The sequence below is a fragment of the Leptodactylus fuscus genome, chromosome 10 (assembly GCF_031893055.1).
Source record: "Leptodactylus fuscus isolate aLepFus1 chromosome 10, aLepFus1.hap2, whole genome shotgun sequence".
In the NCBI taxonomy this organism is placed as follows: Eukaryota; Metazoa; Chordata; class Amphibia; order Anura; family Leptodactylidae; genus Leptodactylus; species Leptodactylus fuscus.
In genome coordinates this window covers 88,887,060-89,020,058 of record NC_134274.1, presented here as the reverse complement: position 1 = coordinate 89,020,058, position 132,999 = coordinate 88,887,060, and the positions used below count along the sequence as shown (strand labels likewise).

The window sequence follows — 132,999 nt, the reverse complement described above, 5'->3', positions numbered from 1 at the left end:
TTCCGCACCTAAATACCTGGTGAGTGCAGGGGGGTCCGCACCTAGACACCTGGTGAGTGCAGGGGGCTCCGCACCTAGACACCTGGTGAGTGCAGGGGGGTCCGCACCTAAATACCTGGTGAGTGCAGGGGGCTCCGCACCTAGACACCTGGTGAGTGCAGGGGGGTCCGCACCTAGACACCTGGTGAGTGCAGGGGGGTCCGCACCTAAATACCTGGTGAGTGCAGGGGGCTCCGCACCTAGACACCTGGTGAGTGCAGGGGGGTCCGCACCTAGACACCTGGTGAGTGCAGGGGGTCCGCACCTAAATACCTGGTGAGTGCAGGGGGCTCCGCACCTAGACACCTGGTGAGTGCAGGGGGGTCCGCACCTAGACACCTGGTGAGTGCAGGGGGGTCCGCACCTAAATACCTAGTGAGTGCAGGGGGCTCCGCACCTAGACACCTGGTGAGTGCAGGGGGGTCCGCACCTAGACACCTGGTGAGTGCAGGGGGGTCCGCACCTAAATACCTGGTGAGTGCAGGGGGGTCCGCACCTAGACACCTGGTGAGTGCAGGGGGGTCCGCACCTAAATACCTGGTGAGTGCAGGGGGCTCCGCACCTAGACACCTGGTGAGTGCAGGGGGTCCACACCTAAATACCTGGTGAGTGCAGGGGGTCCACACCTAGACACCTGGTGAGTGCAGGGAGGGGGTCCGCACCTAAATACCTGGTGAGTGCAGGGGGGTCCGCACCTAAATACCTGGTGAGTGCAGGGGAGTCCGCACCAAGACACCTGTGAGTGCAGGGGGCTCCGCACCTAGACACCTGGTGAGTGCAGGGGGGTCCGCACCTAAATACCTGGTGAGTGCAGGGGGGTCCGCACCTAAATACCTGGTGAGTGCAGGGGGGTCCGCACCTAAATACCTGGTGAGTGCAGGGGGGTCTGCACCTAATACCTGGTGAGTGCAGGGGGGTCCGCACCTAAATACCTGGTGAGTGCAGGGGGGTCCGCACCTAGACACCTGGTGAGTGCAGGGGGCTCCGCACCTAGACACCTGGTGAGTGCAAAGGGCTCCGCACCTAGACACCTGGTGAGTGCAGGGGGGTCCGCACCTAAATACCTGGTGAGTGCAGGGGGCTCCGCACCTAAATACCTGGTGAGTGCAGGGGGCTCCGCACCTAGACACCTGGTGAGTGCAGGGGGGTCCGCACCTAAATACCTGGTGAGTGCAGGGGGGTCCGCACCTAAATACCTGGTGAGTGCAGGGGGGTCCGCACCTAGACACCTGGTGAGTGCAGGGGGGTCCGCACCTAGACACCTGGTGAGTGCAGGGGGCTCCGCACCTAGACACCTGGTGAGTGCAGGGGGGTCCGCACCTAGACACCTGGTGAGTGCAGGGGGGTCCGCACCTAAATACCTGGTGAGTGCAGGGGGCTCCGCACCTAGACACCTGGTGAGTGCAGGGGGGTCCGCACCTAGACACCTGGTGAGTGCAGGGGGGTCCGCACCTAAATACCTGGTGAGTGCAGGGGGGTCCGCACCTAAATACCTGGTGAGTGCAGGGGGGTCCGCACCTAGACACCTGGTGAGTGCAGGGGGGTCCGCACCTAAATATCTGGTGAGTGCAGGGGGGTCCGCACCTAGACACCTGGTGAGTGCAGGGGGGTCCACACCTAGACACCTGGTGAGTGCAGGGGGGTCCGCACCTAAATACCTGGTGAGTGCAGGGGGCTCCGCACCTAAATACCTGGTGAGTGCAGGGGGGTCCGCACCTAAATACCTGGTGAGTGCAGGGGGCTCCGCACCTAAATACCTGGTGAGTGCAGGGGGGTCCGCACCTAGACACCTGGTGAGTGCAGGGGGGTCCGCACCTAGACACCTGGTGAGTGCAGGGGGGTCCACACCTAAATACCTGGTGAGTGCAGGGGGGTCCGCACCTAAATACCTGGTGAGTGCAGGGGGGTCCGCACCTAGACACCTGGTGAGTGCAGGGGGGTCCGCACCTAGACACCTGGTGAGTGCAGGGGGGTCCGCACCTAAATACCTGGTGAGTGCAGGGGGGTCCACACCTAAATACCTGGTGAGTGCAGGGGGGTCCGCACCTAAATACCTGGTGAGTGCAGGGGGCTCCGCACCTAAATACCTGGTGAGTGCAGGGGGGTCCGCACCTAGACACCTGGTGAGTGCAGGGGGGTCCACACCTAGACACCTGGTGAGTGCAGGGGGGTCCGCACCTAGACACCTGGTGAGTGCAGGGGGGTCCGCACCTAGACACCTGGTGAGTGCAGGGGGGTCCGCACCTAGACACCTGGTGAGTGCAGGGGGGTCCGCACCTAAATACCTGGTGAGTGCAGGGGGGTCCGCACCTAGACACCTGGTGAGTGCAGGGGGGTCCACACCTAGACACCTGGTGAGTGCAGGGGGGTCCGCACCTAGACACCTGGTGAGTGCAGGGGGGTCCGCACCTAAATACCTGGTGAGTGCAGGGGGCTCCGCACCTAAATACCTGGTGAGTGCAGGGGGGTCCGCACCTAAATACCTGGTGAGTGCAGGGGGGTCCGCACCTAAATACCTGGTGAGTGCAGGGGGCTCCGCACCTAAATACCTGGTGAGTGCAGGGGGGTCCGCACCTAGACACCTGGTGAGTGCAGGGGGGTCCGCACCTAGACACCTGGTGAGTGCAGGGGGGTCCGCACCTAGACACCTGGTGAGTGCAGGGGGGTCCGCACCTAGACACCTGGTGAGTGCAGGGGGGTCCGCACCTAGACACCTGGTGAGTGCAGGGGGGTCCGCACCTAAATACCTGGTGAGTGCAGGGGGGGTCCGCACCTAGACACCTGGTGAGTGCAGGGGGGTCCACACCTAGACACCTGGTGGGTGCAGGGGGGTCCGCACCTAGACACCTGGTGAGTGCAGGGGGGTCCACACCTAAATACCTGGTGAGTGCAGGGGGGTCCGCACCTAGACACCTGGTGAGTGCAGGGGGGTCCGCACCTAGACACCTGGTGAGTGCAGGGGGGTCCGCACCTAAATACCTGGTGAGTGCAGGGGGGTCCGCACCTAGACACCTGGTGAGTGCAGGGGGGTCCGCACCTAAATACCTGGTGAGTGCAGGGGGCTCCGCACCTAAATACCTGGTGAGTGCAGGGGGGTCCGCACCTAAATACCTGGTGAGTGCAGGGGGGTCCGCACCTAAATACCTGGTGAGTGCAGGGGGCTCCGCACCTAAATACCTGGTGAGTGCAGGGGGGTCCGCACCTAGACACCTGGTGAGTGCAGGGGGGTCCGCACCTAGACACCTGGTGAGTGCAGGGGGGTCCGCACCTAGACACCTGGTGAGTGCAGGGGGGTCCGCACCTAGACACCTGGTGAGTGCAGGGGGGTCCGCACCTAGACACCTGGTGAGTGCAGGGGGGTCCGCACCTAAATACCTGGTGAGTGCAGGGGGGTCCGCACCTAGACACCTGGTGAGTGCAGGGGGGTCCACACCTAGACACCTGGTGGGTGCAGGGGGGTCCGCACCTAGACACCTGGTGAGTGCAGGGGGGTCCACACCTAAATACCTGGTGAGTGCAGGGGGGTCCGCACCTAGACACCTGGTGAGTGCAGGGGGCTCCGCACCTAGACACCTGGTGAGTGCAGGGGGGTCCGCACCTAGACACCTGGTGAGTGCAGGGGGGTCCGCACCTAAATACCTGGTGAGTGCAGGGGGGTCCACACCTAGACACCTGGTGAGTGCAGGGGGGTCCGCACCTAGACAACTGGTGAGTGCAGGGGGGTCCGCACCTAAATACCTGGTGAGTGCAGGGGGGTCCACACCTAGACACCTGGTGAGTGCAGGGGGGTCCGCACCTAGACACCTGGTGAGTGCAGGGGGGTCCGCACCTAGACACCTGGTGAGTGCAGGGGGGTCCGCACCTAAATACCTGGTGAGTGCAGGGGGGTCCGCACCTAAATACCTGGTGAGTGCAGGGGGGTCCGCACCTAGACACCTGGTGAGTGCAGGGGGGTCCGCACCTAAATACCTGGTGAGTGCAGGGGGGTCCGCACCTAAATACCTGGTGAGTGCAGGGGGGTCCACACCTAAATACCTGGTGAGTGCAGGGGGGTCCACACCTAAATACCTGGTGAGTGCAGGGGGGTCCGCACCTAGACACCTGGTGAGTGCAGGGGGGTCCGCACCTAGACACCTGGTGAGTGCAGGGGGGTCCGCACCTAGACACCAGGTGAGTGCAGGGGGGTCCGCACCTAAATACCTGGTGAGTGCAGGGGGTCCGCACCTAGACACCTGGTGAGTGCAGGGGGGTCCGCACCTAGACACCTGGTGAGTGCAGGGGGGTCCGCACCTAGACACCTGGTGAGTGCAGGGGGGTCCGCACCTAAATACCTGGTGAGTGCAGGGGGGTCCGCACCTAGACACCTGGTGAGTGCAGGGGGGTCCGCACCTAGACACCTGGTGAGTGCAGGGGGGTCCGCACCTAGACACCTGGTGAGTGCAGGGGGGTCCGCACATAGACACCTGGTGAGTGCAGGGGGGTCCGCACCTAGACACCTGGTGAGTGCAGGGGGGTCCGCACCTAGACACCTGGTGAGTGCAGGGGGGTCCGCACCTAGACACCTGGTGAGTGCAGGGGGGTCCGCACCTAGACACCTGGTGAGTGCAGGGGGGTCCACACCTAAATACCTGGTGAGTGCAGGGGGGTCCACACCTAGACACCTGGTGAGTGCAGGGGGGTCCACACCTAGACACCTTGTGAGTGCAGGGGGGTCCGCACCTAGACACCTGGTGAGTGCAGGGGGGTCCACACCTAGACTCCTGGTGAGTGCAGGGGGGTCTGCACCTAAATACCTGGTGAGTGCAGGGGGGTCCGCACCTAAATACCTGGTGAGTGCAGGGGGTCCACACCTAGACACCTGGTGAGTGCAGGGGGGTCCGCACCTAAATACCTGGTGAGTGCAGGGGGGTCCGCACCTAGACACCTGGTGAGTGCAGGGGGTCCGCACCTAAATACCTGGTGAGTGCAGGGGGGTCCGCACCTAGACACCTGGTGAGTGCAGGGGGGTCCGCACCTAAACACCTGGCCAGTGCAGGGGGGTCCGCACCTAGACACCTGGTGAGTGCAGGGGGGTCCGCACCTAAATACCTGGTGAGTGCAGGGGGGTCCGCACCTAAATACCTGGTGAGTGCAGGGGGGTCCGCACCTAGACACCTGGTGAGTGCAGGGGGCTCCGCACCTAGACACCTGGTGAGTGCAGGGGGGTCCGCACCTAGACACCTGGTGAGTGCAGGGGGGTCCGCACCTAAATACCTGGTGAGTGCAGGGGGGTCCGCACCTAAATACCTGGTGAGTGCAGGGGGTCCACACCTAGACACCTGGTGAGTGCAGGGGGCTCCGCACCTAAATACCTGGTGAGTGCAGGGGGTCCACACCTAGACACCTGGTGAGTGCAGGGGGGTCCGCACCTAGACACCTGGTGAGTGCAGGGGGGTCCGCACCTAAATACCTGGTGAGTGCAGGGGGGTCCGCACCTAAATACCTGGTGAGTGCAGGGGGGTCCGCACCTAAATACCTGGTGAGTGCAGGGGGGTCTGCACCTAGACACCTGGTGAGTGCAGGGGGGTCCGCACCTAGACACCTGGTGAGTGCAGGGGGGTCCGCACCTAGACACCTGGTGAGTGCAGGGGGGTCCGCACCTAGACACCTGGTGAGTGCAGGGGGGTCCGCACCTAGACACCTGGTGAGTGCAGGGGGGTCCACACCTAGACACCTGGTGAGTGCAGGGGGGTCCGCACCTAAATACCTGGTGAGTGCAGGGGGGTCCACACCTAAATACCTGGTGAGTGCAGGGGGGTCCGCACCTAAATACCTGGTGAGTGCAGGGGGGTCCGCACCTAGACACCTGGTGAGTGCAGGGGGGTCCGCACCTAGACACCTGGTGAGTGCAGGGGGGTCCGCACCTAGACACCTGGTGAGTGAAGGGAGGGTCCGCACCTAGACACCTGGTGAGTGAAGGGGGGGCCGCACCTAGACACCTGGTGCGTGCAGGGGGGTCCACACCTAGACACCTGGTGAGTGCAGGGGGGTCTGCACCTAAATACCTGGTGAGTGCAGGGGGCTCCGCACCTAGACACCTGGTGAGTGCAGGGGGGTCCGCACCTAGACACCTGGTGAGTGCAGGGGGGTCCACACCTAGACACCTGGTGAGTGCAGGGGGGTCCGCACCTAGACACCTGGTGAGTGCAGGGGGGTCCGCACCTAGACACCTGGTGAGTGCAGGGGGGTCCGCACCTAGACACCTGGTGAGTGCAGGGGGGTCCGCACCTAGACACCTGGTGAGTGCAGGGGGGTCCACACCTAGACACCTGGTGAGTGCAGAGGAGGGGGGTCCGCACCTAAACCACTGGTGAGTGCAGGGGGGTCCACACCTAGACACCTGGTGAGTGCAGGGGGGTCCGCACCTAGACACCTGGTGAGTGCAGGGGGGTCCGCACCTAGACACCTGGTGAGTGCAGGGGGGTCCACACCTAGACACCTGGTGAGTGCAGAGGAGGGGGGTCCGCACCTAAACCACTGGTGAGTGCAGGGGGGTCCACACCTAGACACCTGGTGAGTGCAGGGGGGTCCGCACCTAGAACCCTGGTGAGTGCAGAGGAGGGGGGTCCGCACCTAGACACCTGGTGAGTGCAGGGGGCTCCGCATCTAAACCCCTTGTGAGTGCAGGGAGGGGGTCCGCACCTAGACCACTGGTGAGTGCAGGGGGTCCGCACCTAAATACCTGGTGAGTGCAGGGGAGGGGGGTCCGCACCTAGACACCTGGTGAGTGCAGAGGGGTCCGCACCTAGACACCTGGTGAGTGCAGGGAGGGGGTCCGCACCTAGACCACTGGTGAGTGCAGGGGGTCCGCACCTAGAACCCTGGTGAGTGCAGGGGGGTCCACACCTAAATACCTGGTGAGTGCAGGGGGGTCCGCACCTAGACACCTGGTGAGTGCAGGGGGCTCCGCACCTAGACACCTGGTGAGTGCAGGGAGGGGGTCCGCACCTAGACCACTGGTGAGTGCAGGGGGTCCGCACCTAGAACCCTGGTGAGTGCAGGGGGGTCCACACCTAGACACCTGGTGAGTGCAGGGGGTCCGCACCTAGAACCCTGGTGAGTGCAGGGGGGTCCACACCTAGACACCTGGTGAGTGCAGGGGGGTCCGCACCTAGACACCTGGTGAGTGCAGGGGGGTCCGCACCTAGACACCTGGTGAGTGCAGGGGGGTCCGCACCTAGACACCTGGTGAGTGCAGGGGGGTCCGCACCTAAATACCTGGTGAGTGCAGGGGGCTCCGCACCTAGACACCTGGTGAGTGCAGGGGGGTCCACACCTAGACACCTGGTGAGTGCAGGGGGGTCCGCACCTAAATACCTGGTGAGTGCAGGGGGCTCCGCACCTAGACACCTGGTGAGTGCAGGGGGTCCACACCTAAATACCTGGTGAGTGCAGGGGGTCCACACCTAGACACCTGTTGAGTGCAGGGAGGGGGTCCGCACCTAAATACCTGGTGAGTGCAGGGGGGTCCGCACCTAAATACCTGGTGAGTGCAGGGGAGTCCGCACCTAGACACCTGGTGAGTGCAGGGGGCTCCGCACCTAGACACCTGGTGAGTGCAGGGGGGTCCGCACCTAAATACCTGGTGAGTGCAGGGGGGTCCGCACCTAAATACCTGGTGAGTGCAGGGGGGTCCGCACCTAAATACCTGGTGAGTGCAGGGGGGTCTGCACCTAAATACCTGGTGAGTGCAGGGGGGTCCGCACCTAAATACCTGGTGAGTGCAGGGGGCTCCGCACCTAAATACCTGGTGAGTGCAGGGGGCTCCGCACCTAGACACCTGGTGAGTGCAGGGGGGTCCGCACCTAGACACCTGGTGAGTGCAGGGGGGTCCGCACCTAGACACCTGGTGAGTGCAGGGGGGTCCACACCTAGACACCTGGTGAGTGCAGGGGGTCCGCACCTAGACACCTGGTGAGTGCAGGGGGCTCCGCACCTAGACACCTGGTGAGTGCAGGGGGGTCCGCACCTAGACACCTGGTGAGTGCAGGGGGGTCCGCACCTAAATACCTGGTGAGTGCAGGGGGGTCCGCACCTAGACACCTGGTGAGTGCAGGGGGGCTCCGCACCTAGACACCTGGTGAGTGCAGGGGGGTCCGCACCTAGACACCTGGTGAGTGCAGGGGGGTCCGCACCTAAATACCTGGTGAGTGAAGGGGGGTCCGCACCTAAATACCTGGTGAGTGCAGGGGGGTCCGCACCTAGACACCTGGTGAGTGCAGGGGGGTCCGCACCTAAATATCTGGTGAGTGCAGGGGGGTCCGCACCTAGACACCTGGTGAGTGCAGGGGGGTCCACACCTAGACACCTGGTGAGTGCAGGGGGGTCCGCACCTAAATACCTGGTGAGTGCAGGGGGCTCCGCACCTAAATACCTGGTGAGTGCAGGGGGGTCCGCACCTAAATACCTGGTGAGTGCAGGGGGCTCCGCACCTAAATACCTGGTGAGTGCAGGGGGGTCCGCACCTAGACACCTGGTGAGTGCAGGGGGGTCCGCACCTAAATACCTGGTGAGTGCAGGGGGGTCCGCACCTAGACACCTGGTGAGTGCAGGGGGGTCCACACCTAAATACCTGGTGAGTGCAGGGGGGTCCGCACCTAGACACCTGGTGAGTGCAGGGGGGTCCGCACCTAGACACCTGGTGAGTGCAGGGGGGTCCGCACCTAAATACCTGGTGAGTGCAGGGGGGTCCACACCTAAATACCTGGTGAGTGCAGGGGGGTCCGCACCTAAATACCTGGTGAGTGCAGGGGGGTCCGCACCTAAATACCTGGTGAGTGCAGGGGGCTCCGCACCTAAATACCTGGTGAGTGCAGGGGGGTCCGCACCTAGACACCTGGTGAGTGCAGGGGGGTCCGCACCTAGACACCTGGTGAGTGCAGGGGGGTCCGCACCTAGACACCTGGTGAGTGCAGGGGGGTCCGCACCTAGACACCTGGTGAGTGCAGGGGGGTCCGCACCTAAATACCTGGTGAGTGCAGGGGGCTCCGCACCTAGACACCTGGTGAGTGCAGGGGGGTCCGCACCTAGACACCTGGTGAGTGCAGGGGGGTCCGCACCTAAATACCTGGTGAGTGCAGGGGGGTCCGCACCTAGACACCTGGTGAGTGCAGGGGGGTCCGCACCTAGACACCTGGTGAGTGCAGGGGGGTCCACACCTAGACTCCTGGTGAGTGCAGGGGGGTCCGCACCTAGACACCTGGTGAGTGCAGGGGGGTCCGCACCTAAATACCTGGTGAGTGCAGGGGGGTCCGCACCTAAATACCTGGTGAGTGCAGGGGGGTCCGCACCTAAATACCTGGTGAGTGCAGGGGGGTCCGCACCTAAATACCTGGTGAGTGCAGGGGGGTCCGCACCTAAATACCTGGTGAGTGCAGGGGGGTCCGCACCTAGACACCTGGTGAGTGCAGGGGGGTCCGCACCTAAATACCTGGTGAGTGCAGGGGGGTCCACACCTAGACACCTGGTGAGTGCAGGGGGGTCCGCACCTAGACACCTGGTGAGTGCAGAGGGGTCCGCACCTAGACACCTGGTGAGTGCAGGGAGGGGGTCCGCACCTAGACCACTGGTGAGTGCAGGGGGTCCGCACCTAGAACCCTGGTGAGTGCAGGGGGGTCCACACCTAAATACCTGGTGAGTGCAGGGGGGTCCGCACCTAGACACCTGGTGAGTGCAGGGGGCTCCGCACCTAGACACCTGGTGAGTGCAGGGAGGGGGTCCGCACCTAGACCACTGGTGAGTGCAGGGGGTCCGCACCTAGAACCCTGGTGAGTGCAGGGGGGTCCACACCTAGACACCTGGTGAGTGCAGGGGGGTCCACACCTAGAACCCTGGTGAGGTGAGTGCAGGGGGGTCCACACCTAGAACCCTGGTGAGTGCAGGGGGGTCCGCACCTAGACACCTGGTGAGTGCAGGGGGGTCCGCACCTAGACACCTGGTGAGTGCAGGGGGGTCCGCACCTAGACACCTGGTGAGTGCAGGGGGGTCCGCACCTAGACACCTGGTGAGTGCAGGGGGGTCCGCACCTAGACACCTGGTGAGTGCAGGGGGGTCCGCACCTAGACACCTGGTGAGTGCAGGGGGGTCCGCACCTAAATACCTGGTGAGTGCAGGGGGCTCCGCACCTAGACACCTGGTGAGTGCAGGGGGGTCCACACCTAGACACCTGGTGAGTGCAGGGGGGTCCGCACCTAAATACCTGGTGAGTGCAGGGGGCTCCGCACCTAGACACCTGGTGAGTGCAGGGGGTCCACACCTAAATACCTGGTGAGTGCAGGGGGTCCACACCTAGACACCTGGTGAGTGCAGGGAGGGGGTCCGCACCTAGACACCTGGTGAGTGCAGGGGGGTCCGCACCTAGACACCTGGTGAGTGCAGGGGGGTCCGCACCTAGACACCTGGTGAGTGCAGGGGAGTCCGCACCTAGACACCTGGTGAGTGCAGGGGGCTCCGCACCTAGACACCTGGTGAGTGCAGGGGGGTCCGCACCTAAATACCTGGTGAGTGCAGGGGGGTCCGCACCTAAATACCTGGTGAGTGCAGGGGGGTCTGCACCTAAATACCTGGTGAGTGCAGGGGGGTCCGCACCTAAATACCTGGTGAGTGCAGGGGGCTCCGCACCTAAATACCTGGTGAGTGCAGGGGGCTCCGCACCTAGACACCTGGTGAGTGCAGGGGGGTCCGCACCTAAATACCTGGTGAGTGCAGGGGGGTCCGCACCTAAATACCTGGTGAGTGCAGGGGGGTCCGCACCTAGACACCTGGTGAGTGCAGGGGGGTCCGCACCTAAATATCTGGTGAGTGCAGGGGGGTCCGCACCTAGACACCTGGTGAGTGCAGGGGGGTCCACACCTAGACACCTGGTGAGTGCAGGGGGGTCCGCACCTAAATACCTGGTGAGTGCAGGGGGCTCCGCACCTAAATACCTGGTGAGTGCAGGGGGGTCCGCACCTAAATACCTGGTGAGTGCAGGGGGCTCCGCACCTAAATACCTGGTGAGTGCAGGGGGGTCCGCACCTAGACACCTGGTGAGTGCAGGGGGGTCCGCACCTAGACACCTGGTGAGTGCAGGGGGGTCCACACCTAAATACCTGGTGAGTGCAGGGGGGTCCGCACCTAAATACCTGGTGAGTGCAGGGGGGTCCGCACCTAGACACCTGGTGAGTGCAGGGGGGTCCGCACCTAGACACCTGGTGAGTGCAGGGGGGTCCGCACCTAAATACCTGGTGAGTGCAGGGGGGTCCACACCTAAATACCTGGTGAGTGCAGGGGGGTCCGCACCTAAATACCTGGTGAGTGCAGGGGGCTCCGCACCTAAATACCTGGTGAGTGCAGGGGGGTCCGCACCTAGACACCTGGTGAGTGCAGGGGGGTCCGCACCTAGACACCTGGTGAGTGCAGGGGGGTCCGCACCTAGAAACCTGGTGAGTGCAGGGGGGTCCGCACCTAGACACCTGGTGAGTGCAGGGGGGTCCGCACCTAAATACCTGGTGAGTGCAGGGGGGTCCGCACCTAGACACCTGGTGAGTGCAGGGGGGTCCACACCTAGACACCTGGTGAGTGCAGGGGGGTCCGCACCTAGACACCTGGTGAGTGCAGGGGGGTCCACACCTAGACACCTGGTGAGTGCAGGGGGGTCCGCACCTAAATACCTGGTGAGTGCAGGGGGCTCCGCACCTAAATACCAGGTGAGTGCAGGGGGGTCCGCACCTAGACACCTGGTGAGTGCAGGGGGGTCCGCACCTAGACACCTGGTGAGTGCAGGGGGGTCCGCACCTAGACACCTGGTGAGTGCAGGGGGGTCCGCACCTAGACACCTGGTGAGTGCAGGGGGGTCCGCACCTAAATACCTGGTGAGTGCAGGGGGGTCCGCACCTAGACACCTGGTGAGTGCAGGGGGGTCCACACCTAGACACCTGGTGAGTGCAGGGGGGTCCGCACCTAGACACCTGGTGAGTGCAGGGGGGTCCGCACCTAAATACCTGGTGAGTGCAGGGGGCTCCGCACCTAAATACCTGGTGAGTGCAGGGGGGTCCGCACCTAAATACCTGGTGAGTGCAGGGGGGTCCGCACCTAGACACCTGGTGAGTGCAGGGGGGTCCGCACCTAGACTCCTGGTGAGTGCAGGGGGGTCCGCACCTAGACACCTGGTGAGTGCAGGGGGGTCCGCACCTAGACACCTGGTGAGTGCAGGGGGGTCCGCACCTAGACACCTGGTGAGTGCAGGGGGGTCCGCACCTAAATACCTGGTGAGTGCAGGGGGGTCCGCACCTAGACACCTGGTGAGTGCAGGGGGGTCCACACCTAAATACCTGGTGAGTGCAGGGGGGTCCGCACCTAGACACCTGGTGAGTGCAGGGGGCTCCGCACCTAGACACCTGGTGAGTGCAGGGGGGTCCGCACCTAGACACCTGGTGAGTGCAGGGGGGTCCGCACCTAAATACCTGGTGAGTGCAGGGGGGTCCGCACCTAAATACCTGGTGAGTGCAGGGGGGTCCGCACCTAAATACCTGGTGAGTGCAGGGGGGTCCGCACCTAAATACCTGGTGAGTGCAGGGGGGTCCGCACCTAAATACCTGGTGAGTGCAGGGGGGTCCGCACCTAAATACCTGGTGAGTGCAGGGGGGTCCGCACCTAGACACCTGGTGAGTGCAGGGGGGTCCGCACCTAAATACCTGGTGAGTGCAGGGGGGTCCACACCTAGACACCTGGTGAGTGCAGGGGGGTCCGCACCTAGACACCTGGTGAGTGCAGAGGGGTCCGCACCTAGACACCTGGTGAGTGCAGGGAGGGGGTCCGCACCTAGACCACTGGTGAGTGCAGGGGGGTCCGCACCTAAATACCTGGTGAGTGCAGGGGGGTCCACACCTAAATACCTGGTGAGTGCAGGGGGGTCCGCACCTAGACACCTGGTGAGTGCAGGGGGCTCCGCACCTAGACACCTGGTGAGTGCAGGGAGGGGGTCCGCACCTAGACCACTGGTGAGTGCAGGGGGTCCGCACCTAGAACCCTGGTGAGTGCAGGGGGTCCACACCTAGACACCTGGTGAGTGCAGGGGGGTCCGCACCTAGACACCTGGTGAGTGCAGGGGGGTCCGCACCTAAATACCTGGTGAGTGCAGGGGGGTCCGCACCTAGACACCTGGTGAGTGCAGGGGGGTCCGCACCTAGACACCTGGTGAGTGCAGGGGGGTCCGCACCTAGACACCTGGTGAGTGCAGGGGGGTCCGCACCTAGACACCTGGTGAGTGCAGGGGGGTCCGCACCTAAATACCTGGTGAGTGCAGGGGGGTCCGCACCTAGACACCTGGTGAGTGCAGGGGGGTCCACACCTAAATACCTGGTGAGTGCAGGGGGGTCCGCACCTAGACACCTGGTGAGTGCAGGGGGCTCCGCACCTAGACACCTGGTGAGTGCAGGGGGGTCCGCACCTAGACACCTGGTGAGTGCAGGGGGGTCCGCACCTAAATACCTGGTGAGTGCAGGGGGGTCCGCACCTAGACACCTGGTGAGTGCAGGGGGGTCCGCACCTAGACACCTGGTGAGTGCAGGGGGGTCCACACCTAGACTCCTGGTGAGTGCAGGGGGGTCCGCACCTAAATACCTGGTGAGTGCAGGGGGGTCCGCACCTAAATACCTGGTGAGTGCAGGGGGGTCCACACCTAGACTCCTGGTGAGTGCAGGGGGGTCCGCACCTAAATACCTGGTGAGTGCAGGGGGGTCCGCACCTAGACACCTGGTGAGTGCAGGGGGGTCCGCACCTAAATACCTGGTGAGTGCAGGGGGGTCCGCACCTAAATACCTGGTGAGTGCAGGGGGGTCCGCACCTAAATACCTGGTGAGTGCAGGGGGGTCCGCACCTAAATACCTGGTGAGTGCAGGGGGGTCCGCACCTAAATACCTGGTGAGTGCAGGGGGGTCCGCACCTAGACACCTGGTGAGTGCAGGGGGGTCCGCACCTAGACACCTGGTGAGTGCAGGGGGGTCCGCACCTAAATACCTGGTGAGTGCAGGGGGGTCCGCACCTAAATACCTGGTGAGTGCAGGGGGGTCCGCACCTAAATACCTGGTGAGTGCAGGGGGGTCCACACCTAGACACCTGGTGAGTGCAGGGGGGTCCGCACCTAGACACCTGGTGAGTGCAGAGGGGTCCGCACCTAGACACCTGGTGAGTGCAGGGAGGGGGTCCGCACCTAGACCACTGGTGAGTGCAGGGGGTCCGCACCTAGAACCCTGGTGAGTGCAGGGGGGTCCACACCTAAATACCTGGTGAGTGCAGGGGGGTCCGCACCTAGACACCTGGTGAGTGCAGGGGGCTCCGCACCTAGACACCTGGTGAGTGCAGGGAGGGGGTCCGCACCTAGACCACTGGTGAGTGCAGGGGGTCCGCACCTAGAACCCTGGTGAGTGCAGGGGGGTCCGCACCTAGACACCTGGTGAGTGCAGGGGGTCCGCACCTAGAACCCTGGTGAGTGCAGGGGGGTCCGCACCTAGACACCTGGTGAGTGCAGGGGGGTCCGCACCTAAATACCTGGTGAGTGCAGGGGGGTCCGCACCTAGACACCTGGTGAGTGCAGGGGGGTCCGCACCTAGACACCTGGTGAGTGCAGGGGGGTCCGCACCTAAATACCTGGTGAGTGCAGGGGGCTCCGCACCTAGACACCTGGTGAGTGCAGGGGGGTCCACACCTAGACACCTGGTGAGTGCAGGGGGGTCCGCACCTAAATACCTGGTGAGTGCAGGGGGCTCCGCATCTAGACACCTGGTGAGTGCAGGGGGTCCACACCTAAATACCTGGTGAGTGCAGGGGGTCCACACCTAGACACCTGGTGAGTGCAGGGAGGGGGTCCGCACCTAAATACCTGGTGAGTGCAGGGGGGTCCGCACCTAAATACCTGGTGAGTGCAGGGGAGTCCGCACCTAGACACCTGGTGAGTGCAGGGGGCTCCGCACCTAGACACCTGGTGAGTGCAGGGGGGTCCGCACCTAAATACCTGGTGAGTGCAGGGGGGTCCGCACCTAAATACCTGGTGAGTGCAGGGGGGTCCGCACCTAAATACCTGGTGAGTGCAGGGGGGTCTGCACCTAAATACCTGGTGAGTGCAGGGGGGTCCGCACCTAAATACCTGGTGAGTGCAGGGGGCTCCGCACCTAAATACCTGGTGAGTGCAGGGGGCTCCGCACCTAGACACCTGGTGAGTGCAGGGGGGTCCGCACCTAGACACCTGGTGAGTGCAGGGGGGTCCGCACCTAGACACCTGGTGAGTGCAGGGGGGTCCGCACCTAGACACCTGGTGAGTGCAGGGGGCTCCGCACCTAGACACCTGGTGAGTGCAGGGGGTCCGCACCTAGACACCTGGTGAGTGCAGGGGGGTCCGCACCTAAATACCTGGTGAGTGCAGGGGGGTCCGCACCTAAATACCTGGTGAGTGCAGGGGGGTCCGCACCTAGACACCTGTTGAGTGCAGGGGGGTCCGCACCTAAATATCTGGTGAGTGCAGGGGGGTCCGCACCTAGACACCTGGTGAGTGCAGGGGGGTCCGCACCTAAATACCTGGTGAGTGCAGGGGGCTCCGCACCTAAATACCTGGTGAGTGCAGGGGGGTCCGCACCTAGACACCTGGTGAGTGCAGGGGGGTCCGCACCTAAATACCTGGTGAGTGCAGGGGGCTCCGCACCTAAATACCTGGTGAGTGCAGGGGGGTCCGCACCTAAATACCTGGTGAGTGCAGGGGGCTCCGCACCTAAATACCTGGTGAGTGCAGGGGGGTCCGCACCTAGACACCTGGTGAGTGCAGGGGGGTCCGCACCTAGACACCTGGTGAGTGCAGGGGGGTCCACACCTAAATACCTGGTGAGTGCAGGGGGGTCCGCACCTAAATACCTGGTGAGTGCAGGGGGGTCCGCACCTAGACACCTGGTGAGTGCAGGGGGGTCCGCACCTAGACACCTGGTGAGTGCAGGGGGGTCCGCACCTAAATACCTGGTGAGTGCAGGGGGGTCCACACCTAAATACCTGGTGAGTGCAGGGGGGTCCGCACCTAAATACCTAGTGAGTGCAGGGGGCTCCGCACCTAAATACCTGGTGAGTGCAGGGGGGTCCGCACCTAGACACCTGGTGAGTGCAGGGGGGTCCGCACCTAGACACCTGGTGAGTGCAGGGGGGTCCGCACCTAGACACCTGGTGAGTGCAGGGGGGTCCGCACCTAGACACCTGGTGAGTGCAGGGGGGTCCGCACCTAAATACCTGGTGAGTGCAGGGGGGTCCGCACCTAGACACCTGGTGAGTGCAGGGGGGTCCACACCTAGACACCTGGTGAGTGCAGGGGGGTCCGCACCTAGACACCTGGTGAGTGCAGGGGGGTCCGCACCTAAATACCTGGTGAGTGCAGGGGCTCCGCACCTAAATACCTGGTGAGTGCAGGGGGGTCCGCACCTAAATACCTGGTGAGTGCAGGGGGGTCCGCACCTAAATACCTGGTGAGTGCAGGGGGCTCCGCACCTAAATACCTGGTGAGTGCAGGGGGGTCCGCACCTAGACACCTGGTGAGTGCAGGGGGGTCCGCACCTAGACACCTGGTGAGTGCAGGGGGGTCCGCACCTAGACACCTGGTGAGTGCAGGGGGGTCCGCACCTAGACACCTGGTGAGTGCAGGGGGGTCCGCACCTAAATACCTGGTGAGTGCAGGGGGGTCCGCACCTAGACACCTGGTGAGTGCAGGGGGGTCCACACCTAGACACCTGGTGGGTGCAGGGGGGTCCACACCTAAATACCTGGTGAGTGCAGGGGGGTCCGCACCTAGACACCTGGTGAGTGCAGGGGGCTCCGCACCTAGACACCTGGTGAGTGCAGGGGGGTCCGCACCTAGACACCTGGTGAGTGCAGGGGGGTCCGCACCTAAATACCTGGTGAGTGCAGGGGGGTCCGCACCTAGACACCTGGTGAGTGCAGGGGGGTCCGCACCTAGACACCTGGTGAGTGCAGGGGGGTCCACACCTAGACTCCTGGTGAGTGCAGGGGGGTCCGCACCTAGACACCTGGTGAGTGCAGGGGGGTCCGCACCTAAATACCTGGTGAGTGCAGGGGGGTCCGCACCTAAATACCTGGTGAGTGCAGGGGGGTCCGCACCTAAATACCTGGTGAGTGCAGGGGGGTCCGCACCTAAATACCTGGTGAGTGCAGGGGGGTCCGCACCTAGACACCTGGTGAGTGCAGGGGGGTCCGCACCTAAATACCTGGTGAGTGCAGGGGGGTCCACACCTAGACACCTGGTGAGTGCAGGGGGGTCCGCACCTAGACACCTGGTGAGTGCAGGGGGGTCCGCACCTAGACACCTGGTGAGTGCAGGGGGGTCCGCACCTAAATACCTGGTGAGTGCAGGGGGGTCCGCACCTAAATACCTGGTGAGTGCAGGGGGGTCCGCACCTAGACACCTGGTGAGTGCAGGGGGGTCCGCACCTAAATACCTGGTGAGTGCAGGGGGGTCCACACCTAAATACCTGGTGAGTGCAGGGGGGTCCGCACCTAGACACCTGGTGAGTGCAGGGGGGTCCGCACCTAGACACCTGGTGAGTGCAGGGGGGTCCGCACCTAGACACCTGGTGAGTGCAGGGGGGTCCGCACCTAGACACCTGGTGAGTGCAGGGGGGTCCGCACCTAAATACCTGGTGAGTGCAGGGGGTCCGCACCTAGACACCTGGTGAGTGCAGGGGGGTCCGCACCTAGACACCTGGTGAGTGCAGGGGGGTCCGCACCTAGACACCTTTTGAGTGCAGGGGGGTCCGCACCTAAATACCTGGTGAGTGCAGGGGGGTCCACACCTAAATACCTGGTGAGTGCAGGGGGGTCCGCACCTAGACACCTGGTGAGTGCAGGGGGGTCCGCACCTAAATACCTGGTGAGTGCAGGGGGGTCCGCACCTAGACACCTGGTGAGTGCAGGGGGGTCCGCACCTAGACACCTGGTGAGTGCAGGGGGGTCCGCACCTAGACACCTGGTGAGTGCAGGGGGGTCCGCACATAGACACCTGGTGAGTGCAGGGGGGTCCACACCTAGACACCTGGTGAGTGCAGGGGGGTCCGCACCTAGACACCTGGTGAGTGCAGGGGGGTCCGCACCTAGACACCTGGTGAGTGCAGGGGGGTCCGCACCTAGACACCTGGTGAGTGCAGGGGGGTCCACACCTAAATACCTGGTGAGTGCAGGGGGCTCCGCACCTAAATACCTGGTGAGTGCAGGGGGGTCCGCACCTAAATACCTGGTGAGTGCAGGGGGCTCCGCACCTAAATACCTGGTGAGTGCAGGGGGGTCCGCACCTAGACACCTGGTGAGTGCAGGGGGGTCCGCACCTAGACACCTGGTGAGTGCAGGGGGGTCCGCACCTAAATACCTGGTGAGTGCAGGGGGGTCCGCACCTAAATACCTGGTGAGTGCAGGGGGGTCCGCACCTAAATACCTGGTGAGTGCAGGGGGGTCCGCACCTAGACACCTGGTGAGTGCAGGGGGGTCCGCACCTAAATACCTGGTGAGTGCAGGGGGGTCCACACCTAAATACCTGGTGAGTGCAGGGGGGTCCGCACCTAGACACCTGGTGAGTGCAGGGGGGTCCGCACCTAGACACCTGGTGAGTGCAGGGGGGTCCGCACCTAGACACCTGGTGAGTGCAGGGGGGTCCGCACCTAGACACCTGGTGAGTGCAGGGGGGTCCGCACCTAAATACCTGGTGAGTGCAGGGGGTCCGCACCTAGACACCTGGTGAGTGCAGGGGGGTCCGCACCTAGACACCTGGTGAGTGCAGGGGGGTCCGCACCTAGACACCTGGTGAGTGCAGGGGGGTCCGCACCTAAATACCTGGTGAGTGCAGGGGGGTCCACACCTAAATACCTGGTGAGTGCAGGGGGGTCCGCACCTAGACACCTGGTGAGTGCAGGGGGGTCCGCACCTAGACACCTGGTGAGTGCAGGGGGGTCCGCACCTAAATACCTGGTGAGTGCAGGGGGGTCCGCACCTAGACACCTGGTGAGTGCAGGGGGGTCCGCACCTAGACACCTGGTGAGTGCAGGGGGGTCCGCACCTAGACACCTGGTGAGTGCAGGGGGGTCCGCACATAGACACCTGGTGAGTGCAGGGGGGTCCGCACCTAGACACCTGGTGAGTGCAGGGGGGTCCGCACCTAGACACCTGGTGAGTGCAGGGGGGTCCGCACCTAGACACCTGGTGAGTGCAGGGGGGTCCACACCTAAATACCTGGTGAGTGCAGGGGGCTCCGCACCTAAATACCTGGTGAGTGCAGGGGGGTCCGCACCTAAATACCTGGTGAGTGCAGGGGGCTCCGCACCTAAATACCTGGTGAGTGCAGGGGGGTCCACACCTAGACACCTGGTGAGTGCAGGGGGGTCCACACCTATACACCTGGTGAGTGCAGGGGGGTCCGCACCTAGACACCTGGTGAGTGCAGGGGGGTCCGCACCTAGACACCTGGTGAGTGCAGGGGGCTCCGCACCTAGACACCTGGTGAGTGCAGGGGGGTCCGCACCTAGACACCTGGTGAGTGCAGGGGGGTCCGCACCTAAATACCTGGTGAGTGCAGGGGGGTCCGCACCTAAATACCTGGTGAGTGCAGGGGGTCCACACCTAGACACCTGGTGAGTGCAGGGGGGTCCGCACCTAGACACCTGGTGAGTGCAGGGGGGTCCGCACCTAAATACCTGGTGAGTGCAGGGGGGTCCGCACCTAGACACCTGGTGAGTGCAGGGGGGTCCGCACCTAGACACCTGGTGAGTGCAGGGGGGTCCGCACCTAGACACCTGGTGAGTGCAGGGGGGTCCACACCTAGACACCTGGTGAGTGCAGGGGGGTCCGCACCTAAATACCTGGTGAGTGCAGGGGGGTCCACACCTAAATACCTGGTGAGTGCAGGGGGGTCCGCACCTAAATACCTGGTGAGTGCAGGGGGGTCCGCACCTAGACACCTGGTGAGTGCAGGGGGGTCCGCACCTAGACACCTGGTGAGTGCAGGGGGGTCCGCACCTAGACACCTGGTGAGTGCAGGGGGGTCCGCACCTAGACACCTGGTGAGTGCAGGGGGGCCGCACCTAGACACCTGGTGAGTGCAGGGGGGTCCGCACCTAAATACCTGGTGAGTGCAGGGGGCTCCGCACCTAGACACCTGGTGAGTGCAGGGGGGTCCGCACCTAGACACCTGGTGAGTGCAGGGGGGTCCACACCTAGACACCTGGTGAGTGCAGGGGGGTCCGCACCTAGACACCTGGTGAGTGCAGGGGGGTCCACACCTAGACACCTGGTGAGTGCAGGGGGGTCCGCACCTAGACACCTGGTGAGTGCAGGGGGGTCCGCACCTAGACACCTGGTGAGTGCAGGGGGGTCCACACCTAGACACCTGGTGAGTGCAGGGGGGTCCACACCTAGACACCTGGTGAGTGCAGAGGAGGGGGGTCCGCACCTAAACCACTGGTGAGTGCAGGGGGGTCCACACCTAGACACCTGGTGAGTGCAGGGGGGTCCGCACCTAGAACCCTGGTGAGTGCAGAGGAGGGGGGTCCGCACCTAGACACCTGGTGAGTGCAGGGGGCTCCGCACCTAAACCCCTTGTGAGTGCAGGGGGGTCCGCACCTAGACACCTGGTGAGTGCAGGGGGGTCCATACCTAGAACTGGGGGGTACATGTTGTGTGTATGTATATACAGTATATTTGGTGTGTATATATATACTGTACTATATGTTGCGTGTATGTATATACGGTACATGTTATGTGTATGTATATACGGTATAGGACTTGAGTACAAGATGTGCTTATTAATACCTTGCAGTGCGTCAAGGCTCAGACACCGGCACTTGATAAAGAAGACGGGAAATATCGCTGAAGTCAAACAGAAGAAGAATGGACAGGCCGTTTTTATTGACACCTTTTATTGACTGTGAGATAGGAAAGGATTACAACATGACGTTATATAGCGTGTACACACGTGTACCGGGATGTGTGTCATCGAGTACGATATAAACACAGACATGCTGACTCTAGAACTCTCCATATTAATACAGAGACTGCTCAGGGGGCTGCAATGGGGTCCCTGGAAGGGGGAGGGGGCATTGCGGACTGGACCCGAATATAACAGGGGGTAAGAAAATGAGCCCTAGTCCTGAAGCTGAGATGTGACACCCGGACCTCCTAGTGGGGCTGTCTAGTGGTGTCAGGCAGCTCCAGAAAGCTACCATATATTTATCATTGCTATGGGACCCTTCGTCCCCACCATAACTGATATATGGTCACTTTCCTTACGGACCAGTTTTGATTCCAGTATCGCCATGTTGGGCCTCACGATCTGTAACGGTGCAAGGTCCCGCTCTACATTGTCACCGCACGTAGGGGTACAGGAGATACAGATGGGCCCACGGCTCCTCCACCAGTGCTCCATATGATGGTTAGTCGGAGGTCCTCATACCAATTGTGTAGGAGTTTCTAATTGACACCTTCACAAAGGAGGACGAGACAAACCATTTTGGGACCCTTCCATGCATATCTGGCAGCACGATCCAGGGCAAGACCAATATTGACCAACATTGACCAATATTGATTTTCCTTCTGACCCCCTTTTCATGTAAGTCATATTCTGAGAAAGAATACTGGATAGGAACATGTTCTAGATAAGAAAGCCTTAAATGTCTGTTACTATAAGAAATCTTATATAAAAAGCACTAACATGACAATGCTAAGACCTAAGAAGACCAGTCATTGGACCCATCATTGGACCTGTCATTGGACCTGTCATTGGAGCAGTGATTGGACCAGTGATTGGACCTGTCATTGGACCAGTCATTGGACCAGTCATTGGAACAGTCATTGGATCAGTCATTGGACCAGTCATTGGACCAGTCATTGGACCAGTCATTGGAACAGTCATTGGATCAGTCATTGGACCAGTCATTGGAACAGTCATTGGACCCGTCATTGGACCTGTCATTGGACCTGTCATTGGACCTGTCATTGGACCAGTCATTGGACCCGTCATTGGACCTGTCATTGGACCTGTCATTGGACCTGTCATTGGAACAGTCATTGGAACAGTCGTTGGACCTGTCATTGGACCTATCATTGGACCAGTGACTGGACCTGTCATTGGACCCATCATTGGACCTGTCATTGGACCTATCATTGGACCAGTGACTGGACCAGACATTGGACCTGTCATTGGACCTGTCAGTGGAAAAGTCATTGGACCTGTCATTGGACCTGTCATTGGACCAGTCATTGGACCTGTCATTGGACCAGTCATTGAACCTGTCATTGGACCTGTCATTGGACCCGTCATTGGACCCGTCATTGGACCTGTCATTGGACCTGTCATTGGAACAGTCATTGGAACAGTCGTTGGACCTGTCATTGGACCAGTGACTGGACCAGTCATTGGACCTGTCATTGGATCTGTCAGTGGAAAAGTCATTGGACCTGTCATTGGACCTGTCATTGGACCAGTCATTGGACCTGTCATTGGACCAGTCATTGAACCTGTCATTGGACCTGTCATTGGACCCGTCATTGGACCCGTCATTGGACCTGTCATTGGACCTGTCATTGGACCTGTCATTGGAACAGTCATTGGAACAGTCATTGGACCCGTCATTGGACCTGTCATTGGACCCATCATTGGACCTGTCATTGGACCTATCATTGGACCAGTGACTGGACCAGTCATTGGACCTGTCATTGGACCTGTCAGTGGAAAAGTCATTGGACCTGTCATTGGACCTGTCATTGGACCAGTCATTGGACCTGTCATTGGACCAGTCATTGAACCTGTCATTGGACCTGTCATTGGACCCGTCATTGGACCCGTCATTGGACCTGTCATTGGACCTGTCATTGGACCAGTGACTGGACCTGTCATTGGACCTGTCATTGGACCTGTCATTGGACCTGTCATTGGACCAGTCATTGGACCTGTCATTGGACCAGTCATTGAACCTGTCATTGGAGTTCTCCATCAGCACCTGAAAAGATGATCTTCTATATTCCAAGCCTTGTAGATCCCACAACTCTATCTGGCCAACCTTCCTTACAGCTCTGCCCAAGAGTGTACATCATAGAAGTGATCATCATCATGAGGGATGGGTCCATGCCGTGATTGGTCCCATAACTTTTGCTACTGAGAGAAAAATTTCCTCTCGAGAGAAACTAGAAGGAAGGGACCTGGAAGGAAACAAACACCAGGACCTTCTGAACCATTGGCATTATAATGGGGGTCTATTTGACTCTTCTTCATGGGCACCCCCCACTATATAGACTAAACCATGCCATGGTGGAAAGATGACTTCTATGTCCAAAACTGAGGTACTGCCATGGGGTCTGACATGACCCCAACCTATGGAAATACTGATGTAAGGAATAGTTTTGGAACTTGTGTGCTTTCACCCGTGTGGGATCTCCAGGCTTATCCTCTGAGAGCTCCTGACGGAAATACCAATACGGAGAGAGAAAGATGAAGCTTAGTATAGCACAAATTTCTAAATATCAGAAAAAAATCGAACGTAAAATATTTACGTCACAGCATGGTATATATACTGTCTATATAAACCTCTAACGTTGAATAACCTCCACTGGACAAGATGGCATCCTTGGCCAACGTTGTTACACCAGAGAGAAGACATTTCGTAAAAATTGGAAGTATTGAGTGTTTTTGTGTAATGTGATTCCATAAACCGTCTCTAGACACTTTCAATGAACCTTCATGTCACCTTGTGTAACCACGTACATAAAGTTGGTGGGGTCATCTCTCTCATCATCTCCCTTTACAGTCACCTCCAAATTACAATTCCGAATGTCTTGCCAAAGATTTTTTTGGGAGGGCAAAGTCCAAGTATAACACAGTAACCCAATATGTCTCAGCTCTTGTACCCTGACCAAAGGCTTTTGGAGAGAGGGGGCCCAGTGCAGGTCTTGCCATGACAGAGGAACCATCATGGGCACCATAATTTCTGTGGGATCCTCTCTTTTCCTGACTCTCTGTTTCCATTGATCCATATTCCAAGAACCCTAAACAATGTAAGGCATTTCTATGGTATGTTTGTTCTCTGACTATGTTCTCTAGAAAATTTCAACTATGCACCAAGCAGTCTAATCTAATCTGCCGGGATGGAAGAACGCTCAGTCTGAACATTGTGTCCTTCACCTACGCCATGCATCATTTTGATCAGTTCCTCTTTCACCCAGTGATTCCTTCCAACATTTTGTACTTAGAACTTGCAGAAAACTGTCTCCATAACCCCAATAAAGATGGTGGAACAGATTGCCACCTCCCGAGACACCCAACTTTAAAGTGAGACTTTGACCAAATATTGGGAACCTGTTGGGCATATACTAATATAATACCACGTAACTATGGAATGTAAAGGCCTAAAATGGTGGAAGTATACATATGTACTCAAATACATGACACTCCTTGTTAGATTATGACACATGACTTGGCCTCAAACAGTTGTGAATTCCACAAACAATTTGTAACTGCAGCAATGGGAGTTATGAAGATTGTCAGCACATCTTATAAATTACCTTAACTGCCCAGCAGTGTGGCATGCTAACATCTATACACATTTATACAAAGAGATGGAAAGACCTTCACCTTTACCCTGCCAGCCCACCCAACACCAGTCTGTAGGCCAACACTAGACGAAGAACCTCTAGAGGAGCCAGCCATCATCTCAACCAGATGATCCATCATCTACCTCAACTCAATGAACCATCCATCATCTCAACCAGATGAGACATCATCTACCTCAACTCAATGAACCATCCATCATCTCAACCAGATGAGACATCATCTACCTCAACTCAATAAACCATCCATCATCTCAACCAGATGAGCCATCATCTACCTCAACTAGATGAACCATCCATCATCTCAACCAGATGAGCCATCATCTATCTCAACTAGATGAACCATCCATCATCTCAACCAGATGAGCCATCATCTACCTCAACTCAATGAACCATCCATCATCTCAACTAGATGAGCCATCATCTTCCTCAACTAAATGAACTATCCATCATCTCAACTAGATGATCCATCATTTACCTCAACTAGATGAACCATTGATCAACTCAACCAGATGAGTCACCATCTACAGCAACTAGATGAACTATGAATAAACTCAACTAGATGAGCCATCATCTTCCTCAATTCAATGAACCATCCATCATCTCAACTAGATGAGCCATCATCTTCCTCAACTCAATGAGCCATCCATCATCTCAACCAGATGAGCCATCATCTACCGCAACTAGATGAACAATCCATCATCTCAACTAGATGATCCATCATTTACCTCAACTCGATGAACCAACCATCATCTCAACCAGATGATCCATCATCTACCTCAACCAGATGAACCATGCATCATCTCAACTAGATGAGCCATCATCTACCTCAACTCAATGAACCATCCATCATCTCAACTAGATGAGCCATCATCTACCTCAACTCAATGAACCATCCATCATCTCAACTAGATGAGCCATCATCTTCCTCAACTAAATGAACTATCCATCATCTCAACTAGATGATCCATCATTTACCTCAACTAGATGAACCATTGATCAACTCAACCAGATGAGTCACCATCTACAGCAACTAGATGAACTATGAATAAACTCAACTAGATGAGCCATCATCTTCCTCAATTCAATGAACCATCCACCATATCAACCAGATGAGCCATCATCTACCTCAACTCAATGAACTATCCATCATCTCAACTAGATGAGCCATCATCTTCCTCAACTCAATGAGCCATCCATCATCTCAACCAGATGAGCCATCATCTACCGCAACTAGATGAACAATCCATCATCTCAACTAGATGATCCATCATTTACCTCAACTCGATGAACCAACCATCATCTCAACCAGATGATCCATCATCTACCTCAACCAGATGCACCATGCATCATCTCAACTAGATGAGCCATCATCTACCTCAACTCAATGAACCATCCATCATCTCAACCATATGAGCCTTCTATCATCTCAACTAGATGAGCCATCATTTATCTCAACTAGATGAACCATTGATCAACTCAACCAGATGAGTCACCATCTACCGCAACTAGATGAACTATGTATAAACTCAACTAGATGAGCCATCATCTACCTCAACTCAATGAGCCATCCACCATCTCAACCTTGGCCATGTCTGAGTCTTCTACACTAACCTTTTGCAAGCTCTGTCCTCCTATTTCTTCGTGGGAACTGCTTCTTTGTCCAGTAGGTGGTGGATGATCAATTGGACCAAGGGGACCTATGGAGATCAAGGATTGGGGTGGCACGCCTGACAGTACAAGCTGGTATCCAGTGCTATTCCTTTAATGGAACTTAGTACATGAAAGTAAAGCAGAAAATGGAAACCTGATCTGAATAGAGTTTACATGATAGGAGATTGTAGCGGAGATGACTGAGGTCAGGCCGTCACCTGAGCACAAATGGGGCACACTTTGCTGGCCAGCAACAAACCCCATCTGTCATTTCTAACATATAATAACAACAGACAGAATAAATAGTCCGAGTACATGAAACCCCTTGGCTGCCCGACTGACATCCGCACCGCGAAAGCGTTAGAAGCAGCTGCACGTCATGGGATTGGGGAAACGCTGGGTTTTGGTGGGGACCTCTCGGACCCTAGAAATCTGCCAGCTGGAAATAGAACAAATGCAATGCACTATATTGGGGAGAATAGGAAGGAGTATTGTGATGTGTCCGGTCATATCATACATGGGATTTCGGGATCTACCACCGGCCAGGAATGTTCTTGTACTGCGGTCGTGCAGCTGCTCTAACAAAGTGAAGTTCAGTCCAGCGTACTGAAGCCAATGGCATGGGCTCAATTCATAGGCTGCGGAGGAGGACGAGAAGGGGGCGGACCGGGGGGCAGTCGTGAAGGTGGAGGACCTGGTGGAGGCTGCCGCTGTGGTGGCTCGCTAGGAAGCTGCATCGGAGGTGGTGGAGGGCTTGGTGGGGCACTTCTGGCAGGGGGCTTATAGATGGCCTGGCTTCCATCAGCCTTAACTCTCGTGAAATTAATACAGCGCCCCTAGAAAAAGAAGAAGAGAGAGAAAGATAAATCTCAAGGTGACCAAAACCGTTGGGGCAGGGCAATGAGAAACCTCTCGAGATAGCAGAGATACCCGGGATGGGGGGAAATGGGTCCCCGAGGCACATTATGCAGATTGTACCCCCAACACCAAAAATTACATGACAGGCCCCAGGCCACACCCCACGACTTTGCAGACCCAAACATGAATACAGACCACTGGCCATAGACTTTGCACCATGTAAGGTCACGAGGCCTTCACATCTGTAGATGACTAGCTTAGACCTTCTTGTAGAGCTGCACTGCTGTAGGTGGCCTCGGTGACCCGTACTGGCCGGCGACTTGTTGTCACATGATCTCACCTTGTCCCCGGCCTGCGGCCTCATCAGTGACACTTGGTCGTATCCTCTCCTCAGCAGAGCCCAGATGGCATCGAGCTTACCCTGGAATAAGACATGAAGCGAGGAGTCAATTCACCGGCAAGATCGGAGACGAGACGGAGACCTGCTGGCGGCTACCACGTTCCTTACCTTGATCGGACTGTACCATTTCCTCTCCTGGGGGTTATTACGACGTGGGTTTTTCTTTGGTTTAGGCTCCCAGGGTTCGAATTCTTGCTCTGGAAGTTTTATGACGGCGTTCTTGGGTTTTTCTAGCTTTGCTCCTTCTTCGGTGGACCCTTTATCACCCCACCTTACCTATGATAACATGAAGGCCAAGACGTGTACACCAAACCTTGTATGATGAAGCTGGTAGCCTTAAAAAAAAAACCCTCCATTTTACCTCCATCCTCTTAATACCCCCGACTCCTCTTCCTCCGTAATAAGACGCATCCACCGTCGGCCACTTTTTCTTTGGCAAACCATCCTCGTCGTCAGATTCCTGAGTGAGCAAGAGTCGAAATGGAGGCTCAGTGTGCGTTTCTGGACATGGCGGAGTCCAATGAACGGGGTAAATCGGGAACCAATAAGCCCCTCGAGTCACAAAGATCTCTAGGCAGGAGGTGCACGATATACAGTTATCGATATGTATACCGAATTCAGAGGGAAACGATCCCCGGCTCGGTGCAAACAGGTGGAAAGTCGGAAACTGGCGCGTAATTCCAACCAATGTTTTTGGGATATGTTTGTACACCCCGTTATCACGCATTGGGTGGCCCATGAGCTGGAAGGTCCCAGGATGTTTGGTCGCTGCCGCGGGACTATTCCTGGGGCACCGATGAACCCAAGTAGGGGAAACCGAATCCCCAAGCAAGGCCGAGCCACGTAGTGAAGTACGAAGGATGTTGCGCCAGACGGTCTCGGTTTTAGTTACTACGCCCATATCGTCCATTCGTCACCCTGAGTTCTGCACGTGGGTCACAGCTCCCGCTTCTCTCAGGCTGGTGGCCCCCTTTATTCTTTTGGCTGGGGTCCTGCAGTTGGGAGTCTCTGATCAATGCCCCTTGTGTTCGGGACAGAAGAGGATTCATTGGGAAAGGCTCCGTGGATCACGTGACACATAAGAGCTGGCCAAAAATAAAACGCCACGTGGTGATAATAAAGAGGGAAACCATCCACTTAAAGGGGGTACCGGGCCTCTATGATTTATGGACCCCCGGGACCCCCACAGATCACTGGTCACTAGTCGAAGGGGCAACCTAAACTGTACTACAGGCGGGGGGTACGGTATGTGCGGCCCACCGCTTGGGTGCCCCAGTAATGTCCATGTAGTGAAAGGGAATTTCTTAGGATAGACATCCCCTATGATGAAGGCGCCATGTTGTCTCCTCTTGTCTCTGCTTTGGTTCTTCTGGGCAGCCACGTGGTTGGACTATAAAGAAGGGCCAACCACATGGGAGGAGCTGACTACAGGGCCAACCATGAGGCCTCCAGAGAAACCTGGGAGGAGCTGACAAGACAGGAGCGCGGTCAGGCGCAGCTAGAACATTCGTGGCAAACCTCATCCATTTCTCTCCATTGAGTTTAATCAGTGCCATGTAATCCCTCATTCTTCCTGCAGGGGCGCTGTAGCAATACTGAGCAGTTACACAGTCCGATCATAAGCAGAACATTGCAGACGCTGCTTGCCGTCCACATAAAAGACGAGAAGAACGATCTGCAGAGGGAAATATCACTGGAACAAGCGGCGCATTGTCTAGAGACATCTATAGGGATGAATGAAAGGAAGCCTGTGTATATATAGCCGCAGAGTCCAGCTGTATCCTGACAGTGTGTGTGGGGGGGGGGTATATAATGTATGGCGCTGTGAATGGCGATCTTGTTGGATGGACTCACCCGGCAGGTTACATAATGATTAACCTCTTACATTCCAGGACGGGCATCTCGTGTTTCCGAGGTTTTGGGGGAATGGTCAAGTGTGAAATTGTCTCAATGTCTTACTATGTGGCCTCCTGGGCCTGGACAATTTGGGTTACGTGACGGCGGCCATATTGGGGCGTGCTTAGGCACATGGGTTGCGGGAATGTAAGGATGACTACTCACCGGTGCTGGAGGAGGAGGCGGCGGCGGCTCCTTAATAACCTGATAAGAAAACCAGAGAGGGGAAAATTGGCATATTTGGGTATCATAAGCCACACCTCCAACCCCGCCCCCTGCGGCCAAAGTCATCACCAGCCACGTCTTCTTGTGTTGTGATACAGTATAACGCCTGTTCAGTGGCTCCAGCATGATATAATGCCCCCCATTGTAATCCCAACATTGTATAATGCCCCCTCATTATGGCCTCTGCTGTATAATGCCCCCTCATTGTGGCCTCTGCTGTATAATGTCCCCCTCATTGTGGCCTCTGCTGTATAATGTCCCCTCATTGTGGCCTCTGCTGTATAATGTCCCTCATTGTAGCCTCTGCTGTATAATGTCCCCTCATTGTGGCCTCTGCTGTATAATGCCCCCTCATTGTGGCCTCTGCTGTATAACGCCCCCTCATTGTGGCCTCTGCTGTATAATGCCCCCTCATTGTGGCCTCTGCTGTATAATGTCCCCCTCATTGTGACCTCTGCTGTATAATGTCCCCCTCATTGTGACCTCTGCTGTATAATGCCCCCTCATTATGGCCTCTGCTGTATAATGTCCCCTCATTGTGGCCTCTGCTGTATAATGCCCCCTCATTATGGCCTCTGCTGTATAATGTCCCCTCATTGTGGCCTCTGCTGTATAATGCCCCCTCATTGTGGCCTCTGCTGTATAATGCCCCCTCATTGTGGCCTCTGCTGTATAATGCCCCCTCATTGTGGCCTCTGCTGTATAATGCCCCCTCATTGTGGCCTCTGCTGTATAATGCCCCCTCATTGTGGCCTCTGCTGTATAATGTCTCCTCATTGTGGCTTCTGCTGTATAATGCCCCCTCATTGTGGCCTCTGCTGTATAATGCCCCCTCATTGTGGCCTCTGCTGTATAATGTCCCCTCATTGTGGCCTCTGCTGTATAATGTCCCCTCATTGTGGCCTCTGCTGTATAATGTCCCCCTCATTGTAACCTCTGCTGTATAATGCCCCCTCATTGTGGCCTCTGCTGTATAATGGCCCACTCATTGTGGCCTCTGCTGTATAATGCCCCCTCATTGTGGCCTCTGCTGTATAATGTCCCCTCATTGTGGCATCTGCTGTATAATGGCCCCTCATTGTGGCATCTGCTGTATAATGCCACCTCATTGTGGCCTCTGCTGTATAATGCCCCCTCATTGTGGCCTCTGCTGTATAATGCCCCCTCATTGTGGCCTCTACTGTAGAATGGCCCCCTCATTGTGGCCTCTGCTGTATAATGTCCCCTCATTGTGGCCTCTGCTGTATAATGCCCCCTCATTGTGACCTCTGCTGTATAATGCCCCCTCATTGTGACCTCTGCTGTATAATGGCCCCCTCATTGTGGCCTCTGCTGTATAATGCCCCCTCATTGTGGCCTCTGCTGTATAATGTCCCCTCATTGTGGCCTCTGCTGTATAATGCCCCCTCATTGTGGCCTCTGCTGTATAATGCCCCCTCATTGTGGCCTCTGCTGTATAATGTCCCCTCATTGTGGCCTCTGCTGTATAATGCCCCCTCATTGTGGCCTCTGCTGTATAATGCCCCCTCATTGCGGCCTCTGCTGTATAATGGCCCCCTCATTGTGGCCTCTGATGTATAATGCCCCCTCATTGTGACCTCTACTGTATAATGTCCCCTCATTGTGGCCTCTGCTGTATAACGCCCCCTCATTGTGGCCTCTGCTGTATAATGGCCCCCTCATTGTGGCCTCTGCTGTATAATGTCCCCTCATTGTGGCCTCTGCTGTATAATGTCCCCCTCATTGTGACCTCTGCTGTATAATGCCCCCTCATTGTGGCCTCTGCTGTATAATGCCCCCTCATTGTGGCCTCTGCTGTATAATGCCCCCTCATTGTGGCCTCTGCTGTATAATGCCCCCTCATTGTGGCCTCTGCTCTATAATGTCCCCTCATTGAGGCCTCTGCTGTATAATGTCCCCTCATTGTGGCCTCTGCTGTATAATGCCCCCTCATTGTGGCCTCTGCTGTATAATGCCCCCTCATTGTAGCCTCTGCTGTATAATGCCCCCTCATTGTGGCCTCTGCTGTATAATGCCCCCTCATTGTGGCCTCTGCTGTATAATGTCCCCCTCATTGTGACCTCTGCTGTATAATGCCCCCTCATTGTGGCCTCTGCTGTATAATGCCCCCTCATTGTGGCCTCTGCTGTATAATGTCCCCTCATTGTGGCCTCTGCTGTATAATGCCCCCTCATTGTGGCCTCTGCTGTATAATGTCCCCTCATTGTGGCCTCTGCTGTATAATGTCCCCCTCATTGTGACCTCTGCTGTATAATGCCCCCTCATTGTGGCCTCTGCTGTATAATGCCCCCTCATTGTGGCCTCTGCTGTATAATGCCCCCTCATGGTGGCCTCTGCTGTATAATGTCCCCCATTGTGGCCTCTGCTGTATAATGTCCCTCATTGTAGCCTCTGCTGTATAATGCCCCCTCATTGTGGCCTCTGCTGTATAATGTCCCCTCATTGTGGCCTCTGCTGTATAATGTCCCCTCATTGTGGCCTCTGCTGTATAATGCCCCCTCATTGTGGCCTCTGCTGTATAATGCCCCCTCATTGTGGCCTCTGCTGTATAATGTCCCCTCATTGTGGCCTCTGCTGTATAATGCCCCCCCATTGTGGCCTCTGCTGTATAATGTCCCCTCATTGTGGCCTCTGCTGTATAATGCCCCCTCATGGTGGCCTCTGCTGTATAATGTCCCCCTCATTGTGACCTCTGCTGTATAATGCCCCCTCATTGTGGCCTCTGCTGTATAATGCCCCCTCATTGTGGCCTCTGCTGTATAATGCCCCCTCATTGTGGCCTCTGCTGTATAATGCCCCCTCATTGTGGCCTCTGCTGTATAATGTCCCCTCATTGTGGCATCTGCTGTATAATGCCCCCTCATTGTGGCCTCTGCTGTATAATGCCCCCTCATTGTGGCCTCTGCTCTATAATGTCCCCTCATTGAGGCCTCTGCTGTATAATGTCCCCTCATTGTGGCCTCTGCTGTATAATGTCCCCTCATTGTGGCCTCTGCTGTATAATGCCCCCTCATTGTGGCCTCTGCTGTATAATGGCCCCTCATTGTGACCTCTGCTGTATAATGTTCCCCATTGTGGCCTCTGCTGTATAATGCCCCCTCATTGTGACCTCTGCTGTATAATGTCCCCCATTGTGGCCTCTGCTGTATAATGTCCCCTCATTGTGGCCTCTGCTGTATAATGTCCCCCATTGTGGCCTCTGCTGTATAATGTCCCTCATTGTAGCCTCTGCTGTATAATGCCCCCTCATTGTGGCCTCTGCTGTATAATGCCCCCTCATTGTGGCCTCTGCTGTATAATGTCCCCCTCATTGTGACCTCTGCTGTATAATGCCCCCTCATTGTGGCCTCTGCTGTATAATGCCCCCTCATTGTGGCCTCTGCTGTATAATGTCCCCTCATTGTGGCCTCTGCTGTATAATGCCCCCTCATTGTGGCCTCTGCTGTATAATGTCCCCTCATTGTGGCCTCTGCTGTATAATGCCCCCTCATTGTGGCCTCTGCTGTATAATGCCACGTCATTGTGGCCTCTGCTGTATAATGCCCCCTCATTGTAGCCTCTGCTGTATAATGCCCCCTCATTGTGGCCTCTGCTGTATAATGCCCCCTCATTGTGGCCTCTGCTGTATAATGTCCCCCTCATTGTGACCTCTGCTGTATAATGTCCCCCTCATTGTGACCTCTGCTGTATAATGCCCCCTCATTGTGGCCTCTGCTGTATAATGCCCCCTCATTGTGGCCTCTGCTGTATAATGTCCCCTCATTGTGGCCTCTGCTGTATAATGCCCCCTCATTGTGGCCTCTGCTGTATAATGTCCCCTCATTGTGGCCTCTGCTGTATAATGTCCCCCTCATTGTGACCTCTGCTGTATAATGCCCCCTCATTGTGGCCTCTGCTGTATAATGCCCCCTCATTGTGGCCTCTGCTGTATAATGCCCCCTCATGGTGGCCTCTGCTGTATAATGTCCCCCATTGTGGCCTCTGCTGTATAATGTCCCTCATTGTAGCCTCTGCTGTATAATGCCCCCTCATTGTGGCCTCTGCTGTATAATGTCCCCTCATTGTGGCCTCTGCTGTATAATGTCCCCTCATTGTGGCCTCTGCTGTATAATGCCCCCTCATTGTGGCCTCTGCTGTATAATGCCCCCTCATTGTGGCCTCTGCTGTATAATGTCCCCTCATTGTGGCCTCTGCTGTATAATGCCCCCTCATTGTGGCCTCTGCTGTATAATGTCCCCTCATTGTGGCCTCTGCTGTATAATGCCCCCTCATGGTGGCCTCTGCTGTATAATGTCCCCCTCATTGTGACCTCTGCTGTATAATGCCCCCTCATTGTGGCCTCTGCTGTATAATGCCCCCTCATTGTGGCCTCTGCTGTATAATGCCCCCTCATTGTGGCCTCTGCTGTATAATGCCCCCTCATTGTGGCCTCTGCTGTATAATGTCCCCTCATTGTGGCATCTGCTGTATAATGCCCCCTCATTGTGGCCTCTGCTGTATAATGCCCCCTCATTGTGGCCTCTGCTCTATAATGTCCCCTCATTGAGGCCTCTGCTGTATAATGTCCCCTCATTGTGGCCTCTGCTGTATAATGTCCCCTCATTGTGGCCTCTGCTGTATAATGCCCCCTCATTGTGGCCTCTGCTGTATAATGGCCCCTCATTGTGACCTCTGCTGTATAATGTTCCCCATTGTGGCCTCTGCTGTATAATGCCCCCTCATTGTGACCTCTGCTGTATAATGTCCCCCATTGTGGCCTCTGCTGTATAATGTCCCCTCATTGTGGCCTCTGCTGTATAATGTCCCCCATTGTGGCCTCTGCTGTATAATGTCCCTCATTGTAGCCTCTGCTGTATAATGCCCCCTCATTGTGGCCTCTGCTGTATAATGCCCCCTCATTGTGGCCTCTGCTGTATAATGTCCCCCTCATTGTGACCTCTGCTGTATAATGCCCCCTCATTGTGGCCTCTGCTGTATAATGCCCCCTCATTGTGGCCTCTGCTGTATAATGTCCCCTCATTGTGGCCTCTGCTGTATAATGCCCCCTCATTGTGGCCTCTGCTGTATAATGTCCCCTCATTGTGGCCTCTGCTGTATAATGCCCCCTCATTGTGGCCTCTGCTGTATAATGCCACCTCATTGTGGCCTCTGCTGTATAATGTCCCCCTCATTGTGACCTCTGCTGTATAATGCCCCCTCATTGTGGCCTCTGCTGTATAATGTCCCCTCATTGTGGCCTCTGCTGTATAATGCCCCCTCATTGTGGCCTCTGCTGTATAATGCCCCCTCATTGTGGCCTCTGCTGTATAATGTCCCCTCATTGTGGCCTCTGCTGTATAATGGCCCCCTCATTGTGGCCTCTGCTGTATAATGGCCCCCTCATTGTGGCCTCTGCTGTATAATGTCCCCCTCATTGTGGCCTCTGCTGTATAATGCCCCCTCATTGTGGCCTCTGCTGTATAATGCCCCCTCATTGTGGCCTCTGCTGTATAATGTCCCCTCATTGTGGCCTCTGCTGTATAATGCCCCCTCATTGTGGCCTCTGCTGTATAATGTCCCCCTCATTGTGGCCTCTGCTGTATAATGTCCCCCTCATTGTGGCCTCTGCTGTATAATGCCCCCTCATTGTGGCCTCTGCTGTATAATGCCCCCTCATTGTGGCCTCTGCTGTATAATGCCCCCTCATTGTGGCCTCTGCTGTATAATGTCCCCTCATTGTGGCCTCTGCTGTATAATGTCCCCCTCATTGTGACCTCTGCTGTATAATGCCCCCTCATTGTGGCCTCTGCTGTATAATGTCCCCTCATTGTGGCCTCTGCTGTATAATGCCCCCTCATGGTGGCCTCTGCTGTATAATGACCCCTCATTGTGGCCTCTGCTGTATAATGCTCCCTCTTTGTGGCCTCTGCTGTATAATGCCCCCTCATTGTGGCCTCTGCTGTATAATGCCCCCTCATTGTGGCTTCCATGTTATAATGTTTACCTCCATGGGACCCCACATTATAATGACCCCCTCCTTCGGTCCCCACACGATAATGTCCAACTCCTTGTGGGGAAATTTCCATTAATCTCTCAGTCCTGTTGTACATGAGGTTAACCCTTTGGTGTAGACACTGAGAGCCCTCCGGGGGTGCACTATGGGGGAGGGGTATGTCACTAATATTATACCCATAGAGCCACAATGCAATGACTGTACAGTGAAGTGTGAATACTCCTTTATACACAGCACATCCGTGGATCCAGGACTTACCACAGTGCAGCAAAGTGGCCAAAACCACCAGAGCAAAGCCAGGAAAAGCAGAAGGAAGAGAATGAGCAGCGCGATGAAGAGGATGATCCCGGTGCGCTGCGGAGAGACAGGACCATGTCATCACACAGGAACCCCGGCATAATAATACATATACATATATAGCTCTCATCCATAATACCTACAGTATACCGCCAGATACTATCCATATAATATGCAATATAATACTGTAATATAGCTCTCATCCATAATACCTACAGTATACCGCCAGATACTATCCATATAATATGCAATATAATACTGTAATATAGCTCTCATCCATAATACTGAGTATATAACCTACAGTATACCGCCAGATACTATCCATATAATATGCAGTATAATACTGTAATATAGCTCTCATCCATAATACTGAGTATATAACCTGCAGTGTACCGCCAGATACTATCCATATAATATGCAATATAATACTGTAATATAGCTCTCATCCATAATACTGAGTATATAACCTACAGTGTACCGCCAGATACTATCCATATAATATGCAGTATAATACTGTAATATAGCTCTCATCCATAATACTGAGTATATAACCTGCAGTGTACCGCCAGATACTATCCAAATAGTATGCAGTATAATACTGTAATATAGCTCTCATCCATAATACTGAGTATATAACCTGCAGTGTACCACCAGATACTATCCATATAATATGCAGTATAATACTGTAATATAGCTCTCATCCATAATACTGAGTATATAACCTGCAGTGTACCACCAGATACTATCCATATAATATGCAGTATAATACTGTAATATAGCTCTCATCCATAATACTGAGTATATAACCTGCAGTGTACCGCCAGATACTATCCAAATAGTATGCAGTATAATACTGTAATATAGCTCTCATCCATAATACTGAGTATATAACCTACAGTGTACCGCCAGATACTATCCAAATAATATGCAGTATAGCTGCTATAATACTGTAATATAGCTCTCATACATAATACTGAGTATATAACCTACAGTGTACCGCCAGATACTATCCAAATAATATGCAGTATAGCTGCTATAATACTGTAATATAGCTCTCATACATAATACTGAGTATATAACCTACAGTATACCGCCAGATACTATCCATATAATATGCAATATAATACTGTAATATAGCTCTCATACATAATACTGAGTATATAACCTACAGTATACCGCCAGATACTATCCATATAATATGCAATATAATACTGTAATATAGCTCTCATACATAATACTGAGTATATAACCTACAGTGTACCACCAGATACTATCCATATAATATGCAGTATAATACTGTAATATAGCTCTCATCCATAATACTGAGTATATAACCTACAGTGTACCACCAGATACTATCCATATAATATGCAGTATAATACTGTAATATAGCTCTCATCCATAATACTGAGTATATAACCTACAGTGTACCGCCAGATACTATCCAAATAATATGCAGTATAGCTGCTATAATACTGTAATATAGCTCTCATACATAATACTGAGTATATAACCTACAGTATACCGCCAGATACTATCCATATAATATGCAGTATAATACTGTAATATAGCTCTCATACATAATACTGAGTATATAACCTACAGTGTACCGCCAGATACTATCCATATAATATGCAATATAGCTGCTATATAATACTGTAATATAGCTCTTATATAATATTGCAATATAGCGTCTACATAATTCTGCAATTTAGCTCACATATAATACTGTAATATAACTGCCATATAATACTGCAATATAACCCACATATATTGCTGCAATATAGCTCATACGTAATGATGCAAAATACCTTCCACCTAATACTGCAATAATTGCCCCCATATAATACTTATATAATACTGAAAAATAACTCCTGTATAATACTGCAATATAGCTGTCATATAACACTGCATTAAAGCTCACTTATATTACTGCAATATAGCTGCAATATAATACTATAATATTGCTCTCACATAATGCCACAAAATAGTTCACATATAATACTACAATATAGCTGATATAATACTGCAATATAGCTGCCATATAATACTGCAAAATAACTCCCACATAATACTGTAAAATTAGCTAACATAAAATAGTGCAATATAGATCCCACATAATACTGCCATATAGCTGACAAATAATACTGTGATATAGCTCCACATAATACTTCAAAATAGCTGCTATATAATACTGTAATGTAGTTCCCATATAACACTGCAATATAGCTGCCATATAATACTTCAATACAGCTCCAAATAATACTGCAAAATAGCTGCCATATGGTACTGTAATATAACTCCCATATGATACTTCAATATAACTGCCATATAATACAGTATATTGCAATATAGTTCCCACGTAATACTGCACTATAGCACCATATAATACCGCAAAATAGCTGCAATCTGATACTGTAATATAACTCCCATATAATACTGCAACATAGCTGCCATATAATATACTGTAACATAGTTCCCACACAATACTGCAATGCAGCTCACCTATATTACTGCAATATAGCTGCTATATAATACTGTAATATATAATATTGCAATATAGCTCACATATAATACTGCAGTGTAGCTCCCACTTAATACTGCACTACATATGACATTCTAGCTGTCATATAATATTAAAATATAGCTCCCATATACAACTGCATATAGTACTCACACAATATTGCAATATAGCACTGACAAAATGCCACAGTATAGTACCCACATAATATTACAATATAGCTCCCACACAATGATGCAATATAGCACCCACATGATATAACCATATAGCACCCACATGATATAACCATATAGCACCCACATGATATAACCATATAGCACCCACATGATATCACCATATAGCACCCACATAATATCACCATATAGCTCCCACACAATGATGCAATATAGTACCCACATGATATCGCCATATAGCACCCACATGATACTGCCATATAGCACCCACATAATATTACAATATAGCTCCCACACAATGATGCAATATAGCACCCACATGATATCACCATATAGCACCCACATGATATCACCATATAGCACCCACATAATATCACCATATAGCACCCACATAATATCACCATATAGCACCCACACAATGATGCAATATAGTACCCACATGATATCGCCATATAGCACCCACATGATATCACCATATAGCACCCACATAATATCACCATATAGCACCCACATAATATCACCATATAGCACCCACACAATGATGCAATATAGTACCCACATGATATCACCATATAGCACCCACATGATATTGCCATATAGTACCCACATGATATCACCATATAGCACCCACATAATATCACCATATAGCTCCCACACAATGATGCAATATAGTACCCACATGATATCGCCATATAGCACCCACATGATACTGCCATATAGCACCCACATAATATTACAATATAGCTCCCACACAATGATGCAATATAGCACCCACATGATATCACCATATAGCACCCACATAATATCACCATATAGCACCCACATAATATCACCATATAGCACCCACATAATATCACCATATAGTACCCACACAATGATGCAATATAGTACCCACATGATATCACCATATAGCACCCACATGATATTGCCATATAGTACCCACATGATATTGCCATATAGCTCCCACATGATATCACCATATAGCACCCACATGATATCACCATATAGCACCCACATGATATCACCATATAGCACCCACATGATACCGCCATATAGCACCCACATGATATCACCATATAGCACCCACATGATATTGCCATATAGTACCCACATGATATTGCCATATAGCTCCCACATGATATCACCATATAGCACCCACATGATATTGCCATATAGCACCCACATGATATCGCCATATAGCTCCCACATGATATCACCATATAGTACCCACATGATATCATCATATAGCTCCCACATGATATCACCATATAGCACCCACATGATATTGCCATATAGCACCCACATGATATCGCCATATAGCTCCCACATGATATCACCATATAGTACCCACATGATACTGCCATATAGCTCCCACATGATATCGCCATATAGCACCCACATGATATCACCATATAGTACCCACATGATATCGCCATATAGTACCCACATGATATCACCATATAGCACCCACATGATATCACCATATAGCTCCCACATGATATCGCCATATAGCACCCACATGATATCACCATATAGTACCCACATGATATCACCATATAGTACCCACATGATATCGCCATATAGCACCCACATGATATCACCATATAGTACCCACATGATATCGCCATATAGTACCCACATGATATCGCCATATAGCACCCACATGATATCACCATATAGTACCCACATGATATCACCATATAGTACCCACATGATATCGCCATATAGTACCCACATGATATCGCCATATAGCTCCCAAATGATATCGCCATATAGCTCCCACATGATATCGCCATATAGCACCCACATGATATTACCATATAGCACCCACATGATATCGCCATATAGTACCCACATGATATCGCCATATAGCTCCCACATGATATCACCATATAGTACCCACATGATATCGCCATATAGTACCCACATGATATCACCATATAGCACCCACATGATATCACCATATAGTACCCACATGATATCGCCATATAGTACCCACATGATATCGCCATATAGTACCCACATGATATCGCCATATAGCTCCCAAATGATATCGCCATATAGCTCCCACATGATATCGCCATATAGCACCCACATGATACCGCCATATAGCTCCCACATGATATCACCATATAGTACCCACATGATATCACCATATAGCACCCACATGATACCGCCATATAGCTCCCACATGATATCACCATATAGCACCCACATGATATCACCATATAGCACCCACATGATATTACCATATAGCACCCACATGATATCGCCATATAGCACCCACATGATATCACCATATAGCACCCACATGATATCACCATATAGCACCCACATGATATCACCATATAGCACCCACATGATATCGCCATATAGTACCCACATGATATCACCATATAGTACCCACATGATATCGCCATATAGCACCCACATGATATTGCCATATAGTACCCACATGATATCACCATATAGCTCCCACATGATATCGCCATATAGCACCCACATGATATTGCCATATAGTACCCACATGATATCACCATATAGCTCCCACATGATATCACCATATAGCACCCACATGATATCGCCATATAGCTCCCACATGATATCGCCATATAGCACCCACATGATATCGCCATATAGCTCCCACATGATATCACCATATAGCTCCCACATGATATCACCATATAGTACCCACATGATATCACCATATAGTACCCACATGATATCACCATATAGTACCCACATGATATCACCATATAGCACCCACATGATATCGCCATATAGTACCCACATGATATCACCATATAGTACCCACATGATACCGCCATATAGCTCCCACATGATATCGCCATATAGCACCCACATGATATCACCATATAGCTCCCACATGATATCACCATATAGTACCCACATGATATCACCATATAGTACCCACATGATATCACCATATAGTACCCACATGATATCACCATATAGCACCCACATGATATCGCCATATAGTACCCACATGATATCACCATATAGTACCCACATGATACCGCCATATAGCTCCCACATGATATCGCCATATAGCACCCACATGATATCGCCATATAGCACCCACATGATATCACCATATAGTACCCACATGATATCACCATATAGCTCCCACATGATATCACCATATAGTACCCACATGATACCGCCATATAGCTCCCACATGATATCGCCATATAGCACCCACATGATATCACCATATAGCACCCACATGAAATCGCCATATAGCACCCACATGATATCGCCATATAGCTCCCACATGATATCACCATATAGCACCCACATGATATCACCATATAGTACCCACATGATATCACCATATAGTACCCACATGAAATCGCCATATAGCTCCCACATGATATCACCATATAGCTCCCACATGATATCACCATATAGTACCCACATGATATCACCATATAGTACCCACATGATACCGCCATATAGCACCCACATGATACCGCCATATAGCACCCACATGATACCGCCATATAGCTCCCACATGATATTGCCATATAGCACCCACATGATATTGCCATATAGTACCCACATGATATCGCCATATAGCTCCCACATGATATCGCCATATAGCTCCCACATGATATCACCATATAGCTCCCACATGATATCACCATATAGCTCCCACATGATATCGCCATATAGCTCCCACATGATATCGCCATATAGCACCCACATGATATTGCCATATAGCACCCACATGATATCACCATATAGCTCCCACATGATATCGCCATATAGTACCCACATGATATCACCATATAGCTCCCACATGATATCGCCATATAGCTCCCACATGATATCGCCATATAGCTCCCACATGATATCACCATATAGCTCCCACATGATATCACCATATAGCTCCCACATGATATCGCCATATAGCACCCACATGATATCACCATATAGCACCCACATGATATCACCATATAGCTCCCACATGATATCGCCATATAGCTCCCACATGATATCACCATATAGCTCCCACATGATATCACCATATAGCTCCCACATGATATCGCCATATAGCACCCACATGATATCACCATATAGCACCCACATGATACCGCCATATAGTACCCACATGATATCACCATATAGCACCCACATGATATCACCATATAGCACCCACATGATATCGCCATATAGCACCCACATGATATTGCCATATAGCACCCACATGATATCACCATATAGCACCCACATGATATCACCATATAGCACCCACATGATATCGCCATATAGCACCCACATGATACCGCCATATAGCACCCACATGATATCACCATATAGCACCCACATGATATCACCATATAGCACCCACATGATATCGCCATATAGCACCCACATGATATTGCCATATAGCACCCACATGATATCACCATATAGCACCCACATGATATTGCCATATAGCACCCACATGATATCACCATATAGCTCCCACATGATACTGCCATATAGTACCCACATGATATCGCCATATAGCACCCACATGATATCGCCATATAGCTCCCACATGATATCGCCATATAGCACCCACATGATATCACCATATAGCTCCCACATGATACCGCCATATAGTACCCACATGATATCACCATATAGTACCCACATGATATTGCCATATAGCACCCACATGATACCGCCATATAGCACCCACATGATATCGCCATATAGTACCCACATGATATCACCATATAGCACCCACATGATATCGCCATATAGTACCCACATGATACCGCCATATAGCACCCACATGATATCACCATATAGTACCCACATGATATTGCCATATAGTACCCACATGATATCGCCATATAGCTCCCACATGATATCACCATATAGTACCCACATGATATTACCATATAGTACCCACATGATATCGCCATATAGTACCCACATGATATCACCATATAGTACCCACATGATACTGCCATATAGCACCCACATGATACCGCCATATAGCACCCACATGATATCGCCATATAGTACCCACATGATATTGCCATATAGTACCCACATGATATCACCATATAGCTCCCACATGATATCACCATATAGCACCCACATGATATCGCCATATAGTACCCACATGATATCGCCATATAGTACCCACATGATATCACCATATAGTACCCACATGATACTGCCATATAGCACCCACATGATATCGCCATATAGCTCCCACATGATATCGCCATATAGCACCCACATGATATCGCCATATAGTACCCACATGATATCGCCATATAGCACCCACATGATATCGCCATATAGCACCCACATGATATCACCATATAGTACCCACATGATACCGCCATATAGCACCCACATGATATCGCCATATAGCACCCACATGATATCGCCATATAGCACCCACATGATATTGCCATATAGCACCCACATGATATTACCATATAGCACCCACATGATATCGCCATATAGCACCCACATGATATCACCATATAGCACCCACATGATATCGCCATATAGCACCCACATGATATCGCCATATAGCACCCACATGATATCACCATATAGTACCCACATGATATCGCCATATAGCTCCCACATGATATCGCCATATAGCACCCACATGATATCGCCATATAGCACCCACATGATATCACCATATAGTACCCACATGATATCGCCATATAGTACCCACATGATATCACCATATAGTACCCACATGATACCGCCATATAGCTCCCACATGATATCGCCATATAGCACCCACATGATATCGCCATATAGCACCCACATGATATCGCCATATAGCACCCACATGATATTACCATATAGCACCCACATGATATCGCCATATAGCACCCACATGATATCACCATATAGCACCCACATGATATCGCCATATAGCACCCACATGATATCGCCATATAGCACCCACATGATATCACCATATAGTACCCACATGATATCGCCATATAGCTCCCACATGATATCGCCATATAGCACCCACATGATATCGCCATATAGCACCCACATGATATCACCATATAGTACCCACATGATATCGCCATATAGTACCCACATGATATCACCATATAGTACCCACATGATATCACCATATAGCACCCACATGATATCGCCATATAGTACCCACATGATATCGCCATATAGCTCCCACATGATATCACCATATAGCTCCCACATGATATCACCATATAGTACCCACATGATATCGCCATATAGCTCCCACATGATATTACCATATAGCTCCCACATGATATCACCATATAGCACCCACATGATATCACCATATAGCTCCCACATGATATCACCATATAGTACCCACATGATATCGCCATATAGTACCCACATGATATCACCATATAGTACCCACATGATATCGCCATATAGTACCCACATGATATCACCATATAGCTCCCACATGATATCACCATATAGTACCCACATGATATTACCATATAGCTCCCACATGATATCACCATATAGTACCCACATGATATCGCCATATAGTACCCACATGATATCGCCATATAGTACCCACATGATATCACCATATAGCACCCACATGATATCACCATATAGTACCCACATGATATCGCCATATAGTACCCACATGATATCACCATATAGTACCCACATGATATCACCATATAGCACCCACATGATATCGCCATATAGTACCCACATGATATCGCCATATAGCACCCACATGATATCACCATATAGCACCCACATGATACCGCCATATAGCACCCACATGATATCACCATATAGTACCCACATGATATCACCATATAGCTCCCACATAATATCACCATATAGCACCCACATGATATCACCATATAGCACCCACATGATACCGCCATATAGCACCCACATGATATCACCATATAGCACCCACATGATATCGCCATATAGCACCCACATGATATCACCATATAGCACCCACATGATACCGCCATATAGCACCCACATGATATCACCATATAGCACCCACATGATACCGCCATATAGCACCCACATGATATCGCCATATAGCACCCACATGATTGCCATATAGTACCCACATGATATCACCATATAGCTCCCACATGATATCACCATATAGTACCCACATGATATCACCATATAGCACCCACATGATACCGCCATATAGCACCCACATGATATCACCATATAGCACCCACATGATATCACCATATAGCACCCACATGATACCGCCATATAGCACCCACATGATATCACCATATAGTACCCACATGATATCACCATATAGCACCCACATGATACCGCCATATAGCACCCACATGATATCACCATATAGCACCCACATGATATCACCATATAGCACCCACATGATACCGCCATATAGCACCCACATGATATCACCATATAGTACCCACATGATATCACCATATAGTACCCACATGATATCGCCATATAGTACCCACATGATATCACCATATAGTACCCACATGATATCGCCATATAGTACCCACATGATATCACCATATAGTACCCACATGATATCACCATATAGTACCCACATGATATCACCATATAGCTCCCACATGATATCGCCATATAGCACCCACATGATATCACCATATAGCACCCACATGATATCACCATATAGCACCCACATGATATCACCATATAGTACCCACATGATACCGCCATATAGCACCCACATGATATCACCATATAGTACCCACATGATATCACCATATAGCTCCCACATGATATCACCATATAGCACCCACATGATATCACCATATAGTACCCACATGATATCACCATATAGCTCCCACATGATATCACCATATAGTACCCACATGATATCACCATATAGTACCCACATGATATCACCATATAGTACCCACATGATATCACCATATAGCACCCACATGATACCGCCATATAGCACCCACATGATATCACCATATAGTACCCACATGATATCACCATATAGCACCCACATGATACCGCCATATAGCACCCACATGATATCACCATATAGTACCCACATGATATCACCATATAGCACCCACATGATACCGCCATATAGCACCCACATGATATCACCATATAGCACCCACATGATACCGCCATATAGCACCCACATGATATCACCATATAGTACCCACATGATATCACCATATAGCACCCACATGATACCGCCATATAGCACCCACATGATATCACCATATAGTACCCACATGATATCACCATATAGCACCCACATGATACCGCCATATAGCACCCACATGATATCACCATATAGCACCCACATGATATCACCATATAGCACCCACATGATACCGCCATATAGCACCCACATGATATCACCATATAGTACCCACATGATATCACCATATAGTACCCACATGATATCGCCATATAGCACCCACATGATATCACCATATAGCACCCACATGATACCGCCATATAGCACCCACATGATATCACCATATAGTACCCACATGATATCACCATATAGTACCCACATGATATCGCCATATAGTACCCACATGATATCACCATATAGTACCCACATGATATCGCCATATAGTACCCACATGATATCACCATATAGTACCCACATGATATCACCATATAGTACCCACATGATATCACCATATAGCTCCCACATGATATCGCCATATAGCACCCACATGATATCACCATATAGCACCCACATGATACCGCCATATAGCACCCACATGATACCGCCATATAGCACATTATGATATTGCCATATAGCACCCACATGATACCGCCATATAGCACCCACATGATATCACCATATAGTACCCACATGATATCACCATATAGCACCCACATGATACCGCCATATAGCACCCACATGATATCACCATATAGCACCCACATGATACCGCCATATAGCACCCACATGATACCGCCATATAGCACCCACATGATATCACCATATAGTACCCACATGATATCACCATATAGCACCCACATGATACCGCCATATAGCACATTATGATATTGCCATATAGCACCCACATGATACCGTCATATAGCACCCACATGATATCGCCATATAGCTCCCACATGATATCACCATATAGCTCCCACATGATATCACCATATAGTACCCACATGATATCACCATATAGTACCCACATGATATCACCATATAGTACCCACATGATATCACCATATAGCACCCACATGATATCGCCATATAGTACCCACATGATATCACCATATAGTACCCACATGATACCGCCATATAGCACCCACATGATACCGCCATATAGCACCCACATGATATTGCCATATAGCACCCACATGATATTGCCATATAGTACCCACATGATATCGCCATATAGTACCCACATGATATCACCATATAGCTCCCACATGATATCGCCATATAGCTCCCACATGATATCGCCATATAGCACCCACATGATATTGCCATATAGCACCCACATGATATCACCATATAGCACCCACATGATATCGCCATATAGCTCCCACATGATATCGCCATATAGCACCCACATGATATTGCCATATAGCACCCACATGATATCACCATATAGCTCCCACATGATATCGCCATATAGTACCCACATGATATCACCATATAGCTCCCACATGATATCGCCATATAGCTCCCACATGATATCGCCATATAGCTCCCACATGATATCACCATATAGCTCCCACATGATATCACCATATAGCTCCCACATGATACTGCCATATAGTACCCACATGATATCGCCATATAGCACCCACATGATATCACCATATAGCTCCCACATGATACTGCCATATAGTACCCACATGATATCGCCATATAGCACCCACATGATATCGCCATATAGCTCCCACATGATATCGCCATATAGCACCCACATGATATCACCATATAGCACCCACATGATATCACCATATAGCTCCCACATGATATCGCCATATAGTACCCACATGATATCACCATATAGTACCCACATGATATTGCCATATAGCACCCACATGATACCGCCATATAGCACCCACATGATATCGCCATATAGTACCCACATGATATCACCATATAGTACCCACATGATATTGCCATATAGTACCCACATGATATCGCCATATAGCTCCCACATGATATCACCATATAGTACCCACATGATATTACCATATAGTACCCACATGATATCACCATATAGTACCCACATGATACTGCCATATAGCACCCACATGATACCGCCATATAGCACCCACATGATATCGCCATATAGTACCCACATGATATCACCATATAGTACCCACATGATATCGCCATATAGTACCCACATGATATCGCCATATAGCTCCCACATGATATCACCATATAGTACCCACATGATATTACCATATAGTACCCACATGATATCGCCATATAGTACCCACATGATATCACCATATAGTACCCACATGATACTGCCATATAGCACCCACATGATATCGCCATATAGCACCCACATGATACCGCCATATAGTACCCACATGATATCACCATATAGCACCCACATGATATCACCATATAGCACCCACATGATATCACCATATAGTACCCACATGATATCACCATATAGCACCCACATGATACCGCCATATAGCACCCACATGATATCACCATATAGCACCCACATGATATCACCATATAGCACCCACATGATACCGCCATATAGCACCCACATGATATCGCCATATAGCACCCACATGATATCACCATATAGCACCCACATGATACCGCCATATAGTACCCACATGATACCGCCATATAGCACCCACATGATACCGCCATATAGCACCCACATGATATCGCCATATAGCACCCACATGATATCACCATATAGTACCCACATGATATTACCATATAGCACCCACATGATATCACCATATAGTACCCACATGATATTACCATATAGCTCCCACATGATACCGCCATATAGCTCCCACATGATATCACCATATAGTACCCACATGATATCACCATATAGTACCCACATGATATCACCATATAGCACCCACATGATATCACCATATAGCTCCCACATGATATCACCATATAGCACCCACATGATATCACCATATAGTACCCACATGATATCGCCATATAGCACCCACATGATACCGCCATATAGCTCCCACATGATATCGCCATATAGTACCCACATGATATCACCATATAGTACCCACATGATATCACCATATAGCACCCACATGATATCACCATATAGTACCCACATGATATCGCCATATAGTACCCACATGATATCACCATATAGTACCCACATGATATCACCATATAGTACCCACATGATATCACCATATAGCACCCACATGATATCACCATATAGCTCCCACATGATATCGCCATATAGTACCCACATGATATCACCATATAGTACCCACATGATATTACCATATAGCTCCCACATGATATCACCATATAGCACCCACATGATATCACCATATAGTACCCACATGATATCGCCATATAGTACCCACATGATATCACCATATAGTACCCACATGATATCACCATATAGTACCCACATGATATCACCATATAGCACCCACATGATATCACCATATAGCTCCCACATGATATCGCCATATAGTACCCACATGATATCACCATATAGTACCCACATGATATTACCATATAGCTCCCACATGATATCACCATATAGCACCCACATGATATCACCATATAGTACCCACATGATATCACCATATAGCACCCACATGATATCGCCATATAGCACCCACATGATATCACCATATAGCACCCACATGATATCACCATATAGTACCCACATGATATCGCCATATAGTACCCACATGATATTGCCATATAGTACCCACATGATATCGCCATATAGTACCCACATGATATCGCCATATAGCTCCCACATGATATTGCCATATAGTACCCACATGATATCACCATATAGCTCCCACATGATATCACCATATAGTACCCACATGATATCACCATATAGCACCCACATGATATCGCCATATAGTACCCACATGATATCGCCATATAGCACCCACATGATATCACCATATAGCACCCACATGATATTGCCATATAGCACCCACATGATATTGCCATATAGTACCCACATGATATCGCCATATAGTACCCACATGATATCACCATATAGCTCCCACATGATATCGCCATATAGCTCCCACATGATATCGCCATATAGCACCCACATGATATTGCCATATAGCACCCACATGATATCACCATATAGCACCCACATGATATCGCCATATAGCACCCACATGATATCACCATATAGCACCCACATGATATTGCCATATAGCACCCACATGATATCACCATATAGCACCCACATGATATCGCCATATAGCACCCACATGATATCGCCATATAGCACCCACATGATATTGCCATATAGCACCCACATGATATTGCCATATAGCACCCACATGATATCACCATATAGCACCCACATGATATCGCCATATAGCACCCACATGATATCGCCATATAGCTCCCACATGATATCGCCATATAGCACCCACATGATATTGCCATATAGCACCCACATGATATCACCATATAGCACCCACATGATATCGCCATATAGCACCCACATGATATCACCATATAGTACCCACATGATATCACCATATAGCACCCACATGATACCGCCATATAGCACCCACATGATATCACCATATAGTACCCACATGATATCACCATATAGCACCCACATGATACCGCCATATAGCACCCACATGATATCACCATATAGCACCCACATGATATCACCATATAGCACCCACATGATACCGCCATATAGCACCCACATGATATCACCATATAGTACCCACATGATATCACCATATAGTACCCACATGATATCGCCATATAGCACCCACATGATATCACCATATAGCACCCACATGATACCGCCATATAGCACCCACATGATATCACCATATAGTACCCACATGATATCACCATATAGTACCCACATGATATCGCCATATAGTACCCACATGATATCACCATATAGTACCCACATGATATCGCCATATAGTACCCACATGATATCACCATATAGTACCCACATGATATCACCATATAGTACCCACATGATATCACCATATAGTACCCACATGATATCACCATATAGCACCCACATGATATCACCATATAGCACCCACATGATACCGCCATATAGCACCCACATGATACCGCCATATAGCACATTATGATATTGCCATATAGCACCCACATGATACCGCCATATAGCACCCACATGATATCACCATATAGTACCCACATGATATCACCATATAGCACCCACATGATACCGCCATATAGCACCCACATGATATCACCATATAGCACCCACATGATACCGCCATATAGCACCCACATGATACCGCCATATAGCACATTATGATATTGCCATATAGCACCCACATGATACCGCCATATAGCACCCACATGATATCACCATATAGTACCCACATGATATCACCATATAGCACCCACATGATACCGCCATATAGCACATTATGATATTGCCATATAGCACCCACATGATACCGTCATATAGCACCCACATGATATCGCCATATAGCTCCCACATGATATCACCATATAGCTCCCACATGATATCACCATATAGTACCCACATGATATCACCATATAGTACCCACATGATATCACCATATAGTACCCACATGATATCACCATATAGCACCCACATGATATCGCCATATAGTACCCACATGATATCACCATATAGTACCCACATGATACCGCCATATAGCACCCACATGATACCGCCATATAGCACCCACATGATATTGCCATATAGCACCCACATGATATTGCCATATAGTACCCACATGATATCACCATATAGTACCCACATGATATCACCATATAGCTCCCACATGATATCGCCATATAGCACCCACATGATATCACCATATAGCACCCACATGATATCGCCATATAGCTCCCACATGATATCGCCATATAGCACCCACATGATATTGCCATATAGCACCCACATGATATCACCATATAGCTCCCACATGATATCGCCATATAGTACCCACATGATATCACCATATAGCTCCCACATGATATCGCCATATAGCTCCCACATGATATCGCCATATAGCTCCCACATGATATCACCATATAGCTCCCACATGATATCACCATATAGCTCCCACATGATACTGCCATATAGTACCCACATGATATCGCCATATAGCACCCACATGATATCACCATATAGCTCCCACATGATACTGCCATATAGTACCCACATGATATCGCCATATAGCACCCACATGATATCGCCATATAGCTCCCACATGATATCGCCATATAGCACCCACATGATATCACCATATAGCACCCACATGATATCACCATATAGCTCCCACATGATATCGCCATATAGTACCCACATGATATCACCATATAGTACCCACATGATATTGCCATATAGCACCCACATGATACCGCCATATAGCACCCACATGATATCGCCATATAGTACCCACATGATATCACCATATAGTACCCACATGATATTGCCATATAGTACCCACATGATATCGCCATATAGCTCCCACATGATATCACCATATAGTACCCACATGATATTACCATATAGTACCCACATGATATCACCATATAGTACCCACATGATACTGCCATATAGCACCCACATGATACCGCCATATAGCACCCACATGATATCGCCATATAGTACCCACATGATATCACCATATAGTACCCACATGATATCGCCATATAGTACCCACATGATATCGCCATATAGCTCCCACATGATATCACCATATAGTACCCACATGATATTACCATATAGTACCCACATGATATCGCCATATAGTACCCACATGATATCACCATATAGTACCCACATGATACTGCCATATAGCACCCACATGATATCGCCATATAGCACCCACATGATACCGCCATATAGTACCCACATGATATCACCATATAGCACCCACATGATATCACCATATAGCACCCACATGATATCACCATATAGTACCCACATGATATCACCATATAGCACCCACATGATACCGCCATATAGCACCCACATGATATCACCATATAGCACCCACATGATATCACCATATAGCACCCACATGATATCACCATATAGCACCCACATGATATCACCATATAGCACCCACATGATATCACCATATAGCACCCACATGATATCGCCATATAGCACCCACATGATATCACCATATAGCACCCACATGATACCGCCATATAGTACCCACATGATACCGCCATATAGCACCCACATGATACCGCCATATAGTACCCACATGATATCACCATATAGCACCCACATGATATCACCATATAGCACCCACATGATATCGCCATATAGTACCCACATGATATTACCATATAGTACCCACATGATATCACCATATAGCACCCACATGATATCACCATATAGCACCCACATGATATCACCATATAGCACCCACATGATATCGCCATATAGCACCCACATGATATCACCATATAGCACCCACATGATATCGCCATATAGTACCCACATGATATCACCATATAGTACCCACATGATATCACCATATAGTACCCACATGATATTACCATATAGCTCCCACATGATACCGCCATATAGCTCCCACATGATATCACCATATAGTACCCACATGATATCACCATATAGTACCCACATGATATTACCATATAGCACCCACATGATATCACCATATAGCACCCACATGATATCGCCATATAGCACCCACATGATATCACCATATAGCACCCACATGATATCGCCATATAGTACCCACATGATATCACCATATAGTACCCACATGATATCACCATATAGTACCCACATGATATTACCATATAGCTCCCACATGATACCGCCATATAGCTCCCACATGATATCACCATATAGTACCCACATGATATCACCATATAGTACCCACATGATATTACCATATAGCTCCCACATGATATCACCATATAGTACCCACATGATATCACCATATAGTACCCACATGATATTACCATATAGCTCCCACATGATATCACCATATAGCACCCACATGATATCACCATATAGTACCCACATGATATCGCCATATAGTACCCACATGATATCACCATATAGCACCCACATGATATCACCATATAGCACCCACATGATACCGCCATATAGCTCCCACATGATATCGCCATATAGTACCCACATGATATCACCATATAGTACCCACATGATATCACCATATAGCTCCCACATGATATCACCATATAGCACCCACATGATACCGCCATATAGCTCCCACATGATATCGCCATATAGTACCCACATGATATCACCATATAGTACCCACATGATATCACCATATAGCACCCACATGATATCACCATATAGTACCCACATGATATCGCCATATAGTACCCACATGATATCACCATATAGTACCCACATGATATCACCATATAGTACCCACATGATATCACCATATAGCACCCACATGATATCACCATATAGCTCCCACATGATATCGCCATATAGTACCCACATGATATCACCATATAGTACCCACATGATATTACCATATAGCTCCCACATGATATCACCATATAGCACCCACATGATATCACCATATAGTACCCACATGATATCGCCATATAGCACCCACATGATATCGCCATATAGCACCCACATGATATCACCATATAGCACCCACATGATATCACCATATAGTACCCACATGATATCGCCATATAGTACCCACATGATATTGCCATATAGTACCCACATGATATCGCCATATAGTACCCACATGATATCGCCATATAGCTCCCACATGATATTGCCATATAGTACCCACATGATATCACCATATAGCTCCCACATGATATCACCATATAGTACCCACATGATATCACCATATAGCACCCACATGATATCGCCATATAGTACCCACATGATATCGCCATATAGCACCCACATGATATCACCATATAGCACCCACATGATACCGCCATATAGCACCCACATGATATCACCATATAGCACCCATATGATATCGCCATATAGTACCCACATGATATCACCATATAGTACCCACATGATACCGCCATATAGCACCCACATGATATCACCATATAGCACCCACATGATATCGCCATATAGCACCCACATGATATCACCATATAGTACCCACATGATATCACCATATAGCTCCCACATGATATCACCATATAGCACCCACATGATATCACCATATAGCACCCACATGATACCGCCATATAGCACCCACATGATATCACCATATAGCACCCACATGATACCGCCATATAGCACCCACATGATATCACCATATAGCACCCACATGATACCGCCATATAGCACCCACATGATATCGCCATATAGCACCCACATGATTGCCATATAGTACCCACATGATATCACCATATAGCTCCCACATGATATCACCATATAGTACCCACATGATATCACCATATAGCACCCACATGATACCGCCATATAGCACCCACATGATATCACCATATAGCACCCACATGATATCACCATATAGCACCCACATGATACCGCCATATAGCACCCACATGATATCACCATATAGTACCCACATGATATCACCATATAGTACCCACATGATATCGCCATATAGTACCCACATGATATCACCATATAGTACCCACATGATATCGCCATATAGTACCCACATGATATCACCATATAGTACCCACATGATATCACCATATAGCACCCACATGATATCACCATATAGTACCCACATGATATCGCCATATAGTACCCACATGATATCACCATATAGTACCCACATGATATCACCATATAGCTCCCACATGATATCGCCATATAGCACCCACATGATATCACCATATAGCACCCACATGATACCGCCATATAGCACCCACATGATACCGCCATATAGCACATTATGATATTGCCATATAGCACCCACATGATACCGCCATATAGCACCCACATGATATCACCATATAGTACCCACATGATATCACCATATAGCTCCCACATGATATCACCATATAGTACCCACATGATATCACCATATAGCACCCATATGATATCGCCATATAGTACCCACATGATATCACCATATAGCACCCACATGATATCACCATATAGCACCCACATGATACCGCCATATAGCACCCACATGATATCACCATATAGCACCCACATGATATCACCATATAGCACCCACATGATACCGCCATATAGCACCCACATGATATCGCCATATAGCACCCACATGATTGCCATATAGTACCCACATGATATCACCATATAGCACCCACATGATATCACCATATAGTACCCACATGATATCGCCATATAGTACCCACATGATATCACCATATAGTACCCACATGATATCGCCATATAGTACCCACATGATATCACCATATAGCACCCACATGATATCACCATATAGCACCCACATGATACCGCCATATAGCACCCACATGATATCACCATATAGCACCCACATGATATCACCATATAGCACCCACATGATATCACCATATAGCACCCACATGATACCGCCATATAGCACCCACATGATATCGCCATATAGTACCCACATGATATCACCATATAGTACCCACATGATATCGCCATATAGTACCCACATGATATCACCATATAGTACCCACATAATATCGCCATATAGTACCCACATGATATCACCATATAGCACCCACATGATATCACCATATAGCACCCACATGATACCGCCATATAGCACCCACATGATATCACCATATAGTACCCACATGATATCACCATATAGTACCCACATGATATCGCCATATAGTACCCACATGATATCACCATATAGTACCCACATGATATCGCCATATAGTACCCACATGATATCACCATATAGTACCCACATGATATCACCATATAGTACCCACATGATATCACCATATAGCTCCCACATGATACCGCCATATAGCTCCCACATGATATCACCATATAGCTCCCACATGATATCGCCATATAGCACCCACATGATATCACCATATAGCACCCACATGATACCGCCATATAGCACCCACATGATACCGCCATATAGCACATTATGATATTGCCATATAGCACCCACATGATACCGCCATATAGCACCCACATGATATCACCATATAGTACCCACATGATATCACCATATAGCACCCACATGATATCGCCATATAGCACCCACATGATATCACCATATAGCACCCACATGATACCGCCATATAGCACATTATGATATTGCCATATAGCACCCACATGATACCGTCATATAGCACCCACATGATATCGCCATATAGCACCCACATGATATCGCCATATAGCACCCACATGATATCACCATATAGCACCCACATGATACCGCCATATAGCACCCACATTATACCGCCATATAGCACCCACATGATATCACCATATAGCACCCACATGATATCACCATATAGCACCCACATGATATCACCATATAGCACCCACATGATATCACCATATAGCACCCACATGATACCGCCATATAGCACCCACATGATATCGCCATATAGCACCCACATGATACCGCCATATAGCACCCACATGATATCGCCATATAGCACCCACATGATATCACCATATAGCACCCACATGATATCACCATATAGCACCCACATGATATCGCCATATAGCACCCACATGATATCACCATATAGCACCCACATGATACCGCCATATAGTACCCACATGATATCACCATATAGCACCCACATGATATCACCATATAGCACCCACATGATACCGCCATATAGCACCCACATGATATCACCATATAGTACCCACATGATATCACCATATAGCACCCACATGATATCACCATATAGCACCCACATGATACCGCCATATAGCACCCACATGATATCGCCATATAGCACCCACATGATATCACCATATAGCACCCACATGATACCGCCATATCGCTCCCTCCTACTACCGCCATGTGATACTTACACAATGTGTACTGGTGATGCTCACAGAGCTGGAGATGAAGTTTAGGCCCATGTTCATACTGACCTGCAGATACATCACCCTGAAAGAGAAGAAGAAGACATCAGAGCCGCCACGGTCCACGCTAAGAATGATGGGTGTCATAGATAACGGGCGCTCTAGTCCTCCCACAACACCCGCTCTGCTCATCCATCATGTAGGGTCACCCTGGGCCCTCGGACTGGGGCGAGTCTTGTATAGTCCTACATTAGGGACCAGCCATATAAGCGAGGAGGGATCAGGAGCCTCCTTCTGAGTATCCGCCATCTTGACGCCGGTCCCATCTGACCATAGTTCATTGTATTTCTGGGCCCGGAGATAGGACTTGTAGGGACTGGATGTTGTATTGGCTCGGACGATGGAGGGCGACCATGATGGAGAGGACGGACACAACGTCTACCTGGAGAACCAGGACCATCAATGAGAAGAACTTACTGTCCAACCTCTTCAATGACCGGAGCAGGACACAGCAGGTAGGTGTCTTGTATGACCGTCGGCTTCTCATCTGTAGGACACAAGTAGGACTTGTCTTAGTGATGGTAGAAGGGTTAATGCCGCCATCTTTGGTGGGGCAGGGGGGAGATTAATACTCAGGGTAACCTGACCACTAATGGGGTAAGAATGAAGCCGTGGCCATCGCAATATGACGGGTCCCATATGACGCACCAATGCCAAGGACTATGATGGGTGACCACACGTCATGGTGCCAGAGGGTCGGTGATGAAGGAAGGTATATTGGAAAGAAACCGCCATCTTGGAGTAGGCCATTGCTATGATAACTGCCCCACTTCCCCCGCCCGCGCCCCGTCCTTACTTATGGTGAAGCTGTCGTTGAGCCTGAAGCTGCACAGGACCTGGTTGGCATCGCGGGTGCTGTGGAAGCCGTTCCCTCGGACCACCACCTGGAAGGTCTCTGAAACGAGAGGACACAATGGGGGACATTCACAAGGTGGGCGCGGATAAAGGGGGCCTTTCATGGGGCAGCGCCTTCCCGTGACCAAGACCTGAATCATAAACTCCTCAGCGTCCCAAGATGGAAGGAAATGCCACAAGTCTGAGCCCGGGGCCGGGTCATATGGAGGGCACAGGGGGCAGAGCCCACAGGGAGGGCAGCCACACATGGAACACGCTGGGGTCTGAATCCTAACAACTAGGGCTGCAGCGAAACCTGACATTGTTGGGGGTCCGATTCTATTCTGGGGTCCCCCGAGGAAACAATACACGGATACCCTCACCTCTCCCGCGATCCTTCACGGCCCCCTCCTCTAATATTGTGGCCTCTTGGGTGATGTCACAGGCCTCAGGGGATCGCTGATGTCATGGGTGACATATTGGGGATCGCTGATGTCATGGGTGACATATTGGGGATCGCTGATGTCATGGGTGACATGTTGGGGCTCGTGATGTCATGGGTGACATGTTGGGGATCGCTGATGTCATGGGTGACATATTGGGGCTCGTGATGTCATGGGTGACATATTGGGGATCGCTGATGTCATGGGTGACATATTGGGGATCGCTGATGTCATGGGTGACATATTGGGGATCGCTGATGTCATGGGTGACATGTTGGGGCTCGTGATGTCATGGGTGACATGTTGGGGATCGCTGATGTCATGGGTGACATATTGGGGCTCGTGATGTCATGGGTGACATATTGGGGATCGCTGATGTCATGGGTGACATATTGGGGATCGCTGATGTCATGGGTGACATGTTGGGGATCGTGATGTCATGGGTGACATGTTGGGGCTCGTGATGTCATGGGTGACATGTTGGGGCTCGTGATGTCATGGGTGACATGTTGGGGATCGCTGATGTCATGGGTGACATGTTGGGGATCGCTGATGTCATGGGTGACATGTTGGGGCTCGTGATGTCATGGGTGACATGTTGGGGCTCGTGATGTCATGGGTGACATGTTGGGGCTCGTGATGTCATGGGTGACATGTTGGGGATCGCTGATGTCATGGGTGACATGTTGGGGATCGCTGATGTCATGGGTGACATGTTGGGGCTCGTGATGTCATGGGTGACATGTTGGGGCTCGTGATGTCATGGGTGACATGTTGGGGATCGCTGATGTCATGGGTGACATATTGGGGATCGCTGATGTCATGGGTGACATATTGGGGATCGCTGATGTCATGGGTGACATATTGGGGATCGCTGATGTCATGGGTGACATATTGGGGATCGCTGATGTCATGGGTGACATATTGGGGATCGCTGATGTCATGGGTGACATATTGGGGATCGCTGATGTCATGGGTGACATGTTGGGGATCGTGATGTCATGGGTGACATGTTGGGGCTCGTGATGTCATGGGTGACATGTTGGGGCTCGTGATGTCATGGGTGACATGTTGGGGATCGCTGATGTCATGGGTGACATGTTGGGGCTCGTGATGTCATGGGTGACATGTTGGGGCTCGTGATGTCATGGGTGACATGTTGGGGATCGTGATGTCATGGGTGACATGTTGGGGCTCGTGATGTCATGGGTGACATGTTGGGGCTCGTGATGTCATGGGTGACATGTTGGGGATCGCTGATGTCATGGGTGACATGTTGGGGATCGCTGATGTCATGGGTGACATGTTGGGGATCGCTGATGTCATGGGTGACATGTTGGGGATCGCTGATGTCATGGGTGACATGTTGGGGATCGCTGATGTCATGGGTGACATGTTGGGGATCGCTGATGTCATGGGTGACATGTTGGGGATCGTGATGTCATGGGTGACATGTTGGGGCTCGTGATGTCATGGGTGACATGTTGGGGATCGCTGATGTCATAGGTGACATGTTGGGGATCGCTGATGTCATGGATGACATGTTGGGGATCGCTGATGTCATGGGTGACATATTGGGGATCGCTGATGTCATGGGTGACATGTTGGGGATCGCTGATGTCATGGGTGACATATTGGGGCTCGTGATGTCATGGGTGACATGTTGGGGATCGCTGATGTCATGGGTGACATGTTGGGGATCGCTGATGTCATGGGTGACATGTTGGGGCTCGTGATGTCATGGGTGACATGTTGGGGATCGCTGATGTCATGGGTGACATGTTGGGGATCGCTGATGTCATGGGTGACATGTTGGGGCTCGTGATGTCATGGGTGACATGTTGGGGATCGCTGATGTCATGGGTGACATGTTGGGGCTCGTGATGTCATGGGTGACATGTTGGGGATCGCTGATGTCATGGGTGACATGTTGGGGATCGCTGATGTCATGGGTGACATGTTGGGGATCGCTGATGTCATGGGTGACATGTTGGGGCTCGTGATGTCATGGGTGACATGTTGGGGCTCGTGATGTCATGGGTGACATGTTGGGGATCGCTGATGTCATGGGTGACATGTTGGGGATCGTGATGTCATGGGTGACATGTTGGGGCTCGTGATGTCATGGGTGACATGTTGGGGATCGCTGATGTCATGGGTGACATGTTGGGGATCGCTGATGTCATGGGTGACATGTTGGGGATCGCTGATGTCATGGGTGACATATTGGGGATCGCTGATGTCATGGGTGACATGTTGGGGATCGCTGATGTCATGGGTGACATATTGGGGCTCGTGATGTCATGGGTGACATGTTGGGGCTCGTGATGTCATGGGTGACATGTTGGGGATCGCTGATGTCATGGGTGACATGTTGGGGATCGCTGATGTCATGGGTGACATGTTGGGGCTCGTGATGTCATGGGTGACATGTTGGGGATCGCTGATGTCATGGGTGACATGTTGGGGCTCGTGATGTCATGGGTGACATGTTGGGGATCGCTGATGTCATGGGTGACATATTGGGGCTCGTGATGTCATGGGTGACATGTTGGGGCTCGTGATGTCATGGGTGACATGTTGGGACTCGTGATGTCATGGGTGACATGTTGGGGCTCGTGATGTCATGGGTGACATGTTGGGGATCGCTGATGTCATGGGTGACATGTTGGGGCTCGTGATGTCATGGGTGACATGTTGGGGCTCGTGATGTCATGGGTGACATGTTGGGGCTCGTGATGTCATGGGTGACATGTTGGGGCTCGTGATGTCATGGGTGACATATTGGGGCTCGTGATGTCATGGGTGACATGTTGGGGATCGCTGATGTCATGGGTGACATGTTGGGGATCGTGATGTCATGGGTGACATGTTGGGGATCGCTGATGTCATGGGTGACATGTTGGGGCTCGTGATGTCATGGGTGACATGTTGGGGCTCGTGATGTCATGGGTGACATGTTGGGGATCGCTGATGTCATGGGTGACATGTTGGGGCTCGTGATGTCATGGGTGACATATTGGGGATCGCTGATGTCATGGGTGACATGTTGGGGATCGCTGATGTCATGGGTGACATGTTGGGGATCGCTGATGTCATGGGTGACATGTTGGGGCTCGTGATGTCATGGGTGACATGTTGGGGCTCGTGATGTCATGGGTGACATGTTGGGGCTCGTGATGTCATGGGTGACATATTGGGGCTCGTGATGTCATGGGTGACATGTTGGGGATCGCTGATGTCATGGGTGACATATTGGGGCTCGTGATGTCATGGGTGACATGTTGGGGATCGCTGATGTCATGGGTGACATGTTGGGGCTCGTGATGTCATGGGTGACATGTTGGGGCTCGTGATGTCATGGGTGACATGTTGGGGCTCGTGATGTCATGGGTGACATGTTGGGGCTCGTGATGTCATGGGTGACATGTTGGGGATTGCTGATGTCATGGGTGACATGTTGGGGCTCGTGATGTCATGGGTGACATGTTGGGGCTCGTGATGTCATGGGTGACATGTTGGGGCTCGTGATGTCACCCACGAGGCTGGAGAAACCAGAAGATGCCCAGAGAGGACCATAATGGAGTCTGAACTGGACTGGTGGACGAACCCCTTGAATATTTGAGTCTGCACCAACCATGGGCCGGTCCTGTCTATAGGTCTTCTGTAAGCTCGGGGGTCCGGGCCCAGTCTGAGTCCGGCTACGAGGGCCCAACTCTGAAGATGGTAACGTGGGAACATGTAGGTCCTTCCCTGGGACTGCCCATGACCACCTAGACCTAGTATGGAAGCCTACGCTCAGCCTACCATTCAGGAGGGTCGCAGGAAATTTGGGACTTTTGGCCACTTTATAATAGTTTGTCCATTACTAGACGATCATGGCGGCTTTTTTCCACAAACAGCGCCCCACTTGTCCACAGGTTGTGTCTGGTATTACGGGACAGCTCCACTGAAGTGCACGGTCTGGAGCTGCAGTACCAGGCCCATCCTGTGGACAGCTGGGGCACTGTTTCTGGAAGTAGGCAGCCATGGATTTGTGATCCAGTCGGGCTCCTTTGTGTGTGTTGGGAGCGGCAGGCGATGATGTCTCTTCTATGTACAAACACCACACACTCCGCCAGGAATGCGCCCGCACCACAACTTCCTCCGTGTCATAGAAAGATGCAGATCTGGCAGAACAGGAAAAGAGTGCAGTCAGCAGCGAGACAGCCAAGACAGCCGAGACAGCCAGGACAGCCGAGACAGCCGAGACAGCCGAGACAGCCGGGACAGCCGAGACAGCCGAGACAGCCAGGACAGCCGAGACAGCCGAGACAGCCGAGACAGCCGGGACAGCCGAGACAGCCGAGACAGCCGAGACAGCCAGGACAGCCGAGACAGCCGAGACAGCCGAGACAGCCGGGACAGCCGAGACAGCCGAGACAGCCGGGACAGCCGAGACAGCCGAGACAGCCGAGACAGCCGGGACAGCCGAGACAGCCGGGACAGCCGAGACAGCCGAGACAGCCGAGACAGCCGGGACAGCCGAGACAGCCGAGACAGCCGAGACAGCCGGGACAGCCGGGACAGCCGAGACAGCCGAGACAGCCGAGACAGCCGGGACAGCCGAGACAGCCGAGACAGCCGGGACAGCCGAGACATCCGAGACAGCCGAGACAGCCGAGACAGCCGAGACAGCCGGGACAGCCGAGACATCCGAGACAGCCGAGACAGCCGAGACAGCCGAGACAGCCGAGACAGCCGGGACAGCCGAGACAGCCGAGACAGCCGGGACAGCCGGGAGAGCCGAGACAGCCGAGACAGCCGGGACAGCCGAGACAGCCGAGACAGCCGAGACAGCCGAGACAGCCAAGACAGCCGGGACAGCCGAGACAGCCGAGACATCCGAGACAGCCGAGACAGCCGAGACAGCCGAGACAGCCGGGACAGCCGAGACAGCCGAGACAGCCGGGACAGCCGAGACATCCGAGACATCCAAGACAGCCGGGACAGCCGAGACAGCCAAGACAGCCGGGACAGCCGAGACAGCCGAGACAGCCGAGACAGCCGAGACAGCCGAGACAGCCGGGACAGCCGAGACAGCCGGGACAGCCGAGACAGCCGGGACAGCCGAGACATCCGAGACATCCAAGACAGCCGAGACAGCCGGGACAGCCGAGACAGCCAAGACAGCCGGGACAGCCGAGACAGCCGAGACAGCCGAGACAGCCGGGACAGCCAAGACATCCAAGACAGCCGAGACAGCCGAGACAGCCGAGACAGCCGAGACAGCCGAGACATCCAAGACAGCCAAGACAGCCGAGACAGCCGAGACAGCCGAGACAGCCGGGACAGCCGAGACAGCCGGGACAGCCGAGACATCCAAGACAGCCGAGACAGCCGAGACAGCCGAGACAGCCGGGACATCCGAGACAGCCGAGACAGCCGGGACATCCGAGACAGCCGAGACAGCCGAGACAGCCGAGACAGCCGGGACAGCCGAGACAGCCGGGACAGCCGAGACATCCAAGACAGCCGAGACAGCCGAGACAGCCGAGACAGCCGGGACAGCCGAGACAGCCGAGACAGCCGAGACAGCCGGGACAGCCGAGACAGCCGAGACAGCCGAGACAGCCGGGACAGCCGAGACAGCTGAGACAGCCGAGACCCCAGGATGCTGACCATACCTTTCTTCTGATGGGCTGACCACAGGGTGGCCTGGACTAGTACAACCCCCAGTCTTGTAGACAGCGCTGTATATGGTGCCTAGAGGCCCCGCTCACATCTATCTATCTATCTATCTCCTATCTATCTATCTATCTATCTATCTCCTATCTATCTATCTCCTATCTATCTATCTATCTCCTATCTATCTATCTATCTATCTATCTATCTATCTATCTATCTATCTCCTATCTATCTATCTCCTATCTATCTATCTATCTATCTATCTATCTATCTCCTATCTATCTATCTATCTATCTATCTATCTATCTCCTATCTATCTATCTATCTATCTCCTATCTATCTATCTATCTATCTATCTATCTATCTCCTATCTATCTATCTCCTATCTATCTATCTATCTCCTATCTATCTATCTATCTATCTATCTATCTATCTATCTATCTCCTATCTATCTATCTATCTATCTATCTCCTATCTATCTATCTATCTATCTATCTATCTATCTCCTATCTATCTATCTCCTATCTATCTATCTATCTCCTATCTATCTATCTATCTATCTATCTATCTATCTATCTATCTCCTATCTATCTATCTATCTATCTATCTATCTATCTCCTATATATCTATCTATCTATCTCCTATCTATCTATCTCCTATCTATCTATCTATCTATCTATCTATCTCCTATCTATCTATCTCCTATCTATCTATCTATCTATCTATCTCCTATCTATCTATCTATCTATCTATCTATCTATCTATCTCCTATCGATCTATCTATCTATCTATCTATCTATCTATCTATCTATCTATCTCCTATCTATCTATCTATCTATCTATCTATCTATCTCCTATCTATCTATCTATCTCCTATCTATCTATCTATCTCCTATCTATCTATCTATCTCCTATCTATCTATCTATCTCCTATCTATCTATCTATCTATCTATCTATCTATCTATCTATCTATCTATCTATCTATCTCCTATCTATCTATCTATCTATCTCCTATCTATCTATCTATCTATCTATCTATCTATCTATCTATCTTCTATCTATCTATCTATCTATCTATCTATCTCCTATCTATCTATCTCCTATCTATCTATCTATCTATCTATCTATCTATCTATCTATCTCCTATCTATCTATCTATCTATCTATCTATCTATCTATCTATCTCCTATCTATCTATCTATCTATCTCCTATCTATCTATCTATCTATCTATCTATCTCCTATCTATCTATCTATCTATCTATCTATCTATCTATCTCCTATCTATCTATCTATCTATCTATCTATCTATCTATCTATCTATCTATCTATCTCCTATCTATCTATCTATCTCCTATCTATCTATCTATCTATCTATCTCCTATCTATCTATCTCCTATCTATCTATCTATCTATCTATCTATCTATCTATCTATCTATCTCCTATCTATCTATCTATCTATCTATCTATCTATCTCCTATCTATCTATCTATCTATCTATCTATCTATCTATCTATCTATCTATCTCCTATCTATCTATCTATCTATCTATCTATCTATCTATCTATCTATCTATCTCCTATCTATCTATCTATCTATCTATCTATCTATCTATCTATCTCCTATCTATCTATCTATCTATCTATCTATCTATCTATCTATCTATCTATCTCCTATCTATCTATCTATCTATCTATCTATCTATCTATCTCCTATCTATCTATCTATCTATCTATCTATCTATCTATCTATCTATCTATCTATGTTAGGGCTCGTTCACACGGTGTAACGTGCCGCGTGATGTGGCACGTGTACGCCGCGTGACCCTTTGCTTGCCGTACACGCTCCCATTCATTTCAATGGGAGCGGGGATCGTATGCGCCGCGCTAGTTTGCGGCCGTTAATAAATGCTACCCTAACATTGGGTAACTTGTGGTAGTGTGTATTATATGGGCACTATATGGCGGTGTTATGTGCCTTGTATATGGCGGTGTTATGTGCCTTGTATATGGCGGTGTTATGTACCTTGTATATGGCGGTGTTATGTGCCTTGTATACGGCGGTGTTATGTGCCTTGTATACGGCGGTGTTATGTGCCTTGTATATGGCGGTGTTATGTGCCTTGTATATGGCGGTGTTATGTACCTTGTATATGGCGGTGTTATGTGCCTTGTATATGGCGGTGTTATGTACCTTGTATATGGCGGTGTTATGTACCTTGTATATGGCGGTGTTATGTGCCTTGTATATGGCGGTATTATGTGCCTTGTATATGGCGGTGTTATGTGGCTTGTATATGGCGGTGTTATGTGCCTTGTATATGGCGGTGTTATGTGCCTTGTATATGGCGGTGTTATGTACCTTGTATATGGCGGTGTTATGTGGCTTGTATATGGCGGTGTTATGTGGCTTGTATATGGCGGTGTTATGTGGCTTGTATATGGCGGTGTTATGTGCCTTGTATATGGCGGTGTTATGTACCTTGTATATGGCGGTGTTATGTGCCTTGTATATGGCGGTGTTATGTGGCTTGTATATGGCGGTGTTATGTACCTTGTATATGGCGGTGTTATGTGCCTTGTATATGGCAGTGTTATGTGGCTTGTATATGGCGGTGTTATGTGCCTTGTATATGGCGGTGTTATGTGGCTTGTATATGGCAGTGTTATGTGGCTTGTATACGGCGGTGTTATGTGCCTTGTATATGGCGGTGTTATGTGCCTTGTATATGGCGGTGTTATGTGGCTTGTATATGGTGGTGTTATGTGGCTTGTATATGGCGGTGTTATGTGCCTTGTATATGGCGGTGTTATGTGCCTTGTATATGGCGGTGTTATTTGGCTTGTATATGGCGGTGTTATGTGGCTTGTATATGGCAGTGTTATGTGGCTTGTATACGGCGGTGTTATGTGCCTTGTATACGGCGGTGTTATGTGCCTTGTATATGGCGGTGTTATGTGCCTTGTATATGGCGGTGTTATGTGCCTTGTATATGGCGGTGTTATGTGCCTTGTATATGGCGGTGTTATGTACCTTGTATATGGCGGTGTTATGTGGCTTGTATATGGCGGTGTTATGTGCCTTGTATATGGCGGTGTTATGTGCCTTGTATATGGCGGTGTTATGTACCTTGTATATGGCGGTGTTATGTGGCTTGTATATGGCGGTGTTATGTACCTTGTATATGGCGGTGTTATGTACCTTGTATATGGCGGTGTTATGTGGCTTGTATATGGCGGTGTTATGTGGCTTGTATATGGCGGTGTTATGTACCTTGTATATGGCGGTGTTATGTGCCTTGTATATGGCGGTGTTATGTGGCTTGTATATGGCGGTGTTATGTGCCTTGTATATGGTGGTGTTATGTGCCTTGTATATGGCGGTATTATGTGCCTTGTATATGGCGGTGTTATGTGGCTTGTATATGGTGGTGTTATGTGGCTTGTATATGGCGGTGTTATGTACCTTGTATATGGCAGTGTTATGTGCCTTGTATATGGCGGTGTTATGTGCCTTGTATATGGCGGTATTATGTGCCTTGTATATGGCGGTGTTATGTGGCTTGTATATGGCGGTGTTATGTACCTTGTATATGGCGGTGTTATGTGCCTTGTATATGGCGGTATTATGTGCCTTGTATATGGCGGTGTTATGTGGCTTGTATATGGCGGTGTTATGTGCCTTGTATATGGCGGTGTTATGTGCCTTGTATATGGCGGTGTTATGTGCCTTGTATATGGCGGTGTTATGTACCTTGTATATGGCGGTGTTATGTACCTTGTATATGGCGGTGTTATGTGGCTTGTATATGGCGGTGTTATGTGCCTTGTATATGGCGGTGTTATGTGGCTTGTATATGGCGGTGTTATGTGCCTTGTATATGGTGGTGTTATGTGGCTTGTATATGGCGGTGTTATGTGCCTTGTATATGGCAGTGTTATGTGCCTTGTATATGGCGGTGTTATGTGGCTTGTATATGGCGGTGTTATGTGCCTTGTATATGGCGGTGTTATGTGCCTTGTATATGGCGGTGTTATGTGGCTTGTATATGGCGGTGTTATGTGGCTTGTATATGGCGGTGTTATGTGCCTTGTATATGGTGGTGTTATGTGCCTTGTATATGGCGGTATTATGTGCCTTGTATATGGCGGTGTTATGTGGCTTGTATATGGTGGTGTTATGTGGCTTGTATATGGCGGTGTTATGTACCTTGTATATGGCAGTGTTATGTGCCTTGTATATGGCGGTGTTATGTGCCTTGTATATGGCGGTATTATGTGCCTTGTATATGGCGGTGTTATGTGGCTTGTATATGGCGGTGTTATGTACCTTGTATATGGCGGTGTTATGTGCCTTGTATATGGCGGTATTATGTGCCTTGTATATGGCGGTGTTATGTGGCTTGTATATGGCGGTGTTATGTGGCTTGTATATGGCGGTGTTATGTGCCTTGTATACGGCGGTGTTATGTGCCTTGTATATGGCGGTGTTATGTGCCTTGTATATGGCGGTATTATGTGCCTTGTATATGGCGGTGTTATGTGGCTTGTATATGGCGGTGTTATGTGCCTTGTATATGGCGGTGTTATGTGCCTTGTATATGGCGGTGTTATGTGGCTTGTATATGGCGGTGTTATGTACCTTGTATATGGCGGTGTTATGTGGCTTGTATATGGCGGTGTTATGTGCCTTGTATATGGCGGTATTATGTGTCTTGTATATGGCGGTGTTATGTGGCTTGTATATGGCGGTGTTATGTGGCTTGTATACGGCGGTGTTATGTGGCTTATATATGGCGGTGTTATGTGGCTTGTATATGGCGGTGTTATGTACCTTGTATATGGCGGTGTTATGTGCCTTGTATATGGCGGTTTTATGTGCCTTGTATATGGCGGTGTTATGTGGCTTGTATATGGTGGTGTTATGTACCTTGTATATGGCGGTGTTATGTACCTTGTATATGGCGGTGTTATGTGCCTTGTATATGGCGGTATTATGTGCCTTGTATATGGCGGTTTTATGTGGCTTGTATATGGCGGTATCATGTGCCTTGTATATGGCGGTATTATGTGCCTTGTATATGGCGGTGTTATGTGGCTTGTATATGGCGGTGTTATGTACCTTGTATATGGCGGTGTTATGTGCCTTGTATATGGCGGTGTTATGTGCCTTGTATATGGCGGTGTTATGTACCTTGTATATGGCGGTGTTATGTGGCTTGTATATGGCGGTGTTATGTGCCTTGTATATGGCGGTGTTATGTACCTTGTATATGGCGGTGTTATGTGCCTTGTATATGGCGGTGTTATGTGCCTTGTATATGGCGGTGTTATGTACCTTGTATATGGCGGTGTTATGTGGCTTGTATATGGCGGTGTTATGTGGCTTGTATATGGCGGTGTTATGTACCTTGTATATGGCGGTGTTATGTGCCTTGTATATGGCGGTGTTATGTACCTTGTATATGGCGGTGTTATGTACCTTGTATATGGCGGTGTTATGTGCCTTGTATATGGCAGTGTTATGTGCCTTGTATATGGCGGTGTTATGTGCCTTGTATATGGCGGTGTTATGTACCTTGTATATGGCGGTGTTATGTGGCTTGTATATGGCGGTGTTATGTGGCTTGTATATGGCGGTGTTATGTGGCTTCTATATGGCGGTGTTATGTGGCTTGTATATGGCGGTGTTATGTGCCTTGTATATGGCGGTGTTATGTGCCTTGTATATGGCGGTGTTATGTACCTTGTATATGGCGGTGTTATGTGCCTTGTATATGGCGGTATTATGTGCCTTGTATATGGCGGTGTTATGTGGCTTGTATATGGCGGTGTTATGTGGCTTGTATATGGCGGTGTTATGTGCCTTGTATATGGCGGTGTTATGTGCCTTGTATATGGCAGTGTTATGTGGCTTGTATATGGCGGTGTTATGTGCCTTGTATATGGCGGTGTTATGTGCCTTGTATATGGCAGTGTTATGTGGCTTGTATATGGCGGTGTTATGTGCCTTGTATATGGCGGTATTATGTGCCTTGTATATGGCGGTGTTATGTGCCTTGTATATGGCGGTGTTATGTGGCTTGTATATGGCGGTGTTATGTGGCTTGTATATGGCGGTGTTATGTGAACTCCCTGCATGTTACTGCCCACCATGCCCCATATTACTGCCCTCTTCTCATATGGCAGCCGGACCTCGGGCCCCCTCATGCTCCAGGGCCCCAATGTGACCGAGGCTCAGGATGACAGACATAGAAACATCTTATTTTATAAAGTACAAAAGCCCAAACTGCGGGGCCGACGTGAGGACATGGCTGTGTCTTGAGATGCGGCCCAGGCTGTAAGAAGGAACACTCCTAAATGTAGGCGAGAAGTGAGGCCTGACACCACGACCTGGCCGTGACCGCGTAATCCTTCTGTAGTCAGACCCACCTCGCGGATCCCAGTAACCCCGGGAGACCTACAGAAGGATGGACTTCGGCCTACAGACCCGTCTCACACTCCGCACGTTCACCGGCACACCCAGCCCACAGGGGAGCGCCTAGGCCGAAACATCCTGTATACATAGCACTGGAGTAGTACATATGGTCCGGGGCGAGGATTGGGGCAGGGTCGCCACGTCAAATATCTGGGGCCCACACAGTCAAATAGTCCCCCCGCCCGGTATACCGCCCATCCTCCAGAGCGTAACCCTAGCTTGGACTTTTGTGGGCAACGGTGAGAGGGACAAACAGGCCATATGAGGGCTGTGACACTACCAGGCCCCATATTTGTTAGCGTACCCTCCCTATTAACCTACGGACCCGGGCACCTGTACGGCCCTAATAGATACATTTCCAGGAGGGATAACAGAGGGACAATACACTGCAGCTTGTACATCACATGTCCGCGTCTCTTATTTTATGGGGTTTTATTCCAGCAGTTCCGGCTCCTCCGCCCCATATGAGGGCCGGTTATAGATTTGGCTTCAGTCTGAGACATGTCATTGCAGGGCGCCCATGGTCCTTGTATCTGCCAATGTCTCTGATCATCCCCCGACGTTCCAGTTGCGGAGCAGCGCTCATCTCACTCTCTGCCAAGCAGTTCATCTGATTCCTCTCAGTGGCCGCGCCCTTTTCTTCCCCACTTATTGTCACTCTGACCATGGCAGATTGTGACAGGCCAGCATGGAGGACTGGAAAAGGTCACTGTGTGGAGTCAATGCGGCTAGTGGGAGGCCGGGCTGGGTGGTGCGGGCGATGGCAACGCTTCAGGCCCTCCTCCCCCATAACATAATGAGTCCCCCGCCACTCCACGTCCGGGCGGGCCGCCCGCGTGCTCATTCACATTGTAGAAGAAGACGAGTGATGGAGACATCGGGTTGTCACACAGGCCAGGAACAAGCTGCCACCCCACTGGAGCGGAAAGACATTGCGGATGCCTCAATCTGAGCATTGTTCCCAGCAACAGGACGCTCATTGTCTGCGCTCTCCGGACACATCTTGGCGGCCGCCCCGACAAGGCTCATCACATGGTCGGCATCTGGAGAATGTCTTAGAGTATTCTTGTATTGGAGCCGCGCTCCACTCATGTGCCCTCCGCTCCGACCATAAGACCCGGCCTCCATCCAACCAGCAGACATGGACCATAGTGGGTGCCCAGACAAGGGGAGAGGCGAGGCCCAGCCTTAGCGCGCCAAGAACCTACAGAGGACTCCACAATCCAGAGGACATAGACCTGGCCCAAGGATACCTGGAGGGGTCACAAGGTCAGGGGACCTTTCACCTTCAGAGGTCCAGACTTGTGCGCCAAGATGACCAAAGTCTATTTCCCAGTCCATTATCACCTGCCAGAAGTTATATCTTACTGCTGGCCACGACCAGTAGGACTGACCCTGACTCCATTGCTGCCCCCTGTTCCTTGCTCGGCTGACCCCTTCTGACCTCCGAGGCGGCGCTGCTTGTCCTGACCAGTCGCTTGGCTCTCCGACTCTGACTGTATTCCTCCAGCCCTGACCTCTGCCCAACCCGACTCCTCTCCTGACTGATCCCCTGGGTGTGAAACCTTAGATAACACCACCCCAGAGTACCCCAGCATTGGTCCACAACACCCACTGCGTGTCACATAGGGGGCGCCATGTACACTAGATAGATGAGGTCTGGTGAGATTGAAGATAAAGTCCTCTGTATGGCCCCACTCATGGCCCTCCTGTCCTCTGGCACTGGGACAGTAGAAGTCTATTGTAGTGAGGTCATTGCGATGACATCATTACTGCAGAATGTAGCCTATATGTAGTATATAATAAGCCTTGTCATCCATACGATGCGTTATATTCCCTGTATACTCCCTCCCCATAGCTTCTCTGCCAAATGTACATCTGCTTGTTCCCCCTCCTGTCCCAAATGTCCAGAAATCAGAGTCTAAGAACAGAGAACGGCCGGAGATGTCCAGGAATAGACCCGTATAGACCCGTATAGGCCCATATAGACCCGTATAGGCCCGTATAGACCCGTATAGGCCTGTATAGGCCCGTATAGACCCGTATAGTCCCGTATAGACCCGTATAGACCCGTATAGGCCCGTATAGACCCGTATAGGCCGGTATAGACCCGTATAGTCCCGTATAGACCAGTATAGTCCCGTATAGTCCCGTATAGGCCCGTATAGTCCCGTATAGACCCGTATAGTCCCGTATAGGCCTCACTGAGCCGGAGACTGCTCCACCAGTATACAATAGCATCCAAAGCGAATATATGGCCTCAACCATTGCAATCAACATCTCTATAGGTGTCCAGCTAAGGTGACTATACAGAACTGGCAGACATGTGCTTGTAGAGGAACACACTGAAGTATATGGAAGAACACACTGAAGTATACAGAAGAACACACTGAAGTATATGAAAGAATGCACTGAAGTATACAGAGGAACACATTGAAGTATATGGAGGGACCCACTGAAGTATACGGAGGAACACAATAAAGTATATGGAGGGACCCACTGAAGTATACGGAGGAACACAATGAAGTATACAGAGGAACACACTGAAGTATACAGAGGAACACACTGAAGTATACAGAGGAACACAATGAAGTATACGGAAGAACATACTGAAATATATGGAAGGACCCACTGAAGTATACAGAGGAACACAATGAAGTATACAGAGGAACACACTGAAGTATACAGAGGAACACGCTGAAGTACACGGAGGGACCCACTGAAGTATACCGAGGAACCCACTGAAATATATGGAGGGACCCACTGAAGTATACAGAGGAAAACAATGAAGTATATGGAGGAACCCACTGAAGTATACAGAGGAACACAATGAAGTATACAGAGGAACACACTGAAGTACACGGAGAGACCCACTGAAGTATACGGAGGAACACACTGAAATATATGGAGGGACCCACTGAAGTATACAGAGGAAAACAATGAAGTATACAGAGGAACAACCCATTGAGGTATACAGAGGAACACAATGAAGTATATGAAGGAACACATTGAAGTATACGGAGAAACGCACTGAAGTATATGGAGGAACCCACTGAAGTATACGGAGAAACACACTGAAATATATGGAGGGACCCACTGAAGTATACAGAGGGAAAACAAAGAAGTATACAGAGGAACACACTGAAGTATACAGAGGAACAACCCATTGAGGTATACGGAGGAACACACTGAAGTATACAGAGGAACCCACAAGTATATGGAGGAACACAATGAAGTATACAGAGGAACCCACAAGTATATGGAGGAACAAAATGAAGTATACGGAGGAAAACAATGCAGTATACGGAGGAACACACTAAAGTATACAGAGGAACGCACTGAAGTATATGAAGGAACACATTGAAGTATATGGAGAAATGCACTGAAGTATACAGAGGAACCCACTGAAGTATATGGAGGAACCCACAAGTATATAGCGGAGCACACTGAAGTATACGGAGGAACCCACAAGGCATACGCCATAACCAGCACCAGCCTGGAGCAGCTAACCAATCAGGTAACTCTCTCCATTGGGGTCACCTGACCTGATCGATCAGCTATGAGGGGCTGGGGGGAAGGGGCTGGATCTTTTTGGCCTCACATGGCTCTCTGAAGCCTCCTGACTAGCAGCCGGCACGCGGCGGCGGCGGGTAAACATACAGACCTTCCAGGCTTTTCATTCCTGTGGTGACTACTCACCCCCCGCGCAGACACTGGACGGCTCCGCAGCCAGAATCTCAATGCAGAACTTCTTCAGGATCTGAAAGAAGAAGAAGAAGCAGCTCTCTGTCTGACATGTCCTGGCAGCCGAGGTGACGTCATAGAAAAAGATCTCCATGACCGCCGCTCCGGGCCAACAAGACGGTCTTCTCCCCCTCGCCCGGGCTCAAGACCCGGGGACATGCTCACATATATAGAGACCTTAAAGGGGTTCTCCGGGGAGACCTTATAGACCAGGTCATGTGACCAGCCCCCGGGCGCTCCGACCCCTCTCCCGTATTCACAGGTCGTTACCGCCACTATATTAAAGACTCCGCGGAGAACCCCTTTAATAGAACCAGTCTCTGAGGCACCTTTAAAGTGACCACATTTCGGTCCAGTTGTATTAGAATATATGGCCGCCATGGTGGTGGGGGAGCAGTCATGTCTGGTCCAGAGAGATACACCCGAGTGGCGGTATTACAGGTTTATACTCACTGAGTTGATGACGCCATGTAGGGCCTGGAATCCGCCAGTCACCGGGAACACGTGGTCGAGGCTGTCGGCGATGGTGGAGAGCTGAGGAGGGACAGAGACGTCATCCAGGACTTACTATGCGGTATTACATCTATACATCACAACATGACACGAGGCGGCACCCCAAACTATCCGCGGAGGGATCACTGCGTACAATAGAGCTGGGGCTGGGAAACATCTAAGGGACCAAACACCTAGGACCTCTGGAGTAACATGAACCCCAAACCACCCAATATTTAGTAACGGTGTCTGGTGGTAATATCTGGGAACTGAATTGCAGTTATATATGGCAGTATTATTCATATACTGCAGGGAAATATTACTAAGACACTGTATAGCGGTATTATTTAGAGCCAGCATGACAGGTTTCTGACTGTTGCACATTGAAAGACAGTATTGTGAGCGCAGATTGTGGAAGCTTTATATAAGCATTATACGGTATTATAAGACAGCTGTATAGCACTATATGGTAGTATTATTTGGATACTGGGTAGAGATATTATTCAGTTACTATAGGACAGTATTATTTACATAAGGTATAGCAGTTTTAGACAATTTTCTTTGGCCAGGGAATGGCAGTATTATGTGGTCTGTATAAGATAGATGTGTACCACCATATAGTAGTATTATTTGGGTACTGTATGGAGGTATAATATAGGTGTTATATGGCAGTATTATGTGGTCTGTATAAGATAGATGTGTAAAACCATATAGTAGTATTATTTGAGTACTGTATGGAGGTATAATATAGGTGTTATATGGCAGTATTATGTGGTCTGTATAAGACAGATGTGTAACACCATATAGTAGTATTATTTGGGTACTGTATGGAGGTATAATGTAGATGTATGGCAGTATTATGTGGTCTGTATAAGATAGATGTGTAACACCATATAGTAGTATTATTTGGGTACTGTATGGAGGTATAATGTAGATGTACGGCAGTATTATGTGGTCTGTATAAGATAGATGTGTAACATCATATAGAAGTATTATTTGGGTACTGTATGGAGGTATAATATAGGTGTTATATGGCAGTATTATGTGGTCTGTAATAGATGTGTAACACCATATAGTAGTATTATTTGGGTACTGTATAGAGGTATAATATGGGTGTTATATGGCAGTATTATGTGGTCTGTAATAGATGTGTAACACCATATAGTAGTATTATTTGCGTACTGTATGGAGATATAATGTAGGTGTTATATGGCAGTATTATGTGGTCTGTATAAGACAGATGTGTAACACCATATAGTAGTATTATTTGGGTACTGTATGGAGGTATAATATAGGTGTTATATGGCAGTATTATGTGGTCTGTAATAGATGTGTAACACCATATAGTAGTATTATTTGGGTACTGTATAGAGGTATAATATGGGTGTTATATGGCAGTATTAAGTGGTCTGTATAAGATTAGTTGTGTAACACCATATAGTAGTATTATTTGCGTACTGTATGGAGATATAATGTAGGTGTTATATGGCAGTATTATGTGGTCTGTATAAGATAGATGTGTAACACCATATAGAAGTATTATTTGGGTACTGTATGGAGGTATAATGTAGATGTATGGCAGTATTATGTGGTCTGTATAAGATAGTTGTGTACCACCATATAGTAGTATTATTTGGGTACTGTATGGAGGTATAATATAGGTGTTATATGGCAGTATTATGTGGTCTGTATAAGACAGATGTGTAACACCATATAGTAGTATTATTTGGGTACTGTATGGAGGTATAATATAGGTGTTATATGGCAGTATTATGTGGTCTGTATAAGATAGATGTGTAACATCATATAGTAGTATTATTTGGGTACTGTATGGAGGTATAATGTAGGTGTTATATGGCAGTATTATGTGGTATGTATAAGACAGATGTGTAACACCATATAGTAGTATTATTTGGGTACTGTATGGAGGTATAATATAGGTGTTATATGGCAGTATTATATGGTCTGTATAAGACAGATGTGTAACACCATATAGTAGTATTATTTGGGTACTGTATGGAGGTATAATGTAGATGTACGGCAGTATTATGTGGTCTGTATAAGATAGATGTGTAACATCATATAGAAGTATTATTTGGGTACTGTATGGAGGTATAATATAGGTGTTATATGGCAGTATTATGTGGTATGTATAAGACAGATGTGTAACACCATATAGTAGTATTATTTGGGTACTGTATGGAGGTATAATGTAGATGTACGGCAGTATTATGTGGTCTGTATAAGATAGATGTGTACCACCATATAGTAGTATTATTTGGGTACTGTATGGAGGTATAATGTAGATGTACGGCAGTATTATGTGGTCTGTAATAGATGTGTAACACCATATAGTAGTATTATTTGGGTACTGTATAGAGGTATAATATGGGTGTTATATGGCAGTATTAAGTGGTCTGTATAAGATTAGTTGTGTAACACCATATAGTAGTATTATTTGGGTACTGTATGGAGGTATAATGTAGATGTATGGCAGTATTATGTGGTCTGTATAAGATAGATGTGTAAAACTATATAGTAGTATTATTTGGGTACTGTATAGAGGTATAATATGGGTGTTATATGGCAGTATTAAGTGGTCTGTATAAGATTAGTTGTGTAACACCATATAGTAGTATTATTTGGGTACTGTATGGAGGTATAATGTAGATGTATGGCAGTATTATGTGGTCTGTATAAGATAGATGTGTAAAACCATATAGTAGTATTATTTGCGTACTGTATGGAGATATAATGTAGGTGTTATATGGCAGTATTATGTGGTCTGTATAAGATAGATGTGTAACACCATATAGTAGTATTATTTGGGTACTGTATGGAGGTATAATGTAGATGTATGGCAGTATTATGTGGTCTGTATAAGATAGATGTGTAAAACCATATAGTAGTATTATTTGCGTACTGTATGGAGATATAATGTAGGTGTTATATGGCAGTATTATGTGGTCTGTATAAGATAGATGTGTAACACCATATAGTAGTATTATTTGGGTACTGTATGGAGGTATAATGTAGATGTATGGCAGTATTATGTGGTCTGTATAAGATAGTTGTGTACCACCATATAGTAGTATTATTTGGGTACTGTATGGAGGTATAATATAGGTGTTATATGGCAGTATTATGTGGTCTGTATAAGACAGATGTGTAACACCATATAGTAGTATTATTTGGGTACTGTATGGAGGTATAATGTAGATGTATGGCAGTATTATGTGGTCTGTATAAGATAGTTGTGTACCACCATATAGTAGTATTATTTGGGTACTGTATGGAGGTATAATATAGGTGTTATATGGCAGTATTATGTGGTCTGTATAAGACAGATGTGTAACACCATATAGTAGTATTATTTGGGTACTGTATGGAGGTATAATGTAGATGTATGGCAGTATTATGTGGTCTGTATAAGATAGATGTGTAACAGCATATAGTAGTATTATTTGGGTACTGTATGGAGGTATAATGTAGATGTATGGCAGTATTATGTGGTCTGTATAAGATTAGTTGTGTAACACCATATAGTAGTATTATTTGGGTACTGTATGGAGGTATAATGTAGATGTATGGCAGTATTATTTTTACGTGAGCAGATTTATCTAACATCCTCCATATAAGACACTAAACCCCAATACCGTCCTGCTTACTGCCATATTTCTGTTTTTAGTAAGTGCCCCCCCCCCCCTGGACATACAGACAATGTATAGCGGGGCAGTGGTAGCGGTGGATGTTATTTCTGTATAATAATATCCTGCCCCGGGTGCCCCCGCCCCCATCTGATGATGACAGTCTGGCTGTTTCCATCCTGTCGGTGTCCATGTAGATCTGCCTCACTGCCCTCGGCTGCCGCTGTCCCTCTGCTTCATATCAGCCATTCAGACTTCAGGATCTATTGAACGGAACGTGGAATGAAGGCGAATCCTACAAGATGGGGACAAATGAGCAGCAGCGGGGACTCCTGCAGCGCAAACCAAAGGGCGTAGAAATGTGCAACAAACTGTACGTGGAAGGATAGTGGCAGAGGTATGGCGGCGCAGAGAAGCTCGCACCCTCCAAGTCAGCGCTATGAGGGTGACAGCTGATTTACATAAAGGCACGAGGCCAGTGAAGGGTTACCATGCCTAGAGTGACGCCATACTGTATACAACAAAGGCTGTGCAAATAAATTATACCGCAATATAATGTGAGTAATACCTGCATTCATAGCTAAATACTACTGCAATACAGTGCTCAATACTGCCATATATTGTCCACAAAATACGGACATTTCACAAATCATAAATAACACTTTACTATGGTGAACACTACAATACACTACAATACACCACAATACACCACAATACACCACAATACACTACAATACACCACAATACACCACAATACACCACAATACACTACAATACACTACAATACACTACAATACACCACAATACATAGTACGGTTAGTAGTGATAGTACGGTTAGTAGTAGTAGTGATAGTATAGTTAGTAGTAGTAGTGATAGTACGGTTAGTAGTAGTAGTGATAGTATAGTTAGTAGTAGTAGTGATAGTATAGTTAGTAGTAGTAGTGATAGTACGGTTAGTAGTAGTAGTGATAGTATAGTTAGTAGTAGTAGTGATAGTACAGTTAGTAGTAGTAGTGATAGTATAGTTAGTAGTAGTAGTGATAGTATAGTTAGTAGTAGTAGTGATAGTACGGTTAGTAGTAGTAGTGATAGTACAGTTAGTAGTAGTAGTGATAGTATAGTTAGTAGTAGTAGTGATAGTATAGTTAGTAGTAGTAGTGATAGTATAGTTAGTAGTAGTAGTGATAGTACGGTTAGTAGTAGTAGTGATAGTATAGTTAGTAGTAGTAGTGATAGTACAGTTAGTAGTAGTAGTGATAGTATAGTTAGTAGTAGTAGTGATAGTATAGTTAGTAGTAGTAGTGATAGTACGGTTAGTAGTAGTAGTGATAGTACAGTTAGTAGTAGTAGTGATAGTATAGTTAGTAGTAGTAGTGATAGTATAGTTAGTAGTAGTAGTGATAGTATAGTTAGTAGTAGTAGTGATAGTACGGTTAGTAGTAGTAGTGATAGTATAGTTAGTAGTAGTAGTGATAGTACGGTTAGTAGTAGTAGTGATAGTACAGTTAGTAGTAGTAGTGATAGTACGGTTAGTAGTAGTAGTGATAGTATAGTTAGTAGTAGTAGTGATAGTACGGTTAGTAGTAGTAGTGATAGTACGGTTAGTAGTAGTAGTGATAGTATAGTTAGTAGTAGTAGTGATAGTACGGTTAGTAGTAGTGATAGTACGGTTAGTAGTAGTAGTGATAGTACAGTTAGTAGTAGTAGTGATAGTACAGTTAGTAGTAGTGATAGTACAGTTAGTAGTAGTAGTGATAGTATAGTTAGTAGTAGTAGTGATAGTACGGTTAGTAGTAGTAGTGATAGTACGGTTAGTAGTAGTAGTGATAGTACGGTTAGTAGCAATAGTGATAGTATGGTTAGTAGTAGTGATAGTATGGTTAGTAGTAGTGATAGTACGGTTAGTAGTAGTGATAATACGGTTAGTAGTAGTAGTGATAGTACGGTTAGTAGTGATAGTACGGTTGGTAGTAGTGATAGTACGGTTAGTAGTAGTAGTGATAGTACGGTTAGTAGTGATAGTACGGTTGGTAGTAGTGATAGTACGGTTAGTAGTAGTAGTGATAGTACGGTTAGTAGTAGTAGTGATAGTATAGTTAGTAGTAGTAGTGATAGTACGGTTAGTAGTAGTAGTGATAGTATAGTTAGTAGTAGTAGTGATAGTATAGTTAGTAGTAGTAGTGATAGTACGGTTAGTAGTAGTAGTGATAGTATAGTTAGTAGTAGTAGTGATAGTACGGTTAGTAGTAGTAGTGATAGTACGGTTAGTAGTAGTAGTGATAGTACGGTTAGTAGTAGTAGTGATAGTACGGTTAGTAGTAGTAGTGATAGTATAGTTAGTAGTAGTAGTGATAGTACGGTTAGTAGTAGTAGTGATAGTACGGTTAGTAGTAGTAGTGATAGTATAGTTAGTAGTAGTAGTGATAGTACGGTTAGTAGTAGTGATAGTACGGTTAGTAGTAGTAGTGATAGTACAGTTAGTAGTAGTAGTGATAGTACAGTTAGTAGTAGTAGTGATAGTACAGTTAGTAGTAGTAGTGATAGTATAGTTAGTAGTAGTAGTGATAGTACGGTTAGTAGTAGTAGTGATAGTACGGTTAGTAGTAGTAGTGATAGTACGGTTAGTAGCAATAGTGATAGTATGGTTAGTAGTAGTGATAGTATGGTTAGTAGTAGTGATAGTACGGTTAGTAGTAGTGATAATACGGTTAGTAGTAGTAGTGATAGTACGGTTAGTAGTGATAGTACGGTTGGTAGTAGTGATAGTACGGTTAGTAGTAGTAGTGATAGTACGGTTAGTAGTGATAGTACGGTTGGTAGTAGTGATAGTACGGTTAGTAGTAGTAGTGATAGTACGGTTAGTAGTAGTGATAGTACGGTTAGTAGTAGTAGTGATAGTACTGTTAGTAGTGATAGTACGGTTGGTAGTAGTGATAGTACGGTTAGTAGTAGTAGTGATAGTACGGGTAGTAGTAGTAATAGTACGGTTAGTAGTGATAGTACGGTTAGTAGTAGTAGTGATAGTACGGTTAGTAGTAGTAGTGATAGTACGGTTAGTAGTAGTAATAGTACGGTTAGTAGTGATAGTACGGTTAGTAGTAGTAGTGATAGTACGGTTAGTAGTAGTGATAGTATGGTTAGTAGTGATAGTATGGTTGGTAGTAGTGATAGTACGGTTAGTAGTAGTAGTGATAGTACGGTTAGTAGTAGTGATAGTACGGTTAGTAGTAGTAGTGATAGTACGGTTAGTAGCAATAGTGATAGTATGGTTAGTGGTGATAGTACGGTTGGTAGTAGTGATAGTACGGTTAGTAGTAGTAGTGATAGTACGGTTAGTAGCAATAGTGATAGTACGGTTAGTAGTAGTAGTGATAGTACGGTTAGTAGCAATAGTGATAGTACGGTTAGTAGTAGTAGTGATAGTACGGTTAGTAGTGATAGTATGGTTGGTAGTAGTGATAGTACGGTTAGTAGTAGTAGTGATAGTACGGTTAGTAGTAGTAGTGATAGTACGGTTAGTAGTAGTAGTGATAGTACGGTTAGTAGTAGTAGTGATAGTACGGTTAGTAGTAGTAGTGATAGTACGGTTAGTAGTAGTAGTGATAGTACGGTTAGTAGTAGTAGTGATAGTACGGTTAGTAGTAGTAGTGATAGTACGGTTAGTAGTAGTGATAGTACGGTTAGTAGTAGTAGTGATAGTACGGTTAGTAGTAGTAGTGATAGTACGGTTAGTAGTAGTGATAGTACGGTTAGTAGTAGTGATAGTACGGTTAGTAGTAGTAGTAATAGTACGGTTAGTAGTAGTGATAGTACGGTTGGTAGTATTGATAGTACGGTTAGTAGTAGTGATAGTACAGTTAGTAGTAGTGATAGTACGGTTAGTAGTAGTGATAGTACGGTTAGTAGTAGTGATAGTACGGTTAGTAGTAGTAGTGATAGTACGGTTAGTAGTAGTGATAGTACGGTTAGTAGTAGTGATAGTACGGTTGGTAGTAGTGATAGTACGGTTAGTAGTAGTAGTGATAGTACGGTTAGTAGTAGTGATAGTACGGTTAGTAGTAGTAGTGATAGTACGGTTAGTAGTAGTAGTGATAGTACGGTTAGTAGTAGTAGTGATAGTACAGTTAGTAGTAGTAGTGATAGTACGGTTAGTAATAGTAGTGATAGTACGGTTAGTAGTAGTGATAGTACGGTTAGTAGCAATAGTGATAGTACGGTTAGTAGTAGTAGTGATAGTACGGTTAGTAGTGATAGTATGGTTGGTAGTAGTGATAGTACGGTTAGTAGTAGTAGTAGTGATAGTACGGTTAGTAGTAGTAGTGATAGTACGGTTAGTAGTAGTAGTGATAGTACGGTTAGTAGCAATAGTGATAGTATGGTTAGTAGTGATAGTACGGTTGGTAGTAGTGATAGTACGGTTAGTAGTAGTAGTGATAGTACGGTTAGTAGCAATAGTGATAGTACGGTTAGTAGTAGTAGTGATAGTACGGTTAGTAGCAATAGTGATAGTACGGTTAGTAGTAGTAGTGATAGTACGGTTAGTAGTGATAGTATGGTTGGTAGTAGTGATAGTACGGTTAGTAGTAGTAGTGATAGTACGGTTAGTAGTAGTAGTGATAGTACGGTTAGTAGTAGTGATAGTACGGTTAGTAGTAGTAGTGATAGTACGGTTAGTAGTAGTAGTGATAGTATAGTTAGTAGTAGTAGTGATAGTACGGTTAGTAGTAGTGATAGTACGGTTAGTAGTAGTAGTGATAGTACAGTTAGTAGTAGTAGTGATAGTACAGTTAGTAGTAGTAGTGATAGTACAGTTAGTAGTAGTAGTGATAGTATAGTTAGTAGTAGTAGTGATAGTACGGTTAGTAGTAGTAGTGATAGTACGGTTAGTAGTAGTAGTGATAGTACGGTTAGTAGCAATAGTGATAGTATGGTTAGTAGTAGTGATAGTATGGTTAGTAGTAGTGATAGTACGGTTAGTAGTAGTGATAATACGGTTAGTAGTAGTAGTGATAGTACGGTTAGTAGTGATAGTACGGTTGGTAGTAGTGATAGTACGGTTAGTAGTAGTAGTGATAGTACGGTTAGTAGTGATAGTACGGTTGGTAGTAGTGATAGTACGGTTAGTAGTAGTAGTGATAGTACGGTTAGTAGTAGTAGTGATAGTATAGTTAGTAGTAGTAGTGATAGTACGGTTAGTAGTAGTAGTGATAGTATAGTTAGTAGTAGTAGTGATAGTATAGTTAGTAGTAGTAGTGATAGTACGGTTAGTAGTAGTAGTGATAGTATAGTTAGTAGTAGTAGTGATAGTACGGTTAGTAGTAGTAGTGATAGTACGGTTAGTAGTAGTAGTGATAGTACAGTTAGTAGTAGTAGTGATAGTACGGTTAGTAGTAGTAGTGATAGTATAGTTAGTAGTAGTAGTGATAGTACGGTTAGTAGTAGTAGTGATAGTACGGTTAGTAGTAGTAGTGATAGTATAGTTAGTAGTAGTAGTGATAGTACGGTTAGTAGTAGTGATAGTACGGTTAGTAGTAGTAGTGATAGTACAGTTAGTAGTAGTAGTGATAGTACAGTTAGTAGTAGTAGTGATAGTATAGTTAGTAGTAGTAGTGATAGTACGGTTAGTAGTAGTAGTGATAGTACGGTTAGTAGTAGTAGTGATAGTACGGTTAGTAGCAATAGTGATAGTATGGTTAGTAGTAGTGATAGTATGGTTAGTAGTAGTGATAGTACGGTTAGTAGTAGTGATAATACGGTTAGTAGTAGTAGTGATAGTACGGTTAGTAGTGATAGTACGGTTGGTAGTAGTGATAGTACGGTTAGTAGTAGTAGTGATAGTACGGTTAGTAGTGATAGTACGGTTGGTAGTAGTGATAGTACGGTTAGTAGTAGTAGTGATAGTACGGTTAGTAGTAGTGATAGTACGGTTAGTAGTAGTAGTGATAGTACTGTTAGTAGTGATAGTACGGTTGGTAGTAGTGATAGTACGGTTAGTAGTAGTAGTGATAGTACGGTTGGTAGTAGTAGTGGTAGTACGGTTGGTAGTAGTAGTGGTAGTACGGTTAGTAGTAGTAGTGATAGTACGGTTAGTAGTAGTGATAGTACGGTTGGTAGTAGTAGTGGTAGTACGGTTAGTAGTAGTGATAGTACGGTTGGTAGTAGTAGTGATAGTACGGTTGGTAGTAGTAGTGGTAGTACGGTTGGTAGTAGTGATAGTACGGTTGGTAGTAGTAGTGATAGTACGGTTGGTAGTAGTAGTGATAGTACGGTTGGTAGTAGTGATAGTACGGTTAGTAGTAGTGATAGTACGGTTAGTAGTAGTGATAGTATGGTTAGTAGTAGTGATAGTACGGTTGGTAGTAGTAGTGATAGTACGGTTAGTAGTAGTGATAGTACGGTTGGTAGTAGTAGTGATAGTACGGTTGGTAGTAGTAGTGATAGTACGGTTAGTAGTAGTGATAGTACGGTTGGTAGTAGTAGTGATAGTACGGTTAGTAGTAGTGATAGTACGGTTGGTAGTAGTAGTGATAGTACGGTTGGTAGTAGTAGTGATAGTACGGTTAGTAGTAGTGATAGTACGGTTGGTAGTAGTAGTGATAGTACGGTTGGTAGTAGTGATAGTACGGTTAGTAGTAGTGATAGTACGGTTGGTAGTAGTAGTGATAGTACGGTTAGTAGTAGTGATAGTACGGTTAGTAGTAGTAGTGATAGTACGGTTAGTAGTAGTAGTGATAGTACGGTTAGTAGTAGTGATAGTACGGTTGGTAGTAGTAGTGATAGTATGGTTGGTAGTAGTAGTGGTAGTACGGTTGGTAGTAGTGGTAGTACGGTTGGTAGTAGTGATAGTACGGCTAGTAGTAGTGATAGTACGGTTGGTAGTAGTGATAGTACGGTTAGTAGTAGTAGTGATAGTACGGTTGGCAGTAGTAGTGATAGTACGGTTGGTAGTAGTAGTGATAGTACGGTTGGTAGTAGTAGTGGTAGTATGGTTGGTAGTAGTGATAGTACGGTTGGTAGTAGTAGTGATAGTACGGTTGGTAGTAGTAGTGGTAGTACGGTTGGTAGTAGTAGTGATAGTACGGTTAGTAGTAGTGATAGTACGGTTGGTAGTAGTGATAGTACGGTTGGTAGTAGTAGTGATAGTACGGTTGGTAGTAGTAGTGGTAGTACGGTTGGTAGTAGTAGTGGTAGTATGGTTAGTAGTAGTGATAGTACGGTTGGTAGTAGTAGTGATAGTACGGTTGGTAGTAGTAGTGATAGTACGGTTGGTAGTAGTAGTGGTAGTATGGTTAGTAGTAGTGATAGTACGGTTGGTAGTAGTAGTGATAGTACGGTTGGTAGTAGTAGTGATAGTACGGTTGGTAGTAGTGATAGTACGGTTAGTAGTAGTGATAGTACGGTTAGTAGTAGTGATAGTATGGTTAGTAGTAGTGATAGTACGGTTGGTAGTAGTAGTGATAGTACAGTTGGTAGTAGTAGTGATAGTACGGTTGGTAGTAGTAGTGATAGTACGGTTGGTAGTAGTGATAGTACGGTTAGTAGTAGTGATAGTATGGTTAGTAGTAGTGATAGTACGGTTGGTAGTAGTAGTGATAGTACGGTTGGTAGTAGTAGTGATAGTACGGTTGGTAGTAGTAGTGATAGTACGGTTGGTAGTAGTAGTGATAGTACGGTTGGTAGTAGTAGTGATAGTACGGTTGGTAGTAGTAGTGATAGTACGGTTAGTAGTAGTGATAGTACGGTTAGTAGTAGTGATAGTACGGTTGGTAGTAGTAGTGATAGTACGGTTGGTAGTAGTAGTGATAGTACGGTTAGTAGTAGTGATAGTACGGTTGGTAGTAGTAGTGATAGTACGGTTGGTAGTAGTAGTGATAGTACGGTTAGTAGTAGTGATAGTACGGTTGGTAGTAGTAGTGATAGTACGGTTGGTAGTAGTGATAGTACGGTTAGTAGTAGTGATAGTACGGTTGGTAGTAGTAGTGGTAGTACGGTTGTTAGTAGTAGTGATAGTACGGTTAGTAGTAGTGATAGTACGGTTGGTAGTAGTAGTGATAGTACGGTTGGTAGTAGTAGTGATAGTACGGCTAGTAGTAGTGATAGTACGGTTAGTAGTAGTGATAGTACGGTTAGTAGTAGTAGTGATAGTACGGTTAGTAGTAGTAGTGATAGTACGGTTGGTAGTAGTGATAGTACGGTTGGTAGTAGTGATAGTACGGTTGGTAGTAGTAGTGGTAGTACGGTTGTTAGTAGTAGTGATAGTACGGCTAGTAGTAGTGATAGTACGGTTAGTAGTAGTGATAGTACGGTTAGTAGTAGTAGTGATAGTACGGTTAGTAGTAGTAGTGATAGTACGGTTGGTAGTAGTAGTGATAGTACGGTTAGTAGTAGTGATAGTACGGTTGGTAGTAGTAGTGATAGTACGGTTGGTAGTAGTAGTGATAGTACGGCTAGTAGTAGTGATAGTACGGTTAGTAGTAGTGATAGTACGGTTAGTAGTAGTAGTGATAGTACGGTTAGTAGTAGTAGTGATAGTACGGTTGGTAGTAGTGATAGTACGGTTGGTAGTAGTGATAGTACGGTTGGTAGTAGTAGTGGTAGTACGGTTGGTAGTAGTAGTGATAGTACGGTTGGTAGTAGTAGTGATAGTACGGTTGGTAGTAGTAGTGGTAGTATAGTTAGTAGTAGTAGTGATAGTACGGTTAGTAGTAGTAGTGATAGTATAGTTAGTAGTAGTAGTGATAGTACGGTTAGTAGTAGTAGTGATAGTACGGTTAGTAGTAGTAGTGATAGTACAGTTAGTAGTAGTAGTGATAGTACGGTTAGTAGTAGTAGTGATAGTATAGTTAGTAGTAGTAGTGATAGTACGGTTAGTAGTAGTAGTGATAGTACGGTTAGTAGTAGTAGTGATAGTACGGTTGGCAGTAGTAGTGATAGTACGGTTGGTAGTAGTAGTGATAGTACGGTTGGTAGTAGTAGTGGTAGTATGGTTGGTAGTAGTGATAGTACGGTTGGTAGTAGTAGTGATAGTACGGTTGGTAGTAGTAGTGGTAGTACGGTTGGTAGTAGTAGTGGTAGTACGGTTAGTAGTAGTAGTGATAGTACGGTTAGTAGTAGTGATAGTACGGTTGGTAGTAGTAGTGGTAGTACGGTTGGTAGTAGTGATAGTACGGTTGGTAGTAGTAGTGATAGTACGGTTGGTAGTAGTAGTGGTAGTACGGTTGGTAGTAGTGATAGTACGGTTGGTAGTAGTAGTGATAGTACGGTTGGTAGTAGTAGTGATAGTACGGTTGGTAGTAGTGATAGTACGGTTAGTAGTAGTGATAGTACGGTTAGTAGTAGTGATAGTATGGTTAGTAGTAGTGATAGTACGGTTGGTAGTAGTAGTGATAGTACGGTTAGTAGTAGTGATAGTACGGTTGGTAGTAGTAGTGATAGTACGGTTGGTAGTAGTAGTGATAGTACGGTTAGTAGTAGTGATAGTACGGTTGGTAGTAGTAGTGATAGTACGGTTAGTAGTAGTGATAGTACGGTTGGTAGTAGTAGTGATAGTACGGTTGGTAGTAGTAGTGATAGTACGGTTAGTAGTAGTGATAGTACGGTTGGTAGTAGTAGTGATAGTACGGTTGGTAGTAGTGATAGTACGGTTAGTAGTAGTGATAGTACGGTTGGTAGTAGTAGTGATAGTACGGTTAGTAGTAGTGATAGTACGGTTAGTAGTAGTAGTGATAGTACGGTTAGTAGTAGTAGTGATAGTACGGTTAGTAGTAGTGATAGTACGGTTGGTAGTAGTAGTGATAGTATGGTTGGTAGTAGTAGTGGTAGTACGGTTGGTAGTAGTGGTAGTACGGTTGGTAGTAGTGATAGTACGGCTAGTAGTAGTGATAGTACGGTTGGTAGTAGTGATAGTACGGTTAGTAGTAGTAGTGATAGTACGGTTGGCAGTAGTAGTGATAGTACGGTTGGTAGTAGTAGTGATAGTACGGTTGGTAGTAGTAGTGGTAGTATGGTTGGTAGTAGTGATAGTACGGTTGGTAGTAGTAGTGATAGTACGGTTGGTAGTAGTAGTGGTAGTACGGTTGGTAGTAGTAGTGGTAGTACGGTTAGTAGTAGTAGTGATAGTACGGTTAGTAGTAGTGATAGTACGGTTGGTAGTAGTAGTGATAGTACGGTTGGTAGTAGTAGTGGTAGTATGGTTAGTAGTAGTGATAGTACGGTTGGTAGTAGTAGTGATAGTACGGTTGGTAGTAGTAGTGATAGTACGGTTGGTAGTAGTAGTGGTAGTATGGTTAGTAGTAGTGATAGTACGGTTGGTAGTAGTAGTGATAGTACGGTTGGTAGTAGTAGTGATAGTACGGTTGGTAGTAGTGATAGTACGGTTAGTAGTAGTGATAGTACGGTTAGTAGTAGTGATAGTATGGTTAGTAGTAGTGATAGTACGGTTGGTAGTAGTAGTGATAGTACGGTTGGTAGTAGTAGTGATAGTACGGTTGGTAGTAGTAGTAATAGTACAGTTGGTAGTAGTAGTGATAGTACGGTTGGTAGTAGTAGTGATAGTACGGTTGGTAGTAGTGATAGTACGGTTAGTAGTAGTGATAGTATGGTTAGTAGTAGTGATAGTACGGTTGGTAGTAGTAGTGATAGTACGGTTGGTAGTAGTAGTGATAGTACGGTTGGTAGTAGTAGTGATAGTACGGTTGGTAGTAGTAGTGATAGTACGGTTGGTAGTAGTAGTGATAGTACGGTTGGTAGTAGTAGTGATAGTACGGTTAGTAGTAGTGATAGTACGGTTAGTAGTAGTGATAGTACGGTTGGTAGTAGTAGTGATAGTACGGTTGGTAGTAGTAGTGATAGTACGGTTAGTAGTAGTGATAGTACGGTTGGTAGTAGTAGTGATAGTACGGTTGGTAGTAGTAGTGATAGTACGGTTAGTAGTAGTGATAGTACGGTTGGTAGTAGTAGTGATAGTACGGTTGGTAGTAGTAGTGATAGTACGGCTAGTAGTAGTGATAGTACGGTTAGTAGTAGTGATAGTACGGTTAGTAGTAGTAGTGATAGTACGGTTAGTAGTAGTAGTGATAGTACGGTTGGTAGTAGTGATAGTACGGTTGGTAGTAGTGATAGTACGGTTGGTAGTAGTAGTGGTAGTACGGTTGTTAGTAGTAGTGATAGTACGGCTAGTAGTAGTGATAGTACGGTTAGTAGTAGTGATAGTACGGTTAGTAGTAGTAGTGATAGTACGGTTAGTAGTAGTAGTGATAGTACGGTTGGTAGTAGTAGTGATAGTACGGTTAGTAGTAGTGATAGTACGGTTGGTAGTAGTAGTGATAGTACGGTTGGTAGTAGTAGTGATAGTACGGCTAGTAGTAGTGATAGTACGGTTAGTAGTAGTGATAGTACGGTTAGTAGTAGTAGTGATAGTACGGTTAGTAGTAGTAGTGATAGTACGGTTGGTAGTAGTGATAGTACGGTTGGTAGTAGTGATAGTACGGTTGGTAGTAGTAGTGGTAGTACGGTTGGTAGTAGTAGTGATAGTACGGTTGGTAGTAGTGATAGTACGGTTGGTAGTAGTGATAGTACGGTTGGTAGTAGTAGTGGTAGTACGGTTGGTAGTAGTAGTGATAGTACGGTTGGTAGTAGTAGTGATAGTACGGTTGGTAGTAGTAGTGATAGTACGGTTGGTAGTAGTAGTGGTAGTACGGTTGGTAGTAGTAGTGATAGTACGGTTGGTAGTAGTGATAGTACGGTTGGTAGTAGTGATAGTACGGTTGGTAGTAGTAGTGGTAGTACGGTTGTTAGTAGCAGTACAAGTTGTCGCTGTTCTTACCTGTGTTTCATTAAAGTCTTTGACTCCCACGCAGTAAACAATGGCACCCAAACTGCGAGCTCTGTCCGCCTACAAATATACATTACCATATATAACGGGGAGTATACAGAGCAGTATACACCTATACACACTATACAGCTATATACTCCTTTCATTCTATATGTCACCTCCTGACAATCCAATCCCTAAGCGGACTGTGAAATAGCAGAAAGTTCTGTAAGTCCGAACGTCTGAGAGACTGATTGAGAGAGGGAGACAGACAGAGAGACAGACAGAGAGAGAGACGGAGAAAGAGAGAGAGAGGGAGACAGACAGAGAGACAGACAGAGAGAGAGAGACGGAGAAAGAGAGAGACAGACATAGAGAGAGAGAGATATAGAGAGTGAGAGGGAGACAAAGAGAGACAGACAGAGAGAGAGACGGAGAAAGAGAGAGAATATGTGAGAGACGGAGAGACTGAGAGTGTTAAAGAATGAGCAAGAGAAGTGAGAATGAGAGACTGAGAGTATACCAGAGAGTAGAAGAGACAGTCAGGAATTATGAGAAAGCGCCTGAGAGTGAGCGAAAGTGTGAGAGAGTGGGACAGAGAACAGGAGGTGAGAAGATGGCTAGAATGATGTTATTTGTGTCAGGGAATGCCGCAGGGTGTTGGGGTGTGTCGGGGAATGTCGCGGGGTGTCCTGGAGTGTCGGGGAATGTCGCGGGGTGTCCTGGAGTGTCGGGGAATGTCGCGGGGTGTCCTGGAGTGTCGGGGAATGTCGCGGGGTGTCGGGGAGTGTCGGGGAATGTCGCGGGGTGTCCTGGAGTGTCGGGGAATGTCGCGGGGTGTCGGGGAGTGTCCAGGAGTGTTGAGAAGTGTAAGGGGTTTTAGGGGTGTCGGGGAGTGTCATGAGTCTCGGGGAGTTTCGAGGAGTATCAGGGAGTGTCACGGGGTGTCGGAAGTGTCAGGGAGTGTTGGGGGTGTCGCGGGGTGTCGGAGTGTTGGGGGTGTCGGGGAGTGTTGAGGAGTGTCAGAGGTTTCGGGGAGTGTCATGAGTGTTGTGAGTGTCGGGGAGTGTCAGGGGTTTCGGGGGTGTTGGGGAGTATCATGAGTGTTGGGAGTGTCCTGAGTGTCGGGGAGTTTTGAGGAGTGTCGAGGAGTGTTGACTGTTTCGGGGGTGTTGGGGAGTGTCGGGGAGTTCAAGGAGTGTCGGGGAGTGTCGGGGAGTGTCAGGGGTTTCGGGAGTGTCCTGAGTGTTGGGGAGTTTTGAGGAGTGTTGGGGGTGTTGGAGGGTGTCGGGGAGTTTCAAGGAGTGTCGAGGAATGTCAGGGAGTGTCGGGGGTGTTGGAGGGTGTCGGGGGCCTCCAGGTACCTCTTTTTCTGCATAGTAGAATTGGGTTTGCTGTAGTTCGCCGTCGGTGAGCGCTATGATGACGCTGGCCGCCCTGTTACCTGAGGGGGAGATCAGACATAGCGGTTATTCCATGTTATTAGTGTAATCTCCATATTCCTATCAGTCCAGACCTCACGAGCTCCTCATGTACTATATGTGCTGCCTCCATACTCACCATTGTGGGGCCATCCCAAACTGAGTACAACCTCCCGCTTGTGAGTGGGGGTTTCTGATCCACGCCCCTTTTTGTGATGGTCCTTGCCAGAATTTGCTGCAATTATTTCTGAAAATTTGGGACTGTTCTGACAAATTTGTGACAGTAGGCAACTAATACGTGTGCAAAAGACAGTCTGGACCCCTCCCCCCTGACTACAGATGGATCCTCAGGGGTGTATTCACTGTCTGAATCAGCATTGGGGTAACAGATTTTGATGGTGTACGGGGCCCTTGTATTGTATATGATGACCATTTACGATAATTCGGGACGCTATAAATATGAATGACTTACTTTCACTGTTCTGATAGATCTGCTCATTCGCCTGTAAGAGATATTGGAGGACAGTCAGGAGGGAGGAGCAAATAACCAAGACATTAATATCAGTAATCCCGTGACAATAGTATATACAGCTGCATGTAGTATACTGGATACACGCGTTGTGATGACATCATCGGCGTGCAGGTCTATCAAAAAGAAACTTCATTAACCCTTAAAGAAGGCCTCCAGTAAAAAAAACTTGCTGGGAAGTTATGTGCTCCCCTCCGGAGTACTGACACCCTCTCTGCTCCTCTGAAAAAGGAAAAAATGTTAGCCTATAAAGCCCCCATCTGACTCCCATAGATCTGCATTGTGAGTGTGGACTCCTGTTCCTACATGAAACACTGTGTGCATCAGAGGAGCAGAGAGGAGGTCAGTGCTCCGCAGGGAAATCACATAACTTTTCAACAAAACTGTCAGTAAGTTATTCAGTACAAGACGTGAAACATACAATGTTATAGCATATATCTGACTCCTATAGACACTGTAACGCTGATCTTCGGTACAAAGCACTGTGTGCATCAGAGGAGCAGAGAGGAGGTCAGTGCTCCGGAGGGAAATCACATAACTATTATCAGTAAGTTATTCAGTACAAGACGTGAAACATACAATGTTATAGCATATATCTGACTCCTATAGACACTGTAACGCTGATCTTCAGTTCATGTACAAAGCACTGTGTGCATCAGAGTAGCAGAGAGGAGGTCAGTGCTCCGGAGGGAAATCACATAACTATTATCACTAAGTTATTCAGTACAAGACGTGAAACATGCAATGTTATAGCATATATCTGACTCCTATAGACACTGTAACTCTGATCTTCGGTACAAAGCACTGTGTGCATCAGAGTAGCAGAGAGGAGGTCAGTGCTCCGGAGGGAAATCACATAACTATTATCAGTAAGTTATTCAGTACAAGACGTGAAACATACAATATTATAGCATATATCTGACTCCTATAGACACTGTAACGCTGATCTTCAGTTCATGTACAAAGCACTGTGTGCATCAGAGGAGCAGAGAGGAGGTCAGTGCTCCGGAGGGAAATCACATAACTATTATCAGTAAGTTATTCAGTACAAGACGTGAAACATACAATATTATAGCATATATCTGACTCCTATAGATACTGAAATGCTGATCTTCGGTACAAAGCACTGTGTGCATCAGAGGAGCAGAGAGCAGGTCAGTGCTCCGGAGGGAAATCACATAACTATTATCAGTAAGTTATTCAGTACAAGACGTGAAACATACAATGTTATAGCATACATCTGACTCCTATAGACACTGTAATGCTGATCTTTGGTTCATGTTCAAAGCACTGTGTGCATCAGAGGAGCAGAGAGGAGGTCAGTGCTCCGGAGGGAAATCACATAACTATTATCAGTAAGTTATTCAGTACAAGACGTGAAACATACAATGTTATAGCATATATCTGACTCCTATAGACACTGTAACTCTGATCTTCAGTTCATGTACAAAGCACTGTGTGCATCAGAGGAGCAGAGAGGAGGTCAGTGCTCCAGGAGGGAAATCACATAACTATTATCAGTAACTTATTCAGTACAAGACGTGAAACATGCAATGTTATAGCATATATCTGACTCCTATAGACACTGTAACTCTGATCTTCAGTTCATGTACAAAGCACTGTGTGCATCAGAGGAGCAGAGAGGAGGTCAGTGCTCCGGAGGGAAATCACATAACTATTATCAGTAAGTTATTCAGTACAAGACGTGAAACATACAATATTATAGCATATATCTGACTCCTATAGATACTGAAATGCTGATCTTCGGTACAAAGCACTGTGTGCATCAGAGGAGCAGAGAGCAGGTCAGTGCTCCGGAGGGAAATCACATAACTATTATCAGTAAGTTATTCAGTACAAGACGTGAAACATACAATGTTATAGCATACATCTGACTCCTATAGACACTGTAATGCTGATCTTTGGTTCATGTTCAAAGCACTGTGTGCATCAGAGGAGCAGAGAGGAGGTCAGTGCTCCGGAGGGAAATCACATAACTATTATCAGTAAGTTATTCAGTACAAGACGTGAAACATACAATGTTATAGCATATATCTGACTCCTATAGACACTGTAACTCTGATCTTCAGTTCATGTACAAAGCACTGTGTGCATCAGAGGAGCAGAGAGGAGGTCAGTGCTCCAGGAGGGAAATCACATAACTATTATCAGTAAGTTATTCAGTACAAGACGTGAAACATGCAATGTTATAGCATATATCTGACTCCTATAGACACTGTAACTCTGATCTTCGGTACAAAGCACTGTGTGCATCAGAGGAGTAGAGAGCAGGTCAGTGCTCCAGGAGGGAGCACGTAAACTCACAATGAAGCTGTGACTTATTTATTACACGACACATAGTCTCATTTTGGAATGGAGGGGGCACATTTTTTATTTTACCGGAGCGTTTCTTTAAGACTATTCTGTGTACAAAATATCGGGGTCTTTGGGAACTTTTTAGCAAAACCACTATTTACCATTTTAAATCCTTCGTGCATGAAGGTGTCACCCCCGGGGACCTCTGTCCGGAGCTTCTGGAGGCCTAGGCGTATCACGTCTCTGTGAGGGAGGTACAGACAGCCATCATGACATGGAAATCATACAACATGGGAAATTTTTACCGATTCTTCATGGCGGACCCCCAAAAACTCAGCCGAGACCTGGAGACTAGCATGGCAGGAAGACTTGACAAAATGTTTTCTGCCTTGGGAAACACTACCTTGTGATCGTCATTGGAAAATCCAATATAGGACCCCCCCACACACCCCCAAAATATTTGGTACGACCTCTGAATTAGACAATCACAAGGGCTGCCATAACTCTAGTGCAGTACCAGAGACTGTCTATGGACAAGAGGGGCGCTGTTCTTCTAATCTGGTACATCCCACTAAATACATATCCCAGAGCAGGACCTTACCTCTTTTCAGTCAGCTTCATGATGGTTGTTGCCCGAGAGGAGAAGACAATAAACGACATCCTGAGCATCGGACTGTTCCGAAACACAAGCAGGCAAAACATTAGCCAAATCCAGTGACGTAGACACAAGTATACACAGCTTACAGTCTATGAGGAGCTCATCACCAATTACAGAGTTTTTGATAATTTTTTTAAATTTCCCCCGAGCAGCCATATTGGAAACGCTCACTTCCTGTATAGATATTGCAGCAGGAAGTGAGCAATTTATGGCAGCTGAAATATATAGGAATTAAAGGGGAACTCGGTTAGTCCCTATGCACAAAACAGTAACCTACTGAATGATAGACGGGGGTCCATTGTACCCCAAAGCCGATGATGTCATCAGTCACATGGTACAGCTGCAGCTCAGTCTCATTCAAGAGAATGGACTGAGCTGCAAAACCAAACATGGCCCCTATGATTTGCATCTAACCCAATGCTGGGACCTCCTCAACCAGCTGATCTGTTTGGGTCCCAAGTGCCAGACCCCCCCACCAATCATATATTGATGAGCTTTAGTAACAATAGGTTTCTATATCAAACATAGAAGAATAAAACGCAGAGCTTTCAATAGGATCGACTGACTGCCTTATGTGTCCGGGGGTCTCCCCTCTCTTATCCTGATAGAGGACCCTGTACTTCTGCTCTCAGGGGTATAATCTGTCACCCGGTGACTGGCAGCAGCTGACTGCCCATTATCCATTGATAAGACATATAGACCTGGCGATACCAAGCGCATGTATGGAAGAGTTGGGAGTATTTGCTACCAGTCAGCTATGGATGGTGTATGGACACCAGTAATACAGTAGTCTTCAGCTGACTCACAGTCGTCTATCCTTGGCTGTCTCGCAGGCGCCTGTTCTTGGTTTACTCACAGTCGCTCGTCCTAAGCAGTCTCACAGTCACTTGTCCTTGGCTGACTCACAGGCCCCTGTCCTGGCTTACTGCTGTCTTCAGTCGCCTGTCCTCGGATGACTCACAGTTGCGTGTCTTTGGTTGTCTCAAAGTCACCTATCCTCTGCTTACAGTCGCCTGTCTTCAGTTGACTCACAGTCGCCCGTCCTCTGCTAACTCATAGTCTCCTGTCCTTGACTTGACTCACAGTCGCCTGTCCTCAGCTAACTCACAGTTGCCTATCCTCTGCTAACTCAGTCATCTGTCTTTGACTTGACTCACAGTCGCCTGTCCTCTGCTAACTCACAGTCGCCTGTCCTCTGCTAACTCACAATCGCCTGTCCTCTGCTAACTCAGTCGTCTGTCTTTGACTTGACTCACAGTCGCCTGTCCTCTGCTAACTCACAATCGCCTGTCCTCTGCTAACTCACAATCGCCTGTCCTCTGCTAACTCAGTCGTCTGTCTTTGACTTGACTCACAGTCGCCTGTCCTCTGCTAACTCATAGTCTCCTGTCCTTGACTTGACTCACAGTCGCCTGTCTTCAGTTGACTCACAGTCGCCTGTCCTCTGCTAACTCATAGTCTCCTGTCCTTGACTTGACTCACAGTCGCCTGTCCTCAGCTAACTCACAGTTGCCTATCCTCTGCTAACTCAGTCATCTGTCTTTGACTTGACTCACAGTCGCCTGTCCTCTGCTAACTCACAATCGCCTGTCCTCTGCTAACTCACAATCGCCTGTCCTCTGCTAACTCAGTCGTCTGTCTTTGACTTGACTCACAGTCGCCTGTCCTCTGCTAACTCACAATCGCCTGTCCTCTGCTAACTCACAATCGCCTGTCCTCTGCTAACTCAGTCGTCTGTCTTTGACTTGACTCACAGTCGCCTGTCCTCTGCTAACTCATAGTCTCCTGTCCTTGACTTGACTCACAGTCGCCTGTCCTCAGCTAACTCACAGTTGCCTATCCTCTGCTAACTCAGTCGTCTGTCCTTGACTTGACTCACAGTCGCCTGTCCTCTGCTAACTCACAGTTGCCTATCCTCTGCTAACTCACAGTCGCCTGTCCTTGACTTGACTCACAGTCTCCTGTCCTCAGCTAACTCACAGTCTCCTGTCCTCAGCTGACTCACAGTCTCCTGTCCTCAGCTGACTCACAGTCGCCTGTCCTCAGCTAACTCACAGTCTCCTGTCCTCAGCTAACTCACAGTCTCCTGTCCTTGATTTGACTCACAGTCGCCTGTCCTCTGCTAACACACAGTCTCCTGTCCTCAGCTGACTCACAGTCTCCTTTCCTCAGCTGACTGACAGTCTCCTGTCCTTGACTTGACTCACAGTCTCCTGTCCTCAGCTAACTCACAGTCTCCTGTCCTTGACTTGACTCACAGTCGCCTGTCCTCAGCTAACTCACAGTCTCCTGTCCTCAGCTAACTCACAGTCGCCTGTCCTCAGCTAACTCACAGTCTCCTGTCCTCAGCTAACTCACAGTCGCCTGTCCTTGACTTGACTCACAGTCGCCTGTCCTCAGCTAACTCACAGTCTCCTGTCCTCAGCTGACTCACAGTCGCCTGTCCTCAGCTAACTCACAGTCTCCTGTCCTCAGCTAACTCACAGTCTCCTGTCCTTGATTTGACTCACAGTCGCCTGTCCTCTGCTAACACACAGTCTCCTGTCCTCAGCTGACTCACAGTCTCCTTTCCTCAGCTGACTGACAGTCTCCTGTCCTTGACTTGACTCACAGTCTCCTGTCCTCAGCTGACTCATGGTCACTTGTCCTTGGCTGTCCCACAGTCTCCTGTCTTCGGCTGACTCGCAGTCGCCTGTCTTTGCCTAATATACAATCGCCTGTCCTCTGCTGTCCCAGTCTATACAGTCAAGCATAGGAAAGTCAGCCTATAGTGCCTACAGTCCACTGGCCAATGTGAACACTGGAATAAACTCATTTTCGGACTATTTATTTCCTTGGTAGGTAATGGAGCGTTTCGTCCTCACTGTGAGAAAACAGCGCAGGCTGTGATGTCAGCAGAACTTCCCAGAGCAGCGCTCCGACAGCTGGAAAAGCTCTGCGTTCTCACACACTAATTGGTCCCATGTGGACATATTGGGCTGAGTGGAAAACGTTCCACCTTTGTCACAGAATTTGCTCTACTAAATTTGCTGAAGGCTTTGTCCGGCCCTCCGGACTATACGCAGAGGTCATTGGCCACGAAGGGAAACCTTGGCAGTCAGGGCTGAGGGTAGACACCGGGGCTGGACACCGACTGGACATAAGGCCATGGAGGCTCAAAGCATCGAGCCAAGATTACATTGACAAGAGTATGGACAAGTAAGACGAAAGTGACGGGACTGATGGACCAGAGAGGTGGGCCGGTGGCTGGACCTCTCACGTCACCAGTCTACGTCAGGCAACGATTCATTGGGGGAGTGACATGGCCACCGGCCCACCTCTCTGGTCCATCAGTCCCGTCACTTTCGTCTTACTTGTCCATACTTTTGTCAACTCGATGCTTTGAGCTTCCATGGCCTTCAGAACTTGTCAGATCTTTTCAAGATGTCATTATAGTAGGTCAAAGATGTCCAGATCCAGCAGAAGGAACCATCTATGAAACATCTGCCTACACTTCAAGTCTTCTCGCTGGACACTGGGACAATCCTGAAATCAATGGGACATTCAAGGAAAACACAAGCGACAACTTTTGATAAAAAGAACCATGAACGTGTCCATGTGTCTCCTGCATCGTAGGACAGAGGCCACCACAGGTTTTGTGAGGGTCTTCTCCCTCCACCTGGGTTTGGACGAGAGGACATTCATGGCCAGATATTAGGTTATTACGGGACTGACCTCGTGAATTTTTCAGTAAGACTCTCAACAAAGTAGTAGATTTCATGCCAGTGGTTCTTCACACTCCCGGACCTGTAGGAAGACAAGATGGTTCGGTCAATCGATGGACATAACTGGTGGATAGAAAAGACCACCCACTCAAAACATAGACCCAAGCATCTATACAAGTCATGACCACAACTGTTCTGGGTGTTGGATGCCCGTCGGTCCAGTATGGTGACTTAGGTCTTCTACTGGAAACTGTTCACACCACCATGGGGAAATATTGAGAGTGTTGTGGGCATGCTCCGTGCAGAAGTCACTCTACACGTAGGAAAGATTTTCATATCAGAGTTGACTTCTATAGGAGAGTGTTGTGGGCATGCTCAGTGCAGAAGTCACTCTACACGTAGGAAAGATTTTCACATCAGAGTTGACTTCTATAGGAGAGTGTTGTGGGCATGCTCCGTGCAGAAGTCACTCTACATGTAGGGAAGATTTTCACATCAGAGTTGACTTCTATAGGAGAGTGTTGTGGGCATGCTCTATGCAGAAGTCACTCTACACGTAGGGAAGATTGTCACATCAGAGTTGACTTCTATAGGAGAGTTTTGTGGGCATGCTCCATGCAGAAGTCACTGTACAAGTAGGGAAGATTTTCACATCAGAATTGACTTCTATAGGAGAGTGTTGTGAGCATGCTCCGTGCAGAAGTCACTCTACAAGTAGGGACGATTTTCACATCAGAGTTGACTTCTATAGGAGAGTGTTGTGGGCATGCTCCATGCAGAAGTCACTGTAAAAGTAGGGAAGATTTTCACATCAGAGTTGACTTCTATAGGAGAGTGTTGTGGGCATGCTCCGTGCAGAAGTTACTCTACACGTAGGGAAGATTTTCACATCAGAGTTGACTTCTATAGGAGAGTGTTGTGGGCATGCTCCATGCAGAAGTCACTGTAAAAGTAGGGAAGATTTTCACATCAGAGTTGACTTCTATAGGAGAGTGTTGTGGGCATGCTCCATGCAGAAGTCACTGTAAAAGTAGGGAAGATTTTCACATCAGAGTTGACTTCTATAGGAGAGTGTTGTGGGCATGCTCCGTGCAGAAGTCACTCTACATGTAGGAAAGATTTTCATATCAGAGTTGACTTCTATAGGAGAGTGTTGTGGGCATGCTCCGTGCAGAAGTCACTCTACATGAAGAACTGTCCACATTACGTATTGACAAATATGGGAGAATATTGTGGTCATGCTCTTTGCAGAGATCACTGTGCTAAGAGGTGAAGATGAGACAGCACAGGTGGAACCGTTCTTAAAGGGAACCTGTCACCAGCGCCATCTGCAGGCAGCATGTTATAGAGCAGGCGGAGCTGAGCAGATCCATATATAGTTCTATGGGAAAAGATTCAGTAGAACTTGTGTTACATTCCTTTATCTCTTTGTTTAGAAGCAGCCATCTTGTTTTGGGGGCGGTCCTATCAGGGAAGTTGGGAGAGATGTCTTTGATTGAGCGGCCACTACAGGCGTGAGGTGGTATTACAGGATGACCATGGATGGGAATGGCGACGTCCTTTACCCCGTGCTGTCTCATAGAGCTTTCGTGATATAATGTACTGGGGTACGCGAAGAACCCCCCATGTCTGATAGAAAATCTCGCCGCTGATTCATTATCAAGTCGCTGCTTGAAAGCGCAATAAAGATTGCACGTCTGCGAGATAAGACCGCGGCGCGCAGTCCCATGTAATTATATCTCCGCCAGACTGTCTGCACAATAACAAGACGACAAGAGACTGCTGACTGCGGTGTATACGGCGCTCATGGAATGGCTATATACCTATATACGTGTGACCTGTAGGAGGATCCTGGGGGGTATTAAAGGGATCCTATCAGTCAGACACAATTTATGTGCAAGCGGCCATTTTCTCGTGGCCTGTGGGTATGCGCAGTCCGCTCTGCCCAAGGCCTGAGGCCTAGAAGTTACAAGCCATCACCGGAAGAAGAGGATGAAGAAGAGAAGGCAGGAGTTCTCTCGCAGCATTGGAGACACCCCCAGTGCTGTCTGAGCACTCGAGCCCACCCCCAGTGCTGCGAAAGAACTCATTTACATACCGACAAGGACCGGGATTGTAGGTAAACAGCGGCACGGAGAAGACGACGCGGTACCTACAAAAAATTGGATCCCTTTAAGGGGATATTGAGGTGTTAAAAAATCTCTCTCCATCCTCCCTGCTTTACACTGCAGCCATGACAACAAATACACAATGACTTCTGTAAGCTTAAAGGGGTCACATCTTCAGATGTATAGAATAGGTGACACTTGCAGATCGTGGGGGTCCGACCAGTCAAATTTGCATTGATGAGGAGAATGAGGGGGTGTTGTCTGAACTGGACAGACCTGCATTGCTCCATTCATTTCAATGGGAGCGCCCGGACATTGAAGTGAATAGAGGGTTGCTCGGTTTTCTGATCGGCGGGGGTCTGCATACTTGGGCCCTGGCTGATCTGCAAGTTATCTCCTACCCTATGGAGCGGTGACATGTCCTTGTCCATGTCCAGGGAGTCTTTTATACTATACATGCTCCAGGGTTTCTCAGATGCAGGACCTGGGTGTTCCGGGCCGGTTCTGGCCTTAGGTCACCTGATGTGTCAGTGCGGGGGTATTTGGAGGTACAGTTGTCCCCATAGCCCTCTAGGGGGCGCTATCTACCTCCTAGGGCGTCCCACCTCACCCCACCACCTCTCTCTAACAAACAAAGCTCTGGTTACCATTCAGACAAAAATTTGCAGAGATGAACTTTTTTTGGCAACGTTAACAAAACTTTGCGGTTTCGCTAACCGAGGAATTATGTGCAAAAGTGCTTATCGGAAGAATCCGGGCGGCCGAGGGGCGAGCGAGGCGAGGAAAACAACTGCCAGCGGATCTGTCAGCACTTGTGTCTGCAATGTGGTGGACGACATGTGTGCAGGCCAGGAGAGACCTCAAGTACCCCTGGTAGCCCACGTAATGCCGCCATGCCGTGCTCAGATAATACTCAGCGTCCTATTACCGTTCCATGCGTTCCTGATTTTCATGTTTTTGTGACGCGATGCACCGTACCACACCCCAAAATCTCGCAAACACTTTCTAGTCCAAGTGTGATGTTGTGAAGTCTGGCGTGGTCTGTGTGACATTGGGTCCCTTCCATCAGTGTCTTGGGCTCAGCGGCCATCTTGGTTCCTATCTCCAGGTGACGCCCATGGGCTTCTCTCTCCAGGACTCGTCTCTCCCGGGCTTCAGTCACTCTCCGGCCTCCCTATATTGCACAGGCCACCACTTTGTGGTCCTCGGGGACTGTCTAGGCCCCAGTGTCGCAGTCACCGCAGGTCTCTACACAACGTGCACAACTCCCAGAGAGGCCGAAACACAGACATAAGGCCACGCCATGGACAGGAGAGGCTACAGACAGCACAGCAGCCTCCACCCCTACGTCAGGTCACCAGGAATGGATCCTGTGGACTGAGACCTCCACCTTCTGGGCGGCCACATCATTGACCTCAGCGGCCTTCTAGTGTACTAATACAATGCACTGCAAGTATCACAGCGCCATAAGGTAACGAAGAGACCTCCATGTCACCGCATGTCGTCCAACCTAATAGGATGTGGTGTTATGTAGGGAACAAATAACGATATTGTGTATAGTATACAGCGTCTAATGATATACCGTATGTAGTGCTGTGCCATATACCCGGCTAACAGTGCTATGAACACTATCACACAATGCTAAAATAATACCACCATACTGTGCCCACATAATACCACCATACTGTGTCCACATAATACCGCCATACTGTGCCCACATAATACCACCATACTGTGCCCACATAATACCACCATACTGTGTCCACATAATACCACCATACTGTGCCCACATAATACCACCATACTGTGTCCACATAATACCACCATACTGTGCCCACATAATACCACCATACTGTGCCCACATAATACCACCATACTGTGCCCAAATAATACCACCATACTGTGCCAACATAATACCACCATACTGTGCCCAAATAATACCACCATACTGTGCCCACATAATACCACCATACTGTGTCCACATAATACAATCATACTGTGCCCAAATAATACCGCCATACTGTGCCAACATAATACCGCCATACTGTGCCCACATAATACCACCATACTGTGCCAACATAATACCACCATACTGTGCCCACATAATACCACCATACTGTGCCCACATAATACCACCATACTGTGTCCACATAATACCACCATACTGTGCCCACATAATACCACCATACTGTGCCCACATAATACCACCATACTGTGTCCACATAATACCACCATACTGTCCCCACATAATACCACCATACTGTGCCCACATAATACCACCATACTGTGCCAACATAATACCACCATACTGTGCCCACATAATACCACCATACTGTGTCCACATAATACAATCATACTGTGCCCACATAATACCACCATACTGTGCCCACATAATACCACCATACTGTGCCCACATAATACCACCATACTGTGTCCACATAATACAATCATACTGTGCCCACATAATACCGCCATACTGTGCCCACATAATACCACCATACTGTGCCAACATAATACCACCATACTGTGCCCACATAATACCACCATACTGTGCCGACATAATACCACCATACTGTGCCCACATAATACCACCATACTGTGTCCACATAATACAATCATACTGTGCCCAAATAATACCGCCATACTGTGCCAACATAATACCGCCATACTGTGCCCACATAATACCACCATACTGTGCCAACATAATACCACCATACTGTGCCCACATAATACCACCATACTGTGCCCACATAATACCACCATACTGTGCCCACATAATACCACCATACTGTGCCCACATAATACCACCATACTGTGTCCACATAATACCACCATACTGTGCCCACATAATACAATCATACTGTGCCCACATAATACCACCATACTGTGCCCACATAATACCACCATACTGTGCCAACATAATACCACCATACTGTGCCCACATAATACCACCATACTGTGTCCACATAATACAATCATACTGTGCCCACATAATACCGCCATACTGTGCCCACATAATACCACCATACTGTGCCAACATAATACCACCATACTGTGCCAACATAATACCACCATACTGTGCCCACATAATACCACCATACTGTGCCCACATAATACCACCATACTGTGCCAACATAATACCACCATACTGTGCCCACATAATACCACCATACTGTGTCCACATAATACCACCATACTGTGCCCACATAATACCACCATACTGTGTCCACATAATACCACCATACTGTGCCCACATAATACCACCATACTGTGTCCACATAATACCACCATACTGTGCCCACATAATACCACCATACTGTGCCCACATAATACCGCCATACTGTGCCCACATAATACCGCCATACTGTGCCAACATAATACCACCATACTGTGCCCACATAATACCACCATACTGTGCCCACATAATACCACCATACTGTGCCCACATAATACAATCATACTGTGCCCACATAATACCGCCATACTGTGCCCACATAATACCACCATACTGTGCCAACATAATACCACCATACTGTGCCCACATAATACCACCATACTGTGCCGACATAATACCACCATACTGTGCCCACATAATACCACCATACTGTGTCCACATAATACAATCATACTGTGCCCAAATAATACCGCCATACTGTGCCAACATAATACCGCCATACTGTGCCCACATAATACCACCATACTGTGCCAACATAATACCACCATACTGTGCCCACATAATACCACCATACTGTGCCCACATAATACCACCATACTGTGCCCACATAATACCACCATACTGTGCCCACATAATACCACCATACTGTGTCCACATAATACCACCATACTGTGCCCACATAATACCACCATACTGTGCCCACATAATACAATCATACTGTGCCCACATAATACCACCATACTGTGCCCACATAATACCACCATACTGTGCCAACATAATACCACCATACTGTGCCCACATAATACCACCATACTGTGCCCACATAATACCACCATACTGTGTCCACATAATACAATCATACTGTGCCCACATAATACCGCCATACTGTGCCCACATAATACCACCATACTGTGCCAACATAATACCACCATACTGTGCCCACATAATACCACCATACTGTGCCCACATAATACCACCATACTGTGCCAACATAATACCACCATACTGTGCCCACATAATACCACCATACTGTGTCCACATAATACCACCATACTGTGCCCACATAATACCACCATACTGTGTCCACATAATACCACCATACTGTGCCCACATAATACCACCATACTGTGTCCACATAATACCACCATACTGTGCCCACATAATACCACCATACTGTGCCCACATAGTGCTATCACACTCTACAAATAATACCACCATACTATACTCACATAACTATACACTATGTAAATATTGACATCACACTATAGAAATATTCTATAGTACCTAAATAACATCATATTACCCCCTACAGAGACCCTATAGGAGCCGCACATCACCTGACCTAGTCTCAGTCCTATACAATATCTAGGTAATGCTGCCATATCATTAATCTGAAGGTTCATGGTGGGCACAACGGTGGGGTGACCAGTCCTACATTGGGGCGGCCGGGGGTCCTATAGACCTCACACCCCTAAGGCCGCCTATATACATATCACTTATAGACGCAGATACAAAAATAGATGAAAAGGCCCCAAAATATCTGCGAGTGACAGGAGAGGAAGCGAGGTCTGACCCTCCGCCTGACATGGAATCTGCCGACGTCTCCTTCACCATTGTCCTGAGAATGCATCAGCAGAAGTCCAGCTCTGTGGTCGGAGGGGGCGAGCGCAGGCCTCAGTATCCATTACCGGAAACCTCATCGCCACCACAGTAACCCTTTCAGAGAAGACTCCGACCAACGGACGCTGCAGGAGTGTCATAGTCAGGGGCGTAACATCTATAGCACCAGGTATAGCACATATAGAGAGTTACAGCACCAGGTATAGCACATATAGGTATTCATAGCACCAGGTATAGCACATATAGAGAGTTACAGCACCAGGTATAGCACATATAGAGAGTGATAGCACCAGGTATAGCACATATAGAGAGTGATAGCACCCAGTATGGCACATATAGACACATACAGCACCAGGTATAGCACATATAGAGAGTTACAGCACCAGGTATAGCACATATAGGTATTCATAGCACCAGGTATAGCACATATAGAGAGTTACAGCACCAGGTATAGCACATATAGACACATACAGCACCAGGTATAGCACATATAGAGAGTTACAGCACCAGGTATAGCACATATAGAGAGTTACAGCACCAGGTATAGCACATATAGAGAGTTACAGCACCAGGTATAGCACATATAGAGAGTTACAGCACCAGGTATAGCACATATAGAGAGTTACAGCACCAGGTATAGCACATATAGAGAGTTACAGCACCAGGTATAGCACATATAGACACATACAGCACCAGGTATAGCACATATAGGTATTCATAGCACCAGGTATAGCACATATAGAGAGTTACAGCACCAGGTATAGCACATATAGAGAGGTATAGCACCCAGTATGGCACATATAGACAGATACAGCACCCGGTATAGCACATATATGTATTCATAGCACCAGGTATAGCACATATAGACAGGTATAGCACCAGGTATAGCATCAGGTATAGCATCAGGTATAGCACATATATGTATTCATAGCACCAGGTATAGCACATATAGACAATTATACCACCCAGTATAGCACATATAGACAGTTATAGCACTCAGTATGGCACATATAGATAGTTATAGCACCAGGTATAGCACATATAGAGAGTTATAGCACCAGGTATAGCACATATAGACAGGTATAGCACCAGGTATAGCACATATAGAGAGTGATAGCAACCGGTATAGCACATATACGTATTCATAGCACCAGGTATAGCACATATAGACAGTTATAGTACCAAGTATAGCACATATAAACCGTTATATCACATATTGATAGTTATAGTACAAGGTATAGCACATATAGACAGTTATATCACCCAGTATATCACATAAAGATAGTTATAGCACCCAGTATGGCACATATAGATAGTTATAGCACCAGGTATAGCACATATAGATATTCATAGCACCCAGTATTGCACATATAGATAGTTATAGTAGCAGGTATAGCACATATAGACAGTTATATCACATATAGATAGTTATAGCACCAGACATGGCACATATAGACAGTTGTAGCACCCAGTATAGCACATATAGATAGTTAGAGCACATATAGATAGTTATATCACCAGTTATAGTACATATAGACAGTTATACTTCCCAGTATGGCACATATAGACCGTTATATCACATATAGACAGTTATATCACCCAGTATATCACATAAAGATAGTTATAGCACCCAGTATGGCACACATAGATATTCATAGCACCCAGTACGGCACATATAGATAGTTATAGCACCAGGTATAGCACATATAGATATTCATAGCACCCAGTACGGCACATATAGATAGGTATAGCACCAGGTATAGCATATATAGAGATTCATAGCACCCAGTATTGCACATATAGATAGTTATAGCAGCAGGTATAACACATATAGACAGTTATAGCACCAGGTATAGCCCATATAGACAGTTGTAGCACCAGGTATAGCACATATAGATAGGTATAGCACCCGGTATAGCACATATAGATAGTTATAGCACCAGGTATAGCACATATAGACAGTTGTAGCACCAGGTATAGCACATATAGACAGGTATAGCACCCGGTATAGCACATATAGATAGTTATAGCACCAGGTATAGCACATATAGACAATTATAGCACCCGGTATAGCGCATATAGATAGTTATAGCACCCGGTATAGCACATATAGACAATTATACCACCCAGTATAGCACATATAGACAGTTATAGCACTCAGTATGGCACATATAGATAGTTATAGCACCAGGTATAGCACATATAGATAGTTATAGCACCAGGTATAGCACATATATGTATTCATAGCACCAGATATAGCACATATAGACAGTTATAGCAACAGGTATAGCACATATAGACAGGTATATCACATATAGATAGTTCTAGCACCAGGTATAGCACATATAGATATTCATAGCACCCAGTATGGCACATATAGACGTTCATAGCACCAGGTATAACACATACAGACAGGTAAATACCCTGTAAAGCCGCTTTCTCCCGGGTTATGTGCTATATTCCATTCTGACATTTATTGGCTTAAAGGGGTTGTCCAGGATTTGGACCTTTGTGATACTGACGACCTTTGTACAGGAGATGGGTGACCAGTATGAGATCGGTCAGGGCGGCTGATGTGAGATACTAAGTATACGGCCAGAACCAGACCATTCTATACAGTTCAGGGTTCAGAGCCGACCAATCAGATACTGATAGATCATCAATATGACATAGCGTCACATCCTGGACAATCCCTTTAAATCTTGGGATCAGAGGTAAATTTGTCTGGATATCGCTTATTGGACATCAGGGTCAGAATCCGGCTGAAACCCTTCAGGAAAAGTCCTGTCTGCCGGGCGGACTCTCCACGCACAGCGACTAGTCAGGGGCTTATTCACATGGCGGCTGTGTGATGGCCATTCTTGCAGCGTTCGCCATATGTCGGTTGTGACAACACTATGACTTCAGTGCGTCTATTGACACGTCCGATTTTCATACTTTGACTGTTTTGATGGAGATGACGAACCAATGGAAATCAATGCACACAAGTCGCAGTCACATGTCAGGAACATAGAAGTCTATGCAAATTGAAAACAACAGCAGGTTTGGATTGACCCCTGGGTGCGACCCGTTGTGGGGTGTCAGTGACCCCTGGTGCGGCCCGGTGAGGGGTGTCAGTGACCCCTGGTGCGGCCCGGTGCGGGGTGTCAGTGACCCCGGTGCGGCCCGGTGCGGGGTGTCAGTGACCCCTGGTGCGGCCCGGTGCGGGGTGTCAGTGACCCCTGGTGCGGCCCGGTGCGGGGTGTCAGTGACCCCTGGTGCGGCCCGGTGCGGGGTGTCAGTGACCCCTGGTGCGGCCCGGTGCGGGGTGTCAGTGACCCCTGGTGCGGCCCGGTGTGGGGTGTCAGTGACCCCTGGTGCAGCCCGGTGCAGGGTGTCAGTGACCCCTGGGTGCGGCCCGTTGTGGGGTGTCAGTGACCCCTGGTGCGGCCCGGTGTGGGGTGTCAGTGACCCCTGGTGCGGCCCGGTGAGGGGTGTCAGTGACCCCGGTGCGGCCCGGTGCGGGGTGTCAGTGACCCCTGGTGCAGCCCGGTGCAGGGTGTCAGTGACCCCGGTGCGGCCCGGTGCAGGGTGTCAGTGACCCCTGGTGCAGCCCGGTGCAGGGTGTCAGTGACCCCGGTGCGGCCCGGTGCGGGGTGTCAGTGACCCCTGGTGCAGCCCGGTGCAGGGTGTCAGTGACCCCGGTGCGGCCCGGTGCAGGGTGTCAGTGACCCCTGGTGCAGCCCGGTGCAGGGTGTCAGTGACCCCGGTGCGGCCCGGTGCGGGGTGTCAGTGACCCCTGGTGCAGCCCGGTGCAGGGTGTCAGTGACCCCGGTGCGGCCCGTTGCGGGGTGTCAGTGACCCCTGGTGCAGCCCGGTGCAGGGTGTCAGTGACCCCGGTGCGGCCTGGTGCAGGGTGTCAGTGACCCCTGGTGCAGCCCGGTGCAGGGTGTCAGTGACCCCGGTGCGGCCCGTTGCGGGGTGTCAGTGACCCCTGGTGCAGCCCGGTGCAGGGTGTCAGTGACCCTGGTGCAGCCCGGTGCAGGGTGTCAGTGACCCTGGTGCAGCCCGGTGCAGGGTGTCAGTGACCCCGGTGCGGCCCGGTGCAGGGTGTCAGTGACCCTGGTGCAGCCCGGTGCAGGGTGTCAGTGACCCCGGTGCGGCCCGGTGCAGGGTGTCAGTGACCCCTGGTGCGGCCCGGTGCGGGGTGTCAGTGACCCCAGCAGTTCCCTTTGTGAACATCTATGGAGGGTGTTGGCTATTTCATCTCCAATCTCGCAGTGATCTGGTTTATGGCCAATGTTATTTGGAATCAGTGAGGATGAGATCAGTGCGAGGGAAGCAGCCGCTGTACAGGGGTCATCCAAAGGGAACAGCCCCTTTAAGTGGACAATCCCTTTAAGTGGATCCTGAGCCAATTGTTTAGTTCCTAGTATGAACCTATTGGTTTGGTGTTTTGCTTTCTAGATATGGACGTGCAGTGTGACAGTCCCTGCAGGATAGAGGAAGGAAACCCTGTATATACATCAGGATGTATACAGCTATATACTGAGAGTGTACAGGAGACAGACTGAAGGCAAACCTTAGCTATGGGCTGGCCTATATAGTCCCGGGGTGATCTGGATACAGTCTGGGAAGTGTGTGTATACAGTATATATACTGTGAGGCTGTGTGTGCTGTATGTAGTATGCTGTGTATGATGTGTATATGTGTTTGTCTGTATGTTGTGTGTATATATGTATGTATATGTGTGTATCTGTGTAGTATATATATATGTGTGTATTTGTCTGTCTGTGTTGTATATATGTGTGTATGTGTGTGGTATATATATGTGTGGTATATATATGTGTGGTATATATATATATGTGGTATATATATGTGTGTGTATATGTGTATATCTGTGTTGTATATATGTGTGTATGTGTGTGGTATATATATGTGTGGTATATATATGTGTGGTATATATATATATGTGGTATATATATGTGTGTGTATATGTGTATATCTGTGTTGTATATATGTGTGTTAGCGGTCTCTGCAGTTGCCTCTGTACACACGGACATGCACACCGCAGTTCAGTCACTGACGCAGCCTCAGGTCGCTGCTACAGGAGCTCAACAAAGAAAGTTTTATGTCATGTTTCCCAGCCCGGACCCTCCAGCACAGTCACAAAATACTCAGCTGTGTATCAGGCGGGCACGTCCATGGGCCACAACAAGTCCCCGTGTGCCGTGACTAGTGCCGGCCACTAACACTCCTATGTTACATGTCCCGTGTGCTCCTCATGTACAGACGTGTTCCCCGAGGGCCGCAGTATGGACAGACTATGGGCCTGACTAGTGCCGGCCACTAACACTCCTATGTTACATGTCCCGTGTGCTCCTCATGTACAGACGTGTTCCCCGAGGGCCGCAGTATGGACAGACTATGGGCCTGACTAGTGCCGGCCACTAACACTCCTATGTTACATGTCCCGTGTGCTCCTCATGTACAGACGTGTTCCCCGAGGGCCGCAGTATGGACAGACTATGGGCCTGATAGTGCTCGACAGACTCATGAAATGGAAATCTCTGGAGACGACAGTAAATCTTCCAGGATATAACATTCAGGTCTGGATGTTCACGTGTGCCGGGTCATGGGCACATGTCTATAGAGCCGTCCAGTCACATGATGTATCTGAGGACATGTCAGTCCATACTGTATACACTACTGACAGCCATAATATACCGGGGTGTAGATGCCGAGATTGTTAGACATTTGTGGAGGGGCCGGAGTGACAGTAACCAAAGTATATAGATACGGTGATAGGGCGGTACTGACACCTCTGTATAACAGGTCACATACATGTGCTTGTATAGGAGGTCACATACATGTGCTTGTATAGGAGGTTACATACATGTGCTTGTATAGGAGGTCACATAGATGTGTTTGTATAGGAGGTCACATATATGTGCTTGTATAGGAGGTCACATAGATGTGCTTGTACAGGAGGTCACATACATGTGCTTGTATAGGAGGTCACATAGATTGTATAGGAGATCACATATATGTGCTTGTACAGGAGGTCACATATATGTTCTTGTATAGGAGGTCACATACATGTGCTTGTATAGGAGGTCACATATCTGTGCTTGTATAGGAGGTCACATACATGTGCTTGTATAGGAGGTCACATATATGTTCTTGTATAGGAGGTCACATATATGTGCTTGTATAGGAGGTCACATACATGTGCTTGTGTAGGAGGTCACATAGATTGTATAGGAGATCACATATATGTGCTTGTACAGGAGGTCACATACATGTGCTTGTATAGGAGGTCACATAGATGTGCTTGTATAGGAGGTCACATACATGTGCTTGTATAGGAGGTCACATAGATGTGCTTGTATAGGAGGTCACATACATGTGCTTGTATAGGAGGTCACATAGATGTGCTTGTATAGGAGGTCACATAGATGTGCTTGTATAGGAGGTCACATACATGTGCTTGTATAGGAGGTCACATACATGTGCTTGTATAGGAGGTCACATACATGTGCTTGTATAGGAGATTACATACATGTGCTTGTATAGGAGGTCACATAGATGTGTTTGTATAGGAGGTCACATATATGTGCTTGTATAGGAGGTCACATAGATGTGTTTGTATAGGAGGTCACATATATGTGCTTGTATAGGAGGTCACATAGATGTGCTTGTATAGGAGGTCACATAGATGTGTTTGTATAGGAGGTCACATAGATGTGTTTGTATAGGAGGTCACATATATGTGCTTGTATAGGAGGTCACATAGATGTGCTTGTATAGGAGGTCACATAGATGTGCTTGTACAGGAGGTCACATACATGTGCTTGTATAGGAGGTCACATAGATGTGTTTGTATAGGAGGTCACATATATGTGCTTGTATAGGAGGTCACATAGATGTGCTTGTATAGGAGGTCACATAGATGTGTTTGTATAGGAGGTCACATACATGTGCTTGTATAGGAGGTCACATATATGTTCTTGTATAGGAGGTCACATATATGTGCTTGTATAGGAGGTCACATACATGTGCTTGTGTAGGAGGTCACATAGATTGTATAGGAGATCACATATATGTGCTTGTACAGGAGGTCACATACATGTGCTTGTATAGGAGGTCACATAGATGTGCTTGTATAGGAGGTCACATACATGTGCTTGTATAGGAGGTCACATACATGTGCTTGTATAGGAGGTCACATAGATGTGCTTGTATAGGAGGTCACATAGATGTGCTTGTACAGGAGGTCACATATATGTTCTTGTATAGGAGGTCACATACATGTGCTTGTATAGGAGGTCACATATCTGTGCTTGTATAGGAGGTCACATACATGTGCTTGTATAGGAGGTCACATATATGTTCTTGTATAGGAGGTCACATAGATGTGCTTGTATAGGAGGTCACATAGATTGTATAGGAGATCACATATATGTGCTTGTACAGGAGGTCACATATATGTTCTTGTATAGGAGGTCACATACATGTGCTTGTATAGGAGGTCACATAGATTGTATAGGAGATCACATATATGTGCTTGTACAGGAGGTCACATACATGTGCTTGTATAGGAGGTCACATATCTGTGCTTGTATAGGAGGTCACATACATGTGCTTGTATAGGAGGTCACATATATGTTCTTGTATAGGAGGTCACATATATGTGCTTGTATAGGAGGTCACATACATGTGCTTGTATAGGAGGACACATAGATGTGTTTGTATAGGAGGTCACATATATGTTATTGTATAGGAGGTCACATAGATGTGCTTGTATAGGAGGTCACATACATGTGCTTGTATAGGAGGTCACATATATGTGCTTGTATAGGAGGTCACATATATGTTCTTGTATAGGAGGTCACATATCTGTGTTTGTATAGGAGGTCACATACATGTGCTTGTATAGGAGGACACATATATGTGCTTGTGTAGGAGGTCACATACATGTGCTTGTATAGGAGGTCACATACATGTGCTTGTATAGGAGGTCACATATATGTGCTTGTATAGGAGGTAACATAGATTGTATAGGAGGACACATATATGTGCTTGTGTAGGAGGTCACATACATGTGCTTGTATAGGAGGTCACATACACGTGCTTGTATAGGAGGTCACATAGTTGTGTTTGTATAGGAGGTCACATACATGTGCTTGTATAGGAGGACACATATATGTGCTTGTGTAGGAGGTCACATACATGTGCTTGTATAGGAGGTCACATACATGTGCTTGTATAGGAGGTCACATATATGTGCTTGTATAGGAGGTAACATAGATTGTATAGGAGGACACATATATGTGCTTGTGTAGGAGGTCACATACACGTGCTTGTATAGGAGGACACATATATGTGCTTGTATAGGAGGTCACATAGATGTGCTTGTATAGGAGGTCACATAGATGTGTTTGTATAGGAGGTCACATACACGTGCTTGTATAGGAGGACACATATATGTGCTTGTATAGGAGGTCACATAGATGTGCTTGTATAGGAGGTCACATAGTTGTGTTTGTATAGGAGGTCACATACATGTGCTTGTATAGGAGGTCACATATCTGTGCTTGTATAGGAGGTCACATACATGTGCTTGTATAGGAGGTCACATATATGTGCTTGTATAGGAGGTCACATATATGTGCTTGTATAGGAGGTCACATACATGTGCTTGTGTAGGAGGTCACATAGATTGTATAGGAGATCACATATATGTGCTTGTACAGGAGGTCACATACATGTGCTTGGATAGGAGGTCACATAGATGTGTTTGTATAGGAGGTCACATATATGTTCTTGTATAGGAGGTCACATAGATGTGCTTGTATAGGAGGTCACATACATGTGCTTGTATAGGAGGTCACATATATGTGCTTGTATAGGAGGTCACATACATGTGCTTGTATAGGAGGTCACATATATGTGCTTGTATAGGAGGTCACATATATGTGCTTGTATAGGAGGTCACATACATGTGCTTGTATAGGAGGACACATATATGTGCTTGTGTAGGAGGTCACATACATGTGCTTGTATAGGAGGTCACATACATGTGCTTGTATAGGAGGTCACATATATGTGCTTGTATAGGAGGTAACATAGATTGTATAGGAGGACACATATATGTGCTTGTATAGGAGGTCACATACATGTGCTTGTATAGGAGGTCACATATATGTGCTTGTATAGGAGGTCACATATATGTGCTTGTATAGGAGGTCACATACATGTGCTTGTATAGGAGGACACATATATGTGCTTGTGTAGGAGGTCACATACATGTGCTTGTATAGGAGGTCACATACACGTGCTTGTATAGGAGGTCACATAGTTGTGTTTGTATAGGAGGTCACATAGATGTGCTTGTATAGGAGGTCACATACACGTGCTTGTATAGGAGGACACATATATGTGCTTGTATAGGAGGTCACATAGATGTGCTTGTATAGGAGGTCACATAGATGTGTTTGTATAGGAGGTCACATACATGTGCTTGTATAGGAGGTCACATACACGTGCTTGTATAGAAGGTCACATAGTTGTGTTTGTATAGGAGGTCACATACATGTGCTTGTATAGGAGGTCACATACATGTGCTTGTATAGGAGGTCACATAGTTGTGTTTGTATAGGAGGTCACATACATGTGTTTGTATAGGAGGTCACATAGATGTGCTTGTATAGGAGGTCACATACACGTGCTTGTATAGGAGGTCACATAGATGTGCTTGTATAGGAGGTCACATACACGTGCTTGTATAGGAGGTCACATAGATGTGCTTGTATAGGAGGTCACATACACGTGCTTGTATAGGAGGTCACATAGATGTGCTTGTATAGGAGGTCACATAGATGTGCTTGTATAGGAGGTCACATAGATGTGCTTGTATAGGAGGTCACATACATGTGCTTGTATAGGAGGTCACATACACGTGCTTGTATAGGAGGTCACATATATGTGCTTGTATAGGAGGTCAAATACATGTGCTTGTATAGGAGGTCACATACATGTGTTTGTATAGGAGGTCACATACACGTGCTTGTATAGGAGGTCACATAGATGTGCTTGTATAGGAGGTCACATACACATGCTTGTATAGGAGGTCACATACATGTGCTTGTATAGGAGGTCACATATATGTGCTTGTATAGGAGGTCACATAGATGTGCTTGTATAGGAGGTCACATACACGTGCTTGTATTGGAGGTCACATATATGTGCTTGTATAGGAGGTCACATACATGTGCTTGTATGGGAGGTCACATATATGTGCTTGTATAGGAGGTCACATAGATGTGTTTGTATAGGAGGTCACATAGATGTGTTTGTATAGGAGGTCACATAGATGTGTTTGTATAGGAGGTCACATATATGTGCTTGTATAGGAGGTCACATAGATGTGCTTGTATAGGAGGTCACATACATGTGCTTGTATAGGAGGACACGTATATGTGTTTGTATAGGAGGTCACATAGATGTGTTTGTATAGGAGGTCACATAGATGTGTTTGTATAGGAGGTCACATATATGTGCTTGTATAGGAGGTCACATACATGTGCTTGTGTAGGAGGTCACATAGATTGTATAGGAGATCACATATATGTGCTTGTACAGGAGGTCACATACATGTGCTTGTATAGGAGGTCACATAGATGTGCTTGTATAGGAGGTCACATACATGTGCTTGTATAGGAGGACACATAGATGTGTTTGTATAGGAGGTCACATATATGTTATTGTATAGGAGGTCACATAGATGTGCTTGTATAGGAGGTCACATACATGTGCTTGTATAGGAGGTCACATATATGTGCTTGTATAGGAGGTCACATATATGTTCTTGTATAGGAGGTCACATATCTGTGTTTGTATAGGAGGTCACATACATGTGCTTGTATAGGAGGACACATATATGTGCTTGTGTAGGAGGTCACATACATGTGCTTGTATAGGAGGTCACATACATGTGCTTGTATAGGAGGTCACATATATGTGCTTGTATAGGAGGTAACATAGATTGTATAGGAGGACACATATATGTGCTTGTGTAGGAGGTCACATACATGTGCTTGTATAGGAGGTCACATACACGTGCTTGTATAGGAGGTCACATAGTTGTGTTTGTATAGGAGGTCACATATATGTGCTTGTATAGGAGGTAACATAGATTGTATAGGAGGACACATATATGTGCTTGTGTAGGAGGTCACATAGATGTGCTTGTATAGGAGGTCACATAGATGTGTTTGTATAGGAGGTCACATACATGTGCTTGTATAGGAGGTCACATACACGTGCTTGTATAGAAGGTCACATAGTTGTGTTTGTATAGGAGGTCACATACATGTGTTTATATAGGAGGTCACATAGATGTGCTTGTATAGGAGGTCACATACATGTGCTTGTATAGGAGGTCACATAGATTGTATAGGAGATCACATATATGTGCTTGTACAGGAGGTCACATATATGTTCTTGTATAGGAGGTCACATACATGTGCTTGTATAGGAGGTCACATATCTGTGCTTGTATAGGAGGTCACATACATGTGCTTGTATAGGAGGTCACATATATGTGCTTGTATAGGAGGTCACATATATGTGCTTGTATAGGAGGTCACATACATGTGCTTGTGTAGGAGGTCACATAGATTGTATAGGAGATCACATATATGTGCTTGTACAGGAGGTCACATACATGTGCTTGGATAGGAGGTCACATAGATGTGTTTGTATAGGAGGTCACATATATGTTCTTGTATAGGAGGTCACATAGATGTGCTTGTATAGGAGGTCACATACATGTGCTTGTATAGGAGGTCACATATATGTGCTTGTATAGGAGGTCACATACATGTGCTTGTATAGGAGGTCACATATATGTGCTTGTATAGGAGGTCACATATATGTGCTTGTATAGGAGGTCACATACATGTGCTTGTATAGGAGGACACATATATGTGCTTGTGTAGGAGGTCACATACATGTGCTTGTATAGGAGGTCACATACATGTGCTTGTATAGGAGGTCTCATATATGTGCTTGTATAGGAGGTAACATAGATTGTATAGGAGGACACATATATGTGCTTGTGTAGGAGGTCACATAGATGTGCTTGTATAGGAGGTCACATAGATGTGTTTGTATAGGAGGTCACATACATGTGCTTGTATAGGAGGTAACATAGATTGTATAGGAGGACACATATATGTGCTTGTGTAGGAGGTCACATAGATGTGCTTGTATAGGAGGTCACATAGATGTGTTTGTATAGGAGGTCACATATATGTGCTTGTATAGGAGGTAACATAGATTGTATAGGAGGACACATATATGTGCTTGTGTAGGAGGTCACATACATGTGCTTGTATAGGAGGTCACATACACGTGCTTGTATAGGAGGTCACATAGTTGTGTTTGTATAGGAGGTCACATATATGTGCTTGTATAGGAGGTAACATAGATTGTATAGGAGGACACATATATGTGCTTGTGTAGGAGGTCACATAGATGTGCTTGTATAGGAGGTCACATAGATGTGTTTGTATAGGAGGTCACATACATGTGCTTGTATAGGAGGTAACATAGATTGTATAGGAGGACACATATATGTGCTTGTGTAGGAGGTCACATAGATGTGCTTGTATAGGAGGTCACATAGATGTGTTTGTATAGGAGGTCACATACATGTGCTTGTATAGGAGGTCACATACACGTGCTTGTATAGAAGGTCACATAGTTGTGTTTGTATAGGAGGTCACATACATGTGTTTGTATAGGAGGTCACATAGATGTGCTTGTATAGGAGGTCACATAGATGTGCTTGTATAGGAGGTCACATACATGTGCTTGTATAGGAGGTCACATAGATTGTATAGGAGATCACATATATGTGCTTGTACAGGAGGTCACATATATGTTCTTGTATAGGAGGTCACATACATGTGCTTGTATAGGAGGTCACATATCTGTGCTTGTATAGGAGGTCACATACATGTGCTTGTATAGGAGGTCACATATATGTGCTTGTATAGGAGGTCACATATATGTGCTTGTATAGGAGGTCACATACATGTGCTTGTGTAGGAGGTCACATAGATTGTATAGGAGATCACATATATGTGCTTGTACAGGAGGTCACATACATGTGCTTGGATAGGAGGTCACATAGATGTGTTTGTATAGGAGGTCACATATATGTTCTTGTATAGGAGGTCACATAGATGTGCTTGTATAGGAGGTCACATACATGTGCTTGTATAGGAGGTCACATATATGTGCTTGTATAGGAGGTCACATACATGTGCTTGTATAGGAGGTCACATATATGTGCTTGTATAGGAGGTCACATATATGTGCTTGTATAGGAGGTCACATACATGTGCTTGTATAGGAGGACACATATATGTGCTTGTGTAGGAGGTCACATACATGTGCTTGTATAGGAGGTCACATACATGTGCTTGTATAGGAGGTCTCATATATGTGCTTGTATAGGAGGTAACATAGATTGTATAGGAGGACACATATATGTGCTTGTGTAGGAGGTCACATACATGTGCTTGTATAGGAGGTCACATAGATGTGCTTGTATAGGAGGTCACATACACGTGCTTGTATAGGAGGACACATATATGTGCTTGTATAGGAGGTCACATAGATGTGCTTGTATAGGAGGTCACATAGATGTGCTTGTATAGAAGGTCACATACATGTGCTTGTATAGGAGGTCACATACATGTGCTTGTATAGGAGGTCACATACATGTGCTTGTATAGGAGGTCACATAGTTGTGTTTGTATAGGAGGTCACATACATGTGTTTGTATAGGAGGTCACATAGATGTGCTTGTATAGGAGGTCACATACACGTGCTTGTATAGGAGGTCACATAGATGTGCTTGTATAGGAGGTCACATACACGTGCTTGTATAGGAGGTCACATAGATGTGCTTGTATAGGAGGTCACATAGATGTGCTTGTATAGGAGGTCACATAGATGTGCTTGTATAGGAGGTCACATAGATGTGCTTGTATAGGAGGTCACATACATGTGCTTGTATAGGAGGTCACATACACGTGCTTGTATAGGAGGTCACATATATGTGCTTGTATAGGAGGTCAAATACATGTGCTTGTATAGGAGGTCACATACACATGCTTGTATAGGAGGTCACATAGATGTGCTTGTATAGGAGGTCACATACACATGCTTGTATAGGAGGTCACATACATGTGCTTGTATAGGAGGTCACATATATGTGCTTGTATAGGAGGTCACATAGATGTGTTTGTATAGGAGGTCACATAGATGTGCTTGTATAGGAGGTCACATAGATTGTATAGGAGGTCACATATATGTGCTTGTATAGGAGGTCACATAGATGTGCTTGTATAGGAGGTCACATACACGTGCTTGTATTGGAGGTCACATATATGTGCTTGTATAGGAGGTCACATAGATGTGTTTGTATAGGAGGTCACATAGATGTGTTTGTATAGGAGGTCACATAGATGTGTTTGTATAGGAGGTCACATATATGTGCTTGTATAGGAGGTCACATAGATGTGCTTGTATAGGAGGACACGTATATGTGTTTGTATAGGAGGTCACATAGATGTGTTTGTATAGGAGGTCACATAGATGTGTTTGTATAGGAGGTCACATATATGTGCTTGTATAGGAGGTCACATAGATGTGCTTGTATAGGAGGTCACATATATGTGCTTGTGTAGGAGGTCACATACATGTGTTTGTATAGGAGGTCACATAGATGTGCTTGTATAGGAGGTCACATACACGTGCTTGTATAGGAGGACACATATATGTGCTTGTATAGGAGGTCACATAGATGTGCTTGTATAGGAGGTCACATAGATGTGCTTGTATAGGAGGTCACATACATGTGCTTGTATAGGAGGTCACATAGTTGTGTTTGTATAGGAGGTCACATACATGTGTTTGTATAGGAGGTCACATAGATGTGCTTGTATAGGAGGTCACATACACGTGCTTGTATAGGAGGTCACATAGATGTGCTTGTATAGGAGGTCACATACACGTGCTTGTATAGGAGGTCACATAGATGTGCTTGTATAGGAGGTCACATAGATGTGCTTGTATAGGAGGTCACATAGATGTGCTTGTATAGGAGGTCACATAGATGTGCTTGTATAGGAGGTCACATACATGTGCTTGTATAGGAGGTCACATACACGTGCTTGTATAGGAGGTCACATATATGTGCTTGTATAGGAGGTCAAATACATGTGCTTGTATAGGAGGTCACATACACGTGCTTGTATAGGAGGTCACATAGATGTGCTTGTATAGGAGGTCACATACACATGCTTGTATAGGAGGTCACATACATGTGCTTGTATAGGAGGTCACATATATGTGCTTGTATAGGAGGTCACATAGATGTGTTTGTATAGGAGGTCACATAGATGTGCTTGTATAGGAGGTCACATAGATTGTATAGGAGGTCACATATATGTGCTTGTATAGGAGGTCACATAGATGTGCTTGTATAGGAGGTCACATACACGTGCTTGTATTGGAGGTCACATATATGTGCTTGTGTAGGAGGTCACATAGATGTGTTTGTATAGGAGGTCACATATATGTGCTTGTATAGGAGGTCACATAGATGTGTTTGTATAGGAGGTCACATAGATGTGTTTGTATAGGAGGTCACATAGATGTGTTTGTATAGGAGGTCACATATATGTGCTTGTATAGGAGGTCACATAGATGTGCTTGTATAGGAGGACACGTATATGTGTTTGTATAGGAGGTCACATAGATGTGTTTGTATAGGAGGTCACATAGATGTGTTTGTATAGGAGGTCACATATATGTGCTTGTATAGGAGGTCACATAGATGTGCTTGTATAGGAGGTCACATACATGTGCTTGTATAGGAGGACACGTATATGTGTTTGTATAGGAGCTCACATAGATGTGTTTGTATAGGAGGTCACATAGATGTGCTTGTATAGGAGGTCACATAGATGTGCTTGTATAGGAGGTCACATAGATGTGCTTGTATAGGAGGTCACATAGATGTGTTTGTATAGGAGGTCACATAGATGTGTTTGTATAGGAGGTCACATATATGTGCTTGTATAGGAGGTCACATATCTGTGTTTGTATAGGAGGTCACATACATGTGCTTGTATAGGAGGTCACATAGATGTTCTTGTATAGGAGGTCACATATATGTGCTTGTATAGGAGGTCACATAGATGTGTTTGTATAGGAGGTCACAAAGATGTGCTTGTATAGGAGGTCACATATATGTGCTTGTATAGGAGGTCACATACACGTGCTTGTATATGAGGTCACATATATGTGCTTGTATAGGAGGTCACATACACGTGCTTGTACAGGAGGTCACATATATGTTCTTGTATAGGAGGTCACATAGATGTGCTTGTATAGGAGGTCACATAGATGTGTTTGTATAGGAGGTCACATAGATGTGCTTGTATAGGAGGTCACATACACGTGCTTGTATAGGAGGTCACATACACGTGCTTGTATAGGAGGTCACATAGATTGTATAGGAGGTCACATACATGTGCTTGTATAGGAGGTCACATATATGTGCTTGTATAGGAGGTCACATAGATGTGCTTGTGTAGGAGGTCACATAGATGTGCTTGTATAGGAGGTCACATATATGTGCTTGTATAGGAGGTCACATACACGTGCTTGTATATGAGGTCACATATATGTGCTTGTATAGGAGGTCACATACACGTGCTTGTACAGGAGGTCACATATATGTTCTTGTATAGGAGGTCACATAGATGTGCTTGTATAGGAGGTCACATAGATGTGTTTGTATAGGAGGTCACATAGATGTGCTTGTATAGGAGTTCACATACACGTGCTTGTATAGGAGGTCACATACACGTGCTTGTATAGGAGGTCACATACACGTGCTTGTATAGGAGGTCACATAGATTGTATAGGAGGTCACATACATGTGCTTGTATAGGAGGTCACATATATGTGCTTGTATAGGAGGTCACATAGATGTGCTTGTGTAGGAGGTCACATACATGTGCTTGTGTAGGAGCTCAGATGGATGAGCTTCTAATATTTTATGTTTGGTATTTTTCAAAAATTACATGTGAAAAAACTTAAGGGTCCATTCACACGGAGTAACACGAGGCTTTTTTTGTGCTTATTTTGTGCTTATTTTTACGGCCATAAAAATAAGCACAAAATACGCCTCGCGTTACTCCGTGTGAATGGACCCTAAGATCTAGTTCAGCCAAGGATGATGAATGATCAGTAAAGAAGATCCAGTAGAGAGAGTATATGGAGAGAGTATATGGAGAGAGTATACATGGAGAGAGTATATGTAGAGAATATATGGGGAGAGTATATGGAGAGAGTATATGGGGAGAGTATATGGAGAGAGTATACATGGAGAGAGTATATGGAGAGAATATATGGGGAGAGTATATGGGGAGAGTATATACAGATAGTATACATGGAGAGAGTATATGGAGAGAGTATATGGGGAGAGTATATGGAGAGAGTATATGGGGAGAGTATATGGGGAGAGTATATGGAGAGAGTATACATGGAGAGAGTATATGGAGAGAATATATGAGGAGAGTATATGGAGAGAGTATATGGAGAGAGTATATGGGGAGAGTATATACAGATAGTATACATGGAGAGAGTATATGGAGAGAGTATATGGAGAGAGTAGATGGAGAGAGTATATGGAGAGAATATATGGAGAGAATATATGGAGAGAGTATATGGAGAGAATATATGGGGAGAGTATATGGAGAGAGTATATGGAGAGAGTATATGGAGAGAGTATATGGGGAGAGTATATGGAGAGAGTATACATGGAGAGAGTATATGGAGAGAATATATGGGGAGAGTATATGGAGAGAGTATATGGAGAGAGTATATGGAGAGAGTATATGGAGAGAGTATATGGAGAGAATATATGGGGAGAGTATATGGAGAGAGTATATGGAGATAGTATATGGGGAGAGTATATACAGATAGTATACATGGAGAGAGTATATGGAGAGAGTATATGGAGAGAGTATATGGAGAGAGTATACATGGAGAGAATATATGGGGAGAGAATATGGAGAGAGTATATGGGGAGAGTATATGGAGAGAGTATATGGAGATAGTATATGGGGAGAGTATATACAGATAGTATACATGGAGAGTGTATATGGAGAGAGTATATGGAGAGAGTATATGGAGAGAGTATATGGAGAGAGTATATGGGGAGAGTATATGGAGAGAGTATATGGAGAGAGTATACATGGAGAGAGTATATGGAGAGAGTATACATGGAGAGAGTATATGGAGAGAGTATATGGAGAGAGTATATGGAGAGAGTATATGGGGAGAGTATATGGAGAGAGTATATGGAGAGAGTATATGGGGAGAGTATATGGAGAGAGTATACATGGGGAGAGTATATGGAGAGAGTATATGGAGATAGTATATGGGGAGAGTATATGGAGAGAGTATACATGGAGAGAGTATATGGAGAGAGTATACATGGAGAGAGTATATGGAGAGAGTATGTGGAGAGAGTATATGGAGAGAGTATACATGGAGAGAGTATATGGAGAGAGTATATGGAGAGAGTATATGGAGAGAGTATACATGGAGAGAATATATGGAGAGAGTATATGGGGAGAGTATATGGAGAGAGTATATGGATAGAATATCTAGAGAAAGTGTATAGAAAGAGAATATGGAGAAAGTGTATAGAGAAAATACTGTATATATATAGGGAATGTACATGAATAGTGTCCAGAAAGTATATACAGAGAGTATATTGAAAGGTTATATGAAGAAGGTACATGGAGAGTGTATATGGCGAAAGTATATGAAGGGAGTATATGCATAGAATAGTACTGAGAGAGTATATGGATATAATGGTATGTAGAGAGTATAGGGAGAGAATATATGGATGGAGAGTAGTAAAGATAGGGAAGAGAGTATATAGATATAATATACAGGCACAGTAAATAGATCGAGTATATAGCCACAGTTACCGGATAGAGTAGTATAGTAGTGGTATATGTATAGAATAGTATAGATATAGTATACGGGCAGAGTATACAGATGTGGTACACGTATGGAATAGTATACATATAGTATACGGAGTAGTAGAATAGTATAGATATAGTATATGGACGGAGTAGTAACGTTGTGGTGCACGTATAGAATAGTATAGATATAGTATACGGACGGAGTAGTAACGTTGTGGTACACGTATAGAATAGTATAGATATAGTATATGGACGGAGTAGTAACGTTGTGGTGCACGTATAGAATAGTATAGATATAGTATACGGATGGAGTAGTAACGTTGTGGTGCACGTATAGAATAGTATAGATATAGTATACGGACGGAGTAGTAACGTTGTGGTGCACGTATAGAATAGTATAGATATAGTATACGGACGGAGTAGTAACGTTGTGGTACACGTATAGAATAGTATAGATATAGTATATGGACGGAGTAGTAACGTTGTGGTGCACGTATAGAATAGTATAGATATAGTATACGGATGGAGTAGTAACGTTGTGGTGCACGTATAGAATAGTATAGATATAGTATACGGACGGAGTAGTAACGTTGTGGTGCACGTATAGAATAGTATAGATATAGTATATGGACGGAGTAGTAACGTTGTGGTGCACGTATAGAATAGTATAGATATAGTATACGGACGGAGTAGTAACGTTGTGGTACACGTATAGAATAGTATAGATATAGTATACGGACGGAGTAGTAACGTTGTGGTACACGTATAGAATAGTATAGATATAGTATATGGACGGAGTAGTAACGTTGTGGTGCACGTATAGAATAGTATAGATATAGTATACGGACGGAGTAGTAACGTTGTGGTGCACGTATAGAATAGTATAGATATAGTATATGGACGGAGTAGTAACGTTGTGGTGCACGTATAGAATAGTATAGATATAGTATATGGACGGAGTAGTAACGTTGTGGTGCACGTATAGAATAGTATAGATATAGTATACGGATGGAGTAGTAACGTTGTGGTGCACGTATAGAATAGTATAGATATAGTATACGGACGGAGTAGTAACGTTGTGGTGCACGTATAGAATAGTATAGATATAGTATATGGACGGAGTAGTAACGTTGTGGTGCATGTATAGAATAGTATAGATATAGTATATGGACGGAGTAGTAACGTTGTGGTGCACGTATAGAATAGTATAGATATAGTATACGGACGGAGTAGTAACGTTGTGGTGCACGTATAGAATAGTATAGATATAGTATACGGACGGAGTAGTAACGTTGTGGTACACGTATAGAATAGTATAGATATAGTATACGGACGGAGTAGTAACGTTGTGGTGCACGTATAGAATAGTATAGATATAGTATATGGACGGAGTATACAGATGTGGTGCACGTATAGAATAGTATAGATATAGTATATGGACGGAGTAGTAACGTTGTGGTGCATGTATAGAATAGTATAGATATAGTATACGGACGGAGTAGTAACGTTGTGGTGCACGTATAGAATAGTATAGATATAGTATACGGACGGAGTAGTAACGTTGTGGTGCACGTATAGAATAGTATAGATATAGTATACGGACGGAGTAGTAACGTTGTGGTACACGTATAGAATAGTATAGATATAGTATACGGACGGAGTAGTAACGTTGTGGTGCACGTATAGAATAGTATAGATATAGTATACGGACGGAGTAGTAACGTTGTGGTGCACGTATAGAATAGTATAGATATAGTATACGGACGGAGTATACAGATGTGGTACACGTATAGAATAGTATAGATATAGTATACGGACGGAGTATACAGATGTGGTACATGTATAGAATAGTATAGATATAGTATACGGACGGAGTATACAGATGTGGTACACGTATAGAATAGTATAGATATAGTATACGGACGGAGTATACAGATGTGGTACATGTATAGAATAGTATAGATATAGTATACGGACGGAGTATACAGATGTGGTACATGTATAGAATAGTATAGATATAGTATACGGACGGAGTAGTAACATTGTGGTGCACATATAGAAGTATAGTATACGGACGGAGTATACAGATGTGGTACACGTATGGAATAGTATAGATATAGTATACGGACGGAGTATACAGATGTGGTACACGTATGGAATAGTATAGATATAGTATACGGACGGAGTATACAGATGTGGTACACGTATAGAAGTATAGTATACGGACGGAGTATACAGATGTGGTGCACGTATAGAATAGTGTACAGACGGAGTATACAGATGTGCTCCTGGTCTAGTACTCGTGGCCCCTGTCTCGCACATAGATGGGGCTCGTGGCCCCGGCTGCCCCGTCCCGCTGACACTCTGACATCTGCCTGCCACAAACTTCTGGGGTGTCTGGTTTGGTCTTTGTTGCCGGCCGCCCCGCGTGCGCCCCCGCTGACACTCACTTGTCTAGAATGAAGTAGAGGTCGAATGCCCCATCACAGGACGGCTGCTCCTCGGGGTCTTCTTGGGCCTGGCACCACAGGGGGACGAGGGCTACCACCAGGGCTAGTAGGATCCCACTCTTCATGGCCCAGTGTGTCCCGGCCTCTCCTCATCCAGGACTGAGGTGGAGGAGGAGGAGGAGGAGAGGGGGCAGCAGGCAGGGGTGGGAGAGAGGGATGGAGGAGGAAGAGGATGTAAGGGAGGAGGAGGAGGAGGAGGAGAGGAATGTCTGTCTGTGGCTACAACCCCAGGGGGGAGGATATTAACCCTTCACTGCCCCACCAAGACTCCAACAAGACCCTGCCTGTGGGAAACAGCGGCGCAGCAACAACTGGAAGGAAGTTTAGTGAGCACATGGGACATTACAGGAGAGCGGCCGACAGGGGGCAGCACCGAGCCAAAGGCACAGAGGGAGCAGAGCTGAGATGGGGCAGTAACATACACAATGTCCGAAATACTGCACCGGGGCACCGGGGCTTATAGACAGAAATCTAAGAAATACCGCCATATAGTGCCCATATAATACCGCCACTAGGTGCAAAAATATTACTAACAGAAAGCCAAGTAATACCGCCATATAGTGCCCATATAATACTGCCACTACATGCCCAAATATTACTAACAGAAAGCCAAGTAATACCGCCATATAGTGCCCATATAATACTGCCACTACATGCCCAAATATTACTAACAGAAAGCCAAGTAATACCGCCATATAGTGCCCATATAATACTGCCACTACATGCCCAAATATTACTAACAGAAAGCCAAGTAATACCGCCATATAGTGCCCATATAATACTGCCACTACATGCCCAAATATTACTAACAGAAAGCCAAGTAATACCGCCATATAGTGCCCATATAATACTGCCACTACATGCCCAAATATTACTAACAGAAAGCCAAGTAATACCGCCATATAGTGCCCATATAATACTGCCACTACATGCCCAAATATTACTAACAGAAAGCCAAGTAATACCACCATATATTACCCATATAATACTGCCACTACATGCCCAAATATTACTAACAGAAACCAAGTAATACCGCCATATATTACCCATATAATACCGCCACTACATGCCCAAATATTACTAACAGAAAGCCAAGTAATACCGTCATATAGTGCCCATATAATACCGCCACTAGATGCCCAAATATTACTAACAGAAACCAAGTAATACCGCCATATAGTGCCCATATAATACTGCCACTACATGCCCAAATATTACTAACAGAAACCAAGTAATACCGCCATATATTACCCATATAATACCGCCACTACATGCCCAAATATTACTAACAGAAAGCCAAGTAATACCGCCATATAGTGCCCATATAATACCGCCACTAGATGCCCAAATATTACTAACAGAAACCAAGTAATACCGCCATATAGTGCCCATATAATACCTCCACTACATGCCCAAATATTACTAACAGAAACCAAGTAATACCACCATATAGTGCCCATATAATACTGCCACTACATGCCCAAATATTACTAACAGAAACCAAGTAATACCGCCATATAGTGCCCATATAATACCGCCACTACATGCCCAAATATTACTAACAGAAAGCCAAGTAATACCACCATATAGTGCCCATATAATACTGCCACTACATGCCCAAATATTACTAACAGAAACCAAGTAATACCGCCATATATTACCCATATAATACCGCCACTACATGCCCAAATATTACTAACAGAAAGCCAAGTAATACCGCCATATAGTGCCCATATAATACCGCCACTACATGCCCAAATATTACTAACAGAAAGCCAAGTAATACCGCCATATAGTGCCCATATAATACCGCCACTACATGCCCAAATATTACTAACAGAAAGCCAAGTAATACCGCCATATAGTGCCCATATAATACTCCCACTACATGCCCAAATATTACTAACAGAAAGCCAAGTAATACCACCATATAGTACCCATATAATACCGCCACTACATGCCCAAATATTACTAACAGAAAGCCAAGTAATACCGCCATATAGTGCCCATATAATATTACTAACAGAAAGCCAAGTAATACCGCCATATAGTGCCCATATAATACCGCCACTACATGCCCAAATATTACTAACAGAAAACAGAAAGTCAAGTAATACCGCCATATAGTGCCCATATAATACTGCCACTACATGCCCAAATAATACTAACAGAAAGCCAAGAAATACCGCCATATAGTGCCAATATAATACCGCCACTACATGCCCAAATAATACTAACAGAAAGCCAAGTAATAACACCATATAGTGCCCATATAATACCGCCACTACATGCCCAAATATTAATAACAGAAAGCCAAGAAATACCGCCATATAGTGCCAATATAATACCGCCACTACATGCCCAAATAATACTAACAGAAAGCCAAGTAATACCGGCATATAGTGCCCATATAATACCGCCACTAGATGCCCAAATATTACTAACAGAAAGCCAAGTAATACCGCCATATAGTGCCCATATAATACCGCCACTACATGCCCAAATATTACTAACAGAAAGCCAAGTAATACCGCCATATAGTGCCCATACAATACCGCCACTACATGCCCAAATATTACTAACAGAAAGCCAAGTAATACGGCCATATAGTGCCCATATAATACTCCCACTACATGCCCAAATAATACTAACAGAAACCAAGTAATACCGCCATATAGTGCCCATATAATACCACCACTACATGCCCAAATATTACTAACAGAAAGCCAAGTAATACCACCATATAGTGCCCATATAATACCGCCACTACATGCCCAAATATTACTAACAGAAAACAGAAAGTCAAGTAATACCGCCATATAGTGCCCATATAATACTGCCACTACATGCCCAAATAATACTAACAGAAAGCCAAGAAATACCGCCATATAGTGCCAATATAATACCGCCACTACATGCCCAAATATTACTAACAGAAAGCCAAGTAATACCGCCATATAGTGCCCATATAATACCGCCACTAGATGCCCAAATATTACTAACAGAAAGCCAAGTAATACCGCCATATAGTGCCAATATAATACCGCCACTACATGCCCAAATAATACTAACAGAAAGCCAAGAAATACCGCCATATAGTGCCAATATAATACCGCCACTACATGCCCAAATAATACTAACAGAAAGCCAAGAAATACCGCCATATAGTGCCCATATAATACCGCCACTAGATGCCCAAATAATACTAACAGAAAGCCAAGTAATACCGCCATATAGTGCCCATATAATACCAATATTATTGGTGTGATATATATATATATAGTGACGTCTCATGCCCATCATGTCTCTGCTCCACCTGTATATATGGTGTAATATTATTGATGTGACATATATATATAGTGATATCTCATGCCCAGGATATCTCTGCTCCGCCTGTATATACGGTGTAATATTATTGGTGTGACATATATATACATAGTGACGTCTCATGCCCAGTATGTCTCTGCTCCGCCTGTATATACGGTGTAATATTATTGCTGTGATATATATAAATAGTGACGTCTCATGCCCAGTATGTCTCTGCTCCGCCTGTATATACGGTGTAATATTATTGGTGTGATATATATATAGTGACGTCTCATGCCCAGTATGTCTCTGCTCCGGCTGTATATACGGTGTAATATTAATGGTGTGACATATATATATATATATATATATATATATATATATAGTGTCGTCTCATGCCCAGTATGTCTCTGCTCCGCCTGTATATACGGTGTAATATTATTGGTGTGATATATATATATATATATATATATATATAGTGACGTCTCA

The 132,999-nt window shown here is 47.2% G+C and overlaps 1 protein-coding gene across 1 annotated transcript; it reads right to left on the bottom strand.

The window, feature by feature from the left end:
• Positions 1-20,990: 20,990 nt before the first annotated feature.
• ANTXRL (ANTXR like) lies at positions 20,991-129,350 on the bottom strand. The gene is made up of 20 exons (XM_075288373.1): positions 129,145-129,350; positions 100,735-100,806; positions 96,964-97,035; positions 96,524-96,605; positions 93,990-94,020; positions 93,461-93,540; positions 92,109-92,177; positions 76,598-76,678; positions 76,100-76,160; positions 59,775-59,873; positions 59,396-59,465; positions 58,925-59,003; positions 35,991-36,086; positions 29,660-29,698; positions 27,960-28,058; positions 27,707-27,874; positions 27,539-27,619; positions 25,566-27,176; positions 25,416-25,490; positions 20,991-25,340 (listed from the first exon to the last, which is right to left on the bottom strand). Exons 1-18 carry the CDS (start codon positions 129,267-129,269, stop codon positions 26,967-26,969), a joined length of 1,614 nt encoding a protein of 537 aa, XP_075144474.1. The 5' UTR covers positions 129,270-129,350; the 3' UTR covers positions 20,991-25,340; positions 25,416-25,490; positions 25,566-26,966.
• Between the last annotated feature and the right edge of the window lie 3,649 nt (positions 129,351-132,999).

What these genes read in the sequence shown, in the direction of transcription:
- ANTXRL (XM_075288373.1), bottom strand. Translation starts at nt 129,269, where the DNA reads ATGAAGAGTGGGATCCTACTAGCCCTGGTGGTAGCCCTCGTCCCCCTG. An exon ending in TACATGGCGTCATCAACTCA is followed by an intron (nt 76,161 to 76,597) that starts GTGAGTATAAAC and finishes TTCTTCTTTCAG; the next exon opens with ATCCTGAAGAAGTTCTGCAT. An exon ending in CGCCTCCTCCTCCAGCACCG is followed by an intron (nt 28,059 to 29,659) that starts GTGAGTAGTCAT and finishes TTGCTCACTCAG; the next exon opens with GAATCTGACGACGAGGATGG.